The 144,179-nt window shown below is 35.1% G+C and overlaps 1 protein-coding gene across 5 annotated transcripts; it reads right to left on the bottom strand.

Moving 5' to 3' along the window:
• Nucleotides 1-33,039: 33,039 nt before the first annotated feature.
• ABCD2 (ATP binding cassette subfamily D member 2) lies at nt 33,040-112,960 on the bottom strand (the record flags this gene model as incomplete). 5 transcript variants are annotated; one of them, XM_081249312.1, is made up of 10 exons in its annotated part: nt 33,040-33,259; nt 43,352-43,477; nt 60,732-60,816; nt 71,076-71,221; nt 93,785-93,930; nt 97,631-97,725; nt 98,457-98,625; nt 101,442-101,563; nt 110,338-110,518; nt 112,025-112,960. In XM_081249312.1, the coding sequence occupies 10 exons, from the start codon at nt 112,958-112,960 to the stop codon at nt 33,040-33,042; spliced, it is 2,226 nt and encodes a 741-aa protein (XP_081105438.1). The 5 variants fall into 5 exon arrangements, with proteins under 5 accessions (XP_081105438.1, XP_081105440.1, XP_081105439.1 ...); XM_081249314.1 differs by having other exon boundaries at nt 101,442-101,557; XM_081249313.1 differs by having other exon boundaries at nt 110,341-110,518.
• Nucleotides 112,961-144,179: the final 31,219 nt, after the last annotated feature.

Raw genomic sequence — 144,179 nt, 5'->3', positions numbered from 1 at the left:
ATTTTCCTTGATTTCATTTATAGGTTCTAATAGCTTTTTGGTAGCAACTTTATGGTTTTTATATATAGTATCATGTCATCTGTAACAATGACACTCTTCCTTTTTCCTTTCTAATTTGGATACCTTTAATTTCTTTTTCTTGTTTAATTGCTGTGGCTTAGACTTCCAATACTATGTGGAATAAAAGTGGCAAGAGTGGGCACCCTTGTTCCTGATCTTAGACGAAATGCTTATAGCTTTTCACCATTAAGTATGATTTTGGCTGCAGGTTTGTCATATATAGTCTTTATAATAATGAGGTATATTCTTTCTATACCCACTTTTTAGAGAGGTTTTCTCATAAATGGATGTTGAATTTTGTTAAAAACTCTCCCTGCATCTATTGCGATGTCATATTAGTTTTATGCATCAAGTTGTTAATGTGGGGTATCACACTGTTTCATTTGTAGATATTAAACCATCCTTGTATCCCCAGGATAAATCCTATGGCATATGATTCTTTTAACCTACTGTTTAATTGGTTTGCTAATATTTTGTTGAGGATTTTTGCATCTATACTCATCAGTGATATTGGCCTGTAATTTTCTTTTTTTAAATTGCTGGTGTCTGGTTTTGGTATTAGGGTGATTCTGCCTTGTAGGATGAGTTTAGAAGCATTATTTCCTCTTCAATTTTTGAAATAGTTTGAGAAGAATAATGTTTCTCCTCCTTTAAATGTTTAGTAAAATTCACTTGTGAAGTTTTCTCATCCTGGACTTTTCTTTGTTGGGACTTTTTTTTTTTTTTTTTTTTACTGACTCAATTTCATTACTAGTAATTGGCCAGTTCATATTTTCTATTTCTTCCTCATTCAGTCTTGGGGGATCATACATTTCTAGGAATTTTTCTGTTTCTTCCATGTTGTCCATTTTATTGGTGTATAACTCTTCATAGTAATTTTTTATGATCCTTTGTATTTCAGTGATGTCAGTTTCATTTCTGATTTTGTTAATTTGTACCCTTTCCTTTTTTCTTCATAAATATGGTTAAAAGTTTACCAATTTTGTTTATCTTTCCAAAGAACTACATCTTAGTTTCATTGATGTTTTCTACTTTTGGTCTCTATTTTATTTATACTTGCTTTGATATTCATTATTTCTTTCCTTCTACTAACTTTGAGTTTGTTTGTTCTTTTTATAATTCATTTAGCTGTAAAGTTTAGATTGTTTATTTAAGATTTTGTATTGTTTCCTGAGGTAGTTTTGCATTGCTATGGCCTTCCCTGTTAGAACTGCTTTTGCTGTATGCCATAGATTTTGGAACATTGTGTTTCCATTTTCATGTCTCCAAGTATTTTTTTATTTCCTCTTTTGTTTCTTCATTGACCATTGGTTATGTAGAAGAATGTTGAGTAGCCTCCAAGTGTTTGTGTTTTTACAGATTTTGTTTTCATGTGGGTAATTTCTAGTCTCATACTTCGTGGTTGGAAAAGATGTCCGATATGATTTCAATCTTCTTAAATGTATTGAGACTTCTTTGTGCCCTAGTGTGAGATCTATGCTGAAGAATATTCCATGTGCATTTGAAAAGAATGTGTATTCTGCTGTTTTGGGTGAAATATTTTGTATGTATCTATTAATTCCATCTGGCCAAATGTGTCATTTAAGGCCAATGTTTCCTAAATGATTTTCTGTCTGAAAAATCTGTCCATTGATGTAACTGAGGTGTTAAAGTCCCCTACTATTATTGTATTACTGTAAATATTTTTCTTTATGTTTGTTAATATTTGTTTTATGTATTTAGGTGTGCCCATGTTGGGTGCATACATATTTATAATTGTTATTATAAATATTATAAATATTAGTCTCTTTATCATTATGTAACGCCCGTCTTTGTCTCTAGGTACAGTCTCTTTTAAAGTTTGTTTTATCTGATATAAGTATTGCTACACCAGCTTTCTCTTCATTTCCATTTGCATTTGATATATTTTTCTATCTCCTCATTTTCAGCTTATGTGTGTCTTTAGGTCAGTCTCTTTTAGGCAGCCTATATACTGTTCTTTTTTTTCTTTTTTTAAAAATCCATTCAGCCAGGCTACATCTTTTGATTAGAGCATTTACATTTAAATTAATTATTGATGGGTATGTACTATGGCCATTTTTTGGTTTTCTAGTATTTGTTTTTTTTTTTTTTTTTTTTTTGCTGCGGTACGCAAGCCTCTCTCTGTTGTGGTCTCTCCCATTGTGGAGCACAGGCTCCGGACGCGTAGGCTCAGCGGCCATGGCTCACGGGCCTAGCCGCTCCACAGCATGTGGGATCTTCCCGGACCGGGGCACGATCCTGTGTCCCCTGCATTGGCAGGCGGACTCTCAATCACTGCACCACCAGGGAAGCCCTGTAGTTATATTTTTATCCTTTCTTCTTTTCTTTTGCTTTCTTGTGATTTGATTATTATTCTTTATTATTATGTTTGTTATATATTTTAACTTGACGATCTCATTTTGAACACATTCAAACCACTCTACATTTTTTACATCTTTCTGTTTTGTGTATCCCTTAACTACTTATTGTGAATATAGATGATTGCTTTTTAACTCTCCCACTAGTTTTATAAGTGATTGATCTGCTACCTTAACTATATGTTTTTCTTTACCAATGAGATTTTTTTCCTTTCATAATTTTTATGTTTGTAATTGTGGTCTTTTCTAGTCTGTTTAGAGGAATTCCTTTAACATTTCTTTTAAAACTTGTTTACTGGCGCTAAACTCTTTTACATTTTGCTTGTCTGTGAAAAATTTTTTCCTCTTCAAATCTGAATGATAAACATGCCTGGTAGAGTATTCTTCATTGTAGGTTTTTTTCCTTTCATTACTTTGAATATTATGCTACTTCCTTCTGGTCTGCAGAGTTTCACCTGAAAAGTTAGCTGATGTTCTTATGAGCATTCTTTGGGCTTCTTTAAAGATTCTTTTTCCCTTGCTCCCTTTAAGATTTTCCTTTTCTTTTTAATTTTTGCCACTTTTATTATAATGTGTCTTGGTGTGGACCTCTTTGTGTTCATCTAGTTTGGTATTCTCTATGTTTCCTAGATCTAGCTTGGACCCTTTGCTTCTTGGGGAGATGCTCTGAGATTTGTTATTTTTCTTCTGTTTGTGCCCTGCCTACCCAGGGGTGTGGGTCTTGACTTTAGTGTGTCTCCACCCCACCTACCTGTCTCATTGTGGTTCCTGTCTATATCTTTAGTTGTAGAAAATCTTTTCTTCTAGTCTCAGGTTACTCTCATAGCTAGTTGCTCTGTAAGTAGCTGTAATTTGGGATTTTTTGTTTTTGTTTTGGGGATTTTTTTGGGGGCGTAAATAGTTGTAATTTTGGTGTGTCCATGGGAGGGGTTGAGTTCAGTGTCTTCCTACTCCAACATATTGACCACCTCCTCTCTCCATGTATGGTTTTAACTAACATTTACTTACTACACATTAGGGAATAATCTGAAGATAAATTGTACATTAGTCCATAGCTTCAAGATGTGGACAATCTAGAGGCTAAATTTATGGAAAAACAAGCAGTTATTGATTAACTACTTTTTCATCTGGAGAAACAATTGTAACTAGGATAGGCATGGTCCCTTTCCTCATGGACTTTACATTCTATTGAAAGATTCAGGCAGTAAATATATATGTAAATAAAGAAAATAATTACAGCTTGTGATAATTGCTGAAGGGGAAATGAATAGTGTGTTGTTAAAGAAATGAAAAGGCAGATATTTTAAATGTAGTCAAGGCATGGTGCTGTGTCCTGTGAGACATGGACCCAAATATGAAAAAGAGATAGCTCTGATCTCCAGGAGTTTACTATTTAGTGAAAGGCATACATTAAATATACAATTAACTACATGTGACATAATCAAATAAAACCATAAAAGAGATAAAGTTATGCAATTTAGAAATGAAAAATCACTAAATAATTCTGATTGTAGTTAATAAGGAAAAGAATTTATGGACAAAATAATGCTGAGTTGGGTTTTGAAGGATGAATAGGCTTCCGCTGATAGAATAATGAGTAAAAAAACCAATACGACAAAAAGCAGAGAAGGGTGAAATACCAGTTAAATATGATAGAAGCAAAGGGAGTGAAGGTATGTGGAGAGATAAAAAAGAGATGACATAGTAAATGGAACTTAAACCATATTAGAATGAACAGCAATTTTTATATATCTAATTAAGGAAAGAAGAAACAACTCTACCCAATTTTGAGGAGAAGAAAATTTAGCATAATTGTTGATGCTTTATTCTATGTGAATATGTTTCTTGTGAAGATTAAGAACCTCCTTAAAATCTATAATTTATCTAGATTGTCCAGGGCACTGTGAGTCCTACATAATCCCTTTTCAAGGAACAGAAGGAAAATAAATTTTCTTACTAATACCTTCTTTAGGCAGAGTATGAAATAGAAGAGGGCATTTATAATTAAGAGTAATATTGTTACACAAAATCTGTGCATTTTATAGTGTCTTAAAAATTATTCTTAGAGTGGTGAAGTTCTTTGTGAAAATTATAACAACTCGGGCATTGTATGGAAAATCAAAATGAAAGGGCTATTGTATTCATGCTTAACTAGACTTTCCTAAAAGACAGAAAAAGAAGAGCAGTTTATTTTGTGGGGTTCAAGCATGACAGAAATATCAACATGAGGAAGCTTTGAAAGAGTTGAATACTGCCAACTGTATTTTTAAACACTACGTAGTTTATGCAGGAGTTTTAAAATCTGGGCTCCATTAATGGGCATCAGGGGTCAGTAGAACCCCTTAAACCATAAAACAATGTATTTACATCTGCATTCCTCTTTTTAATCAGATTATTAAGGGGGGTGGGAAGACTCATTAACTAGAGGGCAGACAGCAGAAGCAAGAAGAACTACAATCCTGCAGCCTGTGGAACACGAAACACATTCACAGAAAGATAGACAAGATGAAAAGGCAGAGGGCTATATACCAGATGAAGGAACAAGATAAAACCCCAGAAAAACAACTAAATGAAGTGGAGATAGGCAACCTTACAGAAAGAGAATTCAGAATAATGATAGTGAAGATGATCCAGGACCTCAGAAAAAGAATGGAGGCAAAGATCGAGAAGATGCAAGAAACCTTTAACAAAGACCTAGCAGAAATAAAGAAAAAACAAACAGAGATGAACAATACAATAACTGAAATAAAAAGTACACTAGAAGGAATCAAAAGCAGAATAACTGAGGCAGAAAAACGGATAAGTGACCTGGAAGACAGAATGGTGGAATTCACTGCTGAAGAACAGAATAAAGAAAAAAGAATGCAAAGAAATGAAGACAGGCTAAGAGACCTCTGGGACAACATTAAACACAACAACATTCAATTTATAGGGGTCTCAGAAGGAGAAGAGAGAAAGAACCAGAGAAAATATTTGAAGAGATTATAGTCAAAAACTTCCCTAACATGGGAAAGGAAATAGCCACCCAAGTCCAGGAAGCACAGCAACTCCCATACAGGAAAAACCCAAGGAGAAACACGCTGAGACATATAGTAAACAAAGTGGCAAAAATTAAAGACAAAGAAAAGGTATTGAAGGCAGCAAGGGAAAAACGACAAATAACATACAAGGAAACTCCCATAAGGTTAACAGTTGATTTCTCAGCAGAAATTCTACAAGCCAGAAGGGAGTGGCATGATATACTTAAAGTGATGATAGGGAAGAAACTACAACCAAGATTACTCTACCCAGCAAGGATCTCATTCAGATTCTATGGAGAAATCAAAAGCTTTACAGACAAGTGAAAGCTAAGAGAATTCAACACCACCAAACCAGCTCTACAACAAATGCTAAAGGACTTCTCTAAGTGGGAAACACAAGAGAAGAAAAGGGCCTACAAAAACAAACCCAAAACAATTTAGAAAATTGTCATAGGAACATACATAGTGATAATTACCTTAAACGTGAATGGATTAAATGCTCCAACCAAAAGACACAGGCTTGCTGAATGGATACAAAAGCAAGACACATCTTTATGCTGTCTACAAGAGACCCACTTCAGACCTAGGGACACATACAGACTGAAAGTGAGGGGATGGGAAAAGATATTCCATGCAAATGGAAATCAAAAGAAGCTGGACCAGCTATACTCATATCATATAAAATAGACTTTAAAATAAAGAATGTTACAAGAGACAAGGAAGGACACTACATAATGATCAAGGGATCAATCCAAGAAGAAGATATAACAATTATAAATATATACGCACCCAACATAGGAACACCTCAATACATAAGGCAACTGCTAACAGCTCTAAAAGAGGAAATCGACAGTAACACAATAATAGTGAAGGACTTTAACACCTCCCTTACATCAATGGACAGATCATTCAAAATGAAAATAAATAAGGAAACAGAAGCTTTAAATGACACAATACACTAGATAGATTTAATTGATATTTATAGGACATTCCATCCAAAAACAGCAGGTTACACTTTCTTCTCAAGTGCACACGGAACATTCTCCAGGTTAGATCACATCTTGGGTCACAAATCAAGCCTCAGTAAATTTTAAAAAATTGAAATCATATCAAGTATATTTTCTGACCACAATGTTATGAGATTAGAAACCAAATACAAGGGAAAAAGCATAAAAAACACAAACACATGGAGGCTAAACAATACATTACTAAATAACCAAGAGATCACTGAAGAAGTCAAAGAGGAAATCAAAAAATACCTAGGGACAAATGACAATGAAAATACGATGATCCAAAACCTATGGGATGTAGCAAAAGCAGTTCTAAGTGGGACGTTTATAGCTATACAAGCCTACCTCAAGAAACAAGAAAAACCTCAAGTAAACAATCTAACCCTACACATAAAGGAACTAGAAAAGAAGAACAAACAAAACCCATAGTTAGTACAAGGAAAGAAATCATAAAGATCAGAGCAGAAATCAATGAAATAGAAACAAAGAAAACAATAGCACAGATCAATAAAACTAAAAGCTGGTTCTTTGAGAAGATAAACAAAATTGATAAACCATTAGGCAGACACATCAAGAAAAAGAGGGAGAGGACTCAAATCAATAAAATTAGAAATGAAAAAGGAGACTTTACAACAGACACCGCAGAAATACAAAGCATCTTAAGAGACTACTACAAGCAACTCTATGCCAATAAAATGGACAACCTGGAAGAAATGGACAAATTCTTAGAAATGCACAACCTTCCAAGACTGAACCAGGAAGAAAGAGAAAATATGAACAGACCAATCACAAGTAATGAAATTGAAATTGTTATTGAATATCATCCAACAAACAACGGTCCAGGACCAGATGGCTTCACTGGTGAATTCTATCAAACATTTATAGAAGAGTTAACACCCAACCCTCTCAAACTTTTCCAAAATATTGCAGAGGAAGGGAAACTCCCAAACTCATTCTATGTGGCCACCATCACCCTGATAGCAAAACCAGACAAGGATACTACAAAAAAAGAAAATTACAGACCAATATCACTGATGAATATAGATGCAAAAATCCTCAACAAAATGCTAGCAAACGGATTCCAACAACACATTAAAAGGATCATTCACCACAATCAAGTAGGATTTATCCCAGAGATGTAAGGATTCTTCAATATATGCAAATCAATCAATGTGATACACCATATTAGCAAATTGAAGAATAAAAACCATATGATCATCTCAATAGATGCAGAAAAAGCTTTTGACAAAATTCAATACCGATTTATGATAAAAACTCTCCAGAAAGTGGGCATAGAAGGAAACTACTTCAACATACTAAAGGCCATATATGACAAACCCACAGAAAATATCATTCTCAATGGTGAAAAACTGAAAACATTTCCTCTAAGATCAGGAATGAGACAAGGATGTCCACTCTCATCACTATTATTCAACAGAGTTTTGGAAGTCCTAGCCATGGCAATCAGAGAAGAAAAAGAAATAAAAGAAATACAAATTGGAAAAGAAGAATTAAAGCTGTCACTGTTTGCAGATGACATGATAGTATACATAGAGAATCCTAAAAATGCCACCAGAAAACTACTAGAGCTAATCAATGAATTTGGTAAAGTTTCAGGATACAAAATTAATGCACAGAAATCTCTGGCATTCCTGTACACTAATGATGAATAATCTGAAAGAGAAATTAAGGAAACAATCCCATTTATCATTGCAACAAAAAGAATAAAATACCTAGGAATATACCTACCTAGGGAGACAAAAGACCTGTATGCAGAAAACTATAAGACACTGATGAAAGAAATTAAAGATGATACCAACAGATGGAGAGATATACCATGTTCTTGGATTAGAAGAATCAATATTGTGAAAATGACTATACTACCCAAAGCAATCTACAGATTCAATGCAATCCCTATGAAATTACCAATGGCATTTTTTTTACAGAACTAGAACAAAGAATATCAATAGTTGTATGGAGACACAAAAGACCCTGAATAGCCAAAGCAGTCTTGAGGGAAAAAAAAGGAGCGGGAAGAATCAGACTCCCTGACTTCAGACTATACTACAAAGCTACAGTAATCAAGACCAAATGGTAGTGGCACAAAAACAGAAACATAGATCAATGGAACAAGATAGAAAGCCCAGAGATAAACCCACGAGCCCATGGTCAACTAATCTATGACAAAGGAGGCAAGGATATAAAATGGTGAAAAGAGAGTCTCTTCAATAAGTGGCACTGGGAAAACTGGACAGCTACACATAAAAGAATGAAATTAGAACACTTCCTAACACCATACACAAAGATGAACTCAAAATGGATTTGAGATCTAAATGTAAGACCCGACAGTATAAAACTCTTAGAGGAAAACATAGGAAGAACACTCTTTGACATAAATCACAGCAGCATCTTTTTTGATCCACCTCCTAGAGTAATAGAAATAAAAACAAAAATAAACAAATGGGACCTAATGAAACTTCAAAGCTTTTGTACAGCAAAGGAAACCATAAACAAGACCAAAAGACAACCCTCAGAATGGGAGAAAATATTTGCAAACGAATCAACAGACAAAGGATTAATCTCCAAAATATATAAACATCTCATGTAGCTCAATATTAAAGGAACAAACAACCCAATGCAAAAATGAGCAGAAGACCTAAATAGACATTTCTCCAAAGAAGACATACAGATAGCCAAGAAGCACATGAAAAGCTGCTCAACATCACTAATTATTAGAGAAATGCAAATCAAAACTACAATGAGGTATCACCTCACACCTGTTAGAATGGGCATCATCAGAAAATCTACAAACAACAAATGGTGGAGAGGGTTTGGAAAAAGGGAACCCTCTAGTACTGTTGGTGGGAATGTAAATTGATACAGCCACTATGGAGAACAGTATGGAGGTTCCTTAAAAAAACTAAAAATAGAATTACCATATGATCCAACAATCCCACTACTGGGCATATACCCAGAGAAAACCATAATTCATAAAGACACATACACCCCAATGTTCATTGCAGCACTATTTACAACAACCAGGTCATGGAAGCAACCTAAATGCCCATTGACAGAATGGATAAAGAAGATGTGGTACATATATAAAATGGAATATTACTCAGCCATTAAAAGGAACGAAATTGAGTCATTTGTTGAGCGTGGATGGATCTAGAGACTGTCATACAGAGTGAAATAAGTCAGAGAAAAACAAATATCGTATATTAACACATGTATGTGGAACCTAGAAAAATGGTACAGATGAACTGGTTTGCAGGGCAGAAGTTGAGACACAGATGTAGAGAACAAATGCGTGGACACCAAGGGGGAATACCACAGTGGGGTGGGGATGGTGGTGTGCTGAATTGGGCGATTGGGATTGACATGTATACACTGATGTGTATAAAATTGTTGTCTAATAAAAACCTGCAGTATAAAAAAATCAAGCAAACAAAAAAAAACTAATACTTAATTTTCTTTGTGTTATTTGTATGTAAATATGTTAATATAAATGTTTCATGTTAATATTGCAGTCATTGCATGATATTTGTAAAAATTTTATATGTTCTGGTATAATGTTGTAAGTCATAATTCTAGTTATTACTTTAAAATGTTTATCTCAGAAATAACTAAATTTCCTTGTCAGTTGCATTATTATGAACTTTCATCAAATCCTTAACCGTGGTCATTTTTAAATCTTTGGTCATTTACAGACAGTTCTGTGTGTACTCTGATGCTTTTGCAAAAATGTTCCTATAAAAGGATTTCATCTTCAAGTAATTTATGGAAAAGACTCTGACAAGTACAGGTTTCTGGTAAATGATCATACTGCTGAACTGAATGAATAAGCATTTTCAGAACTCTAATGGAAAACTGATGAATTCATAAAAGTGCTAACAAAAGATCAGGATGAAAAAAAATTTAATTACATGGGACTGAGTGAACTGATGAGGATGATTAGAAATTTTGTGACTTTCTGTTTGAATAAAAAAACAAAATCCCACGAGGACTCAGAGGGAAAAAATATACAAATCAATTTTCATTGTAAAGTAAAGGAGCTGTTACAGTGGAGGATTACTGGACTGAATGTCAATATTATGACATAGTATGAGTGTGTTTCATGTTTGGTAATTGCAATCATTGTTGCTTTTGTTGTTGTCATCCTTTTACAAAGCTTGGTGTCAGTTTATTTATCTCTTGTAAAAATAAAATACAGTGTGTGTGTGTGAAAAAAAATCTTGTATCCTGCCCATTTGCTGAATTAAAGAAAAAAAAAAGGGAGGTGGTGTTTCCTAACAATGTCCATTGTTGGTATGTTGGATAGGATAATACTTCTTTGTGTGGAATAGTTCCTGGTTTTGAAGGACATATACCATTCTCCTAGAAGCCTGTCACATATATCAGTAGTGAACCCTTAGTATTTGTGACAACCCCAAACAATCCCAATATTTCTAAGCACTCCCTACAGCTCCTCATATTGAAAATCATGGATATTATATTATCCCAAAGAAGAGTAAGAAGCATTGCTTTCCAAAGCTTTGATTGCTTCATTTTTTGAAGAGCGTTCTTGCTTATGAGATGATCTTTTTACAGAAAACAAAGAGATGGGACTGGAAATCTGAATTAAGTGGATTAACAGCTATTGTGGGAGTATCTGAGAAAGAGAAGCAGAATAGCTGAAAGAATGTGGTATTCTGAATAAGATATCTAAGTTTAGTTTAGAAGTTCAAGTAGTTCCAGATGATGACAAGTTCATCTGTAGCCATGGAAGTGGATGGCTTATGCAGGTGGAGGTGAATATCATTAGAGACAAAGATGCCAACGAAAAAAGTGGCCATGTTTTTGGATGATTAATTCACAAGTACATTGAAAAGATTCAGAATGATGGCAGGACTTGGGACAAAGAAGAAACTATGTGAGGTAACAGAGGTTTAAAAAAGGACATGGGAAAAGATATTTGTAACCTCCAATAGTCAGGAAGAAGCAAATTAGAAAATAATAGGGTATTATTTTTCACCAGTTTGGTAAACACTAAAAGATTGATAATGTTCTGTACTGGGAGCTGAGCAGTCAAACAGATATTCTTATGTATCCCTGAAGGGAGTGCTACTATCTTTTTGATTAGACCTTTGAAAATATCTATTAATTCTCCCAGCCCATTTTTGAGAAATTATTCTGCAGGAACTTAGTTACAAATCTGTTTTTTTAGTTACAATTAACATAAGATAATATATTATTTTCAGGTGTACAACATAATGATTCAATATATTTATGCATTATTAAATGATCACTTCAATAAAGTTCAGTTACCATCTACCACCATACATAGTTGTTATAGTTTATTGACTATATTTCCTGTGTGTACATTACATCCCCATGAATTATTTATTTTTATAGCTGGAAATTTGTATGCCTTAATCCTCTTTACCTATTTCATCCATCCCCCCATCCCTTTCCCCTCTGGCAACCACCAGTTAATTCTCTGTATCTATGAGTCTCTTTTCCATTTTGTTCTGTTTATTCATTTGTTTTGGTTTTTAGACTTCACACATAAGTGAAATCATACAATGTTTTTCTCTTATTTCACTTAGCATAATGTCCTCCAGATCCATCCATGTTGCCTCAAATGCAAGATTTTGTTCTTTTTTATGGCTGAATAATATTCCACTGTGGTGTGTGTGTGTGTGTGTATATATATATATATATATAGCTATCACATCTTTTCTTATCCATTCATCTATTGATGGATACTTAGATTGCTTCAATATCTTGACTATCATAAATAATGCTGCAGTGAATATAGGGATGTATGTATGTTTCCAAATTAGTGGGGTATTTGTTTTGTTTTGTTTTGTTTTCTTCAGGTAAATTCCCCAAAGTGGAATAGCTGGATCATATGATAATATATCTTTAGTTTTTTTGAGGAATCTCCATACTGTTTCCATAGTGGTTACACCAATTTACAATCCCACTAACACTCACAAGGATTTCCTTTTCTCTACATCCTCTTCAGCACTTGTTTTATGTCTTTTTGATAGTAGCCATCCTGACAGTTGTGGGATGGTGTCTTATTGTGGTTTTGATTTGCATTTCCCTGATGACTAGTGATGTTGAGCACATTTTCATGTGCTTGTTGACCATCTATATGTATTCTTTGGTGACTATTCAGATCCTCTGCCCATCTTTTATTGGTGTTTTTTTTTTGATGTTGAGCCATATGTATTTATTTATATATTTTGGATATCATTCTACTATCAGATATATCATTTGCAAATAGCTTTCTCCATTCTGTAGGTTGCTTTTTCATTTTGTTGGTAGTTTCCTCTGGTGTGCAAAAGGTTTTTAGTTTGATGTAGTCCTTTTAGTTTACTTTTGCTTTTTGTTGACCTTGCCCAAGGAGCCAAATTTTTTAAATGTTGTCAAGATTGATGTCAAAGATATTACTGCATATATTTTCTTCTAGTTTTATGGTTTCATTTAAATCTCTCATCCATTTTTGAGTTTATGTTTTATATGATGTGAGAAAGTGGTCCAGTTTTATTCTTTGCATGTAGCTGTCCAGTTTTTTCAACAACATGTATTGAACAGACTGTCTTTTCCTCAAGTATATGCTTGCCTCCCTTGATGTAGATTAATTGATCATATGAGCATAAGTTTATTTCTGGGCTTTCTATTCTGTTCCATTGGTTTATGTGTCTGTATTTGTGTCAATACCATACTGTTTTGATGATTGTAACTTTGTAGCATAATTTGAAGTCAGGGAGTGTGATACCTCCAGCTCTGTTCTTCTTTCTCAAGATTGCTTTTGATATTCGAGGTCTTTTGTTGTTCCATTACATATTTTAGGATTGTTTGTTCTAGTTCTGTGAAAAATGCCATGGACATTTCGAGTTACACTGAATCTGTAGCTTGCTTTGGGTAGTATGGGCTTTTTAACAGTATTAATTCTTCCAACCCAAAAACACAGGCTATCATTCCATTTACTTGTGTCATCTTCAACTTCTTTCTTATAGTTTTCAGAACACAGGTCTTTCACCTCCTTGGTTAAATTTATTTCTAGGTGTTGTATTCTTTCTAATGCATTATAAATGATATTTTCCTCTTGATTTCTCTTTCTGATAGTTTGTTATAAGTGTGTAGAAATGCAATAGATTTCTGTAAATTAAATTTATATCTTGCAACTTCACCAAATTCATTTATTAGTTCTAAGAGCCTTTTGGTTGGGTACAAATCTTCTTATAGCAGTGTTAAAAAATTGGTAACAAAATATTTATCAATAGTGGGACAGGGGGCTTCCCTGGTGGCGCAGTGGTTAAGAGTCCGCCTGCCGATGCAGTGGACACGGGGTCGTGCCCTGGTCTGGGAAGATCCCACATGCCGCGGAGTGGCTAGGCCCGTGAGCCATGGCCACTGAGCCTGCATGTCTGGAGCCTGTGCTCCGCAACGGGAGAGGCCACAACAGTGAGAGGCCCACATACTGCAAAAAAAAAAAAAAAAAAAAAAAGTGGGACAGTGCATTGATAGTATAGAATAATATGCTCCTACTAAAATGAACATTAGAAATAAGTGATTTAAGAGCAAATGTCTATAATAAGTAAGAATTTTTTGCAGTTACAGAATTATATGTGGAGTAAGCAATAAAAAGGAAATAAATCCTGTATATATTGGTATGAAAATAAAGAAAGATTTGGAGATTACCCACCAATTTGATCACATGGGATATATTATGGGATAGGATTAAATGGAAAAGATAGAAATTGTGAATGCTTTCCTTATACACTTTGATTTTTTTGACTTGTCAGTACTACTTTTACTTTTAAAAATAAAATTATCATAATAAATAAAACATTTTCTTCAAAGGAAATTAAAATCTTATAAAAGGATAAAAGAAGTATACAAATAGCATCAAGAAACAGAACAATTGATGGGCCTTGAAAGATCAATAAATAATCTACTGAGGACATAGACTAAGGAAAGACGTTCATGAATTTTTTCTCATTCCTAATAATCTTTAAACAAAAAAATAAACATGGGCTTCCTTGGTGGCACAGTGATTGAGAGTATGCCTGCCGATGCAGGGGACATGGGTTCGTGCCCCAATCCAGGAAGATCCTACATGCCATGGAGCGGCTGGGCCCATGAGCCATGGCCACTGAGCCTGTGCGCCTGGAGCCTTTGCTCCGCAACGGGAGAGGCCGCAGCAGTAAGAGGCCCGTGTGCTGCAATAAATAAATAGACAAACAAACAAACAAATAAATAAATAAAACATATTCAAAATTCTAAGTTAAATAGTCAAGTAGGCAATGTACGAGTGAGATCTACCTTACAGGAAATTTTTTTCTTTATATGTATTAGGAGTTCCTTCAAACATTAAGAAAAAAATGCTTCAGAAAACAATAAGCTCTAGATTTTGACAAGCAGTATTTAGAATTTAACAGGCACGCCTTGGTACATGTTTCATTGCCTGAGACATATCCTTAAAACTATTCACTGTGTCAAGATATTGCCTAGAACCAGTGTATTGTTTTACTAAATACAGCCCAGCCCTAGCCTTTGGCTATAGATACAGTATTTTCATGACAGTGTTACATGTCATGAAAATGATAAAGAAAAACAAGAAATAGCAGGCATATGTGAGAGATGAAGGCTATTATCTCTCTTAACCCAAGGTCATGAAGAATTCCTGCATATGAATACTATGTTTTGCAGAACTGGGATATACAAACTACTTCTTTAGCCCAAATTGTCATGGTGTTGCTGGGTTGTTGGGGTTTTTTTTCCTTCATCTATTTAAGCTAATGCATCATGTTTGAAGCTATGAACCTGGATGTCATCAATGAACTCCACCCCTCATTTCCAGTTCCACAAGAACCATAAGTAGGTGGATAGGTGTGTGTTAGGGTGGTAGCTCTGTCACGTCCATCTATCATATCCTTGCTCATCCAGTTGTTGAGCCAACAGGAAATTGCAACCCTATAAGGAATAAAGGAAAACATACACTTAATCTTCAATGTTTCCAACTTCACTGGATATTAAGGGAATCAAATTCCAACTCTACAGCTTCTAATTGTATGATTTGAATACGTTATTTTATCCTCTAAGCTTCAACTTCTTTGCCTATGAAATAGTGATTGTATCCTCTTTGTAGAGCTTTTGTGAACATTAAGTGAGAAAATATATGATAAGTTCCTGGTGCATTGTCTGCTTAGAAAATATTGACTCATCTCCTCATCTACCTATTTTACATACCTGACTTCTTATTTAAGTTTTCTCTCACACTCTAGTTCACTTACTTTCTGTTCCTCCTGACCCTTTTCCTTCTCTAAATGCATATTCTTTCCCTGGAACAATTGTGATTCTTTTTCTCCCTTAATATTGCACTCCTTTCAAATTTTAGCCACTAGAGGGATATATAATAAGATATAATTCCACTCATCCTGATCACACTAGGATAAGAGGATAAAATCAAAGAATCAAAGAAGAATCAAATAACTACAGAATGTTGAAGAGATATTAGAAAACATCTAATAAAACACATAATATTAATAATGAAGGAACTAGGTATTTAAACAAATACGAACAGGTAGGTGTTATATTTTTCAAATCATTACCTCTACAATATATATAGTTAAAAAATAAATTTTATTTTTCCTTGAAATTTTCCTCTAAACCATTTTCTGAAAAAAAAAAAGACAAAAGACAAATGTGAGGGCAGAAAACTTTTAGCAGCAAAGCCAGTTTGCAGATTGTTCAATTCAAATAATTTAAAGTCCAAAATACATCCATACATTCAATTAAAAATGTATAATCTCTATTGCACAGCAAAGGAAACCATAAAAAAAAAAAAAAAGACAACACTCAGAATGGGAGAAAGTATTTGCAAATGAAGCAACTGACAAGGGATTAATCTCCAAAACATACAAACAGCTCATGCAGCTCAACATCAAAAAAACAAATAACCCAATCAAAAATTGGTGGAAGATCTAAATATACATTTCTCCAAAGAAGACATACAGATGGCCAAAAAGCACATGAAAATATGCTCAACGTCATTAATTATTAGAGAAATGCAAATCAAAACTACAATGAGGTATCACCTCACACTGGTCAGAATGGCCATCATCAAAAAATCTACAAACAATAAATGTTGGAGAGGGTGTGGAGAAAAGGGAACCCTCTTACACTGTTTGTGGGAATGTAAATTGATACAGACACAATGGAGAACAGTATGGACGTTCCTTAAAAAAGTAAAAATAGAACTACCGTATGACCCAGCAATCTCACTCCTGGGCATATACCCAGAGAAAACCATAATTCAAAAAGGTACATGCACCCCGATGTTCATTGCAGCACTATTTACAATAGCCAGGACATGGAAGCAACCTAAGTGTCCATCAACAGAGGAATGATAAAGAAGATAGAAGATGTGGTACATATATACAATGGAATATCACTCAGCAATAAAAAGAACAAAATAATACCATTTGCAGCAACATGGATGGACCTAGAAATTGTCATACTAAGTGAAATAAGCCAGACAGAGAAAAACAAATATCACATGATATCGCTTACATGTGGAATTTGAAAAGAGGGTACAAATGAACTTATTTACAAAACAGAAGTAGAGTCACAGATGTAGAAAACAAACTTATGGTTATCAGGGGATAAGGGGGGAGAGGGATAAATTGGGAGATTGGAAATGACATATACACACTACTATATAAAAAATAGATAATTAATAAGAACCTGCTGTATAGCACAAGGGTAATGGAGTAAGTGGGAAAAGAATCTAAAAAAAAAAAAAGAGTGGGTATATATATATATACATATATATATATGTGTATATATATATATATATATATGTATATATATATATATATATATATAATACCAAATACCCTATATGATTAAAAGTATTAACTAAAAATGTAAACAATAAAGAAATGAAAAATTCATGTAAAATATCTAATCCAGGAGTTACACTTTATAGTTATCACCTACTTTTCCCACATACAGCAGAGCCTTATTTCTGGGATGCTTCTTTGTATTTTTGTTTGTTAGTTGTTCACCATTCTCTTATTTAAAAAAATGTTGCTCTGATAATTTGAGGACAATCTAGGCCCCACATAGTTTTACCACAGGAATGCTGCTGGCAGTGAGAGTCCTGTCTGTACCTTACAGCTGCACTGGAGAGGACCAAATAGTTGGAGGCTCCAAGATTAACATTCCATCAAGATGAAAGTGTTCAAATATATTCTCATGCTTAAGGTATATTTTAAGAAAAGGCACTTATATGTTTGTCCATATAATTCTGTGTATAATTGGCAATATTTAACTAACATTTTAAACAACAGTTATAAAAGGCAATAAGTACATATCTATCAATAATTGTTTTAAATGAAAATGAACTAAATTATTGTCAAAAGACATAAAATAGATGAGTAAATTAAAAAAAAAAAAGACCCATCTATATGCTGTCTACAAGACACTTGCTTAAGATGTAAGGACACACTCACGTTGAAAGTGAAGGGATGGAAAATGTTGTCTCATACAAATGGAAACCAAAAGAAAGTTGGGGTAGCTCTACTTACATCAGACAAAATAGACGTTAAAATAAAAGGCTTAATGGGGGACAAAGATGGGCATTATGTAATGATAAAGGGGTAATGACAAGAAGATATAACATTTGTACATATTTATGCAGCCAATATAAGAGCACCTATATAAATAAAGCAAATATTAGCACATTTAAATGGAGAAATTGGCAGCAATACAATAATAGTAGGGGACTTTAATCCCCCACTTACATCAATGGATAGATCATCCAGGCAGAAAATCAATAAGAAAACTTTGGCCTTAAATGAGTTTTACACCAAGGAACTTAATATATTTATATATATACAGAAAACCCTATCCAAAATCAGCAGAATACATTCTTGTCAAATGCACATGGAACATTCTCCAGGATAAATCATATGTTAAGCCACAAAACACGTCTCAATAAATTTGAGAATGTTGAAGTAATATCAAGCACTTTTCCCAATCATAATGGTATGAAACAAGAAATCAATTACAAGAAAAAAACTTAAAAATCACAAATATGTTAAGACAGGGCTTCTCTGGTGGCGCAGTGGTTGAGAGTCCGCCTGCTGGTGTAGGGGACACGGGTTCATGCCCCAGTCCAGGAAGATCCCACATGCCGCGGAGCGGCTGGGCCCGTGAGCCATGACCACTGAGCCTGCGCGTCCGGATCCTGTGCTCCACAACGGGAGAGGCCACAACAGTGAGAGGCCCGTGTACTGAAAAACAAAAACAAAAACAAATATGTTAAGATAAACACCATGTTACTGAACAACAAGTGGCCAATGAAGAAGTCAAAGAGGAAATTTTAAAATTCCTTAATACAATGAAAATGAAAATAAAACAAACCAAAATCTGTGGGGATGCAGCAAAACCTGTTCTAAGAGGCAAGTTCATACTGATACAGGCCTAGCTCAAGAAGCAAGAAAAATCTCAAGCAATCTAACTTTACATGTAAAGGACCTAGAAAAAGAAAAATAACTGAAGCACAAATTTAGTAGAAGGAAAGAAATAATAAAGGTCCAAGCATAAATAAACAAAAGAGAGACTAATAAGACAATAGGGAAAAATCAGTGAAACCAAGAACATGTTTATTGAAAAGATAAACAAAATTATCAATCCTGGAGCTTCCCTGGTGGCACAGTGGTTGAGAGTCCGCCTGCCGATGCAGGGGACATGGGTTTGTGCCCCAGTCCAGGAAGATCCCACATGCCATGGAGCGGCTGAGCCCTTGAGCCTTGGCCACTGAGCCTGTGCGTCTGGAGCCTGTGCTCTGCAACGGGATAGGCCACAGCAGTGAGAGGCCTGCGTGCCGCAAAAGAAAAAAAAATTATCAATCCTTTAGCTACACTCACTAAGAAAAAAGGCAGTGGCTTTTTTTTTAGAAATTAGAAATGAAAGATGGGAAGTTATAACTGACACCACAGAAATAAAAGAATCATAAGAGACTGCTATGAAAAAGTATACACCAACAGATTAGACAACCATCTAAAATGGATAAATTTCTAGAAACATATAATCTTGCAATACTTCATCAGGAAGAAAGAGAAAATCTGAATAGCGCTATTACTTGTAAGGAGATTAAAGCAGTAATCAAAATCCTACCAAAAAACAAAAGTCCAGGACCAGATGGCTTTAAATGGTGAATTCTACCAAACAATCAAAGAAGATTTAATACTTCTCAAACTCTTCTAAAAAATTGCAGAGGAAACACTTTTGAACTCATTTTATGAGGCCAGCTTTACCCTAATATCAAAACCAGGCAAGAACACTACAAAAAAAAAAAAGAAAATTACAAACCACTATCACTGATGAACATGGATGCAAGAATCCTCAACTAACTATTAGCACACTGAATCCAACAATACATTAAAATAATCATACATCATCATCAAGTGGGATTTGTTCCAGTGATCATTCAACATCTGCAAATCAATCAATGTGATATATATTAACAAAATGAAGAATAAAAATCATATTATCAGCTCAATAGATGCAGAAAAATTTTTTTGGCAAAATTCAATACCCATTTGTGATAAAAATTCTCCACAATGTTGGCATAGAGTGAACATAACTCTACATCATAAAGGCCATATATGACAAGTCTATAGCTAACATCATACGCAATAGTGAAAAACTGGAAGGATTTCCTCTAAGATTAGGAAGAAGACAAGGATATCCACTTTTACCACTTTCACTCCACATAATATTGGAAGTCCTGGTCACAGCAATCAAACAAGAAAAAGAAATAAAAGCATCCAAATTAGAAAGTAAGAAGTAAAACTGTCACTGTTTGCAGATGACATTATTTTACACACAGAAAACCTTAAAGACCCCACCAAAAAATACTGATAACAAATGAACAAACTCAGTAAAGTTTCAGGGTGCAAAATCAATATAAAAAAAATTGTTCCACTTCTATACACTAACAGCAAACTATCAGAAAGAGAATTAAGAAAACAATCCCATTTATAATTGTATCAAAACATTAACCGATAATTTTAACAAAGGAGGTAAAAGACCTGTACACTAAAATTTATAAGACATTGATGAAAGGAATTGAAGAAGACAAAAATAAATGGAAAGCTATTCTGTGTTTATGGATTGGAAGAATTGGTATCATTAAAATAGCCATACTTCTCAAAGAAATCTGCAGGTTCAATGCAACCCTTATCAAAATTCCAATGTCCTTTTCCACAGAACTATTAAAAAACATTCCTAAAATTTGTATGAAACCGCAAAAGACTCCGAATAGCCAAAGTAGTCTTGAGGCAGAACAAAGAAGGAGGCATTACACTTCTTGATTTCATGACTTTACAAACCTATAGACATCAAACCCTATGGTATTGATATAAAAACAGATATATAGACCAATGGAATAAAATAGAGAGCCCAGAAAGAAACCCATGCATATATAGTCAATTAATTTATGACAAAGGGGTGCAGATTGTGTAATGGGGAAAGGATCATCTCTTTACTAAATGGTGTTGGTAAAACTGGACAGCCACATACGAAGAATAAAATTAGACTACTGTCTTACACCATACACAAAAGATTACTCCAAATTGATTAAGGACTTGAATATAAAACATGAAACCATAAAAGTCCTAGAGGAATACATGGGTGGTAAGCACCTTGACATCAATCTTGGCAATGTTTTTTGGGGGACCTGACTCCAAAAGTGAAGGCAACAAAAGCAAAAGTAAATAGTAGGATTACATCAAACTAAAAAGTTTCTTCACAGGAAATAAAACCATCAACAAAATTAAAAGGCATAATGGGAGAAAATATATTTGCAATTAGATATCTGAGAAGAGGTTAATATCCAAAATATATTTTTAAATTTATACAATTCAACAATGAAAAACAATCCAATTTAAAAAGGGGCAGAGGAATAAACATATTTCTAAAGAAAACATACAGTTGGCCATCAGGCACATGAAAAGATGCTCAACGTCACTAATCATTAGGGAAATGCAAATCAATACCACAATGAAATATCACCTCACACGTGTCAGAATTGCCATTGTCAAGGAGATAAGAAATAGTAAGTAATGGCAAGGACGTAGAGAAAGGGAATCCTTGTGCCCTGTTGGGGTGTAGCCATTATGGAAAACATTAAGGAGTTTCTTCAAAAAGTTAAAAATAGAACTACCACATGATCCAGCAATTTCACTTCTGGGTATATATCTAAAGAAAACAAAAACACGAATTCAAAAGGATATGTGAACCCCTTTGTTCATTGCAGTATTGTTTAAAATAGTTAGGATATGGAAACAACCTAAGTGTCCATCAATTGATGTATGGATAAAGAAGATGTGAAAGACCCTGTGACAAGAAGGTATGTTTCCCATTTCAGGGAATGAAAGAAGAACTTGGAGCAAAGAAGGCATTGTTCAAGAAGAGGCTCTGGAAGGAGAGAATCCAGATTATGCAGGGTTTTATAGGCCAAATTAAGATTTTAGTTTTTCCCAAGAGTTATTGAAAGTCATTGAGAGAAGAACAATAGGATTAGAGTTGCATTAGGAAAATCACTCTGAATGTTGTGACTAGAGTGGATGGTCCTAAGAGAAATATGTACCCATGTGTAGCATGAGACACGTAGAAAAATCTTCATAGCAGTTTACTGTTCTTAACGGCCCTAAACTAGAAACAGACCAAATGTTCATTAAGAGTAGAACGAATAAGTAAATTGTCACTTACGTATACAATGGATTTCTACGTAAAATGGGAATTAACAAACTAAGACTGAAAACTACTACATGGATGAACTTCAAGCACATAATGTTAGATAAAAGCCAGACACAGAAAGACACATACAGTTTCATTCTATTTGCATAAAATTAAAAGCAGGCAAGACTAATGTGTGGTGTTAGAAGTTAGGATAGTAGTTATACTACGAGTGGTGAAGGAGAGAATAGTTATTGGAAGGGAGCATTAGGTGGGCTTCAGTGCTGGCAATGCCTTATTTATTAGGTGGTGGTTAAACAGGTATTGGATTTGTGACAATGTATTTCACTGTATATTCACACTTTGTGCAGTTTTCAGTATATGTACAATATCACACTGAAAAACATATTTAAACTTTTTAAAAGAATAGATTGAATTTAAAGAGTTATTGAATGGATACTATGAGATTGGTTGGGAAGCAATGGCAGTAATCCAAGTGAGAGAAATAATTTCTCCTTGAACCTTGCTAATGTGAAGATGGAAAGGAGACTTATTTGAGAGTTATTTTTTAGGCGGCAAAGTGAACAGAATTTGGTGCTGAATTAGATATGGACTGTGAGGAATGAGGAGGTAACAAGGAGTATTCCTTGGAGCAACTGATTGAGGAAACAAAAGAAGCAGTCCTCTGTGAGAAGGGACAAGGTGTAGAACAAATGAGCTGTGTGAAAAGGAGAAGGAGCTAGGGTTGCATTTGTTCAGAGAGCAGAGAGTTGTGGAGAGTGAGAGAGTGAATGAACTAAAGAAATATGATAGGATTGCAGAGTGGTACTGAATCATCATAACTTTCTAGTGAACATTTTACTGTGAAGAGTGACTTGCTCCACCAACACTCAGCTGTTCCTGTCCAGGCATGAAGAGAACCAGTGATTAGGATCACACATGATTGGAGTTTTCCTGGATGGGTGTGATCAATATAGTTTTCAGGTAATATGATAAGTCAAAATAGATCAGTAAGAGGTTGGGGTACATTCCAACTTTCCATCCTCATCATAATGAAAGAGGATTTTCAATGAGCATCTATTCAAGTGTTCCCTGGGAATCTGGAAATTCACTTGAGAAGGTAACAGAGATGAGGGAAGCCAATGTGATGAAGGTCATAGGTCTCCAGAATTACTATTCCTCTCCTCTCTAAACATACCTTCCATTGTCACTACAACCACAGTCACATATGACCATTTTTCCTTCTTATCTTTCTCTTTATTGTTCTTTTTCTACAAGTCCCTTTCTCCTCCTCATGTCCTCTTCCTTTTAGGGGATTGTATGGAAGAAATAAAAAAAGTGGATCTGCCAAAATTGTGTTGGGACACTGGCACACTTGGGACTGGAGAAACTAAATTGAGAGGAAGATTAGTGTTTTAACTTTTTGGACACATCAGTTTATACATAATTTTAGGCTTTAGTAACCAGTGGACACATTGCAAAGACCCAATGCAAAGTCTATATGATTTAAGTGATATGCCAACTAGCATTTGGACACTAGGCAAAATTGCAAAAGAAAGCATTTTTACCTTTTTTGTGTGTGCCTATCTCCCTTTTTCTTCTGCTAATAACTAATTTATTTATTCAGTTATTCAGTCATTTATTCCACAAACATATTGAGTAACTACTGATGTATAGTAATATATCAGGCACTAAGCTAGTTGTCTTCTAACAAGTCAGACCTGGGGTGGTCTCTTAATCCAAAAGGACCACCCCTCTCTCCTAAATTAGCCCTCTCTTTTCCATGACTCAATCAAAACCAACCATTTCCTGAGGGATGCTGATTAGATTTTTATTTAGATAACTCATACCAGTATATGCATAAATGGTAATAACTATAAGCATATGCCAGGCTCTCTCCTGAGCACTTTATAAGTATGAATACATTCAATCTTCCCAACATACTATGAGGTAAGTAGTATTATTATCTCTACTTTAAAAATGAGAAACCCAAGGGATGGAGAGAGATTAAGTGATTAAGTAACATGGTCATCAAGGAGGTGGCAGAGGCAGGACTCAACAAAACAGTCTTTCTCCAAAGTCTGTTTTCCTAATGTTACTGCTCAGGTTCAGCTGCTCGCCACTTGAAAGCCAATACTCAAGAGATGAAAAGGAAAAGGATAAAGCTACTTTTTTTCAGGAGGCCAACAACCTGGGGAGAATGTGGACTCATGTCCAAAAACCAGCTCCGAATATTCTGCTCAGCCATGAAAGTTTTTAAAGGGAGAATCATCTGAGGAGGGGTGTCAGAGTCATTGTTATCTTCCACTGTGTGCAGATTTTCTTCTGATTGGTTGGTGGTGAGGTAACCAGGGCAGTGTTCCAGGACCCTTGTGCTCAGCCTGAAGTTACCATCCTCCACCTGGTTGGGGGCCTTTTCTCCTTCAGAAGAATTCAAAGGTATTTTGTTATATATATTCCCTGAGGAGGAACCAGGACCCTACTCCTACTGTTTCTTGACTGCTCCTCTTTGTTTCTGCATTCCCTCCCTTCTCTGATAAGCAGCTGTTTGAATCTTCCCTTTGGAACTCAGAGAAGGTCAAGGATGCTGAACGAAGCTTATTTCCTACACAAAAGAAACAGGGGACACAGAAATAATGTATACCTGGGAGGACCCCACAGGGTCCTGCTGCATTTCACAAATCATTGCACAACATAGCCTACACCTGAGGCTTGTTGTGAGGCGAGAAGAAGTGTTGCATTCTAATAGACTCTGTTATGGGTTGGAATTGAATTGCTTTAGCCTTTGAATTCACCCTTTTGTGCTTACCATCAGGAGTCTAGTGGTCGTTAGGGTGAAGTTGTTCAGTTGCTATCGAATTTTATGTAAACATTAAAGAAAGCAAAAGTCTATTCACGTCTCTAATTTGGAGAAAGACCTCTTTATGGTCATTGGGATTGATAATAATGAGAGTATAAGATCTATGAATTCCTGGGCCTATTCTACCTGACATGAGGGGTGTTGATACCTACCCAGAGAAGTAGAAAGAGGAAGGATATACACTTGTGGGATCACAGAAAGAAAGAAAACATGGAGCTAGGTGATCCAATTAGACAGTTAATGTGATATCTAATTTCTACTGAATCAGCAAATTATGTGGAACTTTTATAATCAGCATCCTATTGGGAAGACTGAGACCAGTGTATTACTTCTTAACTTATCCTAGAGAAAAGGAAAGAAGGTGGATGAAGTAAATAGTATGAAATCCCAATATGCTCAAGTTTTTTCAGCAGAAAAGAAAAAAAAATACACATTATAGTTTTACCTAGCAGTATGGGTTTAGTTTATGAGGATATGAAGGAGAGAATGCACTTCTTTTTATATCTCTTCCTCAGTGACTTCACTCATTCTCATTAATTCATTTTCATTTTTTCATTTTTGTTCTTTTGCACTATTTTTATTCATTTGTTTACTCATCCATTTATGCACCTATTGAACAAATACTTTTAAATGTCCTCCAACTGCCATGTATTGTTCCAGGTGCTATAAATATTGCCATGAATAATACAAGCAAATTCCTGGTCCACAGAGTTCACAGTCTATGGAGGGCAAAGGTAGTAGACAGAGAGAAACAACTAAGAAATTAATGAATAAGATAAATGGAGAAATGTTTCATAAATAAAACTGATGTGATAGAGAGGAACTTGTTGGGGGGTTCTTTTAGATTATGTGACAAATGAATAAAATTGAATAAAATGTAGCATGAGATAAATGTGATGACAGGATTTTAAATAAAGTGCTATGTAAGCATTAAAAAAGAAAGAGTTTTGTATAACTGGAAAGAATTTAAGACATCCTTAAAGCTAGATAGAGTTTTGGTAGATGAAGTTGGTGGAATAAAGACATTCCTGATTTGAGAAAGAAAATGAATAAGGGAGTAAATAAAAGGGAACACCTGCCATGTACATCCAAAGAAATGAGGTGCAGAAGGATGGATGAGGGGTAAGGGGAGACAGCTTTTGGAAGCAAAAGAAACAGACTGCAGTCCTAAACATCATGAAACAAGTTTTAATTAAAAAATTCTTCTGGCAAAGGACTTGAATAGACATTTCTCCAAAGAGGATATACAAATGACCAAGAAGCATGTGAAAAAATGCTCAACATTACTAATAATCAGAGAGATGCAAATCAAAACCACAATGACACATAACCTTACATCTTTTAGAATGACTATCATCAAAAAGACAAGTGATAATCAATAAGTGTTGGTTAGGATGTGGAGAAAGGAAATCCCTGTGTATTGTTGGAGGGAATGTAAATGGGTACAGCCACCATGGAAAATAGAATAGAGGTTTCTCAAAAATTAAAAACAGAACTACCAACAATCTCATTCCTGGGTATGTATCCAGAATAATTGAAATCAGGGTCTTGAAATATTTGCACACCCATGTTCATAGCAGCACTATATACAATATTCAAGAGGAATAAGCAACCTATCCTTTCAATGGGTGAAAAGATAAATGAAAGGTGGTAATACATACAATGGAATATTATTCAGTCTTCAAAAGGAAGGAAATCTTTTCACAAGCCACAATATGGATTAAACTTGAGGATGTTATGCTAAATGAAATGAGCCAGTTAAAAAAGGACAAATTCTGTATGATTCTACTTAGATGATGTATCTAACATTGGCAAATTCATGAAAGTAGAATGATGGTTACCAGGGGCTGGGAGGAGGGGGAAAGAGGAGTTATTGATAAAGTTTCAGATTTATAAGATAAAAAAGTCCTAGAAATCTGTCTCACACAATGTGAATGTAGTTAACTACTGAAAAATACACTTGAAAATGGTTAAGATGGTAAACTTTATGTTTTTTATCACAATAAAAAAATTATTCTGTTACTTTAGTTCTCAAGATCGTTATGCTGCTTTTGTATTAAACTATTAAACTTCTAAGGTGTGTGTGTGTGTGTGTGTGTGTGTGTGTGTGTTAGGTTGCAGGAAAATATATGTATCTGTTTGGATCTACATTAACCTCATTTATCTAAACCCCACTTACATGGATCTTGGAAACTTTTCCCATATTGAGCAACAAGCTGTCCTAAACAAGGGGACTTTGATTATTGTTTCAACCATTTTTATTACTCTTGAATTGTCAATATCTGTATTGCAAAAGTTCCCATTACATTAGTTTCCCAATAAAATGTCATCTGATTATAGGACTTCTTTTGCCTCACCCTGTGTGAGTTCTGACACATTTCTAGTGTAAACTTGGCTAACTTTATACATCTGCATAATGTCTAGACCCAATACATTTTAAGTATTAAGTTTAATATATTCAATATGTAAAAATTAAATAATATATTTGATATATAAAGTTGTCTCCTCTTTTATACAGATCAAGCTGTAATTAAATGATAGGGCCAAGTGAATATCATTTAGTGTTTAATATTTCATTGCCTCATTGATGCCTTATCTATTTTATAGGCATTAAATTTCATAAAAATACATAAGGTGAATACTTAATCACCATATCACCTACATTAGAACACAAGTACAGAGATAAAGCATATAATTTTAAATATGTTTAACTCTGGAACCCTTGTCTATTTACTTTTATAATTATTGGGGATTTTTTGGTTGTTTTTGTTTTGCTTTGTGTTTTGCTTTATAGAACTTTTCTGCTATAGTTATCTTCATTTTCTGTTAACATGAGAGAGATGCTTTTCATTGTACAAAACTGGCTCACTTTACATGGTTTGAACTTGAGAAGCTCATATTTCTCAGGTTTCAAGACAACATGCTAAATGTATGGGAGCACCTACTGGTGAAGGATGATATAGTCCTACAGACTGGTTTTATTGGACCTTGTAATTTAGACCAAGTTGGAGGGCATGAGGCTTATGAAGCCCTTGAGTGTATAATCAAGGGAATTCTGTTGCCAAAAAATGCTTATTGCTTAAATATTGCAAGAGAGTGGTCTTAGGCAAGAAATATAAGAACTGAGAAGACACTATAAAACAAATATACCATTTAGATGGGACAACAATATCTAACAGGCATAAACTTGTTTAGTATTGAGGTACTAAAATGTTTCATGAGGGTTGAGATAAGGTTTGTCTCCTTCACTTCTGAATCCCTAGCATGGTAACTGGTACCTTGAGTGTGTCAATAAATATTTACTGAATTAATAAATGTTAACCGATTTGGAATTTCTTCCTCAAAATATCTGAAAATTTGCCTTCTGCTCTCCTACTCCCATAGGACCATATCCATCGTTTATAATAAAAACAAGGAAAAATATAATTTGTGTGACAAATTTCCTCTTTAGATGAAAAAAAAAAAGCTTATTTTTGGTTAACCAGAAACCCTGAGACAGTTAAAAAATATACTACAACTTTAGAGTTAAAAACTGTAATAATGAAAAATGACCTAAACTAATTAAAAGGAAGGTGATGGGGAGTTGCAAAGGGTTTGTAATCAAATATTTCTAGGTTCAAATTTCAGCTCTATAGCTTAGTAGCTGCATTAGGTTGGATGAATTGCTTAACTTCTCTGTTCTCACTTTCCTTTTTTATTAGAGTTTTGTGAAGATTTAATGAGTCAATGTATATGCGATGCTTTGTGCCTACTTGGTAAATGATGAATAGCAGCTAATGAATTTTTCTCTGAATGAAGGTACTCATTTTCCTAATTTTCAGGGGACCGTAAGCTTCTTGGGAGAGGGACCATATTTTATTCATTCCTAGAACATAGCACAGTGTCTGGCATAAGTTGGTACTTAATAAATAAATGTGTTGAATTAATAAAGAAAATAAATATTTAAACAACTATTTGGTGACTACTGTGCACAGTACTTGACAAAATTGTGCATCATACAACTTGTAACTGAAGTGTATGTAGACACCCAACAGAATCATTTAAAATATAGAAATAAGATATTGTCTATCACTGGAATAATCTGTAATTCCTTTGATTAATCAAGTTTTTTTCATGATGATTTAGGAACTCACAAGCAATGCTGAGCTCAAATAACTGCATACTGGATGGAGACTATATTATAATGTATTCACACCATAACCACATTGTAGCTTAGCCACATAGTGATTTTTACCATTAAGGGCATTTTTCTCATTTGCTTTCATTAATACTACTACTCAACCCCTGCTTATAAGTATAGATAATTGGTTTTGAAAATATCACAATAAAAACTGTAAAGCCGTTTTGTACTTGGTAATCAGGAAAGGCACCAGCAATGAAGAAGGGATGCTTTTAATAAAAATATTTTATACATCCACCTGAAAGTTCTCATGTGGCAAACATTACAACTCTTAATCATACCTAAACATAATCAGACCTGTAAATACTCTGGGTTATGTGAAAGTACTTTACACTTCTAAATGAAAATAATTTTGCCCATAAAGTAGTTATATCAAAGACATCTCTTTTAATCAATGGTTTAATAACCATTACCATTTTATGCATATCTCAAAAGTGTGTAACATTCTCTGGATCAGTGTTCCAATGTGTAACAAATTTTTCTAGGCTTATGGAATCAAAAAACTATTCCAAACAGGTTTTAATAAGCTAAAACTATTGCCAAATATGAAATTATATTTGGAAGCAAAGTTTCAAAAAAAACTAACATGTTCATTTATACCTTTACTGGAAGAACAAAATTTGACACAAAAAACTAAACTACTATCAAGGGAAAACCATTCCCATTGGAGACAAATGTAAACTCGGATTGAATTTCAAGGTATATCATTCTCCTTGAGATTAATGGAGAAAGATTTTTACATATTATCTTGTCGACAAGAATGCACACTATTTTAGACTCATGCTTGGCATAACATTACATGCTGTAGAAATGTAACGCAACATTTTCATAGAATGCAACTTATTTTCCAAGTTTATAAGTTAACCAAAAAAAGCACATTTAAAAATCAAGCTCTATAAACTTACAGCTTTTTTTGACCAAAACAAAACAAACGGAAGTCAAAATAATTGGGGCAAATAGATAACATGGTAAAACTTGTTTGAAAATTGAAATATTCTTTCTTTTTCCTTTCCTCATCTATATTCAAAGATGGCTACTTCATTTCTCAATCTTGTCACATTTTTCACAAAATATAACTATAAGAATAGTAAAATATGGTATACTCATTGGACCATTTTGTAAACAGTTAAATGAAACATAAATACAAGTTCAAATTAAAGATTTTTTTCCCCTGCAAGTTAAAGGATATTGGTCATGGAAGAAAATTCAGAAAAAAAAAAAAAAAAAAAAAACAGGCACAAAAAAGCGCAAGCAAAACATGTTTCTCTTAGAACTTTAGCATTTAAACTGCAGTGTGTATAGCTTTTAATACAGAATTTTAAACACCCTTGAATCCTGTACATTATAAATCATGAGTTCTTTACTTCAGCCAGTTGGTAGGATATATTAAGTAAGGGCTAATTAAAAATCTAATATTTGTTTTGGCATTCTTTTCAAAGTTTCAAAACACAATATGTTGGTTCCTAAATGCTTTATTTTTCAAATTAAGAAAATTAAGGCATAAAAATTATGTACATGTTTCAAATGAGGACTTTTCATTTTCTTCTTATACCTTTAAAAATTAACTTAAGCTACTTGCTCCAGAATTTTCCCTACAGCCATATAAACTGAATAACTGCTAATATAGAACTTAGATTAATGAATAATTTTTATCAAGTTTAAGTTTTGGTTCCATGCATTTTTTTTTAAATCTTTGATGTCTGCCTCACTTTTCTAATAGGAAGTAGTAGTAACTGACAAATGAATAAATGAACAGCTAATGATACTAACAGAAAAACTTAGATGTACTGGTTTTGATTTTATATTACATTCCTTCACATAAGGTGGTTACATTTATTGATAATTAAAAATGTCTTAGCATGGAAGAACTGAAAATATGAAAATGTCATGATTCTATTACATGTTCTATTACAAGCATCATGAATGATATCCAGGTACTCTACCAACTGAAAAAGTCTGAGAATCACTGACTTAGCATCTATTATGGCTGTGTCTAAATATGCAAATAAAATCCTAAACCACTAATAACAGCATTTCCATTTTCCCTGGCCTATCAACATGGTGGCATACGCAGTAGGAGATTAAAATGGTAGTCCTGGCTTTCATACTTCCAACTCCAAGGCAATCGAATATATAAGATTTATTTCATATGACTATTCCATACAGATTCTTTCTCATTATGGTCAATAAATATTAAATTGATTTATAACACAATTCCCCTTCTGAATGCTGGCTGTAGGGGTACATTAATATTGCATATGAGTGCATAGCTGCTGAAAGATTTGCTAACTTTCCTGCCCTATTTTATTTTATTTTATTATTTTTTTGCAGTATGCAGGCCTCTCACTGTTGTGGCCTCTCCCGTTGTGGAGCACAGGCACCGGATGCGCAGGCCCAGCGGCCATGGCTTATGGGCCCAGCCGCTCCGCGGCATGTGGGATCCTCCCAGACCGGGGCACGAACCTGTGTCCCCTGCATCGGCAGGCAGACTCCCAACCACTGCGCTACCAGGGAAGCCCTCCTGACCTATTTTAAACCACAGATCAATAACCTTTCCATTTTGTATTTAAATTTCCATACCTTGTAAACAATAATCAAATAACACTAACATTACTAAATTTATTCTTTTCAACATCTCATCTAACTTTTATTGATATTATAGCCCAGTTGAATTTCAAGGATAATACTGAAAATAGCACTGAACCAGGGAAACAGGGGAAATTCATTTGACCCCTGGATCTGCCCCTAAATAAACTGCATGATTAGGGCAAATCTGAGTGTCAATTTTCTCAAAAGCAAACTAGGAAGAAAAATATTTGCCTCAAAAGTTTGCCACAGGATTAAAATTAATTGATGTAAGTGAGGATTGTAAATTATAAAGTACTATTCCAATGCATGTTATTACTACTATGATTTTGAAAATCCCCCTATTCTATTATAGCACTGCTATTTTCAAAATGCGGTGGACTCCTCCTTTGGGGACAAAAACAAGCTAAGTATTTCTGGACAGAATTTGCGATATATAATCCTTCCAAGTAAAGTAACAGGCTGAGACAAACATTGTTTGGATACTCCTTTTCTGTATTGGCAATTCTCTTTTTAAAATGAAAGTTTATTAACAAATATGTAAGATTCTCATTAAAATGAATATATGTGCCCATGAGATGCTCAAAATCTAAAACTAAAAATAGGATATTTTGTACATATAAAAGAAGTATAGCCATGCTTCTTTCTTTCAACCACTGCCATTAAAAGAATTTCTTTCATATTGAAATTATTTGTCAAACTGTTAGAGGTTTTGTACACAGGTATAGTTGACCACTAGCAATAAAGGAACATGAATTCTAGCTGTTAAATCTAAAAACCATAAATGGATAGAAATGTCACTCAAACTTCTAATTTTATGTATCTTGTTTCAACCCAAACACTGCTCTTAAGTTGTCCATTCTCAAGATATGTCCCATGTTTGTTAAGAATTTCAGACACAACACATACACATTAGCAAATCTAGTATTCATCATGAAGTTGCCTAGAAAATCCTGTTTTACATGTGAATCAGGCTTTCACTAGAAATTAGTATAAGCCATAATGACTAATCTTACATAATGCATTTGTTTATTTTCTTCTGAAAAGTCAGATCTTATATTTCCTTGATGCTAAAACCTTATAAAACATTTCTTGCTGTCTTTTTTTCCTCTGTGCTTAGCTTAACACAATGCATGCCCTATAACAGTGTCTCTGAGCCTTTAACTAAAAATTAACTTTTAAAACATGTCAAAATAAATTAGGATGTCTCATCTTCACTTTTTATTGTTTTCAGCACCGAGTCTTCTCCCAAAATTTTACATAGTTCATTGAGTCTCTGCTGCATTTTGGGAATTCCAGCTAGCTGAGATTCTAGCTTTTGTTTTTCTTCACTTAGTGTTAAACGAATAGCAGTGTCCAATTGTTCAAAGCGCCAACCTCCTTCACCATCAAACTGTAATAAATGAGTGTGGTATTTCCTGCATAATCAAAATGAAATAATATTATTAGCAATAATTACAAAAAGCCATTTTAGTTATAGATTTATCATTCTAATTGATATCCAAAGGCAAATTTTAAGTAAGGTGCCTATTTTACATTTGATTTTCAAGAATCCCTCAAGAGGTAAAATATTGTGATTTCTTTACTCCCAAAGTCATTAGTCTAGCCTCTAGGAAATTCTATTGCTTGTATTAAATTAATTTTATATTGTGAATATATGTGAATTGCAAAGGAAGACATACTGTTGCATCTACTTATATTCATAGCCCAGTATGAATAAATATCAAAGCATACTTAGAATGGGAATAAGGAAAGGAAGCAGGGGGAAGAAAGTAAAAATTTTAAAGGCTATTAAAAAATAACTAAGAAAAATAAAGGAAATACAATACCAATTCATTAGTACACTATCCTTTGGGAATGAGTTAGTCAACATAAGTAAAAATTTCTCAAAAATTAAAGTTTTAAAACATTTTAAAAAATGAACTGATAGAAATCTTCAGCTATCAATACTTCCATGCTTTCATATAATTTAATCTCTTTTCTCATGGCTCAAGTTCATAATTAGGAACTTCAGAGAGGTATAGAGATGACTTTATTGATGAGACAGAAGGCAGTTCACCTTCTCCTAAATGAAGGCTAAGGTCACCAATCTCTGACAGAGCTGTCCTTGCATGGCTGAGCCACTGCATTTTGTCACTATGCTGAAGAGGCACATGTTCTTATGTGTCCTCAGTTTTTTCTCTTACAGTTTTTCTCACTTCTTGCTCTCTTTTAAGCTCTCATCAATCATTATTTACTATGATCAGTGGGGGTATATCAAGTAGCTTTTACCTCCATTTTAAAACTGAGATATGATTCATATACCATAAATTCATCCTTTTAAAATGTAAAATTCAATGATTTTTGGTATATTTACAAGCTCATGCAACCATCAGCACTATCCAATTCCAGAATATTTTCTTCACCCCAAAAAGAAACCTCATACACATTAGCAGTCCCTCCCAATTTCTCCTGCCAACCACCAATCTCCTTTATGACTCTATGGATTTTTCTGTTCTGGACATTTCATATATATGTACTCATATAAAATGTGGATTTTTGTGACTGACTTCTTCCACCCAACAAAATGATTTCAAAGTTCATCTAGTTGAAGTGTTTGTACTTCATTCATTTTTATGGCTGAATAATATTCCATTGTATTACACATTTTATCCATTCACCAATTGATAGAAATTTGGGTTTCATCCCATTTTGTTTGGGTGGTTTTAACATGCTGTAAGATGGGGAAACTAAACTAAGTTAAACTATGTCTAAAAGAGTAAATATCACTCTCAAGCTGAAGGCTGAAGTTCACATGTTTGATAACATATGACAGAGATTAATCTTTTCCATATTCTTTTGAGTAACTATCTTTAGGGTTTTAAGTTTTCCAAAAATTTGACCTCACAATGGGTGGTACCTCACAAAAATTAAATTGAAAACAATGTATTCCTAAATCAAGGGAAAAAATTTAAATGTGACAAAAGTGCTATTAAAATATGAGAGCTAAAACAAAAGTAATGGAAAAACAAAAGAAGGATGGTGATAAGAGAAATAATAGTAAAAAAATCATTTTGTTTATTTCATTCTCAACTTCTCTTGGGCTTTCCTAACCTTGGATCTACAACCAGGAACAATTTTAGAACACAGTAGTTCAGAACTTGAGCAACTTCCATCTTCAATTTATATTGGAGGTTTGGCTCATCACTCTGGTCCTACAACATTATTTGGTTTTTACATGGGGGAAGAAACTGTATACGTGTTTCATGACCTGATATTCAAAGGTGTGTTCTATATTATGGGCTAAAATAATATTTCAGAGTTTATCTTAGTCAGAGGAATTTAAAAGAAACTACTATTTTAACAGAGCCTCATTGGAAATAATCTGCAGACATTCTACACAAATAAGATAAAGCACTGGATAGTGATAATTATAAAATTGTAATTATATTCAGGAATCAGATAATTTAATAAGCTTCTATAATTTTTGACCTCTTCTGATACTGGTATTGATTTTCATCTTTACAATCAACAATTACCCATTTGTTGTTATGGAGGAAAATATAATACATATTTTCCTCTTCTGAAATATTTTCAGGGAAAATAAGAATTTCATGTAGGAAGACAGGATAATCAGAAATAATAGATTTCTACAACCTAAAATGACTAAACTATTTCATAAAGCAGAACTAATGCGCTTTTCAGTTTATGGGGAAATATACTATGGGTAGCTGCAATTAAAAACATGTTTTTCTTGTTAGAAAGTATAAAATTTGATTTTATTATTTGTTTAAAAAATTGTCCACTACCTACCTATTTGAATGGACAAAATTCAGAATACTGACACCAAATGTAAAGCTGTGGACCAATAGGAACTCTCTTTCATTGCTGGTGGTAATGAAAAATGGTAGAGCTACTTTGGAAGACAGTTTTGCAGTTTCTTACAAAACTAAACATACTCTTAACAGTATGATCCAGTAACTGAATGCCTTGATATTTACCCAAAGGACTTGAGAGAACTCATGTCTGCACAAAAACCTGCATATGAATGTTTATAACAGCTTTATTCATAATTGCTAAAACTTGGAGGCAACCAAATGTCCTTCAGTAGGTGAATGGATAAACAAACTGTGACATCAAAACAGTGGAATATCATTCAGCACTAAAAAGAAATGAGCTAGCAAGCCTTGAAAAGACATGGAGGAAAATTAAATGACTATCATCACCAAGTTAAAGAAACCAATTTGAAAGGCCACATACTGTATGGTTCCAGGTATATGACATTCTGGAAAAGGAAAAACTGTGGAAACATTAAAGATGAGTGGTTTCTAGGTTTTGGGGAAGGAGGGATAAATAAGCAGAGCACAGAGGATTCTTAGAGCAGTGAAAATATTCTACATAATACTATAATGATAGATAGATGTAATTATAAATTTGTCCAAACCCATAGACTGCACAACACTAAGTGAACCCTAATGTAAATTATGGACTTTGGATGATAATGATATGTCAGTATAGGTTCATCAATTGTAACAATTATACCACTCTGGTGGGGGATGTTGATAATGAGGGAGGCTATGCATGTTTGGGCAGAGAGTATAAGGCATATTTCTGTTCTTTTCAATTTTTTTGTGAACCTAAAACTAAAAAAAAGTCTTAAAAACAACAACAACAACAAAAACCTCTTTGTTCTTAAATTAAGAAAAAAATGGCTGAATATGCTTCCAGTGCCTCTTTAGGCTACTTGAATAGGAAATAAATGACAGGAAGGCATAATAAACCCATTGATAGAAGTCATAAAAACACCAGGACTAAGAGCCAGAAAGGACTCAAGAGTTCTTCTGGCCTGGTTCCACAGGCATATGTCATGACTGTCTTAAACCAGTTCCTGTTGGTTTTATCCAAGGGGAAATCAGAGCAATCACACTCATTGACATGGACTCTACCTCATCCTGGACTAGATACAGACTCCCTCTGGGGAGACTGGCAAATCAGGGTCCTATCACTCCAGATGCTAATTAATTCTTTATCAACAGAGAGACAAACTACAAAATTCCATAGAAAGGGTCACTTCATGAAATCCTCTATTTTTAGGTAAACTATCTGAGGAAAGAAAAATATGAAAAATCTGAATGTTTAAATAAAGTGTGAAATGGATTATTATCTTCTCTATAGAAGTAGAATTCAGTCAAAGAAGTTTGAACAGTTAAAGCCTGATCTACATGGAATGCTCAGCTTACTCACAATTTTAGTCTAGGTTTGAAGTCATGTATATAATGACAGCTTTGGCATATATGTGATCAGCCAAAGCATATAGAGCCCATTATATAGTTACTAACATGTCAAAGGAAAAGATTTTGATTTATGAAATAGAAATGCGAATGTAGAGAGTAGAACGCAGGGTGAATGAAAAAGTGTTTTTATGATTTATACATGAGATACATTTTGAGCTCCTTATAATACATAGAGTAATATAGTAGAGTATAGGGAGTATGATCATAGTAAATTATTTTTCTCATTTTTCTAGCTCTCAGTTTCTTCATCTGTATCATGGGAATAATTAGACTACTTATACTCTATAGTGTTGTTATTAGGCTTAAATAAAATGAGCCTGATAAAGAAGATGTGGCACATATATACAATGGAATATTACTCAGCCATAAAAAGAAACGAAACTGAGCTATTTGTAATGAGGTGGATAGACCTAGAGTCTGTCATACAGAGTGAAGTTAGTCAGAAAGAGAAAGACAAATACCGTATGCTAACACATATATACAGAATTTAAAAAAAAATGTCATGAAGAACCTAGGGGCAAAACGGGAATAAAGACACAGACCTACTTGAGAATGGACTTGAGGATATGGGGAGGGGGAAGGGTAAGCTGTGACAAAGTGAAAGAGAGGCATGGACATATATACAGTACCAAACGTAAGGTAGATAGCTAGTGGGAAGCAGCCGCAGAGCACAGGGAGATCAGCTCGGTGCTTTGTGACCGCCTGGAGGGGTGGGATGGGGAGGGTGGGAGGGAGGGAGATGCATGAGGGAAGGGATGTGGGAACAGATGTATATGTATGACTGATTCACTTTGTTATAAAGCAGAAACTAATAAAAAAAAATGAGCCTGGAATAGAATAGGTGCTGAATCGGCATTAGCAACTATTATTATGATGATGAATCAATAAAAAAGTAGGGGAATGATAAATATGGTATCATAATTTTTTAAAAAGGGAAAATACCATTAGGTTTTTTTTTTTTCTCCTGCCCATTTTTGGATTGGGTTGTTTGTTTTTTTAATATTGAGCTGCATGAGCTGTTTATGTATTTGGAGATTAATCCTTTGTCCATTGATTCATTTGCAAATTTTTTCACCCATTCTCAAGGTTGTCTTTTTGTCTTGTTTGTAGTTTCCTTTGGTTTACAAAAATTTTAAGTTTCATTAGGTCCCATTTGTTAATTTTTCTTTTTATTTCTATTACTCTAGGAGGTGGATCAATAAAGATCTTGCTGTGATTTATGTCAAAGAGTGTTCTTCCTATGTTTTCCTCTAAGAGTTTTACCGTGTCTGGTCTTACATTTAGGTCTCTAATCCATTTTGAGTTTATTTTTGTGTATGGTGTTAGGGAGTCTTCTAATTTCATTCTTTTACATGTAGCTGTACAGTTTTCCCAGCACCACTTATTAAAGAGACAGTCTTTTCTCCATTGTATATCCTTGCCTCCTTTGCCATAGATTAGTTGACCACGGGTGGGTGGGTTTACCTCTGGGCTTTCTATCTTGCTCCATTGATCTATATTTCTGTTTTTCTGCCAGTGTCATATTGTATTGATTACTGTAGCTTTGAGGTATAACCTGAAGTCAGAGAGTATGATTCCTACAGCTCTGTTTTTTCCCCTCAAGACCGTCTTGGCTATTCCGGGTCTTTTGTGTCTCCATAGAAATTTTAAGATTTTTTTGTTCTAGTTCCATTAAAAATACCATTGGTAATTTGATAGGGAATGCATTGAATCTGTAGATTGCTTTGGGTAGTATAGTCATTTTCACAATATTGATTTATCCAATCTAAGAACATGGTATATCTCTCCATCTATTTGTATCATCTTTAATTTCTTTCAGCTGTGTCTTATAGTTTTCTGCATACAGGTCTTTTGTCTCCCTAGGTAGGTTTATTCTTAGGTATTTTATTCTTTTTGTTGCAATGGTAAATGGGAGTGTTTCCTTAATTTCTCTTTCAGATTTTTCATCGTTAGTATATAGGAATGCAAGAGATTTCTGTGAATTAATTTTGTATCCTGGTTCTTTACCAAATTCATTGATTAGCTCTAGTAATTTTCTGGTGGCATCTTTAGGATTCTCTATGTATAGTATCATGTCATCTGCAAAGAGTGACAGTTTTACTTCTTCTTTTCCAATTTGTATTCCTTTTATTTCTTTTTCTTCTCTGATTGCTGTGGCTAGGACTTCCAAAACTATGTTGAAAAGTACTGGTGAGAGTGGACATCCTTGTCTTGTTTCTGATCTTACAGGAAATGCTTTCAGTTTTTCAACATTGAGGATGATGCTGGCTGTGGGTTTGTCATATATGGCCTTTATTATGTTGAGGTAGGTTCCCTCTATGCCCACTTTCTGGAGAGTTTTTATCATAAATGGATGTTGAATTTTGTCAAAAGATTTTTCTGCATCTATTGAGATAATCATATGGTTTTTCTTCTTCAATTTGTTAATATGGTATATCACATTGACTGATTTGCATATATTGAAGAATCCTTGCATCCCTGGGATAAATCCCACTTGCTCATGGTGTATGATACTTTTAATGTGCTGTTGGATTCTGTTTGCTAGTATTTTGTTGAGGATTTTTTTTTTCTTTTTTGTGGTACACGGGCCTCTCCTGTTGTGGCCTATCCCATTGTGGAGCACAGGCTCTGGACGTGCAGGCTCAGTGGCCATGGCTCAGGGGCCCAGCCGCTCCACGGCATATGGGATCTTCCCGGACCGGGGCATGAACCCATGTCCCCTGCATCGACAGGTGGACTCTCAACCACTGCGCCACCAGGGAAGCCCTGTTGAGGATTTTTGCATCTACATTCATCAGTGATATTGGTCTGTAATTTTCTTTTTTTGTAGTATCTTTGTCTGGTTTTGGTATCAGGGTGATGGTGGCCTCATAGAAAGTGTTTGGGAGTGTTCTTTCCTCTGTAATTTTTTGGAAGAGTTTGAGAGGGTTGGGTGTTAGCTCTTCTCTAAATGTTTGATAGAATTCACCTGTGACACCATCTGTCCTGGGCTTTTGTTTGTTGGAAGATTTTTAATCACAGTCTTAATTTCAGTGCTTGTGATCAGTCTGCTCATATTTTCTATTTCTTCCTGGTTCAGTCTTGGGAGGTTATACCTTTCTAAGAATTTGTCCATTTCTTCCAGGTTGTCCATTTTATTGGCATAGAGCTGCTTATACGAGTCTTTTGGGATGCTTTGTATTTCTGCAGTGTCAGTTGTAACTTCTCCTTTTTCATTTCTAATTTTATTGATTTGAGTCCTCTCTCTCTTTTTCTTGATGAGTCTGCCTAATGGTTTATCAATTTTGTTTATCTTCTCAAGGAACCAGTTTTTAGTTTTATTGATTTTTGCTACTGTCTTCTTTGTTTCTATTTCATTTATTTCTGCTGTGATATTTATGATTTCTTTCCTTCTACTAACTTTGGGGTTTTTTTTTTGTTCTTCTGTCTCTAGTTTCTTTAGGTGTAAGGTTAGGTTGTTTATTTGAGATGTTTGTTGTTTCTTGAGGTCGGATTGTATTGTTATAAACTTCCATCTTAGAACTGCTTTTGCTGCATCCCATAGGTTTTGGATCATCGTATTTTCATTGTCATTTCACTCTAGGTATTTTATGATTTCCTCTTTGATTTCTTCAGTGATCTCTTGGTTATTTAGTAATGTATTGTTTAGCCTCTATGTGTTTGTGTTTTTTATGTTTTTTTCCCTGTAATTGATTTTTAATCTCATACAGTTGTGGTCAGAAAAGATGCTTGATATGATTTCAATTTTCTTAAATTTACTGAGGCTTGATTTGTGACCAAAGATGTGATCTATTCTGGAGAATGTTCCGTGCACACATGAGAAGAAAGTGTAATCTGCTGTTTTTGGATGGAATATCCTATAAATATCAATTAAATCTATCTGGTGTATTGTGTCATTTAAAACTTCTGTTTCCTTATTTATTTTCATTTTGGATGATCTATCCATTAGTGTAAGTGAGGTGTTAAAGTCCCTCACTATTATTGTGTTACTGTCCATTTCCTCTTTTAGAGCTGTTAGTAGTTGCCTTATGTATTGAGATGCTCCTATGTTGGGTGCATATATAGTTATAATTGTTATATCTTTTTCTTGGATTGATCCCTTGATCATTATGTAGTGTCCTTCCTTGTCTCTTGTAACATTCTTTATTTTAAAGTCTATTTTATCTGATATGAGTATTGCTACTCCAGCTTTCTTTTGATTTCCATTTGCATGGAATACCTTTTTACACCCCCTCACTTTCAGGCTGTACATGTCCCTTGGTCTGAAGTGGGTCTCTTGTAGACAGCGTATATGTGGGTCTTGTTTGTGTATCCATTCAGCGAGCCTGTGTCTTTTGGTTGGAGCATTTAATCCATTCATGTTTAAGGTAATTATTGATGTATAAGTTCCTATTACCATTTTCTTAATTGTTTTGGGTTGTTTTTGTAGTTCCTTTTCCTCTCTTGTGTTTCCCACTTAGAGAAGTTCCTTTAGCATTTGTTGTAGAGCTGGTTTGGTTTGGTGGTGTTGAATTCTCTTAGCTTTTGCTTGTCTGTAAAGCTTTTGATTTCTCCATCGAATCTGAATGAGATCCTTGCCAGGTAGAGTAATCTTGGTTGTAGGTTATTCCCTTTCATCACTTTAAATATGTCATGCCACTCCCTTCTGGCTTGTAGAGTTTCTGTTGAGAAATCAGCTGTTAAAGTTATGGGAGTTCCCCTGTATGTTATTTGTCGTTTTTCCCTTGCTGTTTTCAATATTTTTTCTTCGTCTTTAATTTTTGCCAATTTGATTACTATGTGTCTCAGAGTGTTTCTCATTAGGTTTATCCTGTATGGGACTCTCTCAGCTTCCTGGACTTGGGTGGCTATTTCTTTTCCCATGTTATAGAAGTTTTTGACTATAATCTCTTCAGATATTTTCTCGGGTACTTTCACTCTCTCTTCTCCTTCTGGGACCCCTGTAATGTGAATATTGTTGCATTTAATGTTGTCCCAGAGGTCTCTTAGGCTGTCTTCATTTCTTTTCATTCCTTTTTCTTTATTCTGTTCCTCAGCAGTGAATTCCACCATTCTGTCTTCCAGGTCACTTATCCCTTCTTCTGCCTCAGTTATTCTGCTATTGCTTCCTTCTAGTGTATTTTTCATTTCAGTTATTGTACTGGTCATCTCTGTTTGTTTGTTCTTTAATTTTTGTAGGTCTTGTGAAGCATTTCTTGCATCTTCTCGATCTTTGTCTCCATTGTTTTTCTGAGGTCCTGGATCATCTTCACTATCATTATTCTGAATTCCTTTTCTGGAAGGTTGCCTACCTCCACTTCATTTCATTGTTTTTCTGGGGTTTTATCTTGTTCCTTCATCTGGTACATAGCCCTCTGCTTTTTCATCTTGTCTATCTGTCTGTAAACGTGGTTTTGTGTTCCACAGGCTGCAGGACTATAGTTCTTCTTGCCTCTGCTGTCTGCCCTCTGGTGGATGAGGCTATCTAAGAGGCTTGTGCAAGTTTCCTGATGGGAGGGCCCATTAGGTTTTATGAAATATTATTTATAAAACATTTTTGTTCATTTTTCCTTAAAACAAAGCAAAAAGACCCACACTTTTTCTTTCCTGTGCTTTCTCCAACTTAATCATTTGGAGGGATATCAAGTTGTGATATTTCTTCTTCCTGGATTTTTAAAAAAGAACTAAAAAGGTGATGTAAATTATATAAATATATTCTTTCCCAGTGTATGCTATAGAATAATGACTGTTTCAGTTTTAAAAAATCAGTGGATTTTTCTACTTCCTTTCAGAATTATTGGAGTGTGATGATAATTTTCAAAAAATTCATTGTTATAATGTTAGGTTTGGGGTACCTTTTGTTCTTCCATTACTTTTATTTTAGCTCTCATATATTAATAGCAGTATTTTCACATTTCAATTTTTCCCTTGACATGGAAATACATTGTTTTCAATTTAATTTTGGTAAGGTCCCACCCATTGGGTGGTCAAATTTTTGGAAACCTTAAAACCCTAAACATAGTTACGCAGAAGTATACAGAAAAGATCACTAATCTCTGTCATATGTTATCAAATACATGAACTTCATCCTTTAGCTTGAGAGTGATTTTACTCTTTTAGACATAGTTTAACGTTAACAGAAATTCAGGCAGAAAATAACTGAAATGTCTTATGCTCTAGAGTAAAAAGTTTGGCAAAGGTATTCTTTCAGAAATATAAAAAAATCATCTATCATAAATGAGCATTGGAAACACTTACCAAAGAGAAGGCCTGTGTGTTATAGAAAGTAAGGAAATTCCAGCCCCTTTTGCAGCCTGAAATATCTTTCCTTCAACATCAATGCTGACAGCGCTGGTGCATTCATCCAGCAATGCATATTTTGGTCTTAAAATAAGCACAAATACATTAAAATTTTTCATTTTGAATTGTAAATCTTTCTTTGGGCAATATGAGCTGCAATGTTAACAATTTTAAAGAAGAAAAAGATAAAAATGACAATATTAAAGGTGATAAATAATAAAACAAAAAAGCAGTCATTACCCCTCTTCAGACTAGAATTTCATATTCTTCTTAGATTTTACTTTTTTAATTAATTTTTATTGGAGTATAGTTGCTTTACAATGTTGTGTTAGTTTCTACTGTACAGCAAAGTCAATCAGCCATATGTATACATATATCCCCTCTTTTTTGGATCTCCTTCCCATTTAGGTCACTACAGAGCACTGAGCAGAGTTTCTTGAGCTATACAGTAGGTTCTCATTAGTTATCTATTTTATACATAGTATCAATAATATATATATGTCAATCCCAATCTCCCAATTTATCCCATGCCCCTTTCCCCCTTGGTGTCCATATATTTGTTCTCTACATCTCTTCTTAGATTTTAAAATAGATTTTTTGATTCCTGCTCATAATACAATATGCTTTATTGCAGATGGGTGAATCGTGAATATGAGGCAGAGGAAAAATGAGACAGCTTACTGAATGCACTTTCCTGCAGCATGCAGGTTCATTCTTGATGACAAGGTTCTGACTAATTAACACAAATAATACATTACACATAGTAGCTAACTATCAAACAGGTCACAACCCTGTTGGCAAACATTTATTGAGAAGATAATTTTATGAACAATGTGAGTACCTAATCACAATTAATGGAATTTCATTGATCCAAGACCCTGCAAAAGTAAGTACGTTTAATCTGACAAATTTAGAGTAGGCATTTAACCTAGTAACTTTGAGACCATTTTCTTAAGGAAAAAAATCAGTAAATATTTTTCTGATTATACTCAACAATTTTTTTTTCCTAGCTCAATTTTTACTCTGGAAATGATTGTTTACTACTATCAGAGGCACCTATCATTTGCCACCATTTCCTTCTGATAACTCTCTCCCTTTCATTTTCACCCCACAGCTCTTTATCTTTTTTCCCTTTCTCTGTCTTCTTTCAAGCCTGTCTGGACTTATTTGGTACTCAGTAGCATGACTTAGTTTTGTTAATGGGACCAAAGGTCAACTCATGCACTGTCATTTATTGTTTATTTCAAGGTTGAAAATCAGTACCAAGTATTTACCAGGACAACTTCCTCTGAAGAAATTCTGATATTTTAGAATAAATGACAATGAAAGTCCAGGACCAGATGGCTTCACAGGAGAATTCTACCAAACATACAAAGAAAAACTTACACCGATCCATCCCAAACTCTTCCAAAAAGTTGAAGAGAACACTCCCAAAGACATTCTAATGAAGCCACCATCACTGTGATACCAAAAGTAGACAAAGACATCACCAAAAAACAAAATTACAGGCCAACAACTTTGGTGAATGTAGACACAAAAATTCGCAAAAAAATTAGCAAACCAAATCCTACAACACATAAAAAAGATCATACACCACAACCAAATGGGATTCATCCCAAGTTCACAAGGATGTTTCAACATAAGCAAATCAATCAATGAGATACACCACATCAGCAAAAGAAAAGATAAAACCACATGATCATATTGAAAAATGCAGAAAGAGCATTTGACAAAATTTAACATCCATTCATGATAAAAACTCTTACCAAAGTGGGTAAAGAGGGAACATATCTCCACATAATAGAAGCTAGTTATGACAAACCCACAGCCAATATAACACTCAACAGTGAAAAGCTGAAAGCCTTCCCACGAAAATCTGGAACAAGATAAGGATGCCCACTCTCCCTCTTCTATTCAATATAGTATTGGAAGTCCTAGCTATAGCAAGCAGGCAAGAAAAATAAATAAAAGGTATCCAAATTGGAGGAGAAGAACTGAAATGAATTCAGCAAGGTAGCAGGTTACAAGATTAATATACAGAAATGGGTTGTATTTTTTACACTAACAATGAAATATCAGAAGGGAATGCAAACAAACAATCCCTTTCAAAATCACAGCAAAAAATAAAATAAAATAAAATACTCAGGAATAAACTTCACCAGGAAGTGAAAGACTTATATACTGAGAACTACAAAACACTAATAAAGGAAATTGAAGATAATTCAAAGAAATGGAAAGGTATCCCACGTTCTTTACTGTTAAAATGGCCATAGTACACAAAGCAATCTACAGATTTAATGTGATCCCTAACAAATTACCCATGACATTTTTCACAGAACTAGATCAAATAATTCTAAAATTTATATGGAACCCTGGAAGAATTGCCAAACAATCCTGAGGAAGAAGAACAGAGCAGGGGGCATAACCCTCTCAGACTTCAGACAATATTACAAAGCTACAGTAATCAAAACAGTGTGGTATTGGCACAAAAACAGACATATGGATCAATGGAACAGAGAGCCCAGAAATAAACCCACACACCTATGGACAATTAATCTTTGAAAAAGGAGGCAAGTATACACAACGGGGAAAAGACAGTCTCTTCAGCAAGTGGTATTGGGACAGTTGGACAGCTGCATGTAAATAAATGGAATTAGAACACACCCTCACACCAAAAATAAACTCAAAATGGCTTAGAAACTTAAATATAAGCCAAGACACCATAAAACTCCTAAAAGAGAACACAGGCAAAACATTCTCTGACATAAATTGTACCAACGTTTTCTTAGTTCAGTGCCCCAAAGCAATAGAAATAAAAGCAAAAATAAACAAATGGGACCTAATCAAACTTGTAAGCTTTTGCACAGCAAAGGAAACCATAAGCAAAACGAAAAGACAACCTATAGACTGGGAGAAACTATTTGAAAATGATGTGACTGACAAGGGCTTAATTTGCAAAATATACAAACAGCTCCTACAATTCAATAAAAGCAACAATAAAAAAAAACCCAATTGAAAAATGGGCAGAAGACCTAAATAGACAATTCTCCAAATAAAACATACATATAGCCAAAAGGCACATGGAAATATGCTCATCATTGTTAATTATTAGAGAAATGCAAATCAAAACTACAATGTGGTACAACCTCACACCAGTCAGAATGGCCATCATCAAAAAGTCTACAAATAGGGCTTCCATGGTGGCGCAGTGGTTGAGAGTCCGCCTGCTGATGCAGGGGACATGGGTTCGTGCCCCGGTCCGGGAAGATCCCACATGCCGTGGAGTGGCTGGGCCCGTGAGCCATGGCTGCTGAGCCTGCGCATCCGGAGCCTGTGCTCCACAGCGGGAGAGGCCACAACAGTGAGAGGCCCGCGTATCGCAAAAAAAAAAAAAAAAAAAAAAAGTCTACAAATAATAAATGCTGGAGAGGTTGTGAAGAAAAGGGAACCATTTTACACTGTTGGTAAGAATGTAAATTGTTACAGCCAGTATGGAAAAGAGTATTAAGTTTCCTCAAAAAAACTAAAAATAGAGTTGCCATATGATCCAGCAATCCCACTCCTGTGCATATACCCAGATAAAGCTATAAGTTGCAAAGATGCATGCACTCCTATGTTCATAGCAGCACTATTTACAATAGCCAAGACATGGAAGAAATCTAAATGTCCATCGACAGATGAATAGATAAAAATGAGTATACACACACACACACACACACACACACACACACACACATACAGACTGAAATATTACTCAGCCATAAAAAAGAATGAAATAAGGTCATGTGCAGCAACATGATGCAACTAGAGCTATCATATGGATATGATATATGGAATCTAAAATATGACACAAATGAACCTATCTGTGAAACAAACAGACTCATGGACATAGAGAACAGACTTATGGTTGCCAAGGGGGAGGGGGTTGGGGGAGGGATAGAGTGGGAGGTTGGGGTTAGCAGACGTAAGCTATTATGTATGGAACGGATTAAGAAAAAGATCCTACTGTATAGCACAGAGAACTGTGTTCAGTATCCTATGACGAACCATAGGAGAGGAATTTTTAAAAAAAGAATGTTTGTGTGTGTGTGTGTGTATATATATATATATATATATATATATATAATATATTTATAACCAAATCACTTTGCTGTACAGGAATAATTAACACAACATTGTAAATCAACTATAATTCAATAAAAAATACATTGTAAAAAATAAAATAAAAGACAATGAAAAGACACAAATTGAAACCAGTATTAATTTCACATTCAGCATAAATAATTATTTAGCACTGCAAACTGTTTTTCTATGATGGACTTGCTAATCAATAATGTACTGTTACCTCCTGGGGGGCGAGGTATAGTCAGGGATAATAGATACAGGAGTCAAAGCCAACTTTAACACTCCATTTTACTTTAATATCAGCTCTCTATGCAAAGAATTAAAAGATCACTGCAGGTTCCCCTTGACAACAGAAATAGGTTTGTGGGTTAGCTTTTGGTTACTGTTGTGGTTTAAGTATTAAGCATTATTTCTTTGTCTCAGAGTTGATTTCTGTTTGTGGATTATTTTCATAAGTGGAAACGAGGGAGAAGAAAAGGAAGTATAAAACAGAGAGGTTTGTAGTAAAATTTTCGTTTTTCTATAAATCCCTTTTCAGTAATTAATTTACTTATTGTATTGTATCTTATTTTTTAGAGTGCATTGAGCTAAACAGAAGAGATGCCATTTTAGAATTAGAAAAATAGTATATTTATATCAAACACTTTGTTTACTTGGTGAGACAGGCTGTGGTGTGTGTGTGTCTGTGTGTGCACATATGTAAATATATTAAGCAATGGCTGTATGCTGAAACTGATATAATGAAGTAAAACATTAGATAACATTGTTTCTCAGATTTTCCTTCCATTCTCTTTTGGTGCATCATCAGAAGAGTGAGCCTTGAGAAGGATCTAGTCTATCCACCATAAGAAGGGACTTTTCTGGTGATTCTTTAAACATTAAAATTAAAATCCTCTTGGTCAAGGCCTGTTGGACCAGAGTGGCTTGGCACAACCACGTGGCTCATAGGGTCTTGGTGCTCTGGCCGGGTGTCAGGCCTGAGCGTCTGAGGTGGAAGAGCCGAGTTCAGGACATTGGACCAACAGAGACCTCCAGGCCCCACATGATATCAGTTGGTGAAAGCACTCCCAGAGATCTCCATATAAATGCTAACACCCAGCTCCACTCAAGGACCAGCAAGCTCCAGTGCTGGACACCACATGCCAAATAAATAGCAAGACAGCAACACAACCCCACCCATTAGCAGAGAGGCTGCCTAAAATCATAATAACTTCACAGACATACAAAAACACATCACTGGACGTGGTCCTGCCCACCAGAAAGACAAGATCCAGCCTCATCCACCAGAACACAGGCACCAGTCCCATCCAACAGGAAGCCTACACAATCCACTGAACAAACCTTACCCACTGGGGGAAGGCAACAAAAACAATGGAAACTATGAACCTGCAGCCTATGAAAAGGAGACACCAAACACAGTAAGTTAAGCAAAATGAGAAGACAGAGAAATATGCAGCAGATGAAGGAGCAAGGTAAAAACCCACCAGACCAAACAAATGAAGAGGAAATAGGGAGTCTACCTAAAAAAGAATTCAAACTAATGACAGTAAAGATGATGCAAAATCTTGGAAATAGAATGGAGAAAATAAATAAAAGAAACGTTTAACAAGGACCTAGAAGAACTAAAGAGCAAACAAACAATGATGAACAACACAATAAATGAAATAAAAAAATTCTCTAGAAAGAATCAATAGCAGAATAACTGACGCAGAAGAATGGATAAGTGACCTGGAATATAAAATAGTGGAAATAACTACTGCAGAGCAGAATAAAGAAAAAAGAATGAAAAGAATAGAGGACAGTATCAGAGACCTCTGGGACAACATTAAACACACCAAAATTCTAACTATAGGGGTCCCAGAAGTAGAAGAGAAGAAGAGATATTCTTCTTCAAATATTCAAAATATTTGAAGACATTAAAGTTGAAAACTACCCTAATATGGGAAAGGAAATTGTCAATCAAGTCCAGGAAATGCAGAGAGTCCCAAAAAGGATAAATCCAATGAGAAACACGCCAAGACACATATTAATCAACCTATCAAAAACTAAATACAAAGAAAAAATATTAAAAGCAGCAAGGGACAAGCAACAAATAACATACAAGGGAATCCCCATAAGGTTAACAGCTGATCTTTCAGTATAAACTCTGCAAGCCAGAAGGGAGAGGCAGGAAATATTTAAAGTGATGAAAGGGAAAAACCTACAACCCAGATTACTTTACCCAGCATGGATCTCATTCAGATTTGACAGAGGAATTAAAAGCTTTACAGACAAGCAAAAGCTAAGAGAATTCAGCACCACCAAACCAGCAATACAGTAAATGTTAAAGGAAATTCTCTAGGAAGGAAACACAAGAGAAGAAAAAGACCTACAAAACCCAACCCAAAACAATTAAGAAAATGGTAAGAGGAACATACATATCGATAACTACCTTAAATGTAAATGGATTAAATGCTCCAACCAAAAGACATAGACAGGTTGAATGGAAACAGAAACAAAACCCGTATATATGCTGTGTACAAGAGACCCACTTGAGACCTAGGGACATGTACAGACTGAAACTGAGGGGATGGAAAGAGATATTCTATGCAAATGGAAATCAAAAGAAAGCTGGAGTAGCAATTCTCATAACAGACAAAAAAAGATTTTCAAATAAAGACAAGAGACAAAGAAGGACAATACATAATGATCACGGGATCAATCAAAGAAGAATACAACAATAGTAAATACTAAAGCACCCAACATAGGAGCACCTCAATATATAAGACAAATGCTAACAGCTGTAAAAGGGGAAATCGACAGTAACCCAATAATAGTAGGGGACTTTGACACCTCACTTTCACCTATGGACAGATCATCCAAAATGAAAATAAATAAGGAAACATAAGCTTTAAAGGACACATTAAAGAAGATGGACTTAATTGATATTTACAGGACATTCCATCCAAAACAACAGAATACACTTTCTTTTCAAGTGCTCATGGAACATTCTCCAGGATAGATCATATCTTGGGTCACAAATCAAGCCTCTGTAAATTTAAGAAAATTGAAATCATAGCAAATATTTTTTCTGACCACAACGCTATGAGACTACATATCAATTATAGGAAAAAAAACTGTCAAAAATACAAACATATAGGGCTTCCCTGGTGGCGCAGTGGTTGAGAGTCCGCCTGCCAATGCAGGGGACACGGGTTCGTGCCCCAGTCCGGGAAGATCCCACATGCCGTGGAGCGGCTAGGTCCGTGAGCCATGGTCGCTGAGCCTGCGCATCCGGAGCCTGTGCTCCGCAACGGGAGAGACCACAACAGTGAGAGGCCCACGTACCGTAAAAAAAAAAAAAAAAAAAAAAAAAAATACAAACATATGGAGGCTGAACAATGCACTACTAAATAACCAAGTGATCACTGAAGAAATCAAAGAGGTAATCAAAAAATACCTAGAAACAAATGACAATGAAAACACGATGGCCCACAAAAGACCTGTATGCAGAGAATTATAAGACATTGATGAAAGAAATTAAAGATGATACAAACAGATGGAGAGATTCACCATATTCTTGGATTGGAAGAATCAATATTGTGAAAATGACTCTACTACCCAAAGCAATCTACAGATTCAATGCAATCCCTATCAAACTACCTCTGGCATTTTTCACAGAACTAGAACAAAAAAATTCACAATTTCTATGGAAACATGAAAGACCTCAAATAACCAAAGCAATCTTGAGAATGAAAAACGGAGCTGGAGCAATCAGGCTCCCTGACTTCAGACTACACTACAAAGCTACAGTAATCAAGACAGTATGGTACTGGCACAAAAACAGAAAGATAGATCAATGGAACAGGATAGAAAGCCCAGAGATAAAACCACACACTTATGGTCACCTTATCTTTGATAAAGGACACAAGAGTGTACAGTGGAGAAAGGACAGTCTCTTCAATAAGTGGTGCTGGGAAAACGGGACAGGTACATGTAAAAGTATGAGATTAGAACACTCCCCAACACCATGCACAACAAAAAGCTCAAAATGGATTAAAGACCTAAATATAAGACTGGACACTATAAAACTCTTAGAGGAAAACATAGGCAGAACACTCTATGACATAAATCGCAGCAAGATCCTTTTTGACCCACCTCCTAGAGAAATGGAAATAAAAACAAAAATAAACAAATGGGACCTAACGAAACTTCAAATCTTTTGCACAGCAAAGGAAACCATAAACAAGACCAAAAGAAAACCCTCAGAATGGGAGAAAATATTTGCAAATGAAGCAACTGACAAAGGATTAATCTACAAAATTTACAAGCAGCACATGCAGCACATGCAGCTCAATAACAAAAAAACAAACAACCCGATCCAAAAATGGGCAGAAGACCTAAATAGACATTTCTCCAAAGAAGATATACAGACTGCCAAGAAACACATGAAAGAATGCTCAACATCATTAATCATTAGAGAAATGCAAATCAAAACTACAATGAGATATCATCTCACACCAGTCAGAATGGCCATCATCAAAAAATCTAGAAACAATAAATGCTGGAGAGGGTGTGGAGAAAAGGGAACACTCTTGCACTGCTGGTGGGAATGTGAATTGGTACAGCCACTATGGAGAACAGTATGGAGGTTCCTTAAAAAACTACAAATAGAACTACCATATGACCCAGCAATCCCACTACTGGGCATATACCCTGAGAAAACCATAATTTAAAGAGTCATGTACCAAAATGTTCATTGCAGCTCTATTTACAATAGCCAGGAGTTGGAAGCAACCTAAGTGTCCATCATCAGATGAATGGATAAAGAAGATGTGGCACATATATACAATGGAATATTACTCAGCCATAAAAAGAAACGAAATTGAGCTATCTGTAGTGAGGTGGATGGATGTAGAGTCTGTCATACAGAGTGAAGTAAGTCAGAAAGAGAAAGACAAATACCATATGCTAACACATATATATGGATTCTAAGAAAAAAAAAAGTCATGAAGAACCCAGGAGTAAGATGGGAATAAAGACACAGACCTACTAGAGAATGGACTTGAGGATATGGGGAGGGGGAAGTGTAAGTTGTGACGAAGTGAGAGAGTGGCATGGACATATATACACTACCAAACGTAAAATAGATAGCTAGTGGGAAGCAGCGCATAGCCCAGTGAGATCAGCTCGGTGCTTTGTGACCACCTAGAGGGGTGGGAGGGAGGGAGATGCAAGAGGGAAAAGATATGGGAACATATGTATATTTATAACTGATTCACTTTGTTATAAAGCAGAAACTAACACAGCATTGTACAGCAATTATACTCCAATAAAGATTAAAAAGAAAAAAACCACGACAGCCCAAAAGCTATGGGCTGCAGCAAAAGCAGTTCTAAGAGGGAAGTTTATAGCAATACAATCCTACCTCAGGGAACAAGAAACATCTCAAATAAACAACCTAACCTATCACCTAAAGGAATTAGAGAAAGAAGAACAAATAAACCCAAAAGTTAGCAGAAGGAAAGAAATCACATACATCAGATCAGAAATAAATGCAAAAGAAATGAAGGAAACAGTAGCAAAGATCAATAAAACTAAAAGCTGGTTCTTGGAGAAGATAAACAAAATTGATAAACCATTAGCCAGATTCATCAAGAAAAAGAGGGATAAGACTCAAATCAATCAACAGAATTGGAAATGAAACAGAGAAGTAACAACTGACACTGCAGAAATAAAAAAGGTCATGAGAAATTACTACAAGCAACTATATGCCAATAAAATGGACAACCTGTAAGAAATGCACAAGTTCTTAGGAGAGCACAACCTTCTGAGACTGAACCAGGAAGAAGCAGAAAATATGAACAGCCCAATCACAAGCACTGAAATTGAAACTCTGATTAACAATCTTCCAAGAAACAAAAGGCCAAGACCAGATGACTTCACAGGCGAATTCTATCAAACATTTAGAGAAGAGCTAACATCTATTCTCCTGAAACTCTTCCAAAATATAGCAGAGGGAGGAACACTCTCAAACTCATTCCACGAGGCCACCATCACCCTGATATCAATACCAGACAAAGATGTCACAAAACAAGAAAACTAGGCCAACATCACTGATGAACATAGATGCTAAAATCTTCAACAAAATACTAGCAAACAGAATCCAACAGCACATTAAAAGGATCATACACCATGATCAGGTGGGGTTTATCCCAGGGATGCAAGGATTCTTCAATATATATAATTAATCAATGTGATACACCATATTAACAAACTGAAGAAGAAAAACCATATGATCATCTCAATAGATGCAGAAAAAGCTTTCAACAAAATTCAACACCCATTTATGATTAAAACCCTTCAGAATGTAGGCATAGAGGGAAATTACCTCATCATAATAAAGACCGTATATGACAAACCCACAGCAAACATTGTTCCCAATGGTAGAAAAATTAAAACAATTTCCACTAATATCAGGAACAACACAAGATGCCCACTCTCACCATTATTATTCAACATAGTTTTGGAAGTATTAGCCACAGCAATCAGAGAAGAAAAAGAAATAAAAGGAATGCAAATCGGTAAAGAAGAAGTAAAACTGTCACTGTTTTCAGACGACATGACACTATACATAGAGAATCCTAAAGATGATACCAGAAAACTAGAAGGAGTAATCAGTGAATTTGATAAAATAGCAGGATACAAATGAATGCACAGAAATCTCTTGCATTCCTATACACTAATGATGAAAAATATGAAAGAGAAATTAAGGAAACACTCCCATTTACCATTGCAACAAAAAGAATAAAATATCTAGGAATATACCTACCTAAGGAGACAGAAGACCTATATGCAGAAAACTATAAGACACTGATGAAAGGAATTAAAGATGATATGAACATATGGAGAGATATACCATGCTCTTGGATTGGAAGAGTAAACATTGTGAAAATGACTATACTACCTAAAGCAATCTACAGATTCAAGGCAATCTCTATCAAACTACCAATGGCATTTTTCACAGAACTAGAACAAAAAATTTCACAATTTGTATGGAAACACAAAAGACCCCAAATAGCCAAAGCAATCTTGAGAAAGAAAAACGAAGCTGGAGGAATCAGGCTCCCTGACTCCAGACTATACTACAAAGCTACAGTATTCAAAACCATATGGTGCTGGCACAGAACTGGAACTATAGATCAATGGAACAGGATAGAAAGCCCAGAGATAAACCCACACACGTATGGTCACCTTATCTTTGATAAAGGAGGCAGGAATGTACAGTGGAGAAAAGACAGCCTCTTCAATAAGTGGTGCTGGGCAAACTGGAAAGCCAAATGTAAAAGAATGAAATTAGAACACTCCCTAACACCAAACACAAAAATAAACTCAAAATGGATTAAAGACCTAAATGTAAGTCCAGACACTATAAAACTCTGAGAGGAAAACATAGGCAGAACACTCTATGACATAAATCACGGCAAGATACTTTTTGACCCACCACCTAGAGAAATGGAAATAAAACCAAAAATAAACAAATGGGACCTAATTAAACTTAAAAGGTTTTGCATATCAAAGGAAGCCATAAACATGACAAAAAGACAGCCCTCAGAATGGAAGAAAATATTTGCAAATGAAGCAACTGACAAAGGATGAATCTCCAAAATATACAAGCAGCTAATGTAGCTCAATATCGGAAAAAAAACCCAACCTCATCCACACATGGGCAGAAGCCCTAAATAGACATTTCTCCAAAGAAGATATAAAGATTGCCAACAAACACATGAAAGAATGCTCACCATCACTAATTATTAGGGAAATGAAAAATCAAAATTACAATGATGTATCACCTTACACCAGTCAGAATGGTCATCATAAAAAAATCTACAAACAGTAAGTACTGGAGAGGGTGTGTAGAAAAGGGAACCCTCTTGCACTGTTGGTGGGAATGTAAATTGATACAGCCACTATGGGGAACAGTATGGAGTTCCTTAAAAAACTAAAAATAGAACTACCATACTACCCAGCAATCCCACTACTGGGCATACACCCTGAGAAAACCATAATTCAAAAAGAGTCATGTACCATAATGTTCATTGCAGCACTGTCTAGAATAGCCATGACATGGAAGCAATCTAAGTGTCTATTGACAGATGAATGGTTAAAGAAGATACGTCATATACATACAATGAAATATTACTCAGCCATAAAATGAAATGAAGTTGTGTTATATGTAGCAAGGTGGATGGACCTAGAGTCTGTCATACAGAGTGAAGTAAGTCAGAAAGAGAAACACAAATACCATATGCTAACACATATATATGGAATCTAAAAAAAAATGCAGAACAGGAATAAAGATGCAGTTGTAGAGAATGGACTTGAGGACACAGGGAAGGGGAAGGGTAAGCTGGGATGAAGTGAGAGAGTGGCATGGACATATATACACTACCAACTGTAAAGTAGATAGGTAGTGGGAAGCAGCTGCATAGCACAGGGAGATCAGCTCGGTGCTTTGTGTCCACCTAGAGGGGTGGGATAGGGAAGGTGGAAGGAGATGCAAGAGGGAGGGGATATCAGGATATATGTATACATATAACTGATTCACTTTGTTATACAGCAGAAACTAGCACAACATTGTAAAGAATTATACTCCAATGAAGTTGTTTAAAAAAAGCAAAAAGTACCCCCCAAAAATAAAAATAATAAAATTAGTAATCCTTTTAAAAAATTAAAATCCTCTCAAAAAGAGTATACAACTTTGATACTTAATACTTCTTGCCAAAGTTCTCCATTTTAGTTAGCTCAAGTGTTCCACATTACAGCTCAAATCTTGTTATTAACCCTTTAAGAATGAAGGGAGGCACTTTCTCATTATTATACTTTTCCTTCACTCGATTTTTTAAAAATTTTACTTTAAAAAAAGTTATTTATTTTTGGGTGCATTGGGTCTTTGTTGCTGTGTGTGGGCTTCCTCTAGTTGTGGTGACCTGGGGCTACTCTTTGTTGCAGTGTGCGGGCTTCTCATTGCGGTTGTTTCTCTTGTTGTGGAGCACAGGCTCTAGGCCTACAGGATTCAGTAGTTGTGGCAGGTGGGCTCAGTAGTTGTGGCTTGCAGGCTCTAGAGGGCAGGCTTGTAGTGCACGGGCTTATTTGCTCCATGGCATGTGGGATCTTCCCACACCAGGGCTCGAACCCATGTCCCCTGCATTGGCAGGTGGATTATTAACCACTGTGCCACCAGGGAAGCCCTATTTTTACTTTTTATTGAAGTATAGTTGATTTACAATGTTGTGTTGATCATTGCTGCACAGCAAAGTGATTCAGATACACACACACACACACACACACTTTTTTTTTCCCCTTCAGCCACACTGCGTGGCATGTGGGATCTTAGTTCCTTGATCAGGGATCAAACCCGCACCCCGTGCATTGGAAGCATGGAGTCTTAACCACTGGACTGCCAGGGAAGTCCCTATACATTTTTTTTTTTTTTTTTTTGCAGTATGCGGGCCTCTCCCATTGCGGAGCACAGGCTCCGGACACGTAGGCCCAGAGGCCACGGCTCACGGGCCCAGCTGCTCCGCGGCATGTGGGATCTTCCCGGACTGGGGCACAAACCCGCGTCCCCTGCATTGGCAGGCAGATTCTTAACCACTGCGCCATCAGGAAAGCCCCTATACATTCTTTTTTGATATTGTTTTTCATTATGGTTTATCACAGGATATTGAGTACAGTTCTCTGTGCTATATAGTAGGCCCTTGTTGTTTATCAATTCTATATATAAAGCTTACATCTGCTAATCCCAACTTCCCACTCCATCCCTCCCCCAAGCCCCTCCCCGTTGGCAACTATCAGTCTGTTCTTTCTGTGAGTCTGTTTCCATTTCATAGAGGAGTTCATTTGTGTGATATTTTAGATTTCACATATAAATGATATCACGTGGTACTTGTCTTTCTCTTTCTGACTTACTTCCCTTAGTATGATAATATCTAGTTGTATCCATGTTGCTGCAAATGGCATTATTTCATTCTTTTTTATGGCTGAGCAGTATTCCATTATATATGTGTACCACATCTTCTTTGTCCATTCATCTGTTGATGGACATTTAGGTTGTTTCCATGTCTTGGCTATTGTGAATAGTGCTGCTATCAACATAGGGGTTCATGTATCTTTTTGAATTATAATTTTGTCCAGATATATGCCCAGGAGTGGGATTGCTGAATCATATGGTAATTCTATTTTTAGTTTTCTGAGGAACCTCCATACTGTTTTCCACAGTGGCTGCACCAACTTACATTCCCACCAACAGTGCAGGTCCTTCACTGGATTTAGCATTTTTATTTCATTTTATTTTCTTCTCAATAAATTTTGCTTTTCAACTTGCTCATCTTCCCTCATCTTTCTGTGGAGCACTAAATTCTTTCCACTGCTATAACTTTATTTTTATTCAGTATCACGTTATATCCAAAATATTTTAGATACAAAAGTTTCAAGTATTTATTTTAAGTTATAGGTACTTAAAATCTCTTTAGGTTAGCATCTTTTATTAATGCCTGTTGTTTTTTCTTACAGAGCCTATCTTATTAACACACTGACATAGTGAGAAATTTATGATCATACCTTACATTCCACTATATTACATTTCACCAATTATGCTGGGGATCATATTACTGAGTATTTATGGATGAGGCTCAAACAGATTCAGGGTAATAGTGGGTGACAGCTAGTCATAAACGTCACACTGTAAAGTTTACTCTTGAATCTCACCAAATCATCTCAAAAAGGTCATTCTAAAGTGCACTTCACTAAAAATTCTGAGTTCACAAATTTTGGTTCATACTTTTTTAGCTTGCCGTATTGTTGAACTAACTGTGTCGTTATTACAAATACCATGTTATTACACAATATTTTTTCACTAATAAAATCCAGGTGTAACACAAAAATCATACATATTTGTATGATTTAATTTATATGAAATTGTAGAACAGGAGAAGTAATTTATGAGGATAGAAATCAGAACAGAAATTGTCTACAGAGAGATTTGCCTGGAAAGGGGCATGAGAGACTTTCTATGGTGATGTAAACATACTTTATGTTAATTGGGATATTGGTTACATAATGTATATACATTTGTCAGAAGTCATAGAATTGTATACTTAAATACATTTATGTATTTGGTACATAAATGTTATAATAATAATAACACTAATGATAATACTAATAAAAAAACCCTGGCTAGCTATTACATAATAGTACACATAATAGCATACAAAATAAAAAGAGAGATATAGGGAATTCCCTGGCAGTCCAGTGGTTAGGACTCTGTGCTTTCACTGCCATGGGCCTGGGTTCGATCCTTGGTCAGGGAACTAAGATCCTTCAAGCCGTGTGGTGTGGCCAAAAAAAAAGAAGAGGGATATAAACTGCAGTATACTGTATGAAAGTAGTTACATTAAAAAATAACAACCAACTTTTGTATACCAAAATAGAGAAAAGAACCATACCAAACTTTTATGTGTTACAGGTAGTACAGGTAGTACAGGTAGTGAGACAACAGATTTTTTCTTATTTTTACTTATCTAATTTTCTACTTTTATAAAATAAACATATAATTATATTTAATAAAGTTGTTTAAATTATTTTTAATGATAAATATTTTATGTTATATTCTTACCAAAAAGGCTGACCCTAAATATAATCAAGGTTTTAGCTCTAATTTCCAGTTTACAAGACAAATAGGAGATTGAGGAAAGAGGTAAAGGGATCTCATGAGGAAGGAATCAGATCAATCTAGAAAGGACAACATTCTTACAGGACAACTGACCCAGTTTCTTTAACAAGTCAATGGCATAAAAGATGGGGGAAGGGGACAGAGGCAGGGAGAAGAAGAGACTCTTTAAATTAAAAAATAATTAAGAGATATATAACAACAAAATTCAGTATATAAAATTTGTTTGCATCTTGGTTTGAACAAACCAAGTATAAAAAGGTATTTTTGAGACAATCAGGGAAAATGAATATGAACCAGGTATTAAATGATTTTAAATGATTATGATCAAATTTTTAGTTATGATTATGACATATTATGTAAGAAAATATCCCAATATTTCAGAGACTGATGCCAAAGTATTTAATGAAAAAAATTCCATGATTTTGGATTTGCTTTAAAATGCTTCATAAATAAAAAATAGATAAATCAAGTGCTGTATTAAATCAGTGCGATGAGAATACGGGGTTCATCTTACAATTTTCTCTTCTTTGATGAAGTTGTAATGGTTTTTCCATAATAAAAGATTTTTAAAAAAATTGGTAGCCATCTTGTTGCTAAGTGTTTAATGAAGCTTACTTGATAATTTTTTGTGTGTGGTTTTTATCAGCTTTTAAATGTTCCCTGTGAAGTTATTATTGCTTCCACTGGAGCTTCTTCAAGAGTATGGCATATGCCCCAGCTTATGGTCTATTCAGGCATTCATGTACATAACTCTTGGGCTTTTTTGCCCAAGATATAAGTATTAAAAGTGAGTAACAACTCAGGTTTTCATTACCAGAGGCCTAATGTAAAAAAAAAAAAAAAAAAAAAAAGCGAATTTATTTTTCACAGAAGAATAGGACAAAAAAGAAGAATAAATCAGAAGAGCTTTAATACTTCTTTCCAGTGTCTTATGTTTGGTACCTTGAATTCAAAAGGCTATGAAGCTGGTTGCAAATAGAAAAGTTTTATCAAGAGAAATTTTTTCCTGCATTTCTTTATTTCTGAGTCCATGAAGACTTAGGCTGGCTAGTTCCTTTTTCCATTGGATATGCCTCTGATTTTCAAAGAGGAGAGAACTACTAAGTTTTATAGGCTAGTGAGTGGTTAGAAAGTTAATTTAGTTTGAATTTAATAATTTAATTGAGAAGTATTACTGAATGTCTACCTCCTGTGTTCACAACAGTATAACAGTGGTTATGTATTCTTCACATTTTAAAATTAGTAATAATCCTACTTTCAAACTTAGGACATATAAAAATTTAATTTTGTCATCTAACATTACTCAACAAAAAAATTTTAAAAATACTTGGAGATTTCTGTCTCATTAAAAAATAACCTAGGAAATTAGAAAACTGTAAATTCTAAGCACTAGTTTTTCAGAAAAATATTTTCAGACTAAAGATGAGGGCACAGAATCCTATCCAAACATTTTTTGGTTACAACAATGGAATAGTCATTACTTGAGTATAATATACTTACCTATGATAAAACATGCGAGCCATGCCCATTCTTTGCTTTTCCCCTCCTGACAGGACATCTTTCCAGTCCATAACAGCATCCCATCCTTTAAAATATATATAAGTATATATTTTATAAAGCATCTTTTAACTAAAGAGAGCATCTTTTACAGTTTTTATCTAGACAAGTGATTCCTAGCAAGTTTAAGTTATTAACACAAAGAACCTGATATTTCTCAGAAATGCTTGGATAAGCTAGAGAGCCTTATTTTTAAGCATTTTATTTTAGATTTGATATTTTTTACCAGTAATAATTACTTACATTGACAAAACGTCTTCTAAGAATTCCAAATACTGACACTGAAAATGTGTTTGTTCCTGAATATCTCCAAAGAGTTGATAGACTTATTTTGGAGGGTGGTGGGAGAAAAGATCAACAGATTTGCATAGGCTTACTGCAAAGTCTACAAAGGGTATGACAGGAGCTAACTTAAATGGTTTCCATCTGCCTGGCACTTTATATGAGTTTTCTCATTATATATCTCACAACGTTATTAGGTAGCTATTATTAGTTTTATTTTATAGGTCGATAAGCTGAAATTCATGGAGAAATTGATATATCAAATTTTACACAGCTATATATTAGAGCTACGATTTATATGCAGGTCTATTTATATGCAGGACTTTCTGTTGGCTATTTATTTAAAAAGCAAGGCTTCTATTTTTTTTTTAAATAGGTTAGATCAATACATACTGATATAGAAACGTACCTAGAGTATTTTTTATATGGAAAACCAAATTGCAGAATTGTGTGTGTCTGTATACAGTTGACCCTTGAACAACACAGATTGAACTGTGAAATACTTATATATGTATTTTTTTCAATAGTAAATACTACAGTACTATACAATTTGCAGTTGGTTTAATCCACAAATGCAGAATGGCAGATATGGAGGAACCTTGGTTAGAGACAGCCTACTATAAGTTATATACAGATTTTTCGATTGCCTTGTAAAACTTTTGAGCTTAGTGGAACAAAGGACATGATTTATATAAAATTAAAGTTTCCTTTGACTCAAATACTTTTCTCTTTTGCCTTCTCAGTTGGCAGGGGGGAAATTTTTTAAACCCAGAACAGTTCTCTACTGTATAGCAACCTGAATCTATTTTTCAAATCCTCACTTATGTTTCATAAATGCTATACAATTAAGTCATAGAGAAAATTTTCTTTCTAGAAGCAAGAATTTTCACTAGAAGCAAGAACACATATACATATATAAATTATGATTGCATTTCTGTAAATAAATACACATACACAACCTCTCTGGGAATAGAATTATGAGACTTTTACTGTCTAAGCTATACATTTTTATAATATTTGAAAATTTTATTATTTTAAAATTATTTTATGGCCTTTCTTAATTTTGTAATAAGAAGAAAACGTTACTTAGAAACAAAACCATGGGGCTTATTAGGAAGACAGCCATATCAAGTATTTTTCTGAAGTGGGAATATCAAAAAATGGAGCAGACTAGGCAAAACCTGATTTTCAAAGAGGAAAATGACTGTCAAAACTTCACACACACACACACACACACACACACACACGATATTTCCAAATCCCAGAGTATTCAAGGCTTAATTTTTCCATTTGGAAAAAATCCAGGCTCTTTGCTTTCTTTATTCTTCCTCAGCTGAACTTTCATCTTTATTAAATTTTCTAAATAAACTTGGTCAAAGGGAAAGGAAATAAGAAGTAGAGTTTCATTGTTTCTTGTGCCCTGGATTGAAAATAAGATTTTCCCTATTTCCCAATGATACTCCCCAGTAGGGACCAATGTTCATTCTTGGGCAAACTTCCAGGAATTTTCTATCTATTTAAAACCATAATTTTATATTAGGAAAAAACAATCTCTAAATGCCATGTGGTTCAAAGTTCTTGCTTCTAGTGAAAACTGTTGAAATAAAATTTTCTCTATGACTTAACTTTATAGCATTTATGAAACATAAATGAGGATTTGACAAATAGGTTCAGATTGCTACACAGTGGAGAAAAATTCTGGGCTTAAAAAAATTTCCCCCCTAAACTGAGAATGTACAAGACAAAAGTATTTGGGTCAAAGGAAGCTTTAACTTTATGTATTTAAATAAATCATGTCCTTTGTTCCACTAAACCCAAAAGTTTTAGTAGGCAATATTTCATGATCAGAGAACATATAAATCAAAACTCTAAGTCATAATATCATCTTTGATGTTGAAATGGTGAGAATAAGTCAGCTAAGAAGTGAACAGTTTTCCTGCTTCCTAAAGATGAACAAACTGCTTTAGTTCACATCTATTCATTAACACTTCTACTCCTTTCTATCTTGTAATATCTTTGATGAAATAAAACATAGTTTTTTTTTTTTGCATTACGTGGGCCTCTCACTGTTGCGGCCTCTCCCGTTGCGGAGCACAGGCCCCAGACACGCAGGCCCAACGGCCATGGCTCACGGGCCCAGCCGCTCCGCGGCATGTGGGATCCCCCCAGACCGGGGCACGAACCCGTGTCCCCTGCATCGGCAGGCGGACTCCCAACCACTGCGCCACCAGGGAAGCCCTAAAACATAGTTTTAAAATCCATCTTTTACTAAAGCAAAGAATATCTCTAAGCAAAGTGTTAGCTAATCTTACTAGAACTTCAGCAGGCTTCTTCCAGAGTAAGTGATGCCCTTGCAAATTTAAATGCTTTCCTGCTTTGCTTTAAAACACGTTTCATGTTTTAAGGACTAGGCAAGTAAAGTGGGTTTCCTTAGCGTTTGTTTTTTTTATGTGTAAGGATATAGCAAGTCTTATTAGCATCTAAGAAGCTAAGATAGCATAGCGCAGTAGCATAGCCTAATATAGAATATTGACTTTCAAGTCCCATCTGTGTTTGAATCCCTGTCCCACCACTTGCTGAGGGCCCTGGGTAAACTACTAAACTTCTGAACTTCATCTGTAAAAGGAAGTTGGTAAAACCCACATCATCAGGCAGTCACAAATATTAAACAGGGTGACACTGTAAATTGCTTAATATGTTATATTCTGCAGAGTAAGTACTCAATAAACCATAACAATTACTATTACATTATTAAGGTTAGAAAATTCTTAAAAACAGTTCCAGAATTTCTTTTGACTTCTAAAAGGATAGAATATCTCATGTTTATTATAAATTTCTATTCAGATTATTCGATTTCAAACTTACCCAAAATAACTTACGCAAAATTAACAGGCAGCTGTTATTCAGCCAAAGTGTTTTAAAACTGGGGAAAAGTTGATCATATGAAACAAAAAGAAAACCTTCTTTCCATATTTACAGCACTTATGAATTATGATATTATAAACACAATAAAATAAATAGAATAATGCCTCTTTTGCTTAACTCATTTGCTTATTGTAAGGATCAATAAAGTAATACATGTGAACTTTCTATATAAAATATCAAGTACCATCACACAAAGACAAAATATGGTATCAATATCAACTAGTTCTATTACCTTTAGCAACTGATTCTTACACATTTACTATGTGCCACTGTTCTAAATACTTTACATACAGTCTAATTTAATCTTCACAGAATCTTTATAAGGTAGATATTTATTCCCACTTTAGAGGTGAAGATACAGAGAACAGAGCTATTTAAGATTTTATTTCAACATCTTTATTAGAGTATAATTGCTTTACAATGTGTTAGTTTCTGCTGTATAAGAAAGTGAATCAGCTATACGTATACATACATCTCCATATCTCCTCCCTCTTGCGTCTCCCCCGCCACCCTCACTATCCCACCCCTCTAGGTGGACACAAAGCAGTGAGCTGATCTCACTGGGCTATGTGGCTACTTCCCACTAGCTATCTATTTTACATTTGGTAGTGTATATATGTCCATGCCACTCTCTAACTTCATTCCCAGCTTACCCTTCCCCCTCCCCATGGCCTCAAGTCCATTCTCTAGGTCTGTGTCTTTATTCCTGTCTGGCCCTTAGGTTCTTCAGAACAAATTTTTTTTTTTTTTTTTTTGGATTTCATATATACGTGTTAGCATTCGGTATTTTTTTTTCTCTTTCTGACTTACTTCACTATGTATGACGGTTTCTAGGTCTATCCACCTCACTATAAATAACTCAATTTCATTTTTTTATATGGCTGAGTAATATTCCATTGTATATATGTGCCACATCTTCTTAATCCATTCATCTGTCGATGGACACTTAGGTTGCTTCCCTGTCCTGGCTATTGTAAAGAGTGATGCAATGAACATTGTGGTACATGACTCTTTCTGAATTATGGATTTCTCAGGGTATATGCCCAGTAGTGGGATTGCTGGGTCATCTGGTAGTTCTATTTGTAGTTTTTTAAGGAACCTCCATACTGTTCTCCATAGTGGTTGTAACAAGTTACATTCCCACCAACAGTGCAAGAGGGTTCCCTTTTCTCCACACCTTTTCCAGCATTTACAGTTTATAGACTTTTTGATGATGGCCATTCTGACCAGTGTGAGGTGATACCTCATTGGAGTTTTGATTTGCATTTCTCTAATGATTAGTGATGTTGAGCATCTATTCATGTGTTTGTTGGCAAACTGTATGTCTTCTTTGGAGAAATGTCTATTTGGGTATTCTGCCCATTTTTGGATTGGGTTGTTTATTTTTGATATTGACTGCATGATCTGCTTGTATATTTTGGAGATTAATCCTTTGTCAGTTGCTTCATTAGCAAATATTTTCTCCCATTCTGAGGGTTGTCTTATCATCATGTTTATGGTTTCCTTTGCTGTGCAAAAGCTTTTAAGTTTCATTAGGTTCCATTTGTTTATTTTCGCTTTTATTTCCACTTCTCTAGGAGGTGGGTCAACAAAACCTTGCTGTGATTTATGTCATAGAGTGTTCTGCCTATGTTTTCCTCTCAGAGTTTCATAGTGTCTGGCCTTACATTTAGGTCTTAAATCCATTTTGAGTTTATTTTTGTGTATGGTGTTAGGAGAGTTCTAATTTCATTCTTTTACATGTAACTGTCCAGCATGCCCAGCACCACTTACTGAAGAGGCTGTCTTTTCTCCATTAGATATTCTTGCCTCCTTTATCGAAGAGAAGGTGACCATATGAGTGTGGGTTTATCTCTCGGCTTTCTATCCTGTTCCGTTAATCTATATTTCTATTTTTCTGCCAGCACCATACTGTATTGATTACTGTAGCTTTGTAGTATAGTCTGAAATCAGGGCGCCTGATTCCTCCAGCTCCATTTTTCTTTCTCAAGATTGTTTTGGCTATTAGGGATCTTTTGTGTTTCCATAAAATTGTGAATTTTTTTGTTCTAGTTCTGTAAAAAATGCCATTGGTAATTTGATAGTGATTGCATTGAATTTGTAGATTGCTTTGGGTAGTATAGTCATTTTCACAATGTTGATTCTTCCAAACTAAGAGCATGGTGTATTTCTCCACCTGTTTGTAGCATCTTTAATTTCTTTCTTCAGTGTCTTATAGTTTTCTGCATACAGGTCTTTTGTCTCCTTAGGTAGGTTTATTCCTAGATATTTTATTCTTTTTGTTGCAATGGTAAATGGGAGTGTTTCCTTAATTTCTATTTCAGATTTTTCATCATTAGTGTATAGGAATGCAGGAGATTTCTGTGCATTAATTTTGTATCCTGGTACTTTACCAAATTCATTGATTAGCTCTAGTAGTTTTCTGGTAGCATCTTTAGGATTCTCTATATATAGTATCATGTTATCTGCAAACAGTGACAGTTTTACTTCTTCTTTTCCAACTTGGATTCTTTTTATTTCTTTTTCTTCTCTGATTGCTGTGGCTAAAACTTCTAAAACTATTCTGAATAATAGTGATGAGAGTGGACAACATTGTCTTGCTCCTGATCTTAGTGGAAATGGTTTCAGTTTTTCACCATTGAGAACAATGTGGGCTGTGGGTTTGTCACATATGGCCATTATTATTTTGAGGTAAGTTCCCTCTATGTCTACTTTCTGGAGGATTTTTATCATAAATGGGTGTTGAATTTTGTCAAAAGATTTTTCTGCATCTATTGAGATGACCATATGGTTTTTCTCCTTCAATTTTGTTAAAATGGTGTATCACATTGATTAATTGAATATATTGAAGAATCCTTGCATCCCTGGGATAAACCCCACTTGATCATGGTGTATGATCCTTTTAATGTGCTGTTGGATTCTGTTTGCTAGTATTTTGCTGAAAATTTTGCATCTATGTTCATCAGTGATATCAGCCTGCAGTTTTCTTTCTTTGTGACATCTTTGTCTGGTTTTGGTGTCAGGGTGATGGTGGTCTCCTAGAATGAGTTTGGGAGTGTTCCTCCCTCTGCTATATTCTGGAAAAGTTTGAGAAGGATCGGTGTTAGCTCTTTCATAAATATTTGATAGAATTCACCTGTAAAGCCATCTGGTCCTGGACTTTTGTTTGTTGGAAGATTTTTTAAAATTTAATTTTATTTATTTTTTTATACAGCAGGTTCTTATCATTTATCTATTTTATACATATTAATGTATATATGTCAATTCCAATCTCCCAATTCATCACACCATCCCTACCCACAACTTTCTCCCTGTGGTGTCCATACGTGTTGGAAGATAGTTAATCACAATTTCAATTTCAGGGCTTGTGATTGGTCTGTTTATATTTTCTATTTCTTTCTAGTTCAGTCTTGAAAGGTTGTGCTTTTCTAAGAATTTGTCCATTACTTTCAGGTTGTCCATTTTATTGGCATATTGTTGCTTGTAGTAATCTCTCATGATCCTTTGTATTTCTGCAGTGTCAGTTGTTACTTCTCTTTTTTCATTTCCAATCCTGTTGATTTGAGTCTTATCCCTCTTTTTCTTGATGAGTCTGGCTAATGGTTTATCAGTTTTGTTTATCTTCTCCAAGAACCAGCTTTTAGCTTTATTGATCTTTGCTACTGTTTCTTTCATTTCCTTTGCATTTACTTCTGATCTGATGTGTATGATTTCTTTCCTTCTGCTAACTTGGGTTTTTTTTGTTCTTCTTTCTCTAATTGCTTTAGGTGTAAGGTTAGGTTGTTTATTTGAGATGTTTCTTGTTTCTTGAGGTAGGATTGTATTGCTATAAACTTCCCTCTTAGAACTACTTTTGCTGCATCCCATAGGTTTTGGGTCATTGTGTCTCCATTGTCATTTGTTTCTAGGCATTTTTTGATTTCCTCTTTGATTTTTTCAGTGATCTCTTGGTTATTTAGTAGTGCATTGTTTAGCCTCAATATGTTTGTATTTTTGACAGTTTTTTTCCTGTAATTGATATCTAGTCTCATAGCATTGTGGTCAGAAAAAATATTTGCTATGATTTCAATTTTCTTAAATTTACAAAGGCTTGATTTGTGACCCAAGATATGATCTATCCTGGAGAATGTTCCATAGTACTTGAGAAGAAAGTGTATTCTGTTGTTTTGGATGGAATCCTATAAATATCAATTAAGTCCATCTTCTTTAATGTGTCCTTTAAAGCTTATGTTTCCTTATTTATTTTCATTTTGGATGATCTGTCCATAGGTGAAAGTGGGGTATCAAAACCCCCTACTAATATTGTGTTACTGTGTATTTCCCCTTTTATTGCTGTTAGCATTTGCCTTATATATTGAGGTGCTCCTATGTTGGGTGCATTAATATTTACAATCGTTGTATTCTTCTTGGATTGATCCCTTGATCATTATGTAGCGTCCTTCTTGTCTCATCTTTATTTTCAAGTCTTTTTTGTCTGTTACAAGAGTTGCTACTCCAGCTTTCTTTTGATTTCCATTTGCATGGAATATCTCTTTCTGTCCCCTCAGTGTCAGTCTGTATGTGTCCCTAGGTCTGAAGTGGGTCTGTTGTACACAGCATATATACAGGTTTTGTTTCTGTTTCCATTCAACCTGTCTATGTCTTTTGGTTGGAGCATTTAATCCATTTACATTTAAGGTAGTTATCGATATGTATGTTCCTCTTACCATTTTCTTAATTGTTTTGGGTTGGGTTTTGTAGGTCTTTTCCTTCTCTTGTGTTTCCTGCCTAGAAAATTTCCTTTAGCATTTGTTGTATAGCTGGTTTGTGGTGCTGAATTCTCTTAGCTTTTGCTTGTCTGTAAAGCTTTTAATTCCTCTGTCAAATCTGAATTAGATCCATGCTGGGTAAAGTAATCTGGGTTGTAGGTTTTTCTCTTTCATCACTTTAAATATGTCCTGCCTCTCCCTTCTGGCTTGCAGAGTTTATGCTGAAAGATCAGCTGTTAACCTTATTGGGATTCCCTTGTATGTTATTTGTTGCTTGTCCCTTGCTGCTTTTAATATTTTTTCTTTGTATTTAATTTTTGATAGTTTGATTAATATGTACCTTGGCATGTTCCTCATTGGATTTATCCTGTATGGGACTCTCTGCATTTCCTGGACTTGATTGACAATCTTCTTTCCCATATTAGGGAAGTTTTCAACTATAATCTCTTCAAATATTTTCTGTCTCTTTTTCTCTTCTTCTTCTGGGACCCCTATAATTAGAATGTTGGTGTGTTTAACGTTGTCCCAGAGGTCTCTGATACTGTCCTCAATTCTTTTCATTCTTTTTTCTTTATTCTGCTCTGCAGTAGTTATTTCCACTATTTTATATTCCAGGTCACTTATCCGTTCTTCTGCCTCAGTTATTCTGCTATTGATTCCTTCTAGAGAATTTTTTTTCATTTATTGTGTTGTTTGTCATTGTTTGTTCACTCCTTAGGTCTTCTAGGTCCTTGTTAAACGTTTCTTGTATTTTCTCCATTCTATTTCCAAGATTTTGGATCATCTTTACTCTCATTACTCTGAATTCTTTTTTAGGTCCACTCCATATTTCCTCTTCATTTGTTTGTTCTGGTGGGTTTTCTACCTTGTTCCTTCATCTGCTGTATATTTCTCTGTCTTCTCATTTGGCTTAACTTACTGTGTTTAGGGTCTCCTTTTCACAGGCTGCAGGTTCATAGTTCCCATTGCTTTTTATTGTCTGCCCCCAGTGGGTAAGGTTGGTTCAGTGGGTTGTGTAGGCTTACTGGCGCTGGGGACTGGTGCCTGTGTTCTGGTGGATGAGGCTGCATCTTGCCTTTCTGGTGGTCAGGTCCTGTGTCCAGTGGTGTGCTTTGGGGTACCTGTGAACTTATGACTTTAGGCAGCCTCTCTGCTAATGGGTGGGGTTGTGTTCCTCTCTTGCTAGTTATTTGGCATGTGGTGTCCAGCACTGGAGCTTGCTGGTCCTTGAGTAGAGCTGGGTCTTAGCATTTATATTGGGATCTTTGGGATCGCTTTCACTGACTGATATTACGTGGGGCCGGGAGGTCTCTGTTGGTCCAATGTCCTGAACTCAGCTCTCCTACCTCAGAGGCTCAGGCCTGACACCCAACAGGCACACTGAGACCCTGTCAGCCACACAGCCAGGTACGTGGGAAGTTCCTTGCCTTTTGGGAAGTCTGAGGTCTTCTGCCAGTGTTCAGTAGGTGTTCTGTAGGAGTTGTTCCACATGTAGATGCATTTTTGATGTATTTGTGGGGAAGAAGGTGACCTCCACGTCTTACTCTTCCACCATCTTGAAGGTCCCCCAGCTATTTAAGACTTGATTCTAGAACTCTGACTTTGAAGCTTACATTCTTAATTATTGTACTACCCTGCTTCTTTTGATAATGTAAATGGGCTAAAAAATAAAACATCAAACCCATGCAAAATTTAACCTAGAATTCTAGCTTGCTATTTCATTAGTTTTTCTAGGCTATCAAATTATATTTTTTATCAAGTTATTTGAAAGTAATTCTGTTTTTTGAAAGTAATTCTTTTTTGAGCTAATATGTATAACTGTTATTCCTACTTTTTCAAAAGTATGTTTTATGTTGAAATACTACAGTACAGAAGTTTCTATGTTTTATCTAATTCTCTATGTGTTGCTTTAGAGAAAAAAGTGTATTGGTAAGACTGTGGGTCTGAAAATAAATAAGTTTGTGATACCTACTTCTCAAATTATTACATTTAATGTAAGCTGAGAGCTTGACAGGAGAATATTTCTGTCATGAACTTTACATAGACTGAGATTGACTATGGCCTCAGGGACACATGTACATTAAAATATGACCCCCTCAAAAAAACTGTTTTCAAATGCTAGCAGCAGACTTAGTAAAAAGCTTAGTGTGCTGCATGAAATATAACATAAGCAGAAAACAGCATGTCAATAATGGAAAAGCAACAAAAGCTGTAAACTCCATCTTTACTTATGTGTTATGTTCCAACAACAGCATACATTCAAATTAAACCCAAATTTATTTTTTAAAAATTAATTTAAATACATGAAAAAAACACAAATTATAGACCTTACCTCCTTCTCTTTGAACTATATGATAGAGGTGAACATTATGTAGAATACAATCTAGATCGTGGTCTGTATAGCCTTTATCATGCATGTCATCCACTGAATCTGGATAAATGACTTGATCCCGAAGACTTCCAAGAGACATGTACGGCCTGTAAAACACCAAGAACACAAGAATCTTAGTACAAAATCAGTTTAGTTTACTCAATGTGACATTCTGGTGGTCTGAAAACTCCAGAGCAGACTTTAAATACCATATTTCTAGGATTATATTTATTACTTGGTGATGAGTATTTCTCTCTCAGGTGTGGCAGGATAAAACACTGTTATATTCATGTAAAAACATATAGAGACATAGCCACAAGAAAAGTTTCTACAAGAAATACTTGGATGTTTTCAGCAGAGAAATACATACTTGTTCTGTTGTATTTTATAAATGTTGCTTCTGTATTTCATCTAAAACTATTTGGGTTAAACATAAAATTTGAGGTTTTGACCCAGCAATGTGAACAAACAAAACTTAAAAAGTATCATTCACAATAAGAGAAATGCAAATTAAAACTATACTGAGTTTCTTACTTATCACATTGGTAGAAGTTCAAAATTTGACAACTCACTCAATTGGCAAGTCTATGGAGACACAAGGAACTTTCATACAATGTGAAAATGCAAAATGGTACAACCCTTTGGAGAGAATTCTACAAACCAATATATCATGTGGTCTTTGACCCACTTCTAGGAATTTATTTTAAAGATATACTTCCAAAAATACACAGCCATTCACAAAAAAATGTGTAAAGTTATCCATTACAGCATTCTTTGTAATTGCAAAATATTGAGAACAACCTAAATGTGCATACGAAGGAGACTGACTGAATAAACTATAGAACCTGAACTATGCAGCTATAAAACAGGATGTGGAAGATCTCTATGAATTGATATAGGGTGATTTACATAATATATTGTTAAGTTGAAAAGCAAAGTGCAAAGTAGATATATAGCTGGGTTTCTCAACAGTGGTATTATGGAGATATTAAATCAGATATTAGATCAGATAATTCTTTGTCACTGAGGTATATCCTGTGTATTATAGAATGTTTAGCGGAACACTTGATCTCTACGCACCAGATGCTACTAGCATCCACTGCAGCAGTGACAAAAAAAAAAAGTCTCCAAATATTATTTTGTCCCTTTAGGGGACAAAACCACCCCCATTTGATAGAACCACTAATATGTAGTATACCACTTCTATGTAAAATGAAAGCAAAATAAGAAAATATACATCTGTCTGCTTACATTTACAAAAGGAAACAGTAAACCAGAAACTAACGAAATCAGTTACCTATAGGAGATGGGAGGAACAAGGCAGAATAGATAAGAGAGTGAAAAGGCCTCTTTAAGAATACTTTCTATATAGTTTTTACTCTTAGAATCATGTTAAAGTGTTATTATTTTTTTTTAATTTAACCAGTAAAATGAAGGAAGAAACCCTAAAATTGAATACAAACAGAAACAAATGAACTGAAAAGTATATCAAATGAATAACATAACCACATAAAACGGGGAGGAGGGACTGATCCAAGTAACTTTCAAATTTGGTTACATAATTTCAGTTGAAAACCAAAAGAACCACAAAGAAACCTTAAAACTAATTGTTCATGTTTCTTGTTGCTATAGGCGTAGCAATTCTGAAACTATGTTGTAGGATTGACCAAGCAAGTAAACATTTTAATAACGTCAGGAGGTAAGCTTCTCCCTGTGGAAGAAGGAAGATACAAATATGAAATGTGGGAAGGTGAGAAAAATATACTGTAATGTTTAATTTGAATTAGAGTATCAGCATGAGTTCATAATTTTTTGAACAAAAATCTTTTTCCTCAATCTGTGTACATTTGCTGCATCCTGATACTATCCTTTGAGAAGGTCACAACAGCATTTAGGAAGTATAGAGGGTTGAATCGTGGACCTCAAAGATATGTCCAAGTGCTAACCCCTATTATTTTTGAATGTGATCTTATTTAGGAAAAAAAAAAAAGGTGTTTGCAGATGTAATTAAGTTAAGGATCTTGAGATAAGATTATACTGGATTAACCAGATGGGTCTTAAACCCAATAAATACCTTTAAAGAAGAGGAAAAACACAGGGAGGAAAGTCATGTGAAGACAGAGGCAGAGATTGGAGTTATGCTGTCACAAGCCTGGCACCACTGGAAGCTGGAAGAGGTAAGAAAAAAATCTCCCCTTGAGCTTCCAGAAGGAGGGTGGCCCTGCCAACACCTTGATTTTGGACTCCTGGTCTCTAGACCTGTGAGAAAATAAATTTCTGTTGTTTCAGACCAGCAAGTTTTTGGTTTCAGTAGATCTTGGAAACTAATGCAGGTAGTATTATTGCAAAAAAAATGTGTAAACTGTATTGTATCATTAGGAAGCTATCAGATAAACCCAAATTGTGGGACTTTATGAATATACAACAACAACAACAGTCCTGCACTCATTACAAATATCAATGTCATAAAAGACAAAGAAAGGCTAAGGAATTCTTTCACATTAAAAGAAACTAGAGCAACATGGCAACTAAAATATAATGTATGATGATGGACTGAGAAAAACAAGTTATTATAAAGAATAGTACTATGACAATTGGCAAAATTTGAATGTGGAAGTTGTTGGAGGAGGTAATCAAGAGGACTTCACTGCCAGTTGACCTGTGAGCTGGACCCAGGCAATCTGATGCTCCAACCCCCTTCCCTGACCTTGGAATGTATGCTCAACCCACAGTTCCCATGGCCGCTAACTATTTTCAAGGACACAGAGTTGAGGGAGCAATGTGGTGTTGAGACCATATGGATGGTATACATGACCGAACCCCATTAAGGCCTCTATATAAACATTTAAGATTCTGGTGGATAGAAGTGGAGAGGCTCATCTTGAGGCTGCCCATGACAAGCCTCAAATGTAAATTCCCTTGCTTATTAAACCTGCCATCCACCAATCTGGAGTGGTCTGCCTCTTTCTTCTGTCTCTTCTTGCCCTCTGTGTACAAGGGCTGGTTTGAGAACCAAAAAAAGTATGTTCAGATAATATTATATCAGTGTTAATTTTCATGAATTTGATCATCACACTATGTCTATGTTAGAGGCTATTCTTGCTCTTTGAAAATACTGTTCCTCATTGAGCAACATGGGTTTGAACGGCATGGGTCCACTTATACATGGGTTTTTTTCAATAGGAAATATTACAGTACTTTACAATCTGTGGTTGGTTGAATCTGCAGACGTGGAACCGTAGATATAAAGGGCCGACTATAAATTATACATGGATTTTCAACTGTGCTGGGGTCAGCGCCTCTAACCTCTGCATTGCTCAAGGGTCGTACACCCTAAAGAAGTTAGGGGTGAAGATTTATTTATAGAAACTTACTTAAAAAAAAAACAATGTGTGTGTGTGTGTGTGTGTGTGTGTGTACAGAGAGAGAATTAAAGGTTTTAAATACAAACTGTGTTTGTAGATCAATTCTCTACCTATTTTCCCATAACATGCAAATGATTTAGTTGAAGGATAGATAGCACAAAAATTTATTTTATAAGAGATTTAACTAATATTTGAAAATCAAAATATTTATATTTCAATTATACATATATTCATTCAAGTAATAAGATTTTCAATGGAGTCTTCGCAAATATAAGGAATCTCTAGTCATATTTTTAAAATTGAGATATAATTCACATTATAAAATGCACCCTTTTAAAGTGTAAAATTAAATGATTTTCAGTATATTTACAAGCTCATGTAAATATCACCAGTATCTAATTCCAGAACATTTTCTTCACCCCCAAAAGAAACTCCATACCTAAGAGCAGGCACTCCTAGTTCTTCCCTCCTCCCAACACCTGGCAATCACTAATTTACTTTCTGTATCTGTGGATTTGCCTATTCTGGAAATTTCACATATTTTCATATGTATGAATCACACAATCTGTGGTCTTCTTTCTGTCAGCATAATATTTTCAGGTTCACTCATGTTGTAGCATGTAGCAGTATTTCATTCCTTTTAATATCTGAATTAAATTCCATTGTATGGATACACCATATTTTGTTAATCTGGATATTTCAGTTGTTTCCACTATTTGGCTATTATGAATAGTGGGCATACACCTAGGAGTGGGGCATATGGTAACTCTGTTTAACTTTTTGAGGAACTGACCAATTGTTTTCCCAAGTGGCTGCATCATTTCTAGTCACTTTTCTTCTACCATATTCCATATGTCTTCTCCTGCTCTCTGATTTTCTTCCTTCTCCAGTCTAACCATATATTTTTTAAAAACAGAATTAGGACAAAAACTTATTTGTTTATTTCCATCATTTTAAGCATTTATATAATGTGATGTTATCTTAAATTAATATCTGGTAATAATAACAGTAGCATAAAATAGATACTGACTATCAGGGCCAGTGAACAATTTTTTAGTCGGTATCCTGAGACTACTAAGAAGAAATACAAGGAAATATTAGGAGTCAATACTTTAGCTAACTTACAAAGTGATGCCAGTTCCAACTTAATGTAAATCAGAAGTATAGATACCCCTAGCATAAACCCCAAATATAATTCAATCCACAGAACAGCCATGACACAATACATAACTGAGACTGCAATGATTAAAATACATCTGAACATTCGTTTCAATGGTGTTTCTACAGGATTCCACCATAAGACTTGATTAACTGGAAATATTTGATGAAATTATATTTTATATCTACATTTCGGGGAAGACAGTATAGAGTCATGGTTGTGATAATAGGCTTTGGAGAGATGGTTCTGGACTGGAATCCCAATCTCACCGTTTACTAGCAATGTGACCCAAATTCTGAGCTATAGTTACGTCATTTGTAAAGTAACTCACTTTACTGCATTTGTTATGAGGATTAAATGAAGCAGTAGGTTTTTTATTTTATTTTATTTTTTTGCGGTACATGGGCTTCTCACTGTTGTGGCCTCTCCCGTTGTGGAGCACAGGCTCCAGAGCACAGGCTCAGCGGCCATGGCTCACGAGACCAGCCGCTCCATGGCATGTGGGATCCTCCCGGACCGGGGCACGAACCCCTGTCCCCTGCATCAGCAGGCAGACTCACAACCACTGCACCACCAGGGAAGCCCCGAAGCAGTAGGTTTTTATAAAGCAATGTAGAGCACTTGGTACAGTACTACAGGCACGTAGTAGGCATTCAATAAACCATTATGGAGACAAAAAAGTTCATTTCAACTTAGTTATCTACCTATGTGAAGGGGCAATATCTTAAAAAAGAGCATAAGTTTGTTTTCTATGTCTGTGTGTCTGTTTGTATTTTGTAAACAAGTTCATTTGAAAACAAACTTATGGTTACCAAAGGGGGAAGGGGAAAGTGAGGGATAAATTAGGAGTTTGGGATTAGCAGATACAAGCTACTATATATAAAATAAATAAACAGTAAGGTCTTACCATACAGTACAGGGAACTATATTCAACATCTTGTAATAACCTATACTGGAAAAGAAAATGCCACACACCTATAGTCAATTTATCTTTGATGAAGGAGGCAAGAATATACAATGGGAAAATGACAGTCTTTCAGCAAGTCGTATTGGGAAAGTTGGACAGCCACATGTAAATAAATGAAGTTAGGACACACCCTCTCACTGTACACAAAAATAAACTCAAAATGGTTTAAAGACTTAAACATAAGACATGACACCATAAAACTCCTAAAAGAGAACATAGGCAAAACATTCTCTGACATAAATTGTACCAATGTTTTCTTAGGTCAGTCTCCCAAGGCAATAAAAATAAAAACAAAAATAAACAAATGGGACCTAATCAAACTTACAAGCTTTTGCATAGCAAAGGAAACAATAAACAAAATGAAAAGACAACCAACAGAATGGCAGAAAATATTTGCAAATGATGTGACTGACAAGGGCTTAATTTCCAAAATATACAAAGAACTCATTGATCTCAAATACAAAACCAAACAAACCCTAGCCAAAAATGGCCAGAAGACCTAAACAGACATTTCTCCAAAGAAGACATACAGATGGCCAATAGGCACATGAAAAGATGCTCAAAGTCACTAATTATTAGAGAAATGCAAATCAAAACTACAATGGGGTACCCCCTCACACCAATCAGAATGGCCATCATTAAAAAGTCTACAAATAACAAGGGCTGAAGAGGATGTGGAGAAAAGGGAACCCTCCTACACTGTTGGTGAGAATGTAATTTGGTGCAGCCACTGTGGAAAACAGTATGGACGTTCCTTAAAAAAGTAAAAATACAATTACCATATGACCCAGCAATCCCACTACTGGGCATATAACCTGAGAACACCATAATTCACAAAGACACATGCACCCCAATATTCATTGCAGCACTATTTACAATAGCCAGGTCATGGAAGCAACCTAAATGCCCATCGACAGATGAATGGATAAAGAAGATGTGGTACATATATACAATGGAATATTACTCAGCCATAAAAAGGAACAAAATTGGGTCAATAGAGACGTGGATGGATCTAGAGACTGTCATACAGAGTGAAGTAAATCAGAAAGAGAAAAACAAATAACGTATATTAACTCATATATGTGGAACCTAGAAAAATGCTACAATGAACCGGTTTGCAGGGCAGAAATAGAGACACAGATTTAGAGAACAAATGTATGGACACCAATGGGGGAAAGTGGCAAGGGGGGCGGGCGTGGTGGTGGTGGTGGTGTGATGAATTGGGAGATTGAGATTGACATATATAAATTAATATGTATAAAATGGATAACTAATAAGAAACTGCTGTATAAAAAAATAAAATTCAAAAATTCAAAAAAAAAATGATACATGAACCCCTATGTTCATAGCAGCACTATTCACAATAGCCAAGACTTGGAAACACCCTAAATGTCCATTGACAGATGAATGGATAAAGATGTGGTTTATTTATTCCATGGAATACTACTCAGCCATAAAAAAAATAATGAAATAATGCCATTTGCAGCAACATGGATGCAACTAGAGATTATCATACTAAGTGAAGTAAGTCAGAAAGAGAAAGACAAATACCATATGATGTCATTTATATGTGGAATCTAAAATATGACACAAATGAACCCCCCTATGAAATGGAAACAGACTCACAGACATAGAGAACAGGCTGGTGGTTGCCAAGGGGGAGGGGTTTGGGGGAGGGATGGAGTGGGAGGTTGGGATTAGCAGATGTAAGCTTTTACATATAGAATGGATAAACAACAAGGTCCTACTGTACAGCACAGAGAACTATATTCAATATCTTATGAAAAACCATAATGGGAAAGAAATAAAAAGAATGTATAGATATGTATGAATGTGTGTGTGTGTGTGTGTGTGTGTGTGTATATATATATATATATACACATATATATATATATCTGAATCACTTCAATGTACAGCAGTAATTAACATTGTAAATCAACTATAGGTCAATTTAAAAAAGAATATATATGTAACTGAATCACTTTGCTATAACCAGAAACTAACATAACATTGTAAATCAACTATACTTCAATTTAAAAGAAAAAAGCAGATACAAAAGAATTTCTATTTAGCCAGCTAAAAGACATGTGGTTTTATTCCCATAGTAAATTTTTATTATTCTCAACATGATTAATAAATAATACATAATTACCTAGATTTTAGAGAGTATATTCTGTTAAACACTTAAGTATCTCGTTTACTCAGAAATATTTCTTTTAGTAACTGGAGCACCACTTAGTTCACTGCAGCAATTTATGGGACCTCAAAGGTATCAATATGCATAAGGCTGCCAAATGTTTTCTTTGTAAAAGGAATTTGAAGAAGCAAAACTTTGTAACTTCTAATTGGGAGATTGGGATTGATACATATACACTATTGATACTATGTATAAAATATACAACTAATGAGAACATACTGTATAGCACAGTGAACTCTATTTAATCCACTGTGGTGACCTAAATGGGAAGGGAATCCAAAAATGAGGGGATATGTGCATATGTATAGCTGATTCATTTTGCTGTACAGTAGAAACTAACACAACATTGTAAAGCAACTATACTCCAAAAAAATTAATTTAAAAAACTTTGTAACTTTGGGACTTCCCTGGTGGTGCAGTGGTTAAGAATCCACCTGCCAATGAAGGGGACATGGGTTCCAGCCCTGGTCTGGGAAGATCCCACATGCCGTGGAGAAACTAAACCCGTGTGCCACAACTACTGAGTCTGCGCTCTAGAGCCCGCGAGTCACGACATCTGAAGCCTGCGTGACACAACTACTGAAGCCCGCGCATCTAGAGCTGGTGCTCCGCAACAAGAGAAGCCACCGCACTGAGAAGCCTGCGCACCGCAACGAAGAGTAGCCCCGCTTGCTGCAACTAGAGAAAGCCCACACACAGCAGCGAAGACCCAACGCGACCAAAAATAAATAAATAAGTAAATAAATAAACAAATAAAATTGATTTTTAAAACTTTGTAACTTCTTTAAAAGATTCATTTAATATTATTTATGACTTCTTTATGACTTCTGAAATCTGTCAATTCTCTTTGATGAACAGATATGAAAATTTATCTCATAAAAACTCTTAATTATAATTAAGTTTTGCTTTGCAATGCTTAATTTCTTATTGTGTTTATAAGCCTAATAATATGTTGAATATGCATTCTCAAAATTTTAAAAAAGTAAAAACAGAACTAAAAGGAAGACACTCTTAGCTACTAAGTTTTAAAAAATTCAATCAGGAAGAGATTTAAATTAAATGTCTACATAATTTGTTATTTGATTTACTGTTACTCAAAATGATTTAATAGAATATGAAAATTGCTATTTTGAAAATTTATGTGAACGGAATATTGATGAAATTATATAAAAATATTTCATAAAAGTATATATTCATTAAGGACCCAAAAATATTGCTTTATTAAAGTTCCTTTTTTTCTCAATTGTTTTATGATCATGGGAAATGGTAAAAATAACATGTTCTATATGTGTTTATTGAAGTACATAGCAACTAAGGATACTCTAATAATAGATTTTATTAATATAATTATTTTAAAATACTACTATAAAGTTACAACTGAATTCTCTGGAAAGGCTATAGCAAGGAAATTTGGGTTGATGTTGAATCTATTTGAAAGCACAAAAAAATGGAGGACCCTATATCCCATGTTTATACGATTAGTTTGCTTGTGATCCTTTCTCCTGCTCATAGGTCTGGAATTTAACATTTTAAGTTAGCTCAAGTTTCTCTAGTGCTACCACAGTTATACATAATTGATAAGGACTTAAAGTACTCTTTACTAAACTTTCCTTTCTAGATATATAGACCTATTCAGATTATCTTCTAAATATTTCAGGTAGATCAATTACCATGTCACTTGCTCTGGCCCATCAGAAAGTATAAACGTAGTCCAAACAACAAAAGAAATAGATTGCTTACAATTAGCAGATATCAAAAAGATAATGTTATCTAGTTTCAATTTATTTTCTCTAAGTAAAATCCAGAATTACCTCTATTTGTTGTGGAAAAGATATTGGAATAAAGCTACAGGTGTCATACTATAATTTAGATTATCATTATCTGAGCAATTATCAAAATTTCCTTTGTAATCTGAAATTACTTTGAATGCATCTATATTTAAAACTGTTAATTATAATAGTAAAATTAAAGTAAAATTATTAGAGATCAAATCCACTCCCAGGGATTATGGCTTTTTACAGTTATATTACAATGTCTCAGGGTACTTCTATAATTTGTATTATACTGCCTACTTTTCTATATTAAATATCTGACAATATATGATTCTTGGCAAAATGTATTGACATTTATTAGGGTTTATACTATTCTCTCTTTTCCTCTTTAATAGAGACAAAGTAGGAAGAAGAAAGCACTGAGAAATGTTAGCTCTGTACTTGAAGTCTTTGGAATGATCACCCAAAATGCTAAATATTTCACAGTCAACTAGAATTTAATTGTGAACAATATTGATAAAAATTTTACAGCAATACTCATGTATTTAAGGCATGAGATGTGTTAAGTTTAAGAATAAGGTACAGCTAAGTACTGCTGTGTTACCATAGTAATAAGTTAGCAATCTGAAAGCCATAAAATCTAGCTATTAATAATTCATATAAATGTACATTCTGGAACCAATCATGTCATCAGAATTTTTTCATGAACAGCAACAATTAGATTTGAGTCCTCAATGCATAAGTCACTCATAATAGTCTTAAAATAAATATGTAGCAAAAAAGAAGAAATTCCCAACTGAAAAGATATACTTACCATTATTGAAATTACATTTCTAAGATAAGATATTTCTAGGTACCAAAGGAGATATGTGCACAGCCTTTTAAGAGCAGGGACTGTGTTTATTTCCAAGTAGTAATAAAAATGCTGTTAGTGTAATAATCAAAGTACTCCCAAACTGGGAAGAGTGCAAACTTTTTAAAAGTCAACTTTGTTGTATTTATCATTATATTAGATTACTGTATGAAATTCCTGATATTTGACCTACAAAAATTGCAATTCCATTTGGTTTAACCTAATAATTGACTCATAAAATAATGAAAACTTTTATATGCAAAGGAAGATTTTTCCATTATCATTTTTATAAATTAGCCTATAAAAGAGTTAAATATGAAAAAAATGTATCCTTAACATTTTTCCAAGTGATAAATAAAAATTAAAGCAAAAAATAAAAAGCTATGGGAAATCATTCTTATATTTATAGATCTTTTAGAGATTTTTAAAAACTGAACTGTACCAATTAATACACAGGAGGTACTAAAATGTATAGTTTATCATTCTGAGCCAATTGTCCAAAGATATTTATGCAAAGTTTACTTGATTTGAATCTAATAGTCAGAAAGCAAAGGAATAGAAGTGAATTAGCTATAGCAATACTACTGAGCCTTATTCGTGGCTAAAATAATTTCTTTTAAAAAAGATATGTTAAGTGACAAATATTTATTGCCATCACAAAGAAGATTCTGTGACATACCTAGTGCAAGCAAGAAAATAAATAGTTTGCTTCCTAATTAGTATAAGCCAGACCAATTTGGCAGTAGAAACCAAATCAGTGGAGATGTTCATTCACTCATTTATTAAATCATTCATCAGACATTCATTGCACAGTTACAGTATGCCAATAGGTATAATACAGACTTAGTAGAATACCCCCAGTGCTGTACAGAGTGCTGTACAGAGACATGCCCTTTCTAGCTTATATTCTATAAAGATTTATTCAACAGTGACTCAAAAAGGGCAAAATCTGTTCCAGTGACAACTCCCTCTCCTCAAGTCCAGATTTGTCTAATTTGGGGGCAACAAGATCAGTGTATGTATCACCTTTTAGGTATGGGGCTCCATGAGTATGCCTGGATTAAGCCATATTACATTTTTCCTTTACTACAGTGCCCTTTCAGATCAACATTCCACTCAGGCTAGCCTGCATCTTACTTAAGTAAATACACTCCTTGTCCTTCAGTGGCTCTCCCTATCTCGTTTTGGCACCTAGAGATTCATCAAAAAGAATCAAAAAGTCCAAAAGCTAGAGACTCAATAGAAAACAGTCATCAAGATATCTAAAGTAGCACGACCCCATATTCTCATGTACGTCCTCTTCCAGATCACACCCTCATTTTTTAATCTGAGATCTTAGGCAAAAAGAAGAAAAGTAAGTATCACACCAAAAATTCTTTACTGACTATGAGGGCACCCTCTCTTCCATGGAGAAAGGAGGCAAATTAGGTCTTCTAGCCACCTTTCTGGTCTCATGTGCTTTCTGGTTCCTTAATAGTCATTATCTAGTTTTAAATGTGTGGATTAAAAAATGCTGTTGTACAACATAGTTCTCTTATCCCTCCTAAGAGGAAATCCTGGATTTGGAAGGCATTCATAAAGAAACAATTCAAAAGAAAGTTCATATTTTAAAATATCTACAGAACTTATTTGACGCAGGCACATCTTACCATGCAGTACAGTTGTGGCAATGCTGCTGTTACCAGTGTTATTTAAGTATTCTGTCCATTCTGCTGAACTTCCTAACACAAAATACAGTCTTTGTTGCAAAAGATAATCTCTTCTTTTGACAACTTAAAGGGTAAATAATAATTTTTTATGCCATAATGCATCATGAAAATTAAGATTTGCTTATTTTACATTTCTACAAGAAGTCTGATTTAAAACTATGGGTATATTTTTGAAATATTATTTTATATTTTATAGAGAAATAGATTTTAGCAGAATAGGAAAGAACAGAGAACATATTCTAATTTGAAAGTGATTTTAACATAGTTTAATTTAAATGAATTTCACTTTTACACAAGAATATAGCTTGTTTCACATTAACATAAATGAATGACAGCCAAGTATCTGTGCTAAACTTTATGCTAAAATTGGCTTGGATTGCCCTATACCCCAAGAATTATAAGGACCTCTGCTTCCAAACAATAGCTTGATATTAGTACAGATTCAGCATACCAAGCAAACAACCTTAACTGGTGATACTCACTTTCAAGGGCAGGCAGGAGAGTAGTAATTTTTCAGGAACATGTACCCTGCTGCTAGCAATAAGCAAGACAAAGTGACTTTAGAGTCAGACACACCAAAGTTTAAATGCTGGCTCCAAAATTTATCAGTGGAATGACTTCAACCTCTCCAAGTGTTCTCATCTATAAAATAGGGATACTAACACCAACTTTATGAGTTGTCATACAGAAAAATCAGAAACATGTAATATATGTAAGCAGTGACTAATATATAGTAATTGCTTGTGTTAGTAGTAATAGACCAGAGATGCTCAGCCCTTGCTCAAGATGCCCTAGGATCCACCAATTATCTTAAGAGGTCATAAGACTGTCAAAATAAAAATCAATATTAATTCACCTTATTTAAAAAATACATAACCTATATCATTAAAGGAATGTGTGGAAATGCCATCAAAGAAAACAATGGATTACATGTTGGCACTTCTAAAAGATGAGATTTCATGTCATAAGCTCTTCTAAGAGAAACAGTTGAAGAATATAGAAATTTTTGGAAGTGAATGCAAACTATAAAAGAATGATAGTTTGTTATTCCCCATATATTTGGGACAGTGTTAGTGAATCTTTTTATTTTATTAATTTAGATTAAGACTGTCTGAAAAAAGATTTTAAGGTCAAACAGTAGGGCTTTTTTTTTTCTACCTGAGGTAGATGTTTTTCATAAGATTATTTTATTAACCTGCAATGAGAGGCAGTGAATACAGAGGATTTGTATCCAAAGATTTGGTGAACTCTGACCCTGGCTTTAAACTGGTGTGCAACTCTAACTATTAAAGTTTATAATCCCTTTGAACTCAAATTTAATCATTTAAAATAATCTATTTAGCATGACATGCAGAGAGTGATCAATAGGTACTGTTCATATGTTAAAAGATAGAAGTAATGTTATCTATATTTAATTCTCTGTACAATCTAATTAGTCATGCTATTATTCCTGTGTACAACCAAATTTAGGATTTTAATGTTGTATTTAATTTAAAACTATGATTCGTAACTACTTTATCTATTAAGCAGCATTTACACTTAGTCTAGAAGATTAAGTAACATGATACTTGAATATAATATCTTGTGAATGAAGTAGTTAGTAAATAAATACTGAGCTGATAATATGTTATTTATAATTTCAAATATATTCTGACCAAAAAAAAATGAGTGTTGTAGAAACAAGTTACTGTCTTCTTTTGCTATGTTTTTCAAGAAGCACTAATAGACCAAAATTTAACCTGTTAAGATTATGTCATTTATTCAAAAAGAGGAGATGAGCTTCTTAGGTGGATACTAGGGAAAGGGCAGACCCCCAAAGCACTAGAGAACTTTAAAAAGTAATTCAGAGAACTTCAGCTGAAAGAACATCTTAGGAATGATTAATGACCTAGGGGATGGATGCTATTATCTTCAGTATGTACCAATGACATAATATTAATAATAAATAATTGCTTAACTCAGCTTGGTGTATTAGAAGGAGGGTGGATAGAACAGCCCTGCTTAGAAGGAAGTATCCTAAAAACAAAAACAGAAGACTCATGCTTACTTGAATCTGTGGCATTTCTGCTCTACTTAGACATTTGAGAAACATCCAATTTATGTCAATTGTTAAAATTCTAACTTTCAAAACCCAGGTCAAGTGACACGCTGTTCTACAATATTTTTTCTCATTTTGAATATTTCTATAGCATTTCTTGTCTTTCTTGAGGCATTTATCCTGGGTTTTATAGGACATAGTTGTATGTTTTTGTTTATAACCAAATTAGACACAAACACACATTGAGAGTGTGTCTTTCTTTATTCAGTATCCTCTAAAGTATCTTCTAGCAGGGAATTAATAAACATTGATTAAAAAAAAAGGAGTAGAGCATTGACAAAGAATAAAGTACAGTAATTTTCCCAAGATATGAAATAAAATATCCCTACTATTCCACCCCCATTTTTTTCTTTTCTTTTCTTTTAAAAAATGCTTAGTCAAATTTAATTCAATCCTTATAATCCTTTCACTTTCTTAACCTTTTACTTCTCATACTTCAAAGTCAAGTACGGGCAGAAATGTGTACAAATTATCTTTTCATGCAAATATGTAGGAAGTCTGAATCTATTTTAGATCTGTTGGCCTTAGTGTAAATATCTGGGCATAAAGTTTACAGTAGTAAGAAGATCATGGTTAAAATTTCTGTCCCTAGATATTTCTACCAAGAAAGGGTAGTGACAGAAGGAACTTTGGAAACAGAATTACATGGTGGGTTGTTGCCAAACTGGAGAATGTTGCTGGGGAGAAATATGTGATGTATACAACTGATACCCTGGAGAGTTTTTTTTTTTAAGTAGTACAAAGGAACCCGAGATTTTGGTGCCTTTTGTCAGTAAACACTTATTATCTTCTGTCTTGCTTTCTGCCCTCCCTTCCATCCTCCATCCCTTCCTTCTTTCTTTCCTTCTTCGCTCCTTCCCTTCCTCTCCTTCATGCTGTTTCCCCAACCCCAACCAAATGTTTCAATTTCCCCTTTTGGTAAGTGTTAGCATACAACAGTATTTTGTTAGCAAGTGAACTAAACAAATTAAAGATTGGGCTTCAGGGATTCCCTGGTGGTCCAGTGGTTAAGAATCCATCTTGCAATGTGGGGGATGCCAGTTTGATCCCTGGTCGGGGAATTAAGATCCCACAAGCCGCGGGACAAATAAGCTCGCAAGCTGCAACTACTGAGCTCATGTGCTCTGTAGCCCACGCACAGCAACAAAGAGCCCGCATGCCACAATTATGACCAGACGCAGCCAAAAAAAAAGAAAAAAAGATTGGGCTTCAGAGTCTTTAATGGCTGAAGACAGAGATGTACTAGGGAATTACTAAATGACTAATGAGCCATAAATTTGTGGATTAGTGAAAGCTAGAACAGGAGATCATAAATCAACCTTTAAGTGGTTAAGACAAAGTGCACCAAGAACTGACAAAAGAAATTCAGGATCTGTATTCAAGTGTAAGAATTTTCCTGAGGGTCAGATGGCTAATACAGTAGGGAACAATGAGTTTCAGCTATCAGTTTAAAAAGTATAGTCACATTACTCAGGAAATTCAGTCTCAAACAGCCTAAGATTGCCAAAATAGTTTAAGAACTATCTGAGCAAAACTAAGAATTTTACCATCTACCATCCCAAATAACTTTTTATTTGTATTCTTGAAACAAGGCCAAGATTTTCTTTTATCTGGTTCTCATTATTAACATTGCTGAAGTAACAAAAGATATTAACTGGGAAAATATTGAGGTGATTTCACAATTTCTCAGGAATTCAGGTTTCCCAACTTGAAACTGAGCCATAGCAGCTCTTCAAATTCTCTGAAAATTTCATTAAAAACATAAGCAGTCCCAATATACTTAATCAGAACATTTTTTCCCTCAGTTTACTTTTTCTTCTGTACACTACACGACATTATTAGAAATCCATTTTAACAAAACCCACTCCTTTTTCGCCATAAAAATAACAATTAATTTACATTTTATCATTGCATAAGGAGATTGATCCTCTACCAAGAAGTCTTTCTATCATGAAAAGTGAAAACAGGGGGATTATTATAAAGGTCTGTTTGTGACTTATGAAGTTTATTCTGTAGGTACATAAGACTCAATTCTATATTTAATTTACAGTTTTTTTCTGCCAAACTAGTACTTAACCTATATTCTATTGCTATAAATTAATGCAATAAGATACTAGATAATATTCATTAATAAGAATATCCTAAAAAGAAAAGTTTAAGATTACCTACTGACAAATATTTTGAAATAGGTTGTAGCAGCTTTCTTTCTTTTTTTTTAACTTTTTATTTTATTTTGGAGTATAGCCAATAAACAATGTTGTGATAGTTTCAGGTGCACAGCAAAGCAACTCAGCCATACATATACATGTATCCATTCTCCCCCAAACTCCCCTCCCGTCTATGTAGCAGCTTTCTTTTAAATCATAAAGGCACATAAGATTATTTTCAAACTTTTTTGAAAAAATGAATAGCTTTTAGAATACTAGATGTAAATACTATATTTAGGCTCTCCTAGTTTACATATACATTTAAATAAATTTTATGCTCTTTTGAAAGATATTGGTCCTATAGGATTTTAAACAAATACCAATTTTCATGTTTCTAGAGGCTTTATAATCAAGATAAAATGACTTTTAACATTAATTCTTAAAAAAATATTAAGCCTTAAAAAATAGACTTTCGGGCTTCCCTGGTGGCGCAGTGGTTGAGAGTGCGCTTGCCGATGCAGAGGACACGGGTTTGTGACCCGGTCCGGGAAGATCCCACATGCCGCAGAGCAGCTGGGCCCGTGAGCCATGGCCGCTGAGCCTGCGCGTCCGGAGCCTGTGCTCCACAACGGGAGAGGCCACAGCAGTGAGAGGCCCGCATACCGCAAAAAAAAAAAAAAAAAAATAGACTTTCATTCTCATTTTTCTTAACTAAGTTGTAGTTGACCTTTTGCCTAGGCAAGAGTAAATTTCATAATTAAGAAAAAGTTTCCTAGTGATTTATGCTTGTTGCAAAATAACATAGGTCTCGTGAGGGCAAAGACTAGAATTTTTGCACTTTTTTTTCCTTTTTTTTTCCACTTTTAAAAACTGTGGTAAAATACATGTAAAATAAAATTTACCATATTAACCATTTTTAAGTGTACAGCTCAGTGATATTTCTTCCAGGTTTACTGAGATAAAGTTGACGTATAACATGGTGTAAGTTCAAGTTATAAACACGTTGATTTGATATTCTTACATACAGCAAAATAATTATCACCATATTGTTACCTGACACTTCTATTACTCACATAATTACCACTTTTTTTGTGGTGAGAACATTGGTCTACTCTCTTAACAACTACCAGTATATAATGTGTTATTAACTCTAATCACAATGGTGTGTATTAAATTCCTTGAATTTATTCAACTTCTAACTGTAAGTTTGTACTCTGGACCAACATCTCCCCATTTCCCCCACTCTCCAGCTCCTGGTAACCACCACTCTACTCTGTTTCTACAAGTTCAGCTTTTTTAGATTCCACATATAGGTGATATCAATACAGTATTAATCTTTCTCTGTCAGACTTATTTCACTTATGTTGTCACAAATGTCAGGATTTCCTTTTTCATGGCTTAAGAATATTCCATTGTATATACATACATACCACATCTCTTTCTATTCATCTGTTGACAGACATTTAGGTTGTTTTCATATTTTGGCTATTGTGAATCATGCCTCAATGAACATGGGAGTTTAGATCGTACAGTAGTTCTCTTTTTAATTTTTTGAGGAAACTCCATACTGCTTTCTATAGTGGCTCCACCAACTTACATTCTCACCAGGAGTTCATAGGGGTTCCCTTTTCTCTACATCCTTGCCAACGCCTGTTATTTCTTATCTTTTGAGATTAGCCACTCTGACAGGTGTGAGGTGATATCTCATTGTGGTTTTGACTTGCATTTCCCTGATGATTAGTGATGTTGAGCACCTCTTCATGTACCTGTTGGACAATCTGTATATCTTCTTTGGAAAAATGTCTATTAAGATCCTCTGCCCATTTTTAAACTGTGCTTTTTTTTTTTCCTATTGAGTTGTATGAGCTCCTTATATATTGTGGATATTGACCTCTTATCAGATATAAGACTTGCAAATATTTCCTCCCATTCCATTGGTTGGCTTTTCATTTTGTTGGTGGTTTTCTTCACTGTGTAGAAGATTTTTAGTTTGATGTAGTTCCACCTGCTGATTTTTGCTTTTATTGTTTGTGCTTTTGGTGTCATATCCAAAAAATCATTGCCCAGACCAATGTCAAGGAGTTTTTCCTATGTCTTAAGAGTTTTATGGTTTCTGGTCTTACATTTAAGTCTTTAATCCATTTCAAGTTCAGTTTTGTGAGTGGTGTAAGACAGAAGAAGTCCAATTTCATTTTTCTGCATGTGGTTATCCAGTTTTGCCAATACCATTTATTGAAGAGATTATCCTTGAGTAGTCTTGACTCTCTTGGCAAATATTAATTGACCATATGCAGGCATTTATTTCTGCGCCCTCTATTCTCTTCCATTGGTTTATGCCTATTTTTATACTAGTACCATACTGTTTTGATGACTATAGCTTTGTAACAGAGTTTGAAAACAGGAAGTGTGATGCCTCTAACCATGTTCTTCTTTTTCATGATTGCTTTGACTATTCAGGGTCTTTTGTACTTCCACAAAATTTTTAGTATTGTTTTTTCTATTTCTGTGGAAAATGCCATTGGAGTTTTGATAGGAATTGCATTGAATCTATAGATGGCTTAGTGCAGTATGGACATTTTAATAATATTAATTATTTCAGTCCATGAATCTGGGATATCTTTCCAATTGTTTGTGTCTTCTTTAGTTTCTTTCCTCAAAGTCTTATAGTTTTCAGTGTATAGGTCTTTCACTTCCTTGGCTAAATTTATTCCTAAGTACTTTATTGTTTTTGATGCTATTGTAAATGGAATAGTTTTTCTTTATTTCTTTTCAGATAGTTTGTTGCTAGTGTATAGAAACACAATTGATTTCTGTATGTTGATTTTGTATCCTTCAACTTTACTGAATTCATTGATTTGTTCTAAATGTTTTTGGTGAAGTCTTTAGGATTTTCTACATGAAAGATCATATTATCTGCAAAGACAATTTTACTTCTTCCCTTCTGGCTTGAATGCCTTTATTTCTTTGTCTTGCCTGATTGCTCTATCTAAGATTTCCAGTACTTTGTTGAATGAGAATGGTCAGGGTGGGCACCCTTGTCTTGCTCCTGATCTTAGAGGGAGAGCTTTCATTCTTTCACCATTGAATGTGATATTAACTCTGAGTTTGTCAAATGTGGCTATTATTATGTTGAAGTATGTTCCTTCTAGATCCAGTTTGTTGAGAGTTAATATTATGAAAGGATATTGCATTTTGTCAAATGCTTTTTCTGCATCTGTTGAGATGATCATATGATATTTGTTTTTCATTCTATTAATGTGGTGTATCATATTTATTGATTTGCAATGTTGAACCAACTTTGCATCCCAGGGATAGGCTAAAGGCTCATCAATATTACCTTTACAAATAATCACTTCTTAGTTTTATCAATCTTTTCTATTGGTTTTCTCGTTTCTATTTCATTTATTTCTGCTCTTCTCTTTATTATTTCCTTCCTTCTGCAAAGTTTGGACTTTATTTGTTGTTCTTTTTCTAGTTCCTTTGAGATGTAAAGTTAGGTTTACTTGAGATCTCTTTTTTTCTTAACTTATTGCTATAAATATCCCTTTTAGAACTGCTGTTGCCATATCACATAGGTTTTCATATACTGTTTCCATTTTCATTTCTTTCAAGATATTTTAATTTCTTCTTTGATCCACTGGTTGCTCAAGAGTGTGTTGTTTAATTTCCACGTATTTGTAAAATTTTCAGCTTTCCTCCTGTTACTGATTGCAAGTCTCATGTTGTTATAATGGGAAAAATTCTTGGTATGATTTCAATCTTCCTAAATTTGCTAAGACTTATTTTGTGTCTTATCATATAATATTCCTAGAGAATGTTCCGGGCATGATTGAGAAGACGTGTATTCTGCTGCCATAGGATGGAATGTCTGTATATGTCTACTAAATCCATTTGGTCTAAATATTGGTTCAAGTCCAATATTTCCCTGTTGATTTTCTGTCTGGATGAACTGTTGAAAGTGGGGCACTGAAGTCCCTAACTATTAATTTATTGCTGTCTATCTCCCTTCAGATCTGTTAGTATTTGCTTAATATATTAAGATGCTCTGACGTTGAGTGTACATATATTACAACTGTTATATCTTCTTGATGAATTACCCCATTTTCATTATATAATGACCTTCTTTGTCTCTTTTTAGCAATTTTGGCTTAAAATCTAATTTTTCTGATATAAGTATAACTATCCCTGCTCTCTTTTGGTTTCCATTTAGATGGAATAACTTCTTCCATCCCTTCACTTTCAGTCTATGTGTGTCTTTAAAGCTGAAGTGAGTGTCTTATAATGTCTTATAACGCAAATAAGTTGGGTCTTGTTTTTTCATCCATCCAACCATTCTATGTCTTTTGATTGGAAAAGTCAATATATTTACATTTAGACTAGTTATTGACAGGTAAGTATTTACTAATGCCATCTTATTGTTTTCTGGTTGTTTTGTCTCTTGTTCCTTTCTTCCTCTCATGCAGCCTTCCTTTGTGAATTGGTGATTTTCTGTAGTGGTATGCTCTTATTTCCTTCTCTTTATCTATTGTGAATCTACTGTGGGTTTTTGTTTTCTGGTTCCTATGAGGCGTATATAAAACATCTTGCAAGTTTTACTCTCTCCCTTTTATGTTTTTAATGTCATAATTTTCCTCTTTTTATATTGTGTATTCATTAATAAATTGTACTAGTTATAGTTATTTTAATACTCTTGTCCTTTAACCTTTATACTAAGAGTTAGATGGTTAACACACCACCATAATACAGTATTAGAGTATTATGAATTTGACTATATATTTACATTTACCAGGGTTGTATATTTTCATATGTTTTCCTGTTACTAATTAGCAGCCTTTCATTTCAATTTGAAGAACTCCTTTCAGCATTTCTTGTAAGGCAGGTCTAATGAACATGAATTCCCTCAGCTTTTATTTGTCTGGGAAAATATTTCTCCTTCATTTCTGAAGGATAACTTTGCTGATTATGCACTTTCTTATGTCTGAGAAATGTCTTTTATTGCTCAGGGTATAGCTATATTCAAGAACTGTATCTAAAAAAAAAAAAGAACTGTATCTATATTATAAATGAAATCTAAAATGGCAAAAAATAAAAAAATTTATGTATACGATTTTATCTGCATTAAAAGAGTAGATTCTATGATGTAACAGAATATTTCCTCATGATTTTATGCTTTAAAACCTAAATAAGAAATTAAAATCGGTCTACTTAATGCATTAACGTCTGAAACTTAAACTTTGGCAGTATTATTTAATTTTCAGATCCAGAACATTTCCCAAAAGGATTCTAAAGCACAGACAGAAAGAGACAATGATTCTGCTGTTACAGATGTTATCTATTTTGTGTTAAATATAAGTATTCATAGCACTGCTCACATCCAATATTTTCTTACTGGCAATACAGTTCTTCATCCTTCTACACTTCAGATAGCTTCCTACTACTCTGATAGGTCTTACTTTAAAGAAAAAGCCCCACAAAGCCTCATCCACATAACTACAACATATGATCTAAAAATTAGTCCAGTGGGCAGGACTGTACAAACACTTTCTGACAAAGGAAAAAGATGAAGAGAGATGTGATAGCTTCATACTTGATGTAACTTTTATATTTGCTCTTGCAATATAATTTCAGCATAGGTGCTCTATTAGGTTCCACAGAATAGTCCTCTAACACAATAGGAGTACTTCTGTGACGTCGACCTAACCCAGGGTGATGACAGATGGAAAACTTACTGGGTCAGATGAATTTAATTTTAATTCTCTTTAAATGTAATTTTCTCTCACCCACAATGAATATTCCAAATTTTCAAGTATAACTTTCTGTTTAGACATCTGTAAATTGTTATGAAGGAAGATAGTTAAAAACTTCAGACGAAAAATGTTCCTTTTAAATATTTCTATGCTTACTTTTACACTCATTATTAGAGTAAAATATTTTTAATTAAGGTAGTTTCAAATCATTAATTAATTATATAACAGAATTGTGATAAAGATTATTTCACAGAGGCTCTTAAAACATAATTGAACAATTTTAGAACACATGAATGTATGCAGCTTGATGGAAAGACTAGTATACTATCCAAGAACTATTAATTTTTTGTGAGAAGAGATAATCTGACATCTAAGGCAATATACTTACTCTTTGGAGTAGCCTGCTACTCCTTGAGACTAACATCTATAGTCTCTGAGTGGTCATTACAATGACATGAAAATGAAAAGAATTGTTATTATCCTGGAAACTATTATAATCAAAGCAGTAATAAAACTTTTTAGGATAATTTTTATTTCCTTAATTGCATCTCTCAATAAAAACATGCTTAAAGATTACCTACAGAAGAGCTTAAGGAATCAAGATAATTCAAAAGCAAAAGGAAATTGTTCATTGTGATATAAGAAACTTTACCTACCTTTGTGGAATATAGAACATATGTTGTGGAGGTGGTTTATATAGGATTCCTTCATACACAGGCCAGAGCCCACTTAAAATTCTGAAGAGAGAACTTTTCCCACAACCATTGGGACCAGTTATCAAAAGATGCATTCCTTCTTCTACCTAAGGTAAGAAATAAAATTAGAAATTACAATATGTAAAAATGGTTTCATTTGGCAGCATTTAAAAGGGTTTTTTTTTAAAACTTTCAAACACATGATAACCTAGGATGGGCAAGGAATCAAAGAAAAACATATTGGGATTGAGACCATCAAATCTGGCTTTTGACTACGCTCTGACGCTAAAAGCATCATAAAATGATCCAATTCCAAAGAAGTGGATCTTCTTCAAATGAGCACTGACTTCCCAAAATTTTCACTGAGGTCTTGCCATCACATACTACACAAATACATAGGAACATAACCACGTGGAAATAAGAAATTGTAAAAATTTAATTTAAATTAAAATAGATTGAATTTATTTTATTTATATTAATATTTGATTAAATTTACTTCAATTAAGATACAACTCTGTTGTATTTGTAAGTTGGAGTTCTACAAGTCAGTTGGGTTGTTTAATTCAGTAGTCTGAAATGTTACAGAAATCACAAATGCCCATAATGAGAGACATAAAATGATTCTAATTTTGGTTTATTCACAGATGGATAAAATATGTTTAGGAAATTAAGACAGAGACAAGCAAGAAGACTATAATTTATCTTATGTCTAGGGATGAATTAAGCTATTTATCGATTGTTGATTGGATGATTCTCTTAGAATCTTTCAGCTTACTTATCATTTAAAACAGTTAAATTTCATGACTTCTTATTCCACCCAATAGGATCAGGAAGTTGTCAATGTGCTATCTTAAAGGTATTGTAAGGGTCAAGAAAAAGGAACATTTAAAAATCTGATTTACTTCTAAGAACAAATGATATTTTATAATCAGTGACTAAAAAATGAATATAGTAGGGCTTCCCTGGTGGCGCAGTGGTTGGGAGTCCGCCTGCCGATGCGGGGGATGCGGGTTCGTGCCCTGGTCTGGGGGGATCCCACATGCCGCGGAGCGGCTGGGCCCGTGAGCCATGGCCGCTGGGCCTGCGCGTCCGGAGCCTGTGCTCCGCAACGGGAGAGGCCACGACAGTGAGAGGCCCGCGTACCGCAAAAAAAAAAAAAAAAAAAAAAAAAAAGAATATAGTATAAAAGTACGAGAGGTAGAAATTTACAGTATGCCTGTATATGTAGCTTTGTACAGTATAGATACAAATATCTAAGGTCCATGATGTAGAATACATTATGTTGAAAACTCAAAGGTGAAAGAGCATTATATTACTTGTATTATGTCAGTATAAGGAACCATATCCATGTATATCCATTACTCATTTGCTGTGTATAACATAAGCTAAAATCTTTTTGCTGAAAGAATGTGGTAGGGAGAGGAAGGGGGAAGGGAGGAAGGGAAGGAAAAAAAGGTTGATATGAAGGTTTGATAAAAGAACTAAGAATGTATGTAATAAATATATGTAAAGCAAAAATGGTTCAGATCTATATTCTAAGTAATTAGTCATTTCCTCGGCAAACATTGATTGAATATCTAAATGTGCTTGACATTCTTCTAGGCACAGAAGATACAGTGCTGCTCAAGACAAAGTTCCTGTTCTGTGGAGCTTACATTTCAATGGCAAAGATGGCAATAAACACGTGAACAAAAAATTAACTAGTCGTAAATGCTATTATGATAGCAAAAAAGGAAGATGTGTTAGGGAAAGATGGTGGCATTGTGAGGTTGGCAGGGGAAGGGGGCTTCTTTTGATTAGGTGGTCAGGAAAGTCCTCTTTGAGGAGATACCATTTTGCCTTAGCCTGGTGACAAGAAGTAACAAGTAAGATCTGGTGGAAGAGCATTCCAGGCAATAAAGATAGCTACCACAAGGACATAAGACAGGAGCAAGCTTGAGTCTATAAAATCTGACCACAGATATTTTTTCTCCCTAATTGTAGGCAAACTGAAATGCCATTTTGATAGAATAAAGTTAAAAAAAAATCCTGGGAAGAACCCAGAAAGGGTTTTGTGATTTGCTCTGCTCTTTCAGTAGAGAGAGGATTAAGAAAGTTTAATTTTGTAGAAGCATAAACACTTTTCAAAAGATTTTTTAAAGGTATGTGCCATGGCAAAAGGTATATAAACAAAATATTTAATAGGGTCGTTCTCTACTAGGAATTCTCAGAAATTTAACACATTTTGAGTTATAATAGAAGACTTTTCTACATTCATATCATTTTTTAGCATAAGTTTTCTGATGTTTAGTAAACAGTGTGAGGCAAAAGAATTCCCACATTTACTGAAATTTTCTTCTCCAAATGGTTTTTTAATTCCAAAAGGCTAACATAAGAACGAGAATGTTTTCCTCTAGAAACCTGTTTATTTATCAATCCATGCAGAGGAAACAAAATTTTGTATTATACTTTGGGGACCTGAGACTTTAAATAAAACTCCCCGTCTGACTCAGAAATAAATAATTATCATAAAAGTATACTATATTAAAATATACCATTGGAGAACCTCAAAATTTATGACACTTTCACTAGATTAAGTATTTTAAAATTCATTTTATATAAAAATATACTGAGCTTTGAATTTTTTCACAGAAAGAGTGTTATGTGTCCACAATAATGTATTTAGTTAGTAGGTGGGAGAATTCAAGACTCTTCCTCTATTTAATAAATGGAGCAACAAGAATTGATATTATGAAACCTAACCTGATGAAAAACCTCTATAAAAAGTCATACATTAAAAATTGCTAAAGTAATAGCAAATAGTTAAATACCCCATGTAGGCCTCTTCAAAGGCTTTATTTTAAATCTACTTAAGATTATGCTGCATCATTAGCACCTTATTGCTACTCTATAGGTCCATTAATGGAAAAATAGAGCCCATCCAAATTGTAGTTAAAACACAATTTCTCTTACGTTTATTAACTCAGAATTTCTCCCTGTTCAGTACTTCTTATCCTCTTCCAGCAGGCTTATGCATTTTCAAATACATCTTTAATAATTAAACCTAGACTAAGGTCCATATTAAAATCATTAAATGCACATATACGGTCATGTTTCTAATTCTGTTATCAAGTCCAATCATGTCATTGTTTGAACTACGCACAGATAACTCCATTATACTTATCAGCAAATTATTTTGTACTAGGATTCCAAAATGTGTGTTTGAATTTTACAATACTTTAAATCAGGGTCTCAGATTTATTAGCTATTTTTGCACCTTAGTTTTTGTAATCAAGACAGAGTATTAAATAACAAATAACTATTATTCTCAACAGAATTAAAAGCTAAATTCCAATTCATGAATCTTCTGATCATTTTTTCCTAATAGAAGATGTGATTATTGAAGATATAAATTAAATTTAGAGAATGTAAACTTGCTGATGACTTCTCTCATATTTTAGTAAATATATAACAATATAGGCTTGTATTTTTTGAGTAACTCCTATAAGGAAAAAAATAAAATGTATTTCCAGATATTAATTTCTGAAGAAGTTTCCTATTGTTCCCAAAAGTTACTTTGTATAGGCTCTCAGTGTACTCTAATTTTGATTTTCAACCAGGCCATAAAGCAGTAGAAATCAAATTTTTCTTTCTCTCTGCTTTCTGAGGAAGTAACTGCTTCTGTAATTGAGCCTCTGTGCATACCTTTCTTGATTTCCCCTCCTTTCCATATGCTCCTCCAAGTATTTAATATAAAGTACATGAATTCTGAGTTGTTTTGTATTATTGTGTTGGCAACAATCAGAAGATTCTTGAATATCATCTTACTTTGAAGTTTAGCTTGGAAGCCACCACTTCTCCCGTTGGTGTAATTATGGGAACATTTTCACAAATAATTCCATGATCCACATCAATAACTTTTCCTATAAGTTAAGGAAAAGTTTAAGTTTCAAAAGCTATCATGTGTTATTGCTAATTAAATAACTTAAAGTATAATGTAGCATAACAGATAAATTCACTATAAAGATAATTTACATTAATGAATCATAGAAATAAATGTAAATATAGATATCTATATCTAAAGAAAGTCTAATGTAAATTTGCACATTTTGACATATCTATTTGGAAAATCTTTCTCAGAAATATTATTTTACTGTAATATGATGTTAATATCATAATGAGAGCAAAGCTAAACTCTATCTGGTATAACCCAGCCACACTGTTTATAACTACTTATTTTTCTCAATTAAACTTTCCTATAGAAAAAAACACAGTTGAAAAAAGGAAATTAAGACATAGAAAACTATAATTTTTAAAACTATAATAACCAAGCCAAATGATAGAATGATGGAGAATAGCATGACATTAGCTCTAATTCTGTTATTTGAATTTTAAACGCAAACAATTCATTCTGCCATATGTGCAGTTTCTAAAAATAATTCTAGACATTTTGTCCTAAATAAAAGTAGCATAATATTTTTTATGGTAATATTAGTCACTACTCCTCAAAATGCAGCACTAACTTTAGGAATAACTGTTTAAATAACTAAATGTTGGTGTCTTACATCTGTTCAAAGCTATCTTCTAAAAAACTTTGGTTCTGTTGTTAAACATTTAAATATAGAAAAAATATAAAAACATTTGAGTTTAATACCTTTGATTTCCAGTGTCTCACTGAGGGGTAATTCTACGTTAACTCCACTCTTGCTATGGTTTTCAGACTCTTGCAAGACAGCAGTTCTCTTATAAATGCCTCTTTTAACTTCATCAAAGACCCAAAACATGTTGTATACTCGAGCAGTATAGCCTGCTAATTCAGTTATCTAAAACCAACATAGGGAGATAAAATAGTATACTCAAGACAGACTTTTAAACAAATGTGCAATCATATAAGCCTCTTGATTTAATGTTAAAGATCCTATTTTATTATACATGAAAAGTAGATAGTACATCTGATAACTAAAACCAGTAACACTAAAAAACTTATCAAGAAAGCAGCATAGCAAGTTGACAGCTTAAGTTTGATTGGAATTAAAAAACACATAAAAATTATTCATTCAAGTCAGGGTTCAAAGCGAAATGTAAAGACTTCAGAATATTAGTGAGACTTAAAAATCTTTCAATCAATTTTCTGATTTGGCCCCCGTTTGCATGAAAATTTGATTTCCAGAAATTAGAAGGTTTGTGAAAAGCTTAAATCCATTCAGTGAAATAATGATTCTTTATTTTGATATCTTTTTTCAATTAAAAATAGAAGATTTTAAATAGAAGAAAAATGCATATTTTTCTTATTATGAAATGACATTTCTGAGTCAAACTGATTGTCAAAATTCCTAAGTTTGGCCAGAGAAAATACCCCTGCTAGTGGATACCAATATTGGTGTGAGCTCAGTGAAAAGCTTTAAATCCTTTTCAGTCCAAAGCCCACAAAATTCAGCTTCTTTTCAAGCCAAACATGATTTATACACCCAAAGAAAAATATTAAGTATGACTTTTTTTCTAGATGAGATTATAAGATGAGATAAATCTCTGCTTTAGTTCAAAAGGCTCAATAGAGTGGTATCTTGCTCCTATTCTGCCAGTTGTCCAATTTAGGTTGAATCTCTGCTGCTTTTCTATTAAAAGAACACCTTGTTATCAAGGTGACTCATCTGAAAGGTGACTCATGGACTGTCAAGACCATCTTTCTCAGTGAAAAGGAAGCAACAAAAACCATTCCCTTACAGAACTGTTTAGTAGGAAATTGGTATCAATAAGCAAGGCATGTCACTAATAAATGTCTCTTAAACAATAAAGTATGGACTAATACATTACCAACATTGTGTAAGATTTTTGTGTGTGCAAAACTTAAACAGTGAATGAGCAGGTATTATTGTTAAAAGCCTTCTACCACATGTCTCTACTGTGTGAGAGGTCTATAATTAGATTAGTATTTCATTTCTATATATTAATGTTATAGCTATTATATAGGATAATTTCTAAACTGTTATCTAGGAGAATCTCTTGAGTTCCCAAGTAGAGGAAATCAGAACTAAGGATTAACAAAATATAGATCCAAAAGAAACCTAAGTAAGTATAGTTGCATTACAAAAACCTGAAACAAATGAGGAGGTCAATTAAAGAAAGGCAGGAGGCATTGAGTTAGTAGACCAGGATGCAGGGATGAATGGGCAAAGAGTGTCAAAAAAAAAAAAAAAGAGAATGTGACTGTGGACAAATTACTTTCAGATATAAGACAAGGGGGTTTGTCTAAAAAGAAACCTTGTTCCCTCTAGAGCTAGTGGAGAATCCATGATGCTTTCATGTGCTTTCACAGGAGTAATAAGATTCTTTAGAAGTAAAAGTTCTATGATTCAATGCACATACAGGCAAAATGAAACAAAATGCAATAATTTCTTGTGTTGGAGACAATCTAGAAAAAAGATCTGATATTCTCTCTATGACTTAGATAGCAAAGTGTTTGAATGTGAGATATATAAAATTTTGATTTCTCATTTAATTTTAATAATAAGTAATTTATTAGCTGAAAAAGCTATCCCCAAAACTGTGTCTCCAGATTATCAAAATTACTATTTGAAAAAAAAGTTTTAATTGAGTTGTCTTGCTTTGTGGCCCTAAACAACTGGTTTTACCTTTTTTAAAAAAACCCAATTCAATAAATCAGTTGTTAAATGAGATTGAAAAGTTTTGTCAGCAAATCACAAACTTTGCAACTATCTTATATAATTTATCCAAGGATAATTTAATAGGTAGCTAAATTTATAATGATGCTCTGGCAATTTATATTGATACACAAGCCTCAAGAGTAATTAGTAGTGAGAATGACTGTCCATGGGAATATTATTTAATATCCGAATTGAATAAAGTGTTTTTTAATCTTAACCCTGTGTTATCTGTAGGTCTTATTACCATTCTCTCAGCAAATATTTACTGACCATATACAATATTCCAAGCATTAAAATAGATATTAGGAATGTAAAGATGAATAAGATAGTTCCTGCTTTCCACTCAGGGTCTTACGCAAAAGATAGATAATAATAATGTGGTAAAGCACCAGATGTACTATGAACACAGAGAAGGAAAACCCTGACTCTGCAGGGAAGTCAGAAAGAAAGTGGAATCACAAAAGGGTTTTTTATACGTGGTTGGTAAGGCTTGACTTGTCCTGAAGTATAAGTAAAAGTTTGCAAGGTATATAACTAATATTATTGGCTAACACTTATCAAAGTGCTTACTATCACAACAACACTACAAAGTCATCACTATCATTATCCCCATTTTACAGATGAAGAAACAGACAGAAACAGGTAAAGTTCATATAATTTGTAAATACTAGAGCAAGAATTTAGATTTAGGCACTCTGGCTCCAAAATCCATACCAAAGGACCTTTTAGTAAAATTTAAGAGCAAATATGTCACACTATAGACAGAAAAAGGAGTTGACAATTGAGAGTATAAAAACTGAAAGGTATTAGCAGCAATAGACTTGGGAGTTGTTGTCCTTTATCTTGATTATACTCAGCAATTTTTGGTAGAGAAAAGATGTTTCCAAAATAATAAACATATGTGGTAATTTACATTTTTGCTTCATTTTCATATATCTTAGTTTAATCAAATTGATAACAAGAAATGCAAGTACCTCTTTGTATGAAGACATAATCCTTTCAATAGCATCAGCTCCAGAGGCCAATAAATTTCGAGCAGTGGTAAACGCTTCTGTCCGCTCACTAACCATAGCTTGCTTTCGATCATCCTCTAGATCTAAAAGCAAATTACAAAACTGTTGAATTTTTTAAGTAACTAAATGTTTTGTTTTGTACTGAGACTGTGACTAAAACAACCATATGAAAATTTTTCATTAGTATCAGCAATTTCCTAGGAATTAATGAATTATTTTAAAAATAGTGTTTGTACCAGATTTTATTTAAATCTTCCTTTGTCTTATTATTTTTCTAGAAGGAGAGTTAGAGGAATTAAATCTATAGGAATTAAGACTATTTTAATTTAGCATTCTTTCAACCCTTACCAAAGTCAATGTCCTGCCCTTATTAGAGCTAGGAAATAAAATACTACTGATTCAGTCAATAAAATACCATTAACTACAATCTAAGCTAATATTTCTAGTGTTATTTCTTTAATAGAAATGCAAAGTAGCTGACCCTCATAATCTAGCTCTGTCTACCTGTTTCAACTTTCACCCTAGAGTTTAGCAACACCCCAACCATGCAATATTCTGCTTACTCTCTGGTATTTGCATATATAATATTTTCTGACTTTAATATACTTTCTTTTTTGCCAAGCTCTTTCTTAAAGAGTTAACTCTTTAGTACAGGTTTTCCTGGAAACACTTGTCTGGCTTTTCCAGTGGACTATAACTTCTTTAAGGGGCAAGACTGTATTTTATTCATTATTCATAGTACTCACCAGAGTGTCTAGAACACAGTACTCCTTAATGTGTATTGAATGGATGGATGGATAGATAGATAAATATCCTAAATTACTGTCAATGCAGAATTATGGTTAAAAGCCAGAAGTCAGACCAAGTTAGAGTCCAGACTCTACTACTTAATGGCAAGTAGTAAAGTTAGTAGAGCAAGCCACTAATCTTCTCCATGCTACTTTCTCATGTGTAAATGAGGGAAATAATAGTATATCTCAAACAATTCTATCTCAGAGGGTTGTTGTGAGATTTAAAGGGGAAATACAAGCAAAGTGTTAGCCTAATCCAGAGTTTATAATAATTGCTCTTAAATGTTAGGTGTTATTATTTTCTCTAAGTGTTATTGTTATTATTGCATATCTACTCCATTTAGTATTATTCTTTAAAATTATTCTCTCCAGGTCATTACTTTAATCTTGGCATCAATTTGATTCTCTATCCAGTCTTTCTATGGACTATCACCAAAATTCTAAATTGAAAGCTGTAAATTAATGAAGAAATTAGAATAATATAAATAGTCATGGGCCCACTTTGCTATTTATTTTGCTTGGATTTATCTCAGTGAAAAGGGTTTTTTTTTTTTTTTCTCCATGACATGCAAATATTTAACATGTGCCCTGCTACAACTACCGGATACTTTCACCTTTACTTGCTCATAGACAGCTCAGCTGAGTTTGAAAGGGATCCATGCATAATATAAGGTAAAATTCACTCAGCAGATATTTACTGAACAGCAGGATTTACAAGAAATTAGGCAAGGTGTTACAGGATATGCAAGGATTAAATGTAATTTTCAGATTCTTTCCTTAGGAAGCTTACAGTTTCATAGGAGAAAGAAGAGAAGTTCCCAAATAACAATGCAGGGCAGCCTATGAGGAGAGTTAATATGACACATTTGAAGGATGCAAAAATAATTTCTTTCTGCAAGAGACAAGAAATACTTCATGGAGGAGTAGACTGGGAGTGAGGCCTTAAAGACTGCATACAATTTTAAAAGATCACAAGTACAGCATAAACAATGTCTCAAAGAAGGGAAATTTCAAGCAATGCCAATTGAATAATAACCTCGTCAAGTTACAGTATGGGTTGGTGTTAAGCACTGATTTTACTTGAGTATCAGAAAAACCATGAGTTTATGGGGACCTCCTAGCTCGAGAGTTAAGTACTGCTCTAGAGAACTATCTTTTGTTCCCTTGAAGTTAGTATGTTTCCTTGAAGAATGAAAAAAGAAAGGCTTTGAGTGTTAGTATAAGTGATGAGAGAAAGACCTGAATGGCTAAGTAGGCTGGGAACAGAATGTAGATATTCTTAAACACATTTAAATGTGTGATAAAATTTAGATAGCCACAAAAAATTAACAAAGGATTCTCAGCAAGCTACCAAAATAGTGACTGCTGTATCAGTTAAAGTGCTAAGAATAGTTTTGGCTCAGAGAATGTGGCTGATGATCTAAAATAATTATGGGATTTTATGAATTTGGGTTAAAAGGGGTTTGAATAATAGCTTTCACTGATAGCCTCATTAAGAAGAAATAAAACTGATCAGAAGCAAAAAGAACCACAATACTGCAGCTTGTGAAACAAAAAACACATTCACAGAAAGACAGACAAAATGAAAAGGCAGACGACTATGTACCAGATGAAGGAACAAGGTAAAACCCCAGAAAAACAATTAAATGAAGTGGAGATAGGCAACCTACCAGAAAAGGAATTCAGAATAATGACAGTGAAGATGATACAGGACCTCAGAAAAAGAATGGAGGCAAAGATTGAGAAGATACAAGAAATGTTTAACAAAGACCTAGAAGATTTAAAGAAAAAACACCTAGAAGAACTAAAGAACAAACAGAGATGAATAGTACAATAACTGAAATGAAAAATACACTAGAAGGAATCAATAGCAGAATAACTGAGGCAGAAGAACAGATAAGTGGCCTGGAAGACAGAATGGTGGAATTCACTGCCATGGAACAGAATAAAGAAAAAAGAATGAAAGGAAATGAAGACAGCCTAAGAGACCTCTGGGACAACATTAAATGCAACAACATTCACATTATAGGGTCCCAGAAGGAGAAGAGAGAGAGAGAAAGGACCCGAGTAAATATTTGAAGAGATTATAGTTGAAAACTTCCCTAACATGGGAAAGGAAATAGCCACCCAAGTCCAGGAAGCATAGAGAGTCTCAGTCAGGATAAACCCAAGGAGAAGCATGCTGAACACATAGTCACCAAATTGAAAAAAATTAAAGACAAAGAAAAATTATTAAAAGCAACAAGGGAAAAATGACAACTAACATACAAGGGAACTCCCGTAAGGTTAACAGTTGATTTCTCAGCAGAAACTCTACAAGCCAGAGGGAGTAGCATGATATATTTAAAGTAATGAAAGGGAAGAACCTATGACCAAGACTACTATACCCGACAAGGATCTCATTCAGATTTGACGGAGAAAGCAAAAGCTTTACAGACAAGCAAAAGCTAAGAGAATTCAGCACCACCAAACCAGCTCTACAACAAATGCTAAAGGAACTTCTCCAAGCAGAAAACACAAGAGGAGAAAAGGACCTACAAAACACCCCAAAATAATTAAGAAAATGGTAATAGGAACATACATATCGATAATTACCTTAAATGAGAATGGATTAAAAGTTCCAACCAAAAGACACAGTCTCACTGAATGTACACAAAAACAAGACCCATATGTATGCTGCCTACAAGAGACCCACTTCAGACCTAGGGACACATACAGATGGAAAGTGAGGGGATGGAAAAAGATATTCCATGCAAATAGTAATCAAAAGAAAGTTCGAGCACCTATGCTCATATCAGATAAAATAGACTTTAAATTAAAGAGTGTTACAAGAGACAAGGAAGGACACTACATAATGATCAAGTGATCAATCCAAAAAGAAGATAAAACAATTATAAATATATATGCACCCAAAATAGGAGCACCTCAATACATAAGGTAAATGCTAATGGCTATAATAGAGGAAATCAACAGTAACACAATAATAGTGGGGGACTTTAACACCTTACTTACACCAATGGACAGATCATCCAGACAGAAAATTAATAAGGAAACACAAGCTTTAAATGACACAATAGACCAGATAGCTTTAATTGATATCTATAGGACATTCCATCCGAAAAGAGCAGATTACACTTTCTTCTCAAGTGCACACAGAACATTCTCAAGGATAGATCACACTTTGTGTCACAAATCAAGGCTTGGTAAATCTAAGAAATTTGAAATCATATCAAGCAGCTTTTCTGACCACAATGCTATGAGATTAGAAATGAATTACAGGGGAAAAAATCGTTAAAAACACAAACACAAGGAGGCAAAACAATATGTTATTAAATGATCAAGAGATCACTGAAGAAATCAAAGAGAAAATCAAAAACTACCTTGAGACAAAATACAATGGAAACACAACGATCCAAAACCCATGAGATGCAGCAAAAGCAGTTCTAAGAGGGAAGTTTATAGCTATACAAGCCTACCTTGGGAAACAAGAAAAATCTCAAATAAACAATCAACTTTACACCTAAAGGAACTAGAGAAAGAACAAACAAAACCCAAAGTTAGGAGAAGGAAAGAAATCATAAAGATCAGATCAGAAATAAATGAAATAGAAACAAAGAAAACAATAGCAAAGATCAATAAAACTAAAAGCTGGTTCTCTGAGAAGATAAACACACTTGATAAATCTTTAGCCAGACTCATCAACAAGAAGAGTGCGAGGACTCAAATCAATAAAATTAGAAATGAAAAAGGAGAAATTACAATGGACACCGCAGAAATACAAAGCATCATAAGAGACTACTACAAGCAACACTATACCAATAAAATGGACAACATGGAAGAAATGGACAAATTCCTAGAAATTCCAAGACTGAATCAGGAAGGAATAGAAAATATGAACAGACCAATCACAAGTAATGAAATTGAAACTATGATTATAAATCATCCAACAAATGAAAGTCCAGGACCAGATGGCTTCAAATGTGAATTCTATCAAACATTTAGAGAAGAGCTAACAGCCATCCTTCTCAAACTCTTCCAAAAATTACAGAGAAGGAACACTCCCAAACTCATTCTGTGAGGCTACCATCACCCTGATACCAAAACCAGACAGAGATACTACAAAAAAAGAAAATTACAGACCAATATCACTGATGAATATAGATGCAAAAATCCTCCACAAAATACTAGCAAACAGAATATAAAAACACATTAAAAGGACCATACACCATGATCAAGTGAGATTTATCCCAGGAAAGCAAGGATTCTTCAATATACACAAATCAATCAATGTGATACACCATATTAACAAATTGAAGAATAAAACCAGTATGATCATCTCAATAGATGCAGAAAAAGCTTTTGACATAATTCAACACCCATTTATGATAAAAACTCTCCAGAAAGTGGGCATAGAGGGAAACTACCTCAACATAATAAAGGCCGTATATGACAAACCCACAGCAAACATCATTCTCAATGGTGAAAAACTGAAAGCATTTCTACACAGATCTGGAAAAAGACAAGGATGTCCACTATTATTCAACATAGTTTTGGAAGTCCTAGCCACAGCAATCAGAGAAGAAAAAGAAATAAAAGAAATACAAATTGGAAAAGAAGAAGTAAAACTGTCACTGTTTGCAGATGACATGATATTATACATAGAGAATCCTAAAGATGGCACCAGAAAACTACTAGAGCTAATCAATGAATCTGGTAAAGTTGCAGGATACAAAATTAACACACAGAAATCTCTTGCATTCCTATACACTAACAATGAAAGATCAGAAAGAGAAATTAAGGAAACAATCCCATTCACCGTTGCAACAAAAAGAATAAAATACCTAGGAATAAACCTACCTAAGGAGGTCAAGACCCGTACTCAGAAAACTATAAGACACTGATGAAACAAATCAAAGTGGACATATATACACTACCAAACTAAAATAGCTAGTGGGAAGCAGCCGCATAGCACAGGGAGATCAGTTTGGTGCTTTGTAACCACGTAGAGGGGTGGGATAAGGAGGGTGGGAGGTAGACACAAGAGGGAGGAGATATGGGGATATATGTACATGTATAGCTGATTCACTTATAAAGCAGAAACTAACACACCATTGTAAAGCAATTATACTCTAATAAAGGTGTTAAAAAAAAAGATGACACAAACAGATGGAGAGATATATTATGTTCTCGGATTGGAAGAATCAATATTGTGAAAATGACTATACTACCCAAAGCAACCTACAGATTCAATGCAACTGAAGCACAAAAAGGTTAAATGATTTGTCCAAAGTTACAGCCCAATAAGCAAAAGAGCCAGCATTTGAACCCAGGCAATCTGATACCAGAGCCTGTATAGTAAGAATGTAATAAATATTAACCATTGCTTCCACCTAAATTCTTACTATTTGCCATGGACTGCTTCAAGGAACATTATAATTTCATAACAATTCTATAAAATATATATTATTATTCCTATGGTTAAGAAAGGAAAACTGAGGCATATAAAGTTTCTGTAACTTTCTTAAGGATGGATAACTACTAAATAGCAGAGCCAAGATTTGAACAGTGGCCTGTTTCTTCCTTTACTCTTCTCTTTCTTTCCTCTTTTCTGCTTTTTCTCCATTTCCTCTTTGCCATCCCTCTTATTCATCCATTTTTTCCATCTAATTTTCTATTAAAATATGTACTATCATGTGCTTAATTTATCTCTAATGTAAGAGACAACTCAGGGCGCAAGTATAAATTAAGATTGAAGACTAGATTAGGATAGATAGTATTTAATTCCAAGACCTAAAGCCTCAAAGATAATATCATTATCTAAAAAAAAACTTAATTATTTTGTCTGTGTAAAATGATAAGTTAGTGTTTTCATGTGGTATGTCATCATAAGTCAAATATATTTCATAAATACATACATACGAACATTATAAGCATACACACAGTAGCCTTAGAAATTATAGAAGATATCAAAGCATACTCTCTTAATATTATCATATGAATTCATTTTATTCTTCTATGAAATTCTTACATTGCTTTTCTTTTTATAAAATTTTCTTTTGAAAAGAAGCTTTAAGAATTATTTTGTTTCACTTGCATCAATGTGATTATTATCACAATTTCAATCTAAACTTTTAATGCTGTTTCTTTAATTTACTATTGTATTTTCAAGATTTGTAGGATTTATTTTTAAATATCTTATTACATCACCTACAGAAGATTGTTAGATTGTTTGTATACATTGTTTACTTCTTATTGCTCTCTGTGGGGTTAATTTGTCACCATTAATAGCTGCATTTTCTATGTTCTATGTTGAATACTCCAGGGTTTTCTAATAAGACCAGTTCTTCCAAAGACTAACAGAACAACACCATAATTTTGTCACTGGGGTAGTTTCTAATACACATTATACATGAAACTTATAAAATATCCATAAACTGATGGATAGATATTCACTATGAATATCTGACAATTTTGTTAAATTTCTTAGTAAAACTAATCTTAAGACCATACATTTTTGTCTTTTTTTCTCTAATACTCTTTTGAAAAAGCAATTTATTTTATTTCATTATGAAAGGATTAAATCTAAAAATACTAACAATGCTTTTTTCAATAGAAGCTTTTTAAAATGAATTTTGAAAACATTAAATAAACAGATAAAATTCAGTTTTCCTAGTGGTCTAAATACACCATTAGACAGTTGAGTTGCACAGTATATTTGGTATATGTATAGCACTTACCACAAGGGATTGACAAATCCTACTTTACCAAAATGAACAATTTTAGGTTAAGAATGACTCAAATTTGACAGGTGTTTTTGTGAGAATTGGTAAAGCATTAAAGCACTGTTTTAATATATTAAAGCATATGGTAATTTTTTACTTGTTTTTATTGGATGACTTCAAACAAATAACTATTAATACTTAATTCTACGCCAAAACAACTGTAAAATAGTGTGAATTCTGTTACATTTTTCTTAGTGTTGCCTTTTGTTTTCTAGGCAATAATTGTCACCATGTCAATGTTCTTGATACATGCTCTTGATACATTATTCTACTAAATCCTCACCACCCCACTCTGAAGTAGCCTTTCTGATTCTCATTTTACAGATGAGGAAACTGAGGTTTAGACAGTTTAATTAACATGACTAAAAGGACACAGACAGAAAGAGGGAAAGCAAAGACTTGAGCAAAGCTCTGTCTCACCACAAAGCCCATGTTTTTGTCTAGCTCCTTCAACACTAAGACCAATTTTGGTCAAGTGGTTTTTAAAGAGGAGGGGGAATATTTTACTTTGGAAAAAGAGAGGAAAATGCTGCTTCTTTAATTAATCCCCCTCTGTCCCGCCAATTAAGACCCAAACTCCCATCTCAAGTATTACATAACATTTTAATATTGTCCTCCTTGTCTTTACCTTTCTTAGTTGTTCCAAAGGATGAAAAATGTTGATTAAAAAAACCACTGGGACAGTGGTAGGATAGAATTAGACCCCTGAAACTTGACAATCCCTATCCCCACAATACCACCAAATAGGAGGTTTTCTATATTACCTACAAGTAGAGGAGACCCTGTTACATGGCATGAAGCTCTCCCTGAAACAGTATTATTAATTGTCTAATGTAGTCAACCAACTATTCAAATCTCAAATCAGGGCAGATCTAGTTATAGAATATTTATAGACTAAATGCATGCTATGTGCAGAACTGAAATTTACAACACATGTGGAGACTTTCTATTATACTCCTTTTGAAGGTATTAATTTGTGTTGAGTTGAACTGTAAACTAGAGAATCATTCTATATTAGGCAGTATAATTAAAATTGCTCAAGATCAACTCCCAAAAACACTACATCAGAGGTTTCTGAAATATCATGGAACTGTAAAGGTCTTTTGAGTCACTTCTTTCATATTGCTGGTCTTATTACTGGATGTTGCAAAGTCTGCCATTGTTTCTGACCATTAAGGACTATAGAATGATGGCTACACAATTCACTGACATAACTCCAGCAGTGACACCTTAAAGAGAAATAATCAGAAACATATATTTACTATTAAACATAAATGCCATTACCACCATCTGCAAAGCCAGTTGCAGTGATAATAGGTAGAGCCACCATAATTAGTCCACTGCTGCTCCAAACATACTTCATCAAGAACTGCTCTATCATGATGTACCACAAACGTTTGGATAAAATGAGGTTCATCTGATTTGCTAAAGCTTTGTAACTTTTCTGGAGTTGCTTCATTTCTACCTATGGAGAGAAAAAGAGATAAGAATTAACCTAGTATGAACTATAAAAATAAATAATGTATGTTTGAGGACTTTCTTTAAAGATAATTACATATTATTTTGTTTTACTTAGTATACTATTACCTGTGATTCTAACAACCAATAAATACAGATTAATGTCAGAATTAGTCATTATTTAGTTGTAATCACATCTGTATTATTTTTTAAATGTCTGATATTCAGTAAATATAATGTTAAATATAAATATATACAAGTGATTTATACTTATGTTTTCAAATTTATATGTATAAGATGTTAAAATTAAATGATATTCCATAAGACATGAATAAACAGAAACTTATCCATTTTGATTGCAGCAAAAATATCTGAAAATAAACACATGACATGTATATGTGTAATTAGACTCCACTTTTGAACTAACTCAATTTACTAGGTTTTGTCTTAAATGCAAGAAGCCTACAGCATGCTATAATTTATATCACTGAGCTCAGTGATTCAAGAATGACATAAATATTATTACTACAACATATTAAGCCAATTTTCAAGTGGGAATAGAAGTCCTAAATTTGCTTTAAATTTTCTTCTTCAGATTGGTACTACTATAAAATTTCTTTTTTTGTTGTTATTGATGATGTTTCGAAATTAAATAATTCTGCCTTTTAATTATAATACCATTTCAACTTTAGAATAACTTACTATTTCATTTGCCAAGTCATTTGTATTAACATTTCAGATGCATCACCTTAAAAAGTCTTTAATGTACTGCAAGTTTATGTAATCAGGTTAACTATTTAAGGGACCTGCTTAATGTTGAAAATCTTTAATATTTAAAAATAACATTCTGGAACTCCTTTTTTCCTCTTCATCTCTAATCTTAGCTTTTCCCTCTAACCTAGACAAAATTTCATTTCACTACCTTTTTTTATTTGTGTCAAAATATGGTACTGAACATTAAGAGTAGTGGAAATGCCATTTGTAAGCCACTCTCCTGCACTTCTTAGAACCGAGGAACTCCATCATGGACCAGGCATGCAAAACTGTCACACCTGTCTTTCATATGAAAGCACTTTTTTTTCTCTTGATAAACAAACAAACAAACAATACCATCCTAAATTTTCCATCTCAGTGGAAGTATGTTTACTTAGTTTCTAAACATATATTTTCTTCAATGTTCTAGGACCATCTACTTAGGATTTCAGTTTTAAGAAAATGCTTTAGAGATAATTCTGAGCATATTTGGATAACTGAGACTAAGTAGACTTTTTTAGAATGCTGAAAATGTTATTTCCATGAAACTTTAGAAAAGTTTGCACTCTACCTATAATTCTTTAACAGCTTGTGATTAAAAAGGGTAATGAAGCATATATTTTAATACAGGTTTGAATGTCATAAGAATCTAAAACCCTAAAGAAGTGGGTCCATCAACAGTACAACAGATGGTATCTAGCACTGCAGTGGCAGCTTGAACAGTCTCACATTTCACCCGTCACCTTAATTTCTTTCTTACCTTATGTCCTCTGTAGAAGGCAATTTCTTCAACATTGGCTATAATTCTGGAGTGCACATACCGCAAATAGCCTTTCCTATGAGCTTCTTCAGCCACCAATTTACCAAATTTGGGAGAGCAGGCTTTTAACACTTTAGCAGTGGCATATACCACAAGCCCTGCTAAAAGGGTGGGCCCAATTGGGCTTGCTCCTCTGGATGTAGCAGTCTTGATGAGTGTATAGGAAGTCAGGATTACATCTAAAATAGGTTTGGTCAGATTGGAATACAAGTGAGCCACAGACTGAGAGAACATCATAATATCTTCAGTAAGAGACTGGTCAGGGTTTGCCAGTCTCCCATCCATATTGATCACCTTATAATAAGTCTGATTTGTAAAATAGGTTTCATAAGCATAGTTGACTAGGCGAGTTCTGAAGGCCAAGGCCAATTTGCCCTCTAGGTACCTTATTGCACTGTTGACAAAGGTGGCAGGGATGGCAATCATAAGCCACTTGATTAATTTGATGATGAAAGTCCGAGGCTTCTTTTCCACAATGCTTTTCACGATTTTTCCATCCAAACCAGCTACATAGATAGACAGAAATGTTCTTGAGATTAGAGCTACCGAGTGGAGGCAGAGCCATCCTGTCTCAGTGGTCACAAGTTTTGGGAAGAGAATTTTCCGAAGTTCTAGTAGCTGTTTGAAAAAATCTGCATTCACTCCAGGAGAAGGTTTTTTACAAGTGGCCTCGGTGCAATGCAGTATTTCTCTATTCTCTGCAGCCGGGTAAGCTTCTTTTTTCTTCCAGTGGCCAGATTGCTTTAAACGCTTGCCAATGATGGGACAGAGGGTTTTCAGAGCATATGCTGCAGCCACCACGCAGGCAGCCCTTTTAGCAGTCCTCGATCTGGTCCATTTCACTCGATCAGCTGCTGCATTTAGCATATGTATCATTTTCCCAGTTACCCAAACCGGCTTCAGAAAGAATTGGTTTTAAAAGATCATGCTCCCCGGGAATCCCAAGCAAATGTTTCAGAAAGTTCTATAGCGTTCCATACTCTGCAGCGTTTCTCCTCTTCTGTTTTTTGTTTTTATTTTTTAAGATTTTGTTCTGTGACATGCAGCACAGCTCAGACTCCACTGCGTCTACTGGGGATGATTCCCTCAGAAGCTCAAGCTGCACCAAGCAGCCCCAAGCTCCTCCCTCTCAGGCCCCTCATTGGCTGTAGGGGCGACGGGACCCCTGGAATCCTCGCTGCTTTCCTTTGAACCTTGAAAATGAAGAGAGAGCAAAACGAATTACATCCTTAAACAGTTCAGAGAGTTAAATGTCTATTTTTGGAGAGGTCGAATCAGGGCAGCTGCTGGCGACAAAACCTGCCCTAGCGACTGAGCATGCTCAGCGTCACTTAGAAACCCACAGAAGTTTCAGAAAATACATCACTTCTCTAAGGTTTTAGCAGATACCACAGAGGAAGAGCAAAAAGAAAGGGAGATTTCTAAGAGCTAAAAAACGAATAAGGGAGGAGGAACTGGGGAGATGAGGGAAGAGGGACAAGAGGATCAACATATAATGAAAAGGGTATGGAATGAATCTGAAAGGGAGAGAGATGAAAGTGACAAATGGGAGGGGCACTGGAAAAAAACAAAGTATCAAGTACTTGGATCTGTTTTTCTGCACTCCTCCCTCCCCCATTAAATTTTTTTTCCGTCTCTGTAATTTCACATGAAGTCCCAGAATCTATCAGACAAGTTGAGCCTATTTTTTTGTAAATAAATAGGAGATAAGTCTTCTGTATAATAGAAAATAATTCTTTGCTATGCGTCCATTCCAAAGTTTACTTGTCCTTATAATGAAAATCTTCCAACCCCTTAATTGCTATTTTTAGCAATAGAGATCTGATGCATTGGTAATTATTTACAAGGTGACTATTAAATAAATGAGAGCAGTGTTTCACTTCTAGCACCCCCTTATGTCTTTTAGAGTTGTTACTTAGAGGTATGTTACTTTATAATCAAAAGTTACATACATCACACATTTCTAGTCAGTTGGAAGCCTGGGAAGATATGCATTAAACTAGAACAGAGGTTGGCAAATTACAACCCAAACATTGGGCCACATTTGTCCCAACACCTATTTTTATATAGCCCATGAGCTAAGAATAGTTTTTATATTTAAAAAATGGCTGAAAATATATCAAAAGGAGAATAATATTTTGTGACATGTGAAAATTATATGAAATTTTTATTTCAGGGTCCATAAATGAAGTTTTATTGGAACATAGCCATACCCACTTATTTACTTATTGTTTTTCAAGCCACGCCCATTTATTTACTTCTTGGCTTTCAAGCCACAGTGGCAGAACTGGGTAAATGAAATAGAGCCCAAAGTATTCATTATCTGGCCCTCAAGAGAAGTTTGTCAAACCCTGTGCTAGAATATAAAACTTGCCTCAGTGTTGTGATCTTCATTATTCAGTTTATGGTGAATAAAGAACTACCCTCACTTTTATTAGTAACCATATTCTTAAACTTTCCAAACTCCTCCTTTTCCAGGTACCTATATGAGTTCCAAGAATCATCACAGATCTCTTTTCATTTGTTTGCATTCAATTCAGCAGATTTACTAATACATGAGTAGCAAATTCATGCAAGATTCTTTATAGCTGGCCATATTAGCACAGTAATCTATCATTCCATTAAGACTTTCTAAGGCTGTACATAGAGATCATAGTGTCATAGTAGTTATTTTCAAAAAAATTTTTGTTCCTAATCTCATGCTTTTCATGTGTCAAAATAAGGCTGCCTTACATTTATAAATTTTAATTCTTTATGTCACATCTCCTGACTATGATAGGACATGTGGAGGGTCAGGATAAACTTAACTGGGGGTGGTAGGAGGATGTTCAGCTGGCAGAACATGATACACAGAGGGATGCATGGGTCAGAAAGCAGCTGGCAGTCAAGAGAAGTGGCCTGCATCACTGGCATAGGACAACAAGATCAGGGGAGGAGCAGGGCAGTGGGAAATCTAGAAGCAAAGAAAATTAGAGACCTAAATATGCAGGCCTAAATATGTAGGCAGGTCAGTTTACCAACTGGTAATGAAGCTGGGGTACAGGAAAAAGCTTTTAAAGCCTGGAGTGAAAACCTTGTTAGACTGAGGAACTGGGTATAAAGAAAATGATCAAGAAGAGAAATTTGGTTGCCAGAAATGTGGTACAAGGAAGGTTGAAGTCCAGTTACTAGAACTAGGGAAAAGGTCAATATAAGATTTAACTTGTTGTTAAGCCACTAAAGTACAGGCTTAACTATCACCACTTAAATTCCACACCCACCCTTTATCCCACCCTGCCCCCAAGGGCCAGGATTGATTTGAGCATCTGAGACTAGGCTCAAGCCTTCAGGAAAGGCAGAGATGATAGAAAACCAGATAGGTAATTCCAGTTGGAAATATATGCCATTTAAATAAGAAACTATGAATGTCAAAGTACTTCTTTCATTTTTTTATACTGGCATGATGCAATTAAAGCGACGATAATGTTAATTTAATTTGAGTTCCAAACTAGAGAAAAGGGAGGTGGAAAAAAGAAAATCACTGCTTACTATAGTAAACATAGTTCAGTCTAATTTCCACTCAAGCTTGTCAAGTTTACATGTTTTTATATGGGGAAGTATTACAATTTTCTTCAGAGGGGAGAAATAATCTTAGACAAAGATATTGAAAGTAAATAAAAATTAAAAATAAGCAATAATTATTAAATTACTCTGTTCTCAAGTGAGATACTCTCAATGTCCGTGTCAAAGTGGATACTACCAATGTCCATGGAAGAGCAGGATTAAATACATTTTATATATGTTAGAGAACATATACACATATTTACATATATTAGGAAAACTATATGATTTATAAACTGTAAAATGTAAGTAATTTTTTATAATAAAGAGATCTACATATATAGGTATGTAAATAAAAATATATATCATGTAGATAATATATGCTTGTGTGTTTAGATAGTAAATCACCAGAAAGTAAATAATTTTTAGTAATAAAGATAAATTAAGGTTTAGGAATTTTGGATGGATTTCCTTTTCAACAAATGCTAAATATTTTATCAGTGCTGTATTTCTTTCTTGAACAGTTTCCTGACCCAAGAGGTTACCTAATTGCCCTCTGGCCCTAAAACAGCTCAGTCTTTGACTCTTATTATCTATCAGTCATGCTAGCCTTATTCATGTGAGGCATAACATTGATGATGAGATCTTAAGTCAACATTTCAGCTGTTACAAATAACTACCTAATAACTAGTCTAATTTTTTAGTACTTCACTGAATTTTTGTTATAAAAATCAGTATTTATATGATTACACAAGATGTCTATCCTGGGACATAATCCTATTTTAGGTACTATTTCCTAATGACAACAGAAAACGTATTATATTTGAAATTATGAGATATTCCCCAGGTTAAAATGTGGAAAATAATCATGACAATTGGGAAAAAAAAGTATTTTGTGCATTTGTTTGGGATAAGAGATTCCTAGTTTCTAACCAAAATATCATAGAACACTTTGTAAGATAAATTTTTGTAAGGATATACAAACATAACACAGATATGAACAGCAAAACCCAATTTTTGTTTTGAGGGTTTTTTTCAGTAAGGAGTTTAAAGTCTTTGGGCCTTTACAGCTAAATTAAGTTTTGATGAAGGTCTCTCAAAAAATAACAAAATATACAGAATAATCAATTACTATGGTGCAATGTTTCTAATAGACAACTGTTTACTGAATATTAAAACTACAAGTGAAAGATTTTAAAGGATTTGGGGAAAGAGTGGTAAGTGGGAAAGGAAACATTATCTTTAGGATTATGGATCTATAACTTTGTCCTCTTTTTTTCTCCACCAAGTCTGGTCTTTGACCTGAATGAAAAGTCTGAAACCAATACAGAACTAAACAAAATTATGGTGCAGGTGGTTTGAAACACTAACCCTGTGGCCATAATCCGATATTCCATTTACTTAGGTTTCCCTTGCCTGAGCTGTTAAATCTGTGTTCTTCCTCCTTGAGGCGGGCTGACTGCTTCCCCAGAGCTCCGCTTGCGGCTCTGTCAGGATACGTTCTCCGCAGAAACCGCAGAGGCTGTCGGGAGGCCCGGAAGCAGCCTAACCCAGGCCGCAGAGCCTGTCGGGAAGCCCGGAAGCAGCCTACCCCAGGCCACAGAGGCTGTTGGGAGGCTGGGCCATACTCCCTGGAGCCGAAAAGGGGCCGTCTGAGGCCTAAGAACGTGTCGCTCATCCCAAGACGAAGAAGTCAGAGCAACAGCCTGTCGCGACCCCGGTGTCTTCTTGCTCCGAAGTTCTGAGGAGATGAATTGGGTCGGGGGATCCCGGTGAGTTGTGCTGCTGGAGCCTCAGACTGTAGCATTTGAGTCCCTGGACATTCATTCCCATAATGGCGCCTCTTCCGTTAGCCCTGGTGGGGAGTGCACAGACTTAGCTGGAAAGAACTTGTCAGGAGTGCGTCTTTCTTTCTTTCTTTCTTTTTTTTTTTTTTTTTTTTTTGCGGGCTTCTAACTGTTGTGGCCTCTCCCGTTTTAGAGCACAGGCTCTGAACGCGCAGGCTCAGAGGCCATGGCTCACAAGCCCAGCCGCTCCGCAGCATGTGGGATCCTCTCGGACAGGGGCACGAACCCGTGTCCCCTGCATCGGCAGGCGGACTCTCAACCACTGCGCCACCAGGGAAGCCCAGGAGTGCGTCTTTCAATCGTTATCTGAGATGGGAGATCCTAGCACCAAGTCTCTATTCCTAAACCAGAAGCAATCCAGCTTCTCCCCGCTGTGTTTCCAAAGGCTTCACGGGTGGGGCTACTTTCCATGCGGTTCTCTGCTCACCTTGTGTCCCGCGTACTCCTCTAATGAGGCCTCTGAGCACCTGAGCCGTTTTCTGCCTTCTTCCCGCCCTGCCCCTCTTTCTTGGGAGGGGTTTCTTTTAGGTCAATATATAATCGCGTGAATTTGCAAAGTATTATGGAAGAGGACATTCCTTGCAGCCCTTAAATACATTGATGGGGGGGGCACTATCAACCATAAAAATCCAATATAGGTCGTTTTAAAGTGAGCTAAAATAAATAGTTTTTACTTTAATAACTTACAGAGAATTTACAATCTACTTTGTATTTAGGAGTAATCACATAAAACTTCATGGGTTGACAATTTAGTTTTATATAACCTATTCATTACTATTGACCTTGAAGTCCACTAGAATGGAAATCATGTGGGCCTATAATTTCATTTGATCAAATTCCTTGATGAAAAAAATTGTTTTGATTGAAACTCTAAGCCATTAAATACAATTTTTTTCACAAGAAGACCCAGGAGAGTGGTATATGGTTAGAATATAACACATTTAAATTCTAACGAATTTGTAAGAGGAAAGACAATTTTTGTATTCACCAAATATTGTAACTGTGCCCAATAATTTTAGCAGGCACATTTATCCTGTTGAAGAATATGTTAGCATTTTATTTTAGAAATTCATCTTGATTATTCCTGGCTAGTGTTCTACCATCAAACTTCCACTTTGGAGAAAAGTGAAAATTCATTTACAGGCTTCACAAGATTTAGTTGATATATGATTATAATTTCATACAATTTGATTATAATATTTTCTAAAATGTGAATATTAAATGAGCTATGAAGTCATTTTACAATTGCTTAAGCATTTAATGTGTTACATTTTTTTGTGTGTGTGTGTGGCACGCAGGCCTCTCACTGCTGTGGCCTCTCCCACCGGGGAGCGCAGGCTCAGCGGCCATGGCTCACGGGCCCAGCCGCTCTGCGGCATGTGGGATCCTCCCGGACCGGGGCATGAACCCGTGTCCCCTGCATCGGCAGGCAGACTCTCAACCACTGCGCCACCAGGGAAGCCCTAATGTGTTACATTTTAAGCATGAAAATGTAAAAGTGCTATTCTTATTCTGTTATATATCTCAAACTTCTGGTTATTCAGGGAGTAATATTTTAGTTGCTATTGGGAGGATGTAAAAGCAGTAAACCACAGGTAATGTGTAGTCAAAGACTGTGTTTCTCAAAGTGAGGTAGTGCTGTACCTGGAGGTATTAGGTAGCAGGGGGCTTAAGAAACCACAGAAGAAACATGACACATCTCCTTGGAGCATCAGATCTCCTCGGAGATCAGAGAAAAATATATTTAAAAATTTAAACTAACATGGATACATTATAGAGCAAAATACAAAACTCCTGTGAAATTTTAAGATACAATATGTAATTTTAAATGAATTTTCTTGTGCGCGGTGGGGGTGCAGGGGGGTGAATGGGCTCCTTAGGGTCAAACTGCAGATTTGTAGTGAAAAGATGAGTACCTCCACTTTCTACTATAATAGTTGACAAGATTAGTTGATCATGGCATCTGATCATGAGACTCTAAAGGGCCTCAGAATCCCAGACAATGCTTAGTAATCACTAGCAGCTGATTGGAGCTACTATAGAATAGAAATTTTAATTCTTATCCCAGACCATCCTGGAGTACTTGTTTCTTTCCCTCTGATGTTAGGATGGTTTTGTGGTTGAAAATTTTGGGAACTGTTAGGAACTTAAAATATAGACAAGTGAAATAACTGGAGAACATTTACAGAGTCCCTTCAGAACAACTGCTCCCTTATAACATTCAACATTAAGTATTCAACAAGTATATTTTTACATGCCTACATGTTTAGGACATTGTTAAGCTGTATGGGGGGATTCAGAAGTGAAAAGATATAATTTTGGCCCACAAAAAGAATATATGGTAGAATGGTGAGATTAGAATTAGGTAAATGACTATAATACTAGATAAACAGCACTTAATGTATAACAATCACTGTTCTAAGTGCTTTTTGTATATTAGCTCATTTACTCTTAACAAGAACCCTATGAGGTATGTACAGATGTTATCCCCATTTTACTGATGGGGAAACCATTAACGTTAAGTGACTCACCCAAGGTCACCTAGCTAATCAGTGACAGAGTTAGGATTAGAGAACAATGTGCTTAACCACTACACAGTGCTATATAGAAACATGTGTATTGTAAAAGTGGTCTGTGGATAAATAAAGGGCTGCGGATATTTAGAGAATTGAGAAACAGGAAATTATGTTAAACCTTGAAGGATAGCAGAACAGACACCACAGAGAAGCAATGAAATACAGGTTCTTAAAAGTTGAAAAGGATGTGAGATAAATAATGGATCAAGTTGGAGACCTAATCTTTAGCAAGAGTTCTTAGAAGAGATGGATTGGGAGGGGAGGTATTAAAGAACTTGACAGGATTATTTTGCAGACAGTGTGGGGAGGGGGTCTGCATAAGGACAGGAAAACACTTAAGGGACTATACCTTTTTGTCAAGGGAATGAATGAAGCAGGCTCTAGCAAGTTTATGTTTTGGTCATAACAACTTGATTGTATACATTAAACTGAGGGAGAGTATTCTTGTATATTATAGGCACCTGATATATGTTAAGTTTAATTACAGAATCATCTAATAGGAGCATCTTTATAGTTGCAAAGGTCTTTACAGTTTTTCTTGGCATTTGACTTTTTGCTGCTCTTCAGTTCAGGGACTCTACCAGTTATACATAAAATGTCTTTTGTGAGGGAAAGGGCTAGCAAAGAAGTAAGCTTCCCTTATTTTCCTTTTTTAAATTACTTAACTTGGTTTGCCTTTAGTGTTATGGTTTGTGGACATCTTTGCAAGATGTCATAACATTTCACTTCAAACAAAGTCTCATTTAGGGTAAAGACATTTGATCTAAGCTGAAACTAATTTATACATCTCTGATAGCAGTTCCCAATCTACTGTCCCTGAAGCTTGCTAATCAGTGATAATGTCAGGTTTTTCAATTTAAGGACTGTTCTAAAATTATATTCCTCTTACTTTTTTTGATTTTAAAGTACCTCTCCCCCTTTAAGTCCTCTCTTGACAAAATTAAAATATCAGTAATTTGTCAGTCTTACCAATTAAAAAAATATTTTTATTTGGGAATCATTGACCTAGAACTCTAATTTTTGTTTTATACTTTTTACAAGTCATATTGGGCCAGAATATGCTATTCAGAATGAGATCGCCTTTTTATAACTTAGATTGAAGAATGTGACCAGTGTCATAAGAAAGACACAGATTAAAACCTTGTTTAAATTTAGGTGAGGTAGAGGTTTGCCTTTGTAAATGTAGGCCTAAAATGTTCACCTGTGCAAAACATTTGTTGAATGCTATGCACCAGGTGCTATGCCAGGTCGGGGTACAAAATAACCGAAATTTAGTCTCTTTCTGATAGATTTATAGTTTATCAGGGGGAGGGGGAATATGACATGCTATTAAGCTTGAAAATGTTTAAGGTCAGAGGCCAAACTATGTGGTTTAAAAAATAGATACTGTGAATAATAGTAGAACATAGGATAGTTTTAGATAGGGTTTGGCAAATCAGAAACAAGGATGAAAGAAAGTTCAGATGGAGAAAGACAAAGAAGAAAATAAACATTACATAACTAATTGGAGATAAGATTATATATTTAAATATTTTACAGTGTGTGTGGTATTTGCTTGACAGGTTGAAAGACAGACTGAGAAGTTGAAATTTGATCTGCTATTGAAGACTCATTCAAATTCAGAAGTAACGCAATGAAAGTGGTATTTTATGACTATTTGTGACGTTACTGGTGTGTAGGTTGGAATATAGCAAGGAAAGACTCCAAGATAGGAATACTAGTTACGATTCTGCTTGGGGGGGAAAAAAACAACTAATAGTATTTTTTCATTTTCCGATATGACTGTATATTCTCCAAATCAAATCAATACCAGTGCTAACTCCTTTTTAGGTACTGTGGGCTATGTGAATTTGGGTTAATTATTAAACCTCTGTACAGGGGCAGATCCAGGTTGTAAGGAGCCTTCTTTATGGAAAAAAGAATACAAAATTGTGACTATAAAATTATGTACAGGGCTTGGAAAGGGCATGCATATTCAGGTGAAGTGCCTTGAAGCTTAAGCTTTACAATAAATTGTCTTCACAGTAAATTAACCTCTGTCTCTATACATCTCTTTCTTCATCTGTTAAATGGGGATAATACTTAATTGTACAGTGAACATCATCTCAGTTGCTTGGGACAGTCATGGTTTATGCCTGTGGTCCTAGTGGCATGCCCAGTTCAGCTTTGGTCTTGGAGGTTTTTTGTTTTGTTTTGTTTTTATTTTTAATTGAAGTATAGTTAATTTACAATGTTGTGTTAGTTTCTGGTATACAGCAAAGTGATGATTTAGTTACACACATATATATACACACACATACATATTCTTTTTCATATTCTTTTCCATTGTGGTTTATTATAGGATACTGAATATAGTTCCCTGTGCTATACAGTAGGACCTTGCTGTTTATTTTATCAGCACTTGCTGATAAAATTAAGTGTGCTGGGACATGAGCAGCTTGGAGCAACTAACTTGCTGCATTGGGTGGGAAGTATTTAATGCTGCTATCCTTGATGGCCGCTTGTTGTACCAGCTAGTTGTACCATTGCATGCTAAGGTCGGAGAGATTTGTCCAGCCACCATGGCTGGGGTTGGGAAATTTTAGATCAGGTGTCAGTGAAATATCTATAAGGAATTGGGGACTTTCAGTCCTGTGATAGAACATACAAAGAGTAGTAGGACTGTTGCTGCTGTAGTGGTTTTGCCAACAATTATTTTCTTTTTTATATTTTTTGGTAATGCTTTTATAATCTTTTTTGCATCATGGAGCTCAAATAAAGAAAAATAAATACTTAATGATAAATTAAGTTCTGATATTTTGTTTTTCAGTTAAGTTGATGTGAATCTGTAACTTGTGTACAAGATGTGTGCCAACATTTATCATCTCTCATGGTTATGTCATTGACCACATGACAATCTGAAACTACAAACCTACTGAAAAGCAACAGGATTTACTTTCAGATATAGTAGTTATTTTAAGGTGGTTATAGCTGCAGACAGTAACTTGACACATGGAACTGAAGAACATTAAAGATAAGATTACTTCTGCAATAATAATATGAATACAAATTTGATGGATCATAGCATCATGGGTAAAACAGGGTTCTTACTAAATTATGTACCTGTGTAGCCAAGATATACCTGGAATTGGTTGTGGTTTACATATATTTCATAGTTGCATCCAAAGAGGCTTTATATTTTACCAAACAGAAGCTGCACTTGTCACAGTTTCAAACAATTTTATATATGCATAGTTAATGTAACTGAATTACAGTGTTTTTGAGACAATACTAATGTTGAATACAAAAAGAATACTTCGGCATGTCATTAAAAGCTTTCTCTCTTTGCTGCCTTTCCTTAATTGAATTTCATGAACATTTGAGTCCTTTAAGAATTACTTTATAATATAATCAGTCTGTTTGTCCTACATTGTTATTGAACATTTTTGTAAGCAAGTCCTCTAAATTTTGATGACATTTTGTTCAAACAGTTGGAAATTTTTATTCAAAGTGGTCCCTAATGGAGGGAAAAAACTTCAACTTTTGAAGGTTTTAGTGAATTATAATTATTGAAAATAATGTTTTTAAAACTTAATTGTGAATAGCCTGAAATATACATCTATGTTGGGGTATCATTCACATTCTAAAATCTCTTCCACTGTGTGACTCAAGAGATGGCGGCTCATGTTTATCATTACAGCCTGTAACTGTGAAACATTGTTTTCTGTGTGAAAATACTATAAGAATTCAGGCTCTTAAGAACTTACTTTTAATTAACCTCTGTATTCTGAGTATTAGATGGATTTCTGCCTATTGATTTGCCAAATTTTTTTCACAATACTTTACCTTTTGTAATTCATACATCTAAAAACTTTTTTCTTGTATTACAAGAATTTATTTAAAGCTATAATATTCTAAAATATATCATTACTATTCTTAATGCATCAGGTAGACCTGCTTTAGTTTTGTGGAAAGCCAATGTAAGTACTTTTTCTAGGCTAGTTACTGCCCTGAATCTTAATAAGTCTGCTAGCTAACAGTGCTAGATTATGATGTTTTAGGTTAATATTAATTTCGGTGTAAGACGAACCATAAAATATTATTTTTCATTTTTTAGTTATTGCTCCATTAATTTTGTTTACATTTTCCACTTTTAATTACATGTAAGGTATTATAAAATTTTAACAATCTAGAACAATTTCTCTTGCATGGTATCATGCCACTGAAAAAAATAAGCAGCAAACTAAGAAGCAAAACAAAATAAAAGAAACAAAAAAGAACAATTTAAGACTGACAATTAAGGCATAAGACACCCATAGTTTTTAATCCCTAATGTAGTTTCAATATATCCTGCATATTCCATGTAAAATGTACTAAAGTATTCTTTTTGATATTACTTTGACAACCTTATTACTTTCACCTTTTTTTTTTTTTAAAGAAAGTATTTCTTTAACATTTCCTTTAAAGCTTTTTCTATTAGAAAGAATAGCAAGGGGCAGAATGCCTTGATACATTTCTGTAGTCAGCATGGTTCATTTTTTTTTTAACATTTTTATTGGGGTATAATTGCTTTACAATGGTATGTTAGTTTCTGCTGTATAACAAAGTGAATCAGCTACACATATATATATATCCCCATAGCTCCTCCCTCTTGCCTCTCCCTCCCACCCTCCCTATCCCACCCCTCCCTGTGCTATGCAACTGCTTCCCACTAGCTTTCTGTTTTACATTTGGTAGTGTATATATGTCCATGCCACTCTCTCACTTCGTCCCATCTTACCCTTCTCCCTCCCCATGTTCTCAAGTCCATTCTCTGTGTCTGTGTCTTTATTCCTGTCCTGCCCCTAGGTTCTGCAGAAACTTTTTTTTTTCTTACATTCTATACATATGTGTCAGCATGTGGTATTATTTTTTCTCTTTCTGACTTCACTCTGTATGACAGTCTCTAGGTCCATCCACCTCACTACAAATAACTCAATTTTGTTTCTTTTTATGGCTGAGTAATATTCCATTGTATATATGTGCCACAACTTCTTTATCCATTCATCTGTCGATGGACACTTAGGTTGCTTCCATGTCCTAGCTATTAAAAATAGAGCTACAATGAATATTGAGGTACATGACACTTTTTGAATTATGGTTTTCTCAGGGTGTATGCCTAGTAGTGGGATTGCTGGGTAGTATGGTAGTTCTATTTTTAGATCTTTAAGAAACCTCCATACTGTTCTCCATAGTGGTTGTATCAATTTACATTCCCACCAACAGTGCAAGAGGGTTCCATTTTCTCCACACCCTCTCCAGCATTTGTTGTTTGTGGATTTTTTGTTGATGGCCATTCTGACTGGTGTGAGTTGATACCTCATTGCGGTTTTGATTTGTATTTCTCTAATGATTAGTGATGTTGAACATCCTTCATGTGTTTGTTGGCAATCTGTATATCTTCTTTGGAGAAATGTCTATTTAGGTCTTCTGCCCATTTTTGGATTGGGTTGCTTCTTTTTTTTGATACTGAGCTGCATGAGCTGATTGTAAATTTAGGAGATTAATCCTTTGTCAGTTGCTTCATTTGCAAATATTTTCTCCCATTCTGAGGGTTCTCTTTTCATCTTATGGTTTCCTTTGCTGTGCAAAAGCTTTTAAGTTTCATTAGGTTCCATTTGTTTATTTTTATTTTTATTTCCATTTCTCTAGGAGGTGGGTCAAAAAGGATCTTGCTGTGATTGATTTACGTCATAGAGTGTTCTGCCTATATTTTCCACTAAGAGTTTTATAGTGTCTGGCCTTACATTTAGGTCTTTAATCCATTTTGAGTTTATTTCTGTGTATCGTTTTAGGGAGTGTTCTAATTTCATTCTTTTACGTGTAGCTGTCTAGTTTTCCCAGCAGCACTTATTGAAGAGGCTGTCTTTTCTCCATTGTATATTCTTGCCTCCTTTATCAAAGATAAGGTGACCATATGTGTGTGTGTTTATCTCTGGGCTTTCTATCCTGTTCCACTAATCTGTATTTCTTTTTTTGTGCCAGTAGCATACTGTCTTGATTACTGTAGCTTTGTAGTATTGTCTGAAGTCAGGGAGTATGATTTTTCCAGCTCTGTTTTTCTTTCTCAAGATTGCTTTCGCTATTGGGGATCTTTTGTGTTTCCATACAAATTGTGAAATTTTTTGTTCTAGTTCTGTGAAAAATGCCATTGGTAGTTTGAGATGGATTGCATTGAATCTGTAGATTGCTTTGGGTAGTATAGTCATTTTCACAGTCTTGATTCTTCCAATCCAAGAACATGGTATATCTCTCCATCTTTTGTATCATCTTTAATTTTTTTCATCAGTGTCATAGTTTTCTGCATACAGGTCTTTTGTCTCCTTAGCTAGGTTTATTCCTAGGTATTTTATTCTTTTTGTTGCAATGGTAAATGGGAGTGTTTCCTTAATTTCTCTTGGATTTTTCATCATGAGTGTATAGGAATGTGAGAGATTTCTGTGCATTAATTTTGTATCCTGCTACTTTACCAAATTCACTGATTAGTACTAGTAGTTTTCTGGTAGTATCATTAGGATTCTCTATGTAGAGTATCATGTCATCTGAAAACAGTGACAGTTTTACTTCTTTTCTGATTTGGATTTCTTTTATTTCTTTTTCTTCTCTGACTGCTGTGGCTAACACTTCCAAAACTATGTTGAATAATAGTGAGAATGATGTTGGCTGTGGGTTTGTCATATATGGCCTTTATTACCTTGAGGTAAGTTCCCTTATGCCTACGTTCTGGAGGGTTTTTATCATAAATGGGTGTTGAATACTGTCGAAAGCTTTTTCTGCATCTACTGAGATGATCATATGGTTTTTCTCCTTCAGTCTGTTAATATGGTTTATCACATTGATTGATTTGTGTATACTGAAGAATCATTGCATTCCTGGGATAAACCCCACTTGATCATGGTGTATGATCCTTTTAATGTGCTGTTGGATTCTGTTTGCTAGTATTTGCTTGAGAAAGTTTGCATATGTGTTTATCAGTGATACTGTAGTTTTCTTTTTATGTGACATCTTTGTCTGGTTTTGGTATCAGGGTGAGGTGCCCTCATAGAATGAGTTGGGGAGTGTTCCTCCCTCTGCTGTATTTTGGAAGAGTTTTGAGATGGATCAGTGTTAGCTCTTTTGTAAGTGTTTGATAGAATTTGCCTGTGAACCCATCTATCTGGTCCTGGGCTTTTGTTCGTTGGAAGATCTTTAATCACAGTTTCAATTATATTACTTGTGATTGGTCTGTTTATAGTTTGTATTTTTCCTGATTCAGGTTGTGCTTTTCTAAGAATTTCTCCATTTTTTCCAGGTTGTCCATTTTATTGGCATATAGTTGCTTATAGTAATCTCTCATGATCCTTTGTATTTCTGAAGTGTCAGTTGTTACTTCTCCTTTTTGATTTCCAATTCTGTTGATTTGAGTCTTATCCCTTTTTATCTTGATGAGTCTGGCTATGGTTTATCAATTTTATCTTCTTCACGATCCAGCTTTTAGTTTTATTGATCTTTGCTATTGTTTCCTTCATTTCTTTTTCATTTATTTCTGATCTGATTTTTATGATTTGTTTCCTTCTGCTAACTTTGGGGTTTTTTTGTTCTTTTTTCTCTAATTGCTTTAGGTGTAAAGTTAGGTTGTTTATTTGAGCTGTTTCTTGTTTCTTGAGGTAGGATTGTATTGCTATAAACCTTTCTCTTAGAACTGCTTTTGCTGCATCCCATAGTTTTTGAGCCATAGTGGTTTCATTGTCATTTGTTTCTAGGTATTTTTTGATTTCCTCTTTGATTTCTTCAGTGATCGCTTGGTTATTTAGTAGTGTATTATTTAGCCTCCATGTGTTTGTATTTTTTACTGTCTTTTTCCTGTAATTGATATCTACTCTCATAGTGTTGTGTTCGGAAAAGATACTTGATACGATTTCAATTTTCCTAAATTTACCAAGGTTAGATTTGTCGCCCAGGATATGATCTATCCTGGAGAAAGTTCCATGAGCCCTTGAGAATAAAGTGTATTCTGTTGTTTTTGGATGGAATGTCCTGTAAATATCAATTAAGTCCATCTTTTTTAATCTGTCATTTAAAGCTTGTGTTTCCTTATTTATTTTCATTTTGGATGATCTGTCCATAGGTGAAAGTGGGGTGTCAAAGTCCCCTACTATTATTGTGTTACTGTTGATTTCCTGTTTTATGGCTGTTAGCATTTGCCTTATGTATTGAGGTGCTCCTATGTTGGGTGCATAAATATTTAAAATTGTTATATCTTCTTCTTAGATTGATCCCTTGATCATTATGTAGTGTCCTTCTTTGTCTCTTGTAATAGTCTTCTTTTCTTTTTTTAATTTTATTTTAAAAAAAATCTATATTGGAATATAATTGCTTTACAATGGTGTGTTAGTTTCTGCTTTATAACACAGTGAATCAGCTCTACATATACATATATCCCCATATCTCCTCCCTCTTGTGTCTCCCTCCCACCCTCCCCATCCCACCTCTTTTAATAGGCTTTATTTTAAACTCTATTTTGTCTGATATGAGAATTGCTACTCCAGCTTTCTTTTGATTTCCATTTGCATGGAATATATCTTTCCATTCTCTCACTTTCAGTCTGTCTGTGTCCCTAGGTCTGAAGTGGGTCTGTTGTACACAGCATACATATGGGTTTTGTTTTTGTATTCATTCTACCAGTCTATGTCTTTTGGTTTGAGCATTTAATCCATTTACATTTAAGGTAGTTACCGATATGTATGTTCCTATTACCATTTTCTTAATTGTTTTGGGTTTGTTTTTGTAGGTCTTTTCCTTCTCTTGTGTTTCCTGCGTAGAGAAGCTCCTTTAGCATTTGTTGTAAAGCTGGTTTGGTGGTGCTGAATTCTCTGAGGTTTTGCTTGTCTGTAATTTCTCCTTCGAATCTGAATGAGATCCTTGCTGGGTAGAGTAATGTTGGTTGTAGGTTTTCCTCTTTCATCACTTTAAATATGTCCTGCCACTCCCTTCTGGCTTGCAGAGTTTCTGCTGGAAGATCAGCTGTTAGCCTTATGGGGACTCCCTTGTATATTATTTGTTGCTTTTCCCCTACTGCTTTTAATATTTTTTCTTTGTTTTAATTTTTGATAGTTTGATTAAAATGTTTCTTGGCATGTTTCTCCCTGGATTTATCCTGTTTGGGACTCTCTGCACTTCCTGACTTGATTGACAATTTCTTTTCCCATATTAGGGAAGTTTTCAACTATAATCTCTTCAAATATTTTCTCAGTCCCTTTTTTTTCTCTTCTTCTTCTGGGACCCCTATAATTTGAATGTTGGTATGTTTAATGTTGTCCCAGAGGTCTCTGAGACTGTCCTCAATTCTTTTTTTTTTTTTTTTTTTTAAAGTATAGCTTTATTGCACGAGGGCTTTCTCTAGTTGTGGCAAGCGGGGGCCACTCTTCATCGCGGTGTGCAGGCCTCTCACTATCGCAGCCTCTCTTGTTGCGGAGCACAGGCTCCAGACGCGCAGGCTCAGTAGTTGTGGCTCACGGGCCCAGTTGCTCCGCGGCATGTGGGATCTTCCCAGACCAAGGCTCGAACCCGCGTCCCCTGCATCGGCAGGCGGATTCTCAACCACTGCGCCACCAGGGGAGCCCCTGTCCTCAATTCTTTTCATTCTTTTTTCTTTATTCTGCTCTGCAGCTGTTATTTCTACTATTTTATCTTCTAGGTCACTTATACATTCCTCTGCCTCAGTTATTCCTCTATTGATTCCTTCTACAGAATTTTTTATTTCATTTATCGTGTTGTTCATCATTGTTTGTTTGCTCTTTAGTTCTTCTCGGTCCTTGTTAAATGTTTCTTGTATTTTCTCCATTCTATTTCCAGGATTTTGGATCATCTTTACTATCATTACTCTGAATTTTTTTTCAGGTAGACTGTCTATTTCCTCTTCATTTGTTTGTTCTGGTGGGTTATTACCTTGCTTCTTCATCTGCTGTGTATTTCTCTGTTTTCTCATTTTGCTTAACTTACTGTGTTTGGGGTCTCCTTTTCGCAGGCTGAAGGTTCATAGTTCCCGTTATTTTTGGTGTCTGCCTCCAGTGGGTAAGGTTTTTTCATTGTGTTTTGTAGGCTTCTTGGTGGAGGGGACTGGTGCCTGTGTTCTGGTGGATAAGGCTGGATCTTGTCTTTCTGGTGGGCAGGACCACGTCCGGTGGTGTGTTATGGGGTGTTTGTGAACTTACTATGATTTTAGGTAGCCTCTCTGCTACTGGGTGGGGTTGTGTTCCTGTCTTGCTAGTTGTTTGACATAGGGTGTCCAGCACTGTAGCTTGCTGGTCATTGAGTAGAGCTGGGTCTTAGCATTGAGATGGAGATCTCTAGGAGAGCTTTTGCCATTTGATATTATGTGGGACTGGGAGGTCTCTGGTGGACCAATGTCCTGAACTTGGGTCTCCCACCTCAGAGGCTCAGGCCTGACACCCGGCCAGAGCACCAAGACCCTGTCCGCCGCACAGCTCTGAAGAAAAAGGAGAAAAAAAAAAGAAAGAAAAAATAAATAATATAACATAATTAGAAAATATATGTTATTGAAGATTAAAATAAATAGAAAAGTAATTTTAAAAAAGAAAGAAAAAAGAAGAGAGCAACCAAACCAATAAACAAGTCCACCAATGATAACGTGCTAAAAAGTATACTAAAAAAAAAACAAAAACGAATAGACAGAATCATAGGACAAATGGTAAAAGCAAAGCTATACAGACAAAAATCACACAAAGAAGCATACACATACACACTCACAAAAAGAGGAAAAGGAAATATATATATATATATATTTATATATATTAAAGAAAAAGGGAAGAGAGCAACCAAATCAATAAACGAATCTACCAATGATAAGCTCTAAATACTAAATTAAGATAAATATAAAACCAGAAACTAATTAGATGCAGAAAGCAAACCCCAAGTCTACAGTTGCTTCCAAAGTTCACCGCCTCAATTTTGGGTTGATTCGTTATGCATTCAGGTATTCCACAGATGCAGGGTACATCAGGTTGATTGTGGAGATTTAATCCACTGCTACTGAGGCTGCTGGGCGAAATTTCCCTTTCTCTTCTTTGTTCTCACAGCTCTTGGGGTTCAGCTTTGGATTTGGCCCCGCCTCTGTGTGTAGGTTGCCTGAGGGCATCTGTTCCCTGCCCAGACAGGACGGGGTTAAAGTAGCAGCTGATTAGGGGGTTCTGGCTCACTCAGGCTGTGGAAAGGGTTGGGTACGGAATATAGGGTGAGCCTGCGGCGGCAGAGGCCTGCGTAACATTGCAACAGCCTGAGGCATGCCGTGTGTTCTCCCGAGGATGTTGTCCCTGAATAACAGGACCCTGGCAGTGGCGGGCCACACAGGCTCCCGGGAGGGGAGGTGTGGATAGTTACCTGTGCTTGCACACAGGCTTCTTGGTGGCTACAGCAGTACCGTTAGTGTTTCATGCCTGTCCCTGGTGTCTGTGCTGATAACCGTGCCTCACGCCTGTCTCAGGAGCTTGTTTAGGTCGTTCTCTGAATCCCTCCTCCTTGCGCACCCTGAAACATGGTCTCTTGCCTCTTAGGCAGGTCCAGATATTTTCCCGGGATCCCTCCTGGCTAGCTGTGGCACACTAGCCCCCTTCAGGCTGTGTTCACGCAGCCAACCCCGGTCCTTTCCCTGGGATCTGACCTTCAAAGCCCGAGCCTTATCTCCCAGCCCCCACACGCCCTGGCAGGTGAGCAGACAAGCCTCTCGGGCTGGTGAGTGCTGGTCGGCACCGATCTTCTGTGCGGGAATCTCTCCTTTTTGCCCTCCGCACCCTTGTTGCTGCGCTCTCCTCCGCGGCTCTGAAGCTCCCACCCTCCGCCACCCATAGTCTCTGCCCGCGAACGGCTTCCTAGTGTGTGGAAACCTTTCTTCCTTCACAGCTCCCTCCCACTAGTGCAGGTCCCGTCCCTATCCTTTTGTCTCTGTTTATTCTTTTTTCTTTTCCCTACCCAGGTATGTGGGGGAGTTTCTTGCCTTTTGGGAAGTCTGAGGTCTTCTGCCAGCGTTCAGTAGATGTTCTGTAGGAGTTGTTCCACGTGTAGATGTATTTCTGAGGTATTTGTGGGGAGGAAGCTGATCTCCATGTCTTACTCCTCTGCCATCTTGAAGGTCCCTCCCAGCATGGTTTTATTTCTTTCTGTATCTGTCTCTCTCTGCCCCTCCCTCACTCTCTCCCTTACTATTTTCCCCTTTTTTCCCTACCTTCCCTCAATTAACCATTTTTACACCTCTCTGTTTTACTTTATTCTTTTTGCTTAACAAAAAATAATGTAACAAATATCCATATTCTGTCTTCATATAATTGATAACTTGTAGTGTTTTATGAAGAGGTTATGACCTACTGATTTTCTTTTTAGTATGTAGCTATAATGGCAACTAATAGTGTTCATTCAGACTTTTATTGAAACAGATGGTTGCAGTATGTGACTTTAAAAATCCATTTTGTAGAATGAAATAATAATTGTTAAAAGGATGAGCCTCATTCCCATTTCCCCACTCCCAATTCTCTGGTAGTTAAAATTTCAAGGCAATATTAGAAAAACTCTTAAAGTTATTTTTTATAAAGTACATAAAAATTTCATGAAGAAACTGGCTTTTGAACGGGGTCTTGAAGGTACTGAAAGTTCTGAATAAAAAAATGTGGTGGAAGAAGTATCTATATATGAAGAAGAGTAGCATATATTTTATTTTTTAAAAATCTTTACTGGAGTATAATTACTTTACAGTGTGTTAGTTTCTGCTGTATAACAAAGTGAATCAGCTATATATATACGTATATCCCCATATCCCCTCCCTCTTGCTTCTCCCTCCTACCCTCTCTATCCCACCCCTCTAGGTGGTCACAAAGCACCAAGCTGATCTCCCTGTGCTATGCAGCTGCTTCCCACTAGCTATCTGTTTTACATTTCGTAGTGTATATGTGTCAGTGCTACTCTCTCACTTCGTCCGAGCTTACCCTTCCCTGCTGAGTCCTCAAGTCCATTCTATGCATCTGTGTCTTTATTCCGTCTTGCCCCTTGTTTCTTCAGAACCATTTTTTTTTTTAGATTCCATATATATGTGTTAGCATACAGCATTTGTTTTTCCCTTTCTGACTTAGAGAAGCATATATCTTAATTTGGTTGGGTGTTGGAATACATGAAGTGGAAGAATGGAAAACAAGGTTGAAATCTAAGTGATGGACAGGCTATGGAAGTCCTGTCCCTAAGTAATAATCAGTGCTGCATTTTATTGTGCTTACCATTATAGTAAAATATATTGGAGAATATTTGCATAAAATCCAGGAGACTTTAAAATATAAATCTGGTAGTTAGGTACATATTTAATATTGCAGTAGTCAAAGTAGCTACTGACTTCTGGGGATTCATATTTTGTATATGGCAAGGTGTTTTAATTATGTGGACTTTTTCTTAGATATAAAATTCCACATAGTTTCCCCCATTATTTAGGGGTATTGTTCTCCCTTTTTTTCCATCTTTATTTTTCTCTAGCTTTATTAAGTTATAATTGACAAATAAAAATATAAGATATTTAAGGTGTACAACATGATGATTTCATATATGTGTACATTGTGAAAGTAATCCCCTCATCAAGTTAATAACTATATCCATCACCTCACAGAAATATTTTGAATTTTATTATATTTATATTTTATACAGCAGGTTCTTATTAGTTATCTTATTTTGTACATGTTAGTGTGTATATGTCAATCATCAATCCCAATCTCCCAATTCATCCCACTACCACCAACCCCCCACCACCACCTTCTCCCCTTGGTGTCCATACGTTTGTTCTCTACATCTGTGTATCTATTTCTGCCCTGCAAACCGGTTCATCTGTACCATTTTTCTATGTTCCACATATATGCATTAATACACGATATTTGTTTTTTATATTTTTGCCCTAATTCACTCTGTATGACAGTCTCTAGATCTATCCACGTCTCTACAAATGACCCAATTTTGCTCCTTTTTATGGTTGACTAATATTCCATTGTATATATGTTCCACATCTTCTTTATCCATTCATCTGTCAGTGGGCATTTAGATTGTTTCCATGACCTGACTATTGTAAATAGTGCTGCAGTGAACATTTGGTGCATGTGTATTTCTGAATTATGGTTTTTATTGGGTATATGCCCAGTAGTGGGATTGCTGGGTCATATGGTAGTTCTATTTTTAGTTTTTTAAGGAAACTCCATACTGTTCTCCATAGTGGCTGTATCAACTTATATTCCCACCAGCAGTGCAAGAGGGTTCCCTTTTCTCCACACCCTCTCCAGCATTTGTTGTTTGTAGATTTTCTGATGATGCCCATTCTAACTGGTGTGATGTGATTCCTCATTGTAGTTTTGATTTGCATTTCTTTAATAATTAGTGATGTTGAGCAGCTTTTCATGTGCCAGTTGGCCATCTGTATGTCTTCTTTGGAAAAATATCTGTTTAGGTCTTCTGCCCATTTTTTAATTCGGTTGTTTCTTTTTTTATATTGAGCTGCATGAGCTATTTATATATTTTGGAGATTAATTCTTTGTCCGTTGCTTCATTTGCAAATATTTTCTCCCATTCTGAGGGTTGTCTTTTCGTATTGCTTGTAGTTTCCTTTGCTTTGCAATAGCTTTGAAGTTTAATTAGGTCCCATTTGTTTATTTTTGTTTTTATTTCCATTACTCTAGGAGGTGGATCAAAAAACATGTTGCTGTGATTTATGTCAAAGAGTGTTCTTCCTATGTTTTCCTCTAAGAGTTTTATAGTGTCCAGTCTTACATTTAGGTCTTTAAGCAATTTTGAGTTTATTTTTTACATTGTATTAGGGAATGTTGTAATTTCATTCTTTTACATGTAGCTGTCCAGTTTTCCCAGCACCACTTATTGAAGAGGATGTCTTTTCTCCATTGTATACCCTTACCTCCTTTGTCATAGATTAGTTGACCATAGGTGTGTGGGTTTACCTCTGGGCTTTCTATCCTATTCCATTGATCTATATTTCTTCTTTTGTGCCAGTACAATATTGGCCTGATTACTGTAGCTTTGTAGTATAGTCTGAATCAGGGAGTCTGATTTCTCCAGCTCAGTTTTTTTCCCTCAAGACTTCATTGGCTATTTGGGGTCTTTTGTGTCTCCATACAAATTTTTTTCTTTTTTTTTTTTTTTCTTTTTGCGGTATGCGGGCCTCTCACTGTTGTGGCCTCTCCCGTTGCGGAGCACAGGCTCCGGATGCGCAGGCCCAGCAGCCATGGCTCACGGGCCCAGCCGCTCCGCGGCATATGGGATCCTCCCAGACCGGGGCACGAACCCGTATCCCCTGCATCGGCAGGCGGACTCTCAACCACTGCGCCACCAGGGAGGCCCTCCATACAAATTTTAAGATTTTTTGTTCCAGTTCTGTAAAAAATGCCACTGGAAATTTGATAGGGATTGCATTGAATTTGTAGATTGCTTTCGTAGTATAGTCATTTTCACAATATTGATTCTTCCAATCCAAGAACATGGTATATCTCTCCATCTGTTTGTGTCATCTTTGATTTTTTCATTAGTGTCTTATAGTTTTCTGAATACAGGTCTTTTACCTCCTTAGGCAGGTTTATTCCTAGGTATTTTATTCTTTTTGTTGCAATGGTGAATGGGATTGTTTCCTTAATTTCTCTTTCTGATCTTTCATTGTTAGTGTACAGGAATTCAAATGATTTCTGTGCATTAATTTTGTACCCTGCAAATTTACCAAATTCATTGATTAGCTCTAGAAGTTTTCTGATGACATCTTCAGGATTCTCTATGTATAGAATCATGTCATGTGCAAACAGTGACAGTTTTACTTCTTTTCTAATTTGTATTCCTTTTATTTCTTTTTCTTCTCTGACTGCCATGGCTAAGACTTCCAAAACTATGTTGAATAATAGTGGACATCCTTGTCTTGTTCCAGATCTTAGTGGAAATGCTTTCAGTTCCCCCCCCCAACTTTTTTTTGTGGTATGCGGGACTCTCACTGTTTTGGCCTCTCCTGTTGCAGAGCACAGGCTCCGGATGCACAGGCTCAGCGGCCATGGCACAAGGGCCTAGCTGCTCCGCGGCATGTGGGATCTTCCCAGACCGGGGCATGAACCCGTGTCCCCTGCATTGGCAGGCGGACTCTCAACCATTGCGCCACCAGGGAAGCCCCAGTTCTTCACCTTTGAGAACAATGTTTGCTGTTGGTTTGTGGTATAAGACCTTTATTATGTTGAGGTAGGTTCCCTCTCTGCCCACTTTCTGTAGAGTATTATCATAAACGGGTGTTGAATTATGTCAGAAGCTTTTTCTGCATCCATTGAGATGATCATACTGGTTTTATTCTTCAATTTGTTAATATGGTGTATCACATTGATTGATTTGCATATATTTAAGAGTCCTTGCATCCCTGTGATAAATCCCACTTGATCATGGTGTATGATCCTTTTAATGAGTTGTATTATTTGCTAGTATTTTGTTGCAGATTTTTGCATCTATATACATCAGTGATATTGATCTGTAATTTTCTTTTTTTGTATTATCTCTGTCTGGTTTTGGTGTTAGGGTGATGGTGGCCTCATAGAATGAGTTTGGGAGCATTCCTTCCTCTGCAATTTTTGGGAGAGTTTGAGAAGCATGGGTGTTACCTATTCTCTAAAAGTTTGATAGAATTCACATTTGAAGCAACCTGGTCCTGGACTTTTGTTTGTTGGAAGATTTGTAATCAGAGTTTCACTTTCATTATTTGTGATTGGTCTGTTCACATTTTCTGTTTCTTCCTGGTTCAGTCTTGGAAGGATATACCTTTCTAAGAACTTGCCCATTTCTTCCATGTTGTCCATTTTATTGGCATAGAGTTGCTTGTAGTAGTCTCTTACGATGCTTTGTATTTGTGCGGTGTCCATTGTTACTTCTCCTTTTTCATTTCTAATTTTATTGATTTGAGTCCTCTCACTCTTTTTCTTGATGAGTCTGGCTAAAGGTATATCAAGTTTATTTATCTTCTCAAAGAACCAGCTTTTAGTTTTATTGATCTTTGCTATTGTTTACTTTGTTTCTATTTCATTTATTTCTGATCTGATCTTTATGATTTCTTTCCTTCTCCTAACTTTGGGTTTTGTTTGTTCTTTCTCTAGTTCCTTTAGGTGTAAGGTTAGATTGTTTACTTTAGATTTTTCTTGTTTCTTGAAGTAGACTTTTATTGCTATAAACTTCCCTCTTAGGACTGCTTTTGCTGCATCCCATAGGTTTTGGATCATCATATTTCTGTTGTAATTTGTCTCTAGGTATTGTCTGATGTCCTCTTTGATTTCTTCAGTGATCTCTTGGTTATTTAGTAATGTATTGTTTAGCCTCCATATGTTTGTGTTTTTTACGGTTTTTTCCCTGTAATTGATTTCTAATCTCATAGCATTGTGGTCGGAAAAGATGCTTGATATGATTTCAAATTTCTTAGATTTACCGAGGTTTGATTTGTGACCCAAGATTTGATCTATCCTGGAGAATGTTCTGTGTGCACTTGAGAAGAAAGTGTAATCTGCTGTGTTCGGATGGAATGTCCTATAAATATCAATTAAAGCTATCTGGTCTATTGTGTGATTTAAAGCTTGTGTTTCAGTATTAAGTTTCTGTCTGGATGATCTGTCCATTGGTGTAAACGAGGTGTTATAGTCCCCTACTATTATTGTGTTACTGTCGATTTTCTCTTTTATAGCTGTTAGCATTTGTTAGCATTTGCTTTATGTATTGAGGTGCTCCTATGTTGGGTGCATATATGTTTATAATTGTTTTATCTTCTTCTTGGGTTGATCCCTTGATCATTGTGTAGTGTCCTTCCTTGTCTCTTGTAACATTCTTTATTTTAAAGTCTATTTTATCTGATACGAGTATTGCTACTCCAGATTTCTTTTGATTTCCATTTGCATGGAATATCTTTTTCCATCCCCTCATTTTCAGTCTCTATGTGTCCCTAGGTCTGAAGTGGATCTCTTTTAGACAGCATATATATGGGTCTTGTTTTAGTATCCATTCAATGAGCCTGTGTCTTTAGGTTGGAGCATTTAATCCATTCACGTTTAAGGTAATTATTGATATGTATGTTCCTATTACCATTTTCTTAATTTTGGGGGGTTCGTTTTTGTAGGTCCTTTTCCTCTCTTGTGTTTCCTGCTTATAGAAGTTCCTTTTGCATTTGTTTTAGAGCTGGTTTTGTGGTGCTGAATTCTCTTAGCTTTTGCTTGTCTGTAAAGCTTTTGATTTCTCCATCGAATCTTAATGAGATCCTTGCAGGGTAGGGTATTCTTGGCTGTAGGTTCTTCCCTTTCATCACTTTAAATGTATCATGCCACTCCCTTCTGACTTGTAGACTTTCTGCTGAGAAATCAGCTGTTAACCTTCTGGGGGTTCCCTTATATGTTATTTGTCCTTTTCCCCTTGTTCCTTTCAATAATTTTTCTTTGTTGTTAATTTTTGTCAATTTGATTACTATGTGTCTCAGCATGTTTTTCCTGGGTTTATCCTGCCTGGGACTCTCTGCACTTCCTGTACTTAGTTGGCTCTTTCCTTTCCCATGTTTGGGAAGTTTTCAACTATAATCTTTTCAAATATTTTATCGGGTCCTTTCTCTCTCTCTTCTCTTTCTGTGACCTCTGTAATGTGAATGTTGTTGTGTTTAATGTTGTCCCAGTGGTCTCTTAGGCTGTCTTCATTTCTTTTCCTTCTTTTTTTTTTTTTTATTCTGTTCTGTGGTAGTGAATTCCACCATTCTGTCTTCCAGGTCACTTATCTGTTCTTCTGCCTCAGTTATTCTGCCATTGATTCTTTCTCATGTATTTTTCATTTTAATTATTGTATTGTTCATTTCTGTTTGTTAATTCTTTAATTCCTCTAGGTGTTTGTTCTTTAATTCTTCTAGGTCTTTGTTAAACATTTCTTGCATCTTCTCAATCTTTGCCTCCATTCTTTTTCCGAGGTCCTGGATCATCTTCATGATCATTCTGAATTCTTTTTCTGGAAGGGTGCCTATCTCCACTTCTTTTAGTTGTTTTTCTGGGGTTTTGTCTTGTTCCTTTATTTGGTACATAGTCCTCCGCATTTTCATTTTTTCTATCTTTCTGTGAATGTGGTTTTCCTTCCACAGCCTGCAGAATTGTAGTTCTTCTTTCTTCTGCTATCTGCCCTCTGGTGGATGAGGCTATGTAAGAGGCTTGTGCAAGCTTCCTGATGGGAGGGACTGGTGGTGGGTAGAGCTGGGTGTTGCTCTGGTGGGAAGAGCTCAGTAAAACTTTAATCTGCTTGTCTGCTGATGGGTGGGGTTGGGTTCCTTCCCTGTTGGTTGTTTGGCCTGAGGCAAACCAGCAATGGAGCCTACTGGCTCTTTGGTGGGGTTAATTGCAGACTCTGGGAGGGCTCATGGTAAGGAGTACTTCCCAGAACTTCTGCTGCCAGTGTCCTTGTCCCCACAGTGAGCCACAGTCACCCCCCGCCTCTGCAGGAGACACTCCTACACTAACAAGTAGGTCTGGTTCAGTCTCCTATGGGGTCACTGTTCCTGCTCCTGGGTCCCGATGCGCACACTACTTTGTGTGTGCCCTCCAAGAGTGGAATCTCTGTTTCCCCTAGTCCTGTCGAAGTCATACAATCAAATCCCACTAGCCTTCAAAGTCTGATTCTCTAGGAATTCCTCCTCCCATTGCTGGACCCCCAGGTTGGGAAGCCTGACATGCAGCTCAGAACCTTCATTCCAGTTGGTGAACTTCTGTGATATACATGTCCTCCAGTTTGTGAGTCACCCACCCAGCAATTATGGGATTTGATTTTATTGTGATTGCGCCCCTCCTACCATCTTATTGCAGCTTCTTCTTTGTCTTTGGATGTGAGGTATCTTTTTTGGTGATTTCCACTGTCTTCCTGTTGATGATTGTTCAGCAGTTAGTTGTTCTTCTGGTGTTCTCGCAAGAAGGAGTGAGCACATGTCCTAATCTACCATCTTGAACCAATCTCTCTTTGTTTTTGTTTTTTTTTTTGGTGAAAGCATTTAAGTTCTCCTCTCTTAGCAAATTTCAGTTATACAGTTCAATGTCATCAACTATAGTTACCATAGTATACATTAGATCCTCAGACTGTAGTCATCTTGTAACTGAAAATCTGTACCATTTTTACAGAGCTTTCCCTATTTCCCCCACCCTTCAGCAACCACTTTTCTATTCTCTGTTTCTGCGTTTGACATTTTTGTTTAGATTCCACGTATAAGTGTTAGCATGTGGTATTTGTCTTTCTCTGGATTATTTTACTTATGCTAATGCTCTCCAAGTTCATCCATATTATTGCAAATGACATGATTTCATTCTTTTTAAAGGCTGAATGACTTTCCATTGTGTATGTATATATATATATACCACATTTTCTTGATCCATTCTTTCATTGATGAACACTTAGGTTGTTTTTGTATCTTGGCTATAGTTAATAATGCTGCTATGAACATGTGACTAGAGCTATCACGTTGAGATATGGATTTCTCTTTGGATACATACCCAGAAGTGGTATTGCTGGATCATGTGGTAGTTCTATTTAACTTCTTGAGGAAACTCCATACTGTTTTCCATAGTGGCTGCATCAATTTACATTCCTACCAACAGTTTGCAGGGGTTCCCTTTTCTCCACATCCTCCCCAGCATTTATCTTTTTTATTTTTAATAAAAGTAATCCTAAGTGGTGTGTGGTGATAAATCATTGTGGTTTTGATTTGCATTTTCTTGATAATTGGTGATATTGAGCACTCTTTCATGTACCTGTTGGCCATTTGTATGTCTTCTTTGGAAAAATGTCTATTTAGGTCCTTTGCCAATTTTTAAGTTGGGTTATTTGGGTTTTTGCTGTTGAGTAGTATAAGCTCCTTACATATTTTAGATATTGACCCCTTATCAGATATAAGATTTGCAAATATATCTTCCCATTCCATAGGTTGCCTTTTCAATTTATTGATTCTTTCCTTTACTGCACAGAAGCTTTCTAGTTTGATGAAGTCTTACTTACTGATTTTTTCTTTTTTTCCTTATCCTTTTGGTGCCATATCCAAAAAATCAATACCAACACCAATATCAAGGAGTTTTTTTTACTCTGTTTTCTTCTAGGAATCTTATGGTTTCAGGTCTCACATTCCAGTGTTTAATTCATTTTGAGTTAATTTTTGTGTATGGTGTAAGATAGTAGTTTAATTTTATTCTTTTGCACATGGCTGTGCAGTTTTCCCAACACCATTTACTGAAGAGATTATCCTTTCCTTATTGTATATTCTTGATTGTCATAAATTAATTGACCATGTGTATGTACGTTTATCTCTGGGCTGTCTATTCTGTTCCATTTGTCTATGTGCCTGTTTTTATGCCAGTACCATACTGTTTGATTACCATAGCTTTGTAATGTTGTTTGAAATCAAGCAGTGTAATGCCTCCAGCTTTGTTCTTTCTCAAGATTGCCTTGGCTATTTGGGGTCTTTTGTGGTTCCATACAAATTTTAGGATTATTAGTTCCATTTCTGTAAAATCTTTCACTGGAATTTTGACGGGGATTGCATTGAATCTGCAGATCACTTTGAGTAGTATAGACATTTAAATGATATTAATTATTTTAATCCATGAGCACTGAATATCTTCCTATTTAGCTGTATTTTCTGCAATTTCTGTCATCAGTGTCTAATAGTTTTTAGTATACAGATGTTTCATCTCCTTGGTTAAATTTATTAAGTATTTTATTCTCTTTGCTGCCATTGTAAATGGGATTGTTTTCTTAATTTCTCTTTCTGGTAGATCGTTGTTAATGCATAGAAATACAAGTGATTTTTGTACATTGATATTGTATCCTGAAACATTACTGAATTTTTTTGTTGTAACAGTTTTTGGTGGAATCTTCAGGGTTTTCTATCTATAATATCATGTTATCTGCAAATAAAGACAATTTTACTTGTTCCTTTCTATTTTGGATGCCTTTTATTTCTTTTTCTTGCCCAACTGCTCTGGCTAGGATTTCCTTACTGTGTTGAATGAAAGTGGTGAGTTTGGGCACCCTTGTTCCTGATCTTAAAGGAAAAGGTTTTAGTGTTTCACCATTGAATATTAGCTGTGGGTTGGAGTGGTAGATATGGAGTCCAAACCCTTTGCTCCTCAGGGAGAAGCTAGGAGTTGGGAGTTCTCTCCCAACTGTATGGCATTGTGCTAGGGTAGGGTTTATGGTAACAGTGTGTCTCAGTCTTTCCTATTCATTTTAATGTGGAAATTTTATCATTTGTCCAATGTGCAGGAGTCACTCACCTAGTTTCTGGATCTCTTTCATAGGGGATGCTCCAAGTGTAGCTGTACATTGGGTGTGTCTGTGCAAAGAGGGAAGCTTAGGAACCTCTTATATTGCCACTGTAAGGGAACAAAATCTTCCACCCCAAAATGTCTCTTTGTCATGCAGATTATTTCAAGCTTAAAACATTCTAGGCCCAAAAGACTCAGGAAGAAACATTGACCTTCCTCCTAATTGCCTAAGAGATTTTGGATAGACAGCCTGTTCCCAGAACAGAGCTATCATCAGAGATATCTGCAAATATAGCCTAGATGTGGTGTGGGAAAATTGCCAGGGCCTACAGATCAGAGTCCACTCTGTGTCCCATTGTCTGCATGGCCCAGCAAACATTTATGTACCAAACATTTGCTTTTCCATCTCCATATGAATTACCTTTCTCCCCTTTGAAGTCCCAAACCACTATTCCCAACATTCTCTTTTGTCTTTAGCTGAAGATGGTATTAAAGGTGAGGACTTCGGGGCTTCCCTGGTGGCACAGTGGTTGAGAGTCTGCCTGCTGATGCAGGGGACACGGGTTTGTGCCCCAGTCTGGGAAAATCCCACATGCTGTGGAGCGGCTGGGCCTGTGAGCCAGGGCCACTGAGCCTGTGCGTCCGGAGCATGTGCTCCGCAATGGGAGAGGCCACACAGTGAGAGGTCCACGTACCGCAAAAAAAAAAAAAAAAAGTTGAGGACTTCAGCCATTTTGGTGAATTACTCAGTTTTCCTGGATCTCTCTCATGTATACATGTTATTAAACTTTTGTTTGGTTTTCTCCTGTTAAAGTGTCTCATGTCAATTTAATTCTTAGACCAGTTATAAGTCCCTGGAAGGGCAGAGGAAAATTTCTTCTTCTCTGACACAATCTTGGTTAACCCTTGGGGGCAAAAACCAACTTTGCTCTCTTATTTTAATGTTAATCTAAGCAAAACCATTAGAAGCAACTATTAGGAATATATATATATATATATATATATATATATATATCTCCAACATGCACACACATACATATATACATACAAATGCATACCTGACATAGCCAAATAAAAAATCACTTTTTGATTGTCAACTATTTTAACTTTATTGTACAACATCTCTTCAGTGGACTTTGTACCCTTTGACAGCCCAACATCTGAGCACCTTGTCTATGCCTTAGGTATTTCTCACTTTATGAATTTTGATGATAGGCACAGCCCACCTACCTCTATAGAATCTGGAAAAAAAAAAACCCGGATACCTGTTTCAGCCTGTTTTGCTGCTAGTGAATGGGCATATGATCTAAGCTCAGACTTTGATGTACTTGTCCTGTACCTTGAATCAGAGGTTAGTGACCCAAAGAAATAAGACCCACAGGGCACCTATTGTAGTTGCAGGCAGTTGTAGGATCTGCAACAGCATTGAGTTTTGAGGGTTAGTAATGCCAGTGATGCCAGAAGAGGTTGTTGTTCATTTTCCAGGTGTAGAAATGGTGTAGTCAGTGGTGTCCAGTGTTCGCCAGTGCCAGCAGTGGTGTCTTTATGAGACTAATCATGGCATAATTTTGACTGTGACCCCACAGCTGCCTCGACTTCCTTGTTCTTGCCAGTTGCCAAATCGGCTTCCTCAGCCCTCTTGGCAGGTCTATTAGCTATCCACTTTCCCTTTCTTTTTTTATATCAATACTCAAAGAGAATTTATTTATTTTTTATTTTTATTTTTTTTAACATCTTTATTGGAGTATAATTGCTTTACAATGGTGTGTTAGTTTCTGCTTTATAACAAAGTGAATCAGTTATACATATA

This window comes from Mesoplodon bidens (genome assembly GCF_964165515.1).
Source record: "Mesoplodon bidens genome assembly, chromosome: 11".
NCBI lineage: Eukaryota > Metazoa > Chordata > Mammalia > Artiodactyla > Ziphiidae > Mesoplodon > Mesoplodon bidens.
The sequence above is the reverse complement of the archived record's forward strand: the minus strand, read 5'-3'. Positions and strand labels throughout refer to the sequence as shown.